Source organism: Leptidea sinapis, chromosome 37, assembly GCF_905404315.1.
Source record: "Leptidea sinapis chromosome 37, ilLepSina1.1, whole genome shotgun sequence".
NCBI classification, from domain to species: Eukaryota; Metazoa; Arthropoda; class Insecta; order Lepidoptera; family Pieridae; genus Leptidea; species Leptidea sinapis.
This window is the reverse complement of record NC_066301.1, coordinates 7,184,707-7,304,799: the sequence shown is the minus strand read 5'-3', so window position 1 is coordinate 7,304,799 and position 120,093 is coordinate 7,184,707. Positions and strand designations below refer to the sequence as shown.

The 120,093-nt window shown below is 37.2% G+C and overlaps 3 protein-coding genes and 2 long non-coding RNA genes across 6 annotated transcripts; 3 read left to right on the top strand and 2 right to left on the bottom strand.

Annotated features, from left to right (window-relative positions):
• Positions 1-307: 307 nt before the first annotated feature.
• Positions 308-32,337, top strand: LOC126975714 (O-acyltransferase like protein-like). The gene is made up of 12 exons (XM_050823714.1): positions 308-314; positions 477-613; positions 14,237-14,346; positions 19,499-19,710; positions 20,157-20,356; positions 21,737-21,903; positions 22,379-22,564; positions 23,308-23,484; positions 25,107-25,257; positions 25,808-25,991; positions 29,913-30,052; positions 32,128-32,337. Exons 1-12 carry the CDS (start codon positions 308-310, stop codon positions 32,281-32,283), a joined length of 1,827 nt encoding a protein of 608 aa, XP_050679671.1. The 3' UTR covers positions 32,284-32,337.
• A 2,313-nt stretch (positions 32,338-34,650) lies between these two features.
• LOC126975787 (small nuclear ribonucleoprotein Sm D3) lies at positions 34,651-37,870 on the bottom strand. Its single transcript, XM_050823827.1, has 2 exons — positions 37,414-37,870; positions 34,651-34,993 (listed from the first exon to the last, which is right to left on the bottom strand). The coding sequence occupies exons 1-2, from the start codon at positions 37,721-37,723 to the stop codon at positions 34,911-34,913; spliced, it is 393 nt and encodes a 130-aa protein (XP_050679784.1). The 5' UTR covers positions 37,724-37,870; the 3' UTR covers positions 34,651-34,910.
• Positions 37,871-39,663: 1,793 nt separating this feature from the next.
• LOC126975800 (uncharacterized) lies at positions 39,664-41,706 on the top strand. Its single transcript, XR_007731798.1, has 3 exons — positions 39,664-40,021; positions 40,210-40,395; positions 41,487-41,706. It is a non-coding gene; the product is annotated as an uncharacterized LOC126975800 (long non-coding RNA).
• Positions 41,707-46,125: 4,419 nt separating this feature from the next.
• LOC126975798 (uncharacterized) lies at positions 46,126-47,651 on the bottom strand. Its single transcript, XR_007731796.1, has 3 exons — positions 47,600-47,651; positions 47,226-47,411; positions 46,126-46,327 (listed from the first exon to the last, which is right to left on the bottom strand). It is a non-coding gene; the product is annotated as an uncharacterized LOC126975798 (long non-coding RNA).
• Positions 47,652-58,703: 11,052 nt separating this feature from the next.
• Positions 58,704-119,418, top strand: LOC126975743 (O-acyltransferase like protein-like). Of its 2 annotated transcripts, none has more exons than XM_050823755.1 (12): positions 58,704-58,856; positions 96,654-96,790; positions 99,972-100,290; positions 101,893-102,004; positions 102,082-102,169; positions 103,131-103,306; positions 104,530-104,715; positions 107,788-107,970; positions 113,988-114,138; positions 115,619-115,796; positions 116,217-116,359; positions 118,173-119,418. In XM_050823755.1, the coding sequence occupies exons 1-12, from the start codon at positions 58,742-58,744 to the stop codon at positions 118,281-118,283; spliced, it is 1,899 nt and encodes a 632-aa protein (XP_050679712.1). In that variant the 5' UTR covers positions 58,704-58,741; the 3' UTR covers positions 118,284-119,418. The 2 variants fall into 2 exon arrangements, with proteins under 2 accessions (XP_050679712.1, XP_050679713.1); XM_050823756.1 differs by having other exon boundaries at positions 58,713-58,856; positions 96,670-96,790.
• Positions 119,419-120,093: the final 675 nt, after the last annotated feature.

The window sequence follows — 120,093 nt, the reverse complement described above, 5'->3', positions numbered from 1 at the left end:
AAGTAAATGTTAAGATTGTCACAGATCCTCGGCATGAGGTAATAGTATTGCTCAATTTTGTACCAGGGACGTGTTAAATTGGCTGTATCCCTGTGCCTTCGTCAGGAATAATAAGGCTGGCTGCTTCCTTATGTAGTGCATAACCGGACAACGACGGTCTAAAATAAGAGTGGAGCGGAATGCCGTGGTATTGCTGCCTCGTTTATCAGATATCGATACTTACGTAATCAAAACCGAGCAGTGCATAGCCGCTACTTCACGCCGGTTTTTTGTGCAAGTATAGTACTACTTTTGCCCAACAAACAAAATGGCAGGTAGTTTCTTCCGTATCAAAACGTTTGGTGCCTTTAGAGACCCATTGGCCTGGGACTTCCCTGCTTATTTTTCACCCCGAGATGCATATTTTGCTCAAACTGACGTTGAGCCATCATGCATTGCTTTTCACACATTTGTCTAATGTATTTCTGTTTGTTCAGATGAGGAGTACTATGAGATGCCGAAGCTATTCGACCTGGACGAGTATAGAGGGTGTATGGCAACACGCGGCGTCTACTGTGTCGGCAGCTTCGAGCTTCTGGCCCCGCGCTCGCACGTGCTCTACCGCCGCATGCAGGTGACTATGTGCTGCATCTGTGATCTGTATTTGTCTGTGATGAGGTGCGGATGCGTGCACTGTTTCGGCAGCTACTGGCCCCGATGAAAATCAAATACCTAACATGTTGATGGCGCAGAACTCCGTGCGTTATATTAAGTTGCTAGAGTTACCCCGACTTTTTTTTTCATGATAATACGAGCAGGATGAGCGATGGTAATTGATACGCTCTGTCAATTATAATGCAGTGCCGCTCAGAATTCTTACAAAACCCAAAAATTCTAAGCGGCACTACAAAGGCGCTCGTCAAATTGAGACATAAGATGTTAAGTCTCATTTGCCCAGTAATTACACTAGCTACGGTGCCCTTCAGACAAAAACACAGTAATGTTTACCCATTACTGCTTCATGGCAGAAAAAGGTGCCGTTGTGGTACCCATAATCGAGCTGGCATTCTGTGCATAGGAGCCTCCTACTGGTAAGTTTCTTTTCTAAATACCATTATAATATTTACCAATCTCTTTAATCTATTATGTGTTAGAATGTAAGAGGGTCAGTGAAAGGAGTGCATTTAGCCCTTCTCTAGTGCGCGCGGGCCGGGGGCTGAGGGGGGAGGAGGTAGGCTAAGTCAACAACCTGTGTTACGACAGCGAGGAGCGCGCGTGACGTAGCACGGTCCGGCGACGACACCTCCGGAAAATGAGGCTCAATAGCGGAAAATTGCAACAGAGCCTTACCGCCTACAGATGTGCTTATGTGTAGAACAGTGACAATGTATTGCAGATTCTATGGCTTCCTTTTAAGTTAATGTATTGATTAAAATACTTGATAGTGCTCCCTTACGGCCGTTTTCAATAAACTATCTATTCTTAGTTTAACTAACTAGAGGTAGACCAGTAAGGACTAGTGGGAACTAACTAGAGTAGATTACCAGTGGGAGGCTCCTTTGCACAGGATGCCGGCTAGTTTATGGATACCACAACGGCGCCTATTTCTGCCATGAGGCAGTAATGTAAGTAAGCATTACTGTGTTTCGGTCTGAAGGGCGCCGCAGCTAGTGAAATTACTGGGCAAATGAGACTTAACATCTTATGTCTCAAGGTGACGAGCGCACTTGTGGTGCCACTCAGAATTTTTGGGGTTTTTCAAGAATTCTGAGCGGCACTGCATTGTAATGGGCAGGGCGTATCAATTACCATCAGCTGAACGTCCTGCTCGTCTCATCCCTTATTTTCATTAAAAAAAATGCAAATCTATCTTTTTACGTTTCAATAAGGTCGACAGATAGCATTATTATATTGGACATAGCTGTGGATAGATGAGATCTTGTCATTAAACGGTGATAGCAATATATCCGTAACTAGATACGTTATTGAAAAAGGCCGTTAGTAGACAGGATTATCTACCAATGCGAAGTCTTTTGCACAGCACCAGCATTCTTATTATATTTTTCCGAACTATTGCAATGGGCCCGGCATAAAATGGAACTTAGGACTTATAATAATAATAATAATAATAAGCCTTTTTATTTCTTGTTAACTAAATTGTTTTTTTTACAGTAAACACCAATTTACATTGTATTTGTAATTTAGTTTTGGTTATTTTTTAGTAATGTGTAAGATTAAATTAAAATATAATATAAACAATTTATGGGTTAATAAGAACCCCTGTATGAGTAAAGGCCTCCTCCAAAGATGCCCATTCTTGTCGGTCTTGTGCTATGGAGCACCAGTCTATGCCAGCTAAACTTTTCAGATCATCTTCGCAGCGGGCTAAGGGTTTTCCCCTTGTCCTCTTGCCTGAAGGACCTTTCCACTTGGTAACTCTTATGGTCCACTTTCTATCAGCCATTCTCGCTACATGTCCAGCCCATTGCCATTTCCGCTTTTGGGCGAACGTCAAAGCGTTTGTAGCTTTGGTGATGCCTCTTATCTTTGTGTGTCGTATTTTATCCATTTTCTTTATGTTTAACATGCTTCGCTCTAAGCCTCTTTGACATGTATTAATTTTATGACATGTGTTCATAACTTTAGCTTTGAGAGTTATTGGTAAGTTACTTTTAAATATATCTTGTAGGCTCCAATATTTATTCCAGGTTTGTTGAATCCTTCTCTCTATTTCTATGGTGTTACTGTCTTTCTCCAAACTTATCCTTTTCCCCAGGTAAATATAATCTTCCACATATTCTAAGGTATTACCATTGATAGTTATAGGTCTTTTTCGTTTATTAGTCATTCATTATCTTAGTCTTCGTTAGATTCATTTCCAGTCCTACCTTCGTACTCGCTTTTTGTAAAGATTCTATCATAGAATGCATCTCGTTGGCTGTCTCGGACAAAAGTATCAGTTCATCGGCGAACCTCAGGTGACTTAAGTAGGCGCCTTTTATATTGAGTCCTGTTTTACTCCAGTCCAACTTGTTCATGATGCTTTCAAGGATGGATATGAAAAAAGTGGCTGAAAGCGGGTCCCCCTGTCTTACCCCTCTTTCTATATGGAAGGCGGGGCCTAAGGTTTCGGGCTTTATTCTTCCTATGTTGTTATTATATATACTTTTAATAACGTTTATGTATATATCTGGCACCTCTTGTTCTTTTAAGCTTTCCCATATGCTTAAGTGTGTAACCGAGTCAAAAGCTTTTTGATAGTCGATGAAAGTTATGTATAGAGGTCTCTGGAACTCTTGATATTCCTCTATAATTAACTCGATGGTGTGAATGTGGTTGATAGTAGAGTACCCTTTTCTGAAGCCAGCTTGCTCTATAGGTTGTTTAGCCTCTATTATCAGACTTAGTCTATTGTTTATAATAGATGAGAAGAGTTTGTATATGTTTGGTAACAAACTAATCAGTCTGTAGTTGCTGATATTTTTTACTTAGGACTTACATACCCCTTACCCCGACAATTAAAATGGTTTTCTTAATTTATCTGCGATACATAATAGATACAATTTCAAGCTACGATAAAAATAATCTTCAAAAGTAATACTTACATTTTTTTTATGAAAAAGGAGGACTAATCACTGCCACCCATATTCTCTTGCAACACCAGAACAATCACAGGAACGTTGCCGGCCTTCCAGGAAGATGTACGCGCTTTTTTGAAGGTACCCATGTTGTATCGTCCCAGAAACACTGCACAAGGAAGCTTATTCCACAGCTTTATACTTTCACTTGCAATATTAGGTATATTTTATTGCAATGACCATGCATATATGATGCAAACAGACACAAAACAGGCCTAGGTCACATGGGTACCGAGGAAAGTGTTAATTACTGGTGGCAATGGGAATCGCAAACATTTTAATAATAATAATGAAGCTTTATCTGTTTCCATGCAAAAATTACAATCATAATTAATCTTACTTTGTTTTTCAAATTTTATTTGTGTATTAATCCTAGAAGTGAGGGTTATCACTTTGAAAACATAACAAATTGTTTAGATTTACAAGAGCGACATCTCAAGTCAATTTCCTAATATGCAAATATTGGGGTTATCAACTGAAGATCCTGTAGATGAAGCCACAACCTGAGAGTTGAACAAAGCATACAAGATTTTATGACGATACGTCACTCAAACGGTTAGCTCAGATGGTTAGAGCTCTGGCATGGAACGCCAGAGGTCGTGGGTTCTTGTCCCGAATCATTCATAAAATTTTGTTTTTCAAATTTTATTTGTGTATTAATCTTACTTCTTAGTTACTATTCCTGGTTTGTATGGACCCCTTTTGGGTGAAAGCCTCCTCCAAAGAATTCCATTTAGTTTTGGTTTTTGCTGTCTCTATCCAACTTTGCCCCGACACCGCTACCGCCACTATTATATCTGTCCACCTACCACAAGGCCTGCCTCTTTTTCTAATGCCTCGAGGTCCGGACCATTTAATTATTCTGGGTGTCCGTCTCTCGTCTGTGTATCTGGCCACGTGCCCCGCCCACTTCCATTTTCTTTCAAGGGAGAAAGTAAGTGCGATTCACTTACTTTCGTAATTTGGAGGCTCCTTTATACAGGAAGCCAGCTTATGGGTTCCACAACGGCGCTTATTTCTGCCGTGAAGCAGTAATGTGTAAACATTTCTGTGCTTCGGTCTGAAGGGCGCCGTAGCTAGTGAAATAACAGGGCAAATGAGACTTAACATCTTATGTTTCAAGGTGACGAGCGCAATCGTAGTGCCGTTCAGAATTTTGGGGTTTTTCAAGAATCCTGAGCGGGTCTGCATTGTAATGGGTAGGGCGTAACAATTACCATCAGATGAACGTCCTGTTCGTCTCGTCTCTTATTTACATAAATTCTAATAAAATCTTCGAATGTGTCTGCGTTTCTCACCCTGTCTTTAATTTTTAAACCTAGACAGCTTCTCCTTTGAGTTATCTGTATTTTGTTTCTCGTTTTTAGATCAAAAGTCCAGATTTGGCAGCCATAGGTGAGGCGTGGTAGAATTTCAGAGTCCATAACTGAACCCAGACAAAACAAAAGCCATGAATAGAACATTTTAATACTTTAAAGCGATTAAGTTAATAGTTAAAAAGTTGCTAGGTACAGTAATGTCTTACCATTATAAATTATAACATGAGTGTCTTACGCTGAAGCTTGAAAATTTTTTGATGTTCTGAAGGAATATAGTTCTGAAGTGCCGATGAATTATGTTATACTTGGTGTATCCGTTGTTACATAGGTCGGTTTAACATGTGGTTTGGAACAACGTGACTTCAAAAAGTCGTGTTCTACAAATATTTTTATTCAATATAGGATATGAAATTACTTATTTAAAGTCAAAACTGCCACCCATTATAAAAGGAGGTCTCGGACTTGATAAGAACGGGCGCAAAAATTACAGCGGTATGTCTTTTTTTTTGACAAAAATTTCTATAGAATCGATCTTATAATTTAAATAGCCGGACAGAATATTATTGATGACTGTGGGCCTAATCTCGTACCAAATCGAGAATAGAATCAAAAGGACCTTATGTCAAAAAGATAAATTTCGTTTTCTCGTAACACAATTTGACGGTACAGTTCCGATTGTGATGAAGTTACCGATTTAGGAAAATTATATGATGCTTATTCTCGTAACAAGATGTACGTCGAATGTTGGGAGATGAGTACTTATTCTGCAAAATATTGGCGTTATTGATATAAAGCATCATTTTATATAGCATAGATAACCCCATGAGAAAGCTCATGGTTGCTCAGAGGGCAATGGAGACGGCTATGCTCGAAGTTTCCCTACGACATCGAATGATGAGATCCATAGGAGAACCAAAATCACTGACATAGCTCAAATCATTGCGAATCTGAAGTGGCAGTGGGCAGGACACATAGTTTGACGGACAGATGGCCGTTGGGGCAGAAAAGTCTTTCAAGCCCTTCAAAGACTTTTCTGACAGACCACGCACCGGAAGACGTAGTGTTGGTAGGCCCCCCACAAGGTGGACCGATGATCTGGTAAGATCGTTGGATGAGGGCAGCGCAGGACTGATCGGTCGTGAAGATCTTTGGGAGAGCCCAGGAAGTATCCCTGGTTTTACTTTTAATTATATTTTAAATTATATAAGCACGCTTTTAACTTATTAATATATTTTGCCAAACTTTAACAGTTTGTTGGCAAGTTAATGCGCTTAAAAAACATTTAATTATATGTACATACTTAACTACTACTTACTTTAATCTAAACTATTAGGACTTACAACTAAACTTTATTAGAATTATTAATATTAGACAAAAGAAAAGATTTACCAAATCTATATACTAAATTAGCATATAGCATTTTTGAATAACATTGAACAACAGTCAGTGAGAGTGCATCTTAAATTTAACTGCATTTTTATTTAGTTTGGAAACACTCCTCAGCCACGCTATCTCGTTGTATATGACTGGCACCACATATTCATTCAATCTTTTGCCGTAGTAATTTTTTTTATTGTTGCAATACTGCAGCGACTAAAAGCAGTCAACTGGTGTGTTAGTGGCCGAGTAGTGTACAGGAAGCATCCAAGCGACGGACAGTATGTTACGGCTCTGTTATGTAACAGTACTATTAGTTCATCGCATTACACGCCTCGATGCGGCGAGCGCGTTACTAATTAACGTCGATACTTGAGCACAGCCTGACATCACTAGTTAGTAAGACAGGCTAGCGAAACTCTCTAAGAAAAAAGCGATTCACTCGATTGTGTGAAATGTGCAGTCATTGATAGATTGACAGTTGTCGGGTATAATCTAAATACATATAAATTTGGGTCTCGAAATCTCGAGCGATTGCCAATTTCGTGGTCATCTGGAGGGCGAAGCCAAATTGGCTTCAAAGAAACTGGGCGTCATTAATAGAGCACGGCAATACTTCAAGCCGACCCACGACCCACAGGTCCGGCCACACATGGAGTATTGCTGTCATCTCTGGTCTGGTGCACCCCAGTATCAGCTCGATCCATTTGACCGCGTGCAACGCAGAGCAGCTCGAATTGTCGGGGACCCAGTGCTCTGTGAACGGCTGGATCGCTTGGCGTTGCGTAGAGACGTCGCTTCATTGTGTGTCTTCTACCGCATTTATCACGGGGAGTGTTCCGAAGAGCTGTTTAACCTGATTCCTGTCGCCGAATTCCACCTACGCACGACAATTTAGGTTATCATCCTCACCATCTGGATGTGTCGCCACACATCCAGATGGTGAGTGATGAGATGGTGAGTCCTCCACAGTGCGGTATTCAAGGAGCTTTCTTCCACGTACTACAAAGCTGTGGAATGAACTTCCTTGTGCGGTGTTTCCGGGACGATACGACATGGGTACCTTCAAAAAAAGCGCGTACACCTTCCTTAAAGGCTGGCAACGCTCCTGTGATTCCTCTGGTGTTGCAAGAGATTGTGGGTGGCGGTGATCACTTAACAATAGGTGACCCTAGTACGCTCGTTTGTCCTCCTATTCCATAAAAAAAAAAACATTTAAAGCCGACTGTCGTGATGCACTCCGCATGTAGGTACATACATCAAATTCGTAATTTACTAGTAGTACTTTTTATTCTATGTCTTATTTATGCGTTAAACATCGGTCAATGGCTCTCTCAATCAGTGGAAGCCAATACCCTCGGCGATAGTGTCGGGGGAATGGAGTACGTTGTTTACCCACGCCATCTGATAGTGGACAAGTTGTACGGAAACTGTTCCGGTCGAGTTTATACATCGTGACGACATTAAAATAAACACGCGGGTGGAAGATTTAGTTTAGATTCCACATTTCTTTTAGTTTACTACCATTGTAAATTTTTTCTTTATTTTATATCACAATATTTTTCGTGACGTCACCAAATGGCCCAACGGAAGACCAGCAAACATAATGAGTTGTTTTTTGCTTGTTTATCAATCTTAAGTTTATTTTATATCTTTTGTATTTGTACATACTACTTATACGTTTCAAAATAAAAAATAAAAAGAAACTAATTTACCGTAATCATAAAAAAATATTCAATTATCCATAATATAATTTCGGAACAAACTGTAAGAAATATAGTAGCTGGGCTCTACTAGCGTAGTTAGTGACACCCACTTCGTGCAGTCTTATGCGACCATGTAAGGGTGATTCAGTTGATAAAGTTTTGTTTCCTAAATATAAAATTAATTGTTTGTTTGAAAATTTATTTAAATATATTTTTACGGTTCAATTTAGATAGCTCTACCCGTGTGTTTATATTTTAGTGTCGCCATTATAGCCATGGCAAGTATACCGCGTTCATTGGCATATTTCAACGCGCTCTTGAACAAGAATGCTCAATGGGACCCATTCAATGATGGGTGGACTTCCCTAGTTTCAGAAATAATAAGGCACGCGGAGAGCATTTAAATTGATTAATTAATTCTTTTTTTTTTGTGGAATAGGAGGACAAACGAGCGTACCTGGTGTTAAGTCATCATAGCCGCCCATATTCTCCTCTGGCCGGGTGTACGCGCTTGTTTTTGAAGGTACCCATGTCGTATCGTCCCGGAAACACCGCACAAGGAAACTTATTCCACAGCTTTGTAGTACGTTGAAGAAAGCTCCTTGTTTTCAAGGAGGTTTTCCTCACTGTGGAGGTTCAATTATTCTTTAATATTCCTAATTTGTTTGTAATTGTTCCTTTTTGTGTTTCGTCTAATTAGTGTAAGTGGCACAGCCGTGCTAATAAGACAATAAATAAAATAAATGGAAAAATAGCGCCACGCTGTATAGTGCCAGCACATACCTACTGCTAGAGTGTAATCTAAAACCAATTGAATGGAAAGCAACTACTATGTCGCAGAATACAAATTACATGTTGCATGTAAGACCTCATTAGCCAGTCGAGTCATTAGAATTATATCTTTGTGCCATTTGGTGTCGAGACATTTGGCCCGTGGGGCCCAGAGGCGAGAAGAATGTACAAAGTACTATTAAACGCGACTCAATAGGGCTACTGGCAACCCAAGCTGATAGTTTTAATTTAATGTTGTAATAGTTAAATATAGTTAGATTTGTTTTGCCTGAATAAGTATAATAGTAGAATAAGAATAATAAAAGAATAGGAAGAAATTAATTACAATCGAACTTTTTGCATAATATGCATTGTCTTACATAATTACTATCTGACCCGGCAAACGTTGTTTTGCCATATAAATTATTTTTATAGTTAAACCGTTTCTTAGACATTGCAACATATCTTTATTTTTCTAAAATAAACGTAGCCTAACATACACCTTATTACATCAGCTACCTGCCAATAAAAGTCCCATCAAAATCGCTCCAGCTATTTTAGAGATTAGCCGGAACAAACAGACAGAGAAAAATTGTAAAAAAAAATATTTTGGTGTATATGTACATATATATTCATATACATGTAGTAAAAAACGGTTATTTCAATATTTCAAACAGACACTCCAATTTTATTTATATGTATACATATACATAATATGCTTACTAGATTGTGATTGTCAATTAATTAATTAATTAATTTATTGAAAAGACCGACAGCATAAATTTTAAAAATCTATAGCAGATTTTGAAGGGAGGTACTTTAAAAATATCATTGTCATAAAATAACTACAAATTCATTAATATTAAATTAAAAATAAAATAATAATATGTGTAAGAAAGTGTATGTTTGAGAGTGCGTGCGTAAGTGCGTGTGTTCGCGCCCGTGTGTGTGTGTATGTGTAGGTGTGTATGTGTAGGTGTGTATGTTTTACAAGTGTGATGAATATAATCATGTAGAACGCAATGTGATCAAAGTATAATGATGACTGGAATGACATTAAAAAGCAATAATATATGACATGAAAAAGAACATAATATAATAATTCAGTTTTAAATATGTAAGTTAAATCTAATATATAAAATTTTTGTGTCATGGTGTTAAACATTGAACTACTCCGAAACGGCTTGACCCATAAATATTAAGGGTGGTCCGAGTTTTTTTTTTGACATTTTTTTTAATTTGTTTGTTTATGAGTCAGCATTAAAAAATACATACAACTTCAAATTTTCACCCATCTACGATCAACAGTTACTTTTGTATCGCGATTTTAGTATCGGCAATACAACGTTTGCTGAGTCAGCTAGTAACAAATAATTAACTAGCGATTTTTCGTCTGATCTCAATGTGTTACGTAAATACTTTTCTATTAAATTTACATTTTTGTTTAATGTTGTTCTCATCAAATTATATTCACCATTCAAGATTCATTAAAATATTCATGCCCCGATAAACCTCATTTGAATTTGATAAAACAGGCGTAAAATGTTACTCAATGAAAGGTTTATACGTGATGTGCGTTCAAATCTACAATCGACAGAACGACAATAATTTCAGAAATGTTTTCTGACGTTCTTTCATCTACTTATTTCTCGCTTCCAAAAGTTATTATTTTGCAAAACTCTCAAAAGTTACAGATTTGAATTTTTTTCAGATTTTTTTTTTTATGAAAATAAGGAACCATACGCCTTGTCCATTATAATGCAGTGCCGCTGAGGATTCCTGAAAAACCCAAAAATTCTGAGCGGCACTACAATTGCGCACGTCACCTTGAGACATAAGATGTTAAGTCTGATTCATAAATAGCTACATCTCCTATACCCTTCCATGTATTTAAATAAGGGATTGCTTGTAACTTATTCTAGTAGGCTTCATAAGATACATAATATTCCTTTAATATTAATAAAATACTATTATTTATATGTGCTACCTATTGATAGGTTTCAAGTCAGTGCCAAGCCCTAAACAAAATAAAACTTAATATTATAAACTTACTGTACAATATGTTATGTTTTTAAAGTGATAACCCTCACTTCTAGGATTAATACACAAATAAAATTTGATAAACAAAACTTTATGAACTATGCGGGATTCGAACCCACGACCTCCGGCGTTCCGTGCCGGTGCTCTAACCAACTGAGCTAACCGTTCGAGTACCGCCTCGTTATAAAATTCTGTTGTTGACAACCCCACAGAATTTTATAACTATTTTATTTGTGTATTAATCCTAGAAGCGAGGGTTATCACTTTAAAAACATAACACATTGTTTAGATTTACAAGAGCGACATCTCAAGTCAATTTCTTAATATGCAAATATTGGGTTTGAGCAGGTTATCAACTGTAAAGTAGATCCTGTAGATGAAGCCACAACCTGAGAGTTGAACAAAGCAAACAGAATTTTATAACGAGACGGTACTCGAACGGTTAGCTCAGTTGGTTAGAGCACCGGCACGGAACGCCGGAGGTCGTGGGTTCGAATCCCGTATCAAATTTTATTTATGTAAGCTTACTGTAATTATTTGGGTTGTCTGGTCTGTCCGCTTGGTTCTAGACGAAGCTACCCTGCTCAAAGATACGCGTGGCGAGTGTAGGTACCTTTATTACATTTGGCTTGGCACCGACTTCAAAGCTATCAATATGTAGCACATACAAATAATAGTATTTTATTAATATTAAAGGTAAAGCTTTGCATAAGAGGTGTATTAAATTAAATAGTAGTATATAGTAGTTTTATTTTTATTTTTTACGTTTCAGTGTCAGTTAATAATAATATAATCAACATGAATAAAAACTCCAAAAAAAGCCGTACACAGAAAACAAATATGTCATCAAGGTAGACAAAAATTTTCATATAAATGTTCATAAAGTGAAAACTAATGGGCCAAACTATTAAATTTTTTATGGGACCAAATGGCATGTATTTCGCATCGAACAAAAGAAGAATTACGTGAATCGAATCATTAATCTCAGAGTAATCGGTGTACATACACAAAAAAAAACCGATCGAATTAATAACCTCCTCAATTTTGAGAAAATAACTGCCTTTTATTGGTAGTTCGCTGTCCTCTTCGAGCTGGAGTCGAGTGTTAGGAACCGCTTCTGATGCTGTTTGTACGATTTCATCACAGTCATTAGTCAGGAATGCAGGTCGCGCGGTAACTGCAAACCAGTACCTACTGCAGTAACTGAGGCGTAAACCACGTGCATACTATAATATTCATAGTTGTGGTTCATTACGTCATAGGTTTATACGTCTATTTATCTATGTATTTATTTTTACTTATTTAGTAGGTTTGTTTACAATTACTTACAATAATACACACAAATATAATTAAATGTAGTGATTACTTACAAATAAGTGATAAATTACACCAGCGGGAGGCTCCTTTTGCACACGATACCGGCTACATTATGGGTACCACAACGGCGCCTATTTCTGCATTGAAGCTGTAATGTGTAAACATTAGTGTGTTTCGGTCTGAAGGGCACCGTAGCTAGTGAAATTACTGGGCAAATGAGACTTAATTAAGCGCAATTGTAGCGCCGCTCAGAAGTTTTAGGTTTTTCAAGAATCCTGAGCGGCATTGCATTGTAATGGGCAGGGCGTATTAATTACCATCAGCTGAACACCCTGCTCGTCTCGCTCTTTATTTTTATAAAAAAACACAGCATGCACGGAAATAATTAATTTTAAGTATTATTTAGAATAAGTTAAGAATTAAACAGTTTTTTTTTATAATATTAATAAATGTGTAGGTTACGTATTTATACACAGTTAGGTACATTAATTTACCAATTATAATATTAGTAAAGATTACCAATGTTGGCAAATATGTAGGTAGCACTGAAAATGTTTAAAACTGGCCAGTTAGAAACATTGAAATGAAAAAGTTAGAAACTTGAGAGCTTAATGCATTATCAATCTGCAAGGAATCGAAAGATGTAAGCGAATTTCGATGAAATCGTATTAATTTTGTTAGAGGCGCAAGGCTCCGACCGTAGGTACTTTTTCTAAATTGTTTCCAATTTACGAATGTATAATCACCTCATTACGATTTAGTTGGTGTATGATTTTTTTTTATTAAAATGAGGGACGAGACGAGTAGGACGTTCAGCTGATGGTAATTGATACGCCCTGCCCATTAAAATGCAGTGCGGCTCGGGATTCTTGAAAAACCCCCAAAAATTCTGAGCGGCACTACAACTGCGCTCGTCACCTTGAGACATAAGATGCTAAGTCTTATTTACCCAGTAATTTCACTAGCTACGGCGCCCTCCAGACCGAAACACAGTAATGCTTACACATTACTGCTTCACGGCAGAAATAGGCGCCGTTGTGGAACCTATAATCTAGCCGGCATCCTGTGCAAAGGAGTCTCCCACTGGTATATGTCAGTTTTAATGCGAAAACTTTTTATGCTGCCTGTAACTTAGAAGGTGTTTTGAAATTTGGAAAAAATTAAACGTACAAGTGTACTTTTCTATTATCTTAATCATTTCCAAAAAATCAACAAAAATGGAGATAATTTAGGGATAGAAAAAGGTTTTTGCTTTTTATATATAAATGTAGGTAACAAAACGAAACATAAAAAAAATATGCTAAGCTTACACTCAGATATGTTTTACGTAAGAAAAGTCTGAGCAAAGTCTTAGGAGATATCTATAGTGTGATAAACCGTGAACTTAACTTTTGTATTGGGCTGTTTTAGCTTGAGCTCAGCACAATTTCAACTGTAAAATGATTATGCAAATGAAATAAAAAATTATGCTAAGCTTATATTCGATTCGATTTTTTGCATTTTCTGAGAAGATTTTTTCGATTGAAAATTAGGGTGCTTTTTCGATATTAATTCAAAATAAGATGAAAAAATAAATATTTTTAATCAAATAAATTACAGCGTATTTGGGACATTAAAAGGTAAGTATTCACCAAATTTCGTTAAAAAAAAAATTTTGTTAAAGATAAAAATAAAAAACCAAAAACTTTTTTTTGAATTTTTCACATAAATTTTGAGGTTATGTAAAAAAAGTGTAATTATTATTAATACACAAAAACAAAAGTTTTAGATCTTTTTATTACCTACAACTTTGCTATTTGACTTTTTTCGATAGGACTTTAAACTCACCCGCATCCCTTTCCCGACCTCAGATCGCCCGTAAATTATTTTTCCTTTCATTTTTATAATATTCCCCTCCTTTTCTAATGGGTATGCAACCCATATTACCAACCCTACTATTTTTTTTTTTTCACTTTTTATTATTTTTAAAGGCTTCTACCCTGGTACACTCAGTTTTGTTTTAAGAAAGTAGTCTGAGCAAAGTCCAAGTAACTAAGTACGCTCTCTAGATCTTAGAATAAATGTCAGCATGGCGTCGTGTTTGTTACAGCGCTGGTCCGCCAACTGGGTGGACAACTACAACCACACACGGCTGCACCGCGGAGTGTGCGTGTCCCGCCGGTGCCCCGTGCGCCCTACACCACACCACCTGGCTTCCTGGTCAGTATAAGCCTTATAGGCTAAACAACTTCGCACGACACGCCACAAGTTAGGATACCATCCCCACCATCTGGATGTGTGGCGGTCCTCCACAGTGCGGTTTTCAAGGAGCTTTCTTCCACGTACTACAAAGCTGTGGAATGAGCTTCCTTGTGCGGTGTTTCCGGGACGATACGACATGGGTAACTTCAAAAAATGCGCGTACACCTTCCTTAAAGGCCGGCAACGCTCTTGTGATTCCTCTGGTGTTGCAAGAGAGTGTGGGTGGCGGTGATCACATAACACCAGGTGACCCGTACGCACGTTAGTCCTACTATTCCATAAAAAAAACACATGACCGGACCTTATTCGGTGGTATGTCGCATTGTCCATCGCACAATATTATTATTAACACCGCCCGGACCGTAGTGAGTACGACTGCGGACCAAATGGTGCGACGCGCCCACCGGACCGTCCGATGGTGCGGTCGTACCAAATCCGACCATATGTTTAGGCTATTACTATTTATACTACCTGCATTTATTTGAGACTATTCTAGACTAAAGCATACATGATCATTGAGTTTATACTTAAAAAATTAAAGTAAAAGGTGAAGTTTTCAGACCTATTTTTTACCGAAACTCAAAATCTGACGTTAGCTGTTGGTCCACTAAACCATTATATCGTATGATACTTCAGCTACCAAGTCTCTTGTAACTCATATGTCTTCTGAACCACAACCAATGGACGACAGTTAAATAAATTTCAATAAGGATAAAAAATAGTTTCATTCTAATTGTATAAAAATACTTTAATGACATTTAAATTTTAAATTAACGTTATTTAACTACATTATGCGGTATAATAATATTTTCATTGGTTCTTATTTTACACCTTCCTTATAACAATATTGTTTTTTCTACAAACGCAAATTAGCACGAGGAATAAAAAAAAATAGGATTTCTGTTTTGTTACGCCAAATTTGTGTGATATATAGTTTCTTGCATGCGTAAATAAACACTAACACATATTGAAATAATTTTTGTCATTGACCCCAAAGAAGGGCTTGAAATGAAATGAAATTTATTTATTGCTTCGAATGCAGTATACATTATAGATCTTAAATTTATTGTAGTCTCTTCTATTCGGCTAATTTAGATTAGCATGCAAAAAGTACTGATTGAAAACTGTGTTAAAATATAGTCGGGACACGTCTTCGGTAAACAGTGCGCCAATAACCAACTTTAGCACGTGATCTTTGTGTCCGCGAACGTACATAGTCGCTTACGGAAAAACGATGAGCTTCGTTGTTGGTAAATATTGCTGTGATCACGATTTTAATGTGAATCGCATGTTTACACCACGGAGTATATATTTCTCTTTCATCATCATTATTTCAGCTGGAAGACGTCCACTGCTGGCCAAAGTCTCCCCCAAGACCGCCATGACGGTCGGTCCTGCGCTTTTTTTTTTTTTTTTTTATGGAATAGGAGGACAAACGAGCGTACGGGTCACCTGGTGTTAAGTGATCACCGCCGCCCACACTCTCCTGCAACACCAGAGGAATCACAAGAGCGTTGCCGGCCTTTAAGGAAGGTGTACGCGCTTTTCTTGAAGGTACCCATGTCGTATCGTCCCGGAAACACCGCACAAGGAAGCTCATTCCACAGCTTCGTGGTACGAGGAAGAAAGCTCCTTGAAAACCGCACTGTGGAGGACCGCCACACATCCAGATGGTGGGGATGACATCGTAACTTGTGGCGTGTCGTGCGAAGGTGAAATTCGGCGGCAGGAATCAGGTTGAACAGCTCTTCGGAACACTCCCCGTGATAAATGCGGTAGAAGACACACAATGAAGCGACGTCTCTACGCAACGCCAAGTGATCCAGCCGTTCACAGAGTACTGGGTCCCCGACAATTCGAGCTGCTCTGCGTTGCACGCGGTCAAATGGATCGAGCTGATACTGGGGTGCGCCAGACCAGAGATGACAGCAATACTCCATGTGAGGCCGGACCTGCGCTTTGTAGAGCGCTAGAATGTGGGCCGGCTTGAAGTATTGCCGTGCTCTATTTATGACGCCCAGTTTCTTTGAAGCCAGTTTGGCTTTGCCCTCCAGATGGCCACGGAATTGGCAATTGCTCGAGATTTCGAGACCCAGTATTCCGATACTAGGCGAGGCTTTAAGGGAAGTGTTCTCGAAGAGCGGTGATACGGCAAATGGGGTTGAGTCTTCTGGGGGTTAAATTAGACAAGGTTCAACTTACCCCATTCCGCGACCTTCTCGAGAGAGGACTCGATAGAAGACACAAGTTTCACCCGGCACTGGTCGACGTTTTCCCGAGAGAGACCTGCATGGCCCGTGTATACGGCATCACCAGTGCTGTCGTCTGCATAGCAATGCATGTTGGCGGTGTCCAACATATCATTGATATGCAGAAGAAACAGCGTGGGAGATAGCACACAGCCTTGGGGCACTCCAGCGTTCACGGGCTTGGGATTCGAGCAATAACCGTCGATAACGACCTGTATGCTGCGCCCAGTGAGGAAGCTGGAGGTCCACTTGCATAAGCTCTCGGGAAGCCCAAATGATGAAAGTTTTGCGAGGAGCGCCTTGTGCCATACACGATTAAAGGCCTTCGCTATATCCAGACCAACTGCCAGGCCTTCCCCCTTGCTTTCAATAGCCGCCGCCCATCTGTGTGTTAGGTATACCAGAAGATCGCCAGTCGACCGACCATGGCGAAAGCCGTACTGCCGGTCGTTGATCAACTGGTGACCCTCAAGGTATACCAAGAGCTAGCGGTTAATTATGCTCTCCATAATTTTGGAGAGTAGGGAGGTAATAGCAATAGGCCTGTAGTTTGCCGGATCCGAACTGTCTCCTTTTTTTGGGATCGGATGGACAAGGGCTGACTTCCATGAATCAGGGACTACGCCTTTTGAATAAGAGTGCCGGAATAAACGCGTTAGCACCGGCGTCAACTCAGGGGCACACGTTCTAAGCACGATTGGAGAAATGCCATCCGGCCCGCTCGACTTCCTGACGTCCAACGAAAACAGAGCTCGCCTAACAGTTTTCTGTCGGAACTGTACTTCAGGCATGGAGCTCTGACACCGCGGGATGGTCGGCGGTGTTTTTCCGTTGTCGTCAAGAGTCGAGTTGGAGGAAAAAAGATTGCACAGGAGATCGGCTTTCTCTTTTGCCGTATGGGCCAGGGTGTCATTCCTCATGTGCAACGGCGGCATGGACGGCTGGTTGAAGTTACCAAGAGCAGCTTTCGACAACGACCAGAACTTGCGTGTTCCGGTCGGGTAACTGGAAAGCTGCTCGCCAATTTTGACGACGTGCTTCGATTTCGCACGGGCGATTTACCGCTTAAAAAATCTGGAGGCACGGTTATATTTCCTCTTCAGAACTTTGCAGTTCGGATCCTTTGAGCCCAGCGCCGCAACCCAAGTTCGATACGCCTGTTTTTTTGCAGTCAGATGCTGCTTTAACTGACGCATCGAACCAGGGCTGTGATCTGCCACCGATCGGTACTACAGAGCTTGGTATAAAAATATCCATGCCCTGCAGTATCACATCGGCTACTGCAACGGCGCAGGCACTACGATCATCCGAAAGGAAACAAACCCTGCCCCAAGGGTAGGATGCAAAAAAGGAACGCATCCTATCCCAATCTGCTGACTTGTAGTGCCAAACGCGGCGGGTCGCTGGTGGTCTGCGACGTTGGCGTCGGATAGGCACTACACTCCTGACCAGGCAATAGTCGGACGTTCCGAGAGGGGCGTCGACAGAGACCTGGTAACCATCGGGATGTGTAGTCAGAAGAAGATCTAATAAGGACGGCATGTGGCTATCCACATCCGGGAGCCGCGTCGGCGACTCAACCAATTGGGACAGACCATACGCCAATGCAAAATTATGCACAGATCGCCCTGCGTAGTCTGTGGTACGTGATCCAAGCCATTCGGCATTGTGCCCGTTGAAATCACCCAAGACTACGATTTCAGCGGAGGGGATCTGAGCAAGCACGTCATCAAATGCCGCTTGAACGCAGCCCATGAGGTGATCCGTTTCTGCGTTACCACTATGGGACCTGTAGACACACGCATAGATGCGGACGCGGTCCTCTAAATCTACGCGGAGCCAGAGAGTAGACAGGCCCCTACCCTCAAAATTGCCGAGACGGCGACAGCAGATATCCTCCCTAACGTACACACATACCCCGGCATGAGGCATGAAATTATGCTCAATTTTGTACCCGGGGTACGTTAAATATGACGTATCGCTAGGTCGAGATATCTGCGTCTCCGTAAGGAAACACAAGGCCGGCTGCGCCGTCTCAAGGTGGTGGTGGACGGCGTTTAAGTTGGAGTGAATTCCCCGGATGTTACAAAAGTCCACATTAAGCGTGGAGCGGGGTGCCGTGGTGTTGCTGCCCTGTTTGTCCTGTGACATACGCGGTACTGTGCCCTCCCCAGAATACGAGGGGCAGCCCGAGCGCGAATGCCCGGGGAGGGATTCTCCGGCTCTACAAGAGCCGGTACCCTCCTGGGGTAATTTATTTTTTAGGACCGCTCTCATATTTTGTTGGGGGGGGGGGGAAAGGACGGGGGGGAATGGCCTCCAGTCCTCGACACTAACCTATGCGAAACATAGCGGCACTAGGCCGCTACTTCACGCCGGTATTCTGTGCGAGTGTGGTAAGTAACCCGGACGAGTCTGGCCCGATTGTGCTGACGTCATAAGACAGCAGCGTGACTCTCCCACTTTCAAAAAGCCCGTAGTCGCCTCTTACGACACCCTTGGACCTGGGACTACCCTATTCTTGTTACGCCCCGAGGCAGCACAGGGCGCTGCCCTCATCCAACCTACTCCGGCGATCTTGACCAGGTTGTCGGTCCATCTTGTGGGGGGCCTATCAACACTGCGTCTTCCGGTACGTGGTAACCATTCGAGGACGTTCCTGCTCCAACGGCCATCTGTCCGTCGAACTATGTGCCCTGCCCACTGCCACTTCAGTTTTGCCTATGTCGGTAACTTTGGTTCTCCTACGGATCTCCTCATTTCTGATTCGATCTCGCAGGGAAACTCCGAGCATATTCCTCCATATTGAGTATTAATTAGTAGTCAGTGTACGTGACATAATTCATAGTGTCATCATCCAGGTTCGAGTCATGCGTGCAGCAGGAGATGCGATCGTCGTACAACCTGAGCGCGCAGCTATCCCGGCTGGAGTACTGCTCACGAGGGGGACCCGCGCCCCCCGCCTCACTGACCGCCTCCCAGGCCGCCTGCGCCGCGCTTCTCATGGTGGTGCTAACGCTCGCCTTCGTCAGCACCACCCTGGACTTGACGCTCTCCGATCACGCTCGCAAGGGTACGTCTCACTGAGTAATATAATGACATTAATAGTACAATTACGTCAGTGCTTTTTTTAAATTATGAGTAGGGGATTAAGATGCAAATCCGAGAATCTATTGTGCCCCCTGCTTGCACTAGCGCGCTTACCCTCGACTTCCTATGTCTAAAAAAAACAATGAGCTGTGGAAAAATTGAGGCCACTGGCTTGAAACCGTGTGCCGGGATTTAAATTGTATTCTCTAGAGTCCCGAGAGGGTCAAGGCAGGGCATGTCCTCTGCTTTGAGTGAGGGTGTATTAAGACATCCCTGACTGATTCTGGCAATGGCCTCGCATTCCAGAAGAATGTGTATGGAGTCTTGAGCGGCTTCGTAGCAGAATCTACACAGCTTTGATTTACTGAGACTCATTCTGGCTAGGTTCCGGTCAGTGCTTACAGCAGTATTTACCTCTGTGTATGACAGAGCGCGGCTGGGCGCTAAGCTGGTCTGTAGTGCGATCATGGCGCGCGCTGACAGCTGGAACTCCGCGGCCGCGCCCTTCCGCTCCGGACCTGCGCACCTTCGACGGCCTGCGCGTGTTCTGCATGATGGCTGTCATCTTGGAGCACGTGTGCTGGCTCGCCTCACTCTCCTACGTCGCTGACGCGCGCTACTCAGAACTGGTAATCTCTATTCTCTCGGATTCTCTAGTACCTACTACGACGGCGATAAGAACGCTATACGGTCTTCTGCCTTTTAGTCGGCATCACACTGCGGCCTTCAAAGGTAGTTTTAGTTATAACGCAACTAAGTGCTGGAACAATATACCGCCACCTTTCAAAGTCTCCTTATCTGTTAATTCTCTTAAATTAAAAATTAAAACATATCTATTAAAGGAATATCGAAGTCAGTATTCCAGCATTAGTTGCGTTCAAAGAGACTAGGAGCTTTTTGTTGTTGTATTATTAATTATAATTACTCTTTACAGGTTTGTTCCTGTTTTAAGTTTAGTTAGTATACTAATAATTTAATTCAGGCGAGGTGTCGCCCTTAAGGTTCATGTGTCACGCAGGAGTCACAGAAGATCAGCGTTGCAACACACTTGTGTTGAAACACATGCTGAGTGGCTCCTTTTTAAAAACCACACGTTTTTATATTTGTATATTTTTAAGTTGCTTCATTTTGTTATTTGTGTGTTGAAAAAAATGTTTTTTCTTTCTTTCTTTTCTTTCTAATATTTCAATATACCAGTTATATCCGAAGGCTCGTGGTCACTCAGATTGCAATGGAAGGTTATGCTTGTAGTTTTCCTGATCGAATCAGAAATACGGAGATCCTTAGGAGAACCAAAATCACCGACATGCCCAGTGAGCAGGGCACTAGCTCGAAGGAGAAATAGCCGTTGGGGCAATAAAGTCCTCGAATGGCAACCACGTATTGGAAGATGCAATGTCGGTACACACCCCACAATATGGACCGATGATCTGGTCAAGATCTCGTATATTTTTTCTTAGAAATCGAATACCTATATCGTAAAAATAATTGATTTTGAATCTTATAATATGTAAGAACGAGCAGCTCTTGGGCGGTTGGTGACGCTAAATACAATTCTGGACGTATTATGTTAAAAAAACAACTATCATTGGCATCATTATACGAGATACTTTACCACGGGCCACAATCGCATTGGAAACTAAGGTTACTATTCCAGAAGACGTCTCAATACGGACGCGGAGATCAAGTCACAGTCTTCATAACTGTGTATAAAGGAGCTAGAGATTAATACAAACCAAGCCTTCGATTACATTCTGCCACGACTGCCTCGAGGTGCAAAGACATATTCAATTCATGAAATCCGTGAGGGATCGTTGTATATGTAAAACTACAGACATAATGTGCAACATAAAAAAAACATAAAAAAAACTAATATTGGCCTACAAATTGCAATGCAGCTACTTTTACTTAACTATGTTGGTTCTTTTGGCTTAATTGTATAAGCATCGAATAATTTAATAAATACAAAAGCCTGCATAAGCTTGTCTAAAGTGTAGATTTTTATGCAGACTCGCCGCGACTACGACGCCATGCTGATGACCAACAGCACACTAGTTGTGCAGATCTTCTTCCTGATGGCATCATTTCTGCTAGCCCACAAAATACTTCAACAGCGGCGGAAAAACTTGCCCCTCATGAAAACATTCTTCGAGACCATCTTGAATCGAATTGTAAGGTAAGAAATAAGAATATTTACATAACTTACAATAACAGCCAATGCAATAGTAAATAGTTAACGGTGGGTGTCAGTAGAGGTCTTAGCCGCATATTTTATCCCTGAAATCGTGTTTATGGATCTTTAAGGAGAGGACGTGGCGAAAGCCTCGCATCCCGACGTTAGAATTGCAGGTGCCCATTCCACATGTGCAGTGGTTTTTACTTTCCATATAGTTAAGCTACTGGCCTATTTCTCCTCGCAAAAATAAAAGGTACGTAAGGACCCCGGCACTTTGGGTTCCGTCTTTTGTGAAAGGGCTCTAGATTTAGTTTAAAGATACTATTGCGCATGTTAGTTTCGCGTACTAGCAGTAATGTGAATGCGACTTCATCTTATTTAGAATCAAATTATTTCAATTCCCAAGTGGTAGGCAAACATAAGTATCAAGTTTGTACTTATTTACAAATATTATGAGTTTTTCCTTCGACTTCAGGATAAGCCCGAGTAATTTCGTAGTGGTGTGGTTCGTGGCAACATGGATGGAGCGGCTCGGTGACGGGCCGCTGTGGAAGCCACTCGTCGGCGAAGAGGCCGCCGTCTGCCGCCGCAAGTGGTGGACGCATCTCATATACATGAACAACGTTATCTACCCCGACGACAAGTGCTTGATACAGACCTGGTGAGTACTGGCATGTACATATCCGGGAGACTTATCCACTTACCTACGGTTTTGTCCGCAAGTTATTCAAACCTTCTTGATACAAGCGGAAATGTTAAATAAAATGCTTTGCTATTTTATTGCAGGAAAAAGCATATTCTTCTCACAGCAAATCGGGTTTTGGCTTGTTGTTATATTCATTGTGTGAAGAGACAAACACTACTCGGATGTGCAAACAAGAATCCGGGTGTAGGTACTCCTATGCAACAATCTAGCTCGTATAAGTGCACTAGCTCCAAATGTTCTTGGACAGTGAAAGGCCCGCTTAACTTATTCCATTCCATTCCTTTTATAACGAAACACGTCCACTGCTGGACAAAGGCCTATCCCAAAGATCACCATGATAAATAGTCGTGCGCTGCTCTCATCCAACCTACTTCGGCGATCTTGACCAAATTGTCGGGCCGTCTTGACAAACTATTTTCAAGCTCAAAATTGCAGAAATCATTTTTGGAGACTATTTTTAGACTAGTCATAAGTGATGGGGTAGACCTACAGACGTTTCGAGACCAAGTCAGAGACGTCTTGGAAAAAGGCTACGTCAAAAGTACCCGAAACCGAAGAGCATGTATGTAGGAAATAATGAAAGTGGACGAAGCGAAACAAGTATTTAAGGATCGTAGCAAGTGGAAAGAAGTGAGACCGCCACTGAGACTACAAGAGGCGTGATTATATGTATGTAATTAGTGATAACATGGCTGCAGGTACCTTGCCGCCGACATGCAGCTGTACGTGGTGGCGCTGCTTGCCACTCTGTTGCTCCGAGGGCGCCGCGCCGCCGTGCCCCTACTGGCAGGCCTTTTCATCTTCGTCACCGGAATCAACTTCACACTCGCCTGTCTCTGGCGTCTCGTGCCTACTTTTGTCCTACACCGACCTGAGTACGTACTTTCTTACTTTTCTCGCACCAGTTTTTTACCAGTGCGAGGCCCTTTTGCACAGGATGCCGGCTAGATTATGAGTACCACAACGATGCCTATTTCTGCCGCGAAGCAGTAATGTGTAAGCATTATAGTGTTTCGGTATGAAGGGCGCCGTAGATTTTGGAGGTGTCCAACATATCATTGATACGACGTATCGCTAGGAGAGCTAAATTGGAGTGAATTCCCCTGACGTTACAAAAGTCTACATTAAGCGTGGAGCGGGGTGCCGTGTTGTTGCTGCCCTGTTTGTCCTTTGACATGCACGGTACTGTACATTTCCAAGAATATGAGAGGCAGCCCGAGCGAGGATGCTCGGGAAAGGATTCTCCGGCTCTGATAGAGCCGGTACCCTCCTGGGGTATCTCTTTTAGAACCGCTTTCATAATCTTGTTGGGGGGAAGGGGGGGAGGAATGGCCTTCGGACCTCGACAATAACCTATACGAAACATAGCGGCACTAGGCCGCTACTTCACGCCGGTATTCTGTGCGAGTGCGGACGAGTATGGCCCGATTGTGCTGATATCATAAGACGGCAGCGTGACTCTCCCACTTCCAAAAAGCCCTTAGTAGCCTCTTACGACGCCCATGGGCCTGGGACTCCCCTTTTCTTTTTACGCCCCGGGGAAAGTACAGGGCATGTGAAATTACTGGGCAAATTTTTGGGTTTTTCAAGAGTCCTAAACGGCACTGCATTGTAATGGGCAGGGCGTATGTATAACCATCAGCTGAACGTCATACTCGCCTCATCCCTTATTTTCATAAAAATACCAGTTTAAGAAAATCTGCTCTTTCTACAGATATTTTTCATACAATAGGAGGATAAACTATCGCTGGTCACACCATCGTTGGTCACTTCTTGAATCTCATAAAGAATGATGAAGAAGCTTTCGGCATATAATCGTATGTACTGATTATGATCAGTCTAATCTACTGAAGTGTTACTTTGAATACTGCTTGTAGATGAATGTCATGACAGATGTGATCGGTAGATATCATGACAAAAAATATTTTCAGAATGTTAGGGCATTAACGAAGGCTCTCCTTCGTAAAGAAAATTAAATAAAACACAAATTGAAGTGATCGAGGCGCTCACCATAAATTCTGGATCCTTGACTATTCAAGTAGCTCGACCTCAGACGCAGTTAAATTATTCAATCTGATGGTGGGCTTACCAGACCAGAGCTGAAAGTAATAATTCAAATGTCGCCACATTTTGACCTGAGCCTCATAGAGCGCTAGTTTGAAGACCGGTTTAAAGTATTTGTACCCACTCTCTATATATTTGTCTTTGCTGCCAAGATGACTGTGGATAAACAATCGCTCGAAACGAGGATTAGTACCTACCCATTCCGATACAAGGCTAGTCGAGAGTTTTACAGTTGTTAACGAGCAAACTTCAAACCCTTAGTTATTTAACCTTGGTTTTTTATGCAACAGCAGAACAAACGAGCGTACGGTCACTTGATGCTAAGTGATCACCGCTGCCCACATTGTCTTGCAACACCAGACGAATCACCGGAGCGTTGCCGGCCTTTTAGAAAAGTTTACGTGCAGGGGTTTAATGTAGTGTGATGCTGCAGGTCGGTACTGGTGGCTTACGGCGGGGAGCCCTCCTTCAATGTGCTATACCAGTCACCGCTGGGGAACGCCTCAGCCTCGCTGGCGGGGCTCCTGCTAGCGCACCTCCATCACGCCCTTGGAGATGCCGGCGTGCGCATCGCCGACCACAAGGTATTTGCGCCAGCACGTACCTTTATTATTGCTACATCTTGTACAAGTTGACGTTCAAGCATCAATCGGTTTGCTTGTAACAAACTTAACGCATAACCATTTTAATTATAGTTCATCACTTTTTCTTTTTACTTTTATTTTATTTACTGCGTAGTAGGTGTGGGGTGAGACTGATTGATAGAATTCCGAATGCGGTAATAAAGTCGCGCTGTGGTCTGAAAGAAGATATCGTGACAAGGATTGAGAAAGGAATGCTTAAATGATTTGGACACGTGGAACGAATGAATGAGGTGTGTGTGGGCAAGTCGGTAGCGGGAGACCTCGTAGGACATTGGTCGACCAAAGAAATAAAGGAAAGGTCCGAAGCACCGGAACCGGCGAGCATGTCTGAAAAGAGTAATGAATGTAGAAGAAGCACGTGAGGTTTGTTAGGATAGAAGCAAGTGGCATTCTGTTGTCTCTGCCTACCCCGATGGGAAACAGGCGTGAGTGTTTGTGTGTATATAAACTATAAAGTAGTTATAGCTTGAGACATGATTGTAACGAGCAGGTTTTCCGCGCGGTGTCGGTGCTGTGTGCACCTGCGGCGCTAGGCTGGGCGGCGCTGTCTCCACGTCTCCTGGGGGGCGGAGTCCCGCACCCGATGGCCGCTGCCGCTCTGGCTGCACTCGAGCGTCCAGTATTCGTGCTGCTTGTCACCGTGGCGTTGCTGGGGGCCATCAACGGCGTCAAGTGTGAGTGTGTGAAATACGTGCACGCGACCTAACCAAATTACCACCACATTCAGACAAATATTAGACTCGACATTATACCTACCTTCTTCTGAAACATTTTTCATTAACAATTCGCCGCCAAACCTCGCCAAACGAGGCGGAGCTGGTTTAGTGCTGGGGTGATTTATTGAGCTGTGTTTGTGACCTTCATACAGCACGAACTTTATTTTCCCCTAGGGAACATAATAATATAATTATTATAATGTTGCCCCACTTATATTACAATCTGGCCTCAACTTAGGATTAATTAACTTTAGATTATACGAATGTGTCCATTAATACTCTTCTTAATGTCTCTATTAAGGATAAGCCACTATATTCATGTCTTTTATAATAATATCACTATTTTTATACTGCTTTACACTAATTCACTAGCACTTAATAGTAATTCATTTTAGTCTTCTTACTATATCAGTGTTGCCAAGGAGCTGGATTGCCTCTACACTCACGTGATGATGAAGTCTATGTTGATGAGCTTCAGCGTATTTTTGTATTACTTAATCAACGAACTTGATTGTCCCGATGGAGATCGCTGTTTCGAATGTACCAAGGTGCGTTCACAGTGTCCCTTAATACTTTATTCTGCAAGCGTTGTATGGCTGCTGCAACAGCTGGATCCCATAAGTCCATACAGGCATAAGGACTTGCTTGAACAATAAAACTTCATTTTGGTACTGACATCTTAAGAGTGTCTTCCTGGAAGCCACACATTATTAAAACGAAGTTCCAGCGGAGCTTTGTGTCATGAGTAATGCTCAGATATTATATTGGCTGTATTCCCTCCGTATACACTCCGAGTTTAACTCCTTAATTTCTGAACAGATATCCTCTTGTCGAATCCTAAAAATCTATTGGTAATATAAGTTTCAAGAATATTTGCACATGATTTTGGTAAAACTTTTCTTGGCTTGTTAATGCTTGCTTGGTCTTCATGCCAAACTTTATCGAAATTCAATCGGGCTAACCGTCGCCGTATTTTGAGGGCACAGTACGCCGAGGACAAAAAAAGGTAGCAAAATTGCAGCATCTCCCTCCACTCTTACCGACCAATTTACTGTCGCTTACGTGAGTCAATAATATTATACAATAAATAATAAAAAGACATACCTAAAAGGCATTTATTTTCTCAAAATTGATTCCTTTAGAACTTTTTTGATGTCATTTCTAATATACTAGATACTACCCCTAAATATATTTTTTCAACATTCAACAAAATATAATAATGTTATAGTTGAACAATGTTATCAAACTTTCAGAACAAGCAGTTCAGTGACATACTTTCTGATTTTATTCCTCCAGGAAACCTTGGAAATTTAAAAGCTTTTTCCAATAAACGCTTTGCCAGCATGTTTCGATAACACTCGTAAGTGCGTGTTTAATTCCTTTCCTTACAGTTCGGATGATACATTCTGGTCTAGCTGCTGATTTTAAAATGAACCGCAGAGTATAAGAACCTTCCTTGTAAGAGAGAAAGAAAGAATCTGTACCTACTATATTCATTGTCAGACTTCAGGTAACCTTTATAACGCCACTTGGCTAACCACCATTTGAGATAGTCTAGGCAGGATTAAAGAATCAGCCTTGCTTGTTTTGGGTAACCCTGAACGGCTAATTCTTCTGTATAATCTGCAAGTGCCTGCCTACTTTATCCGGGGGGTTTAAGGTGTAAAATAAATAACTTATATATAAATAAAATATACTTCTTTTTGCACGTGGAAGAATCTGACAGCAAAGTAGTTTCCTAAAAATGAAAATTTGAAAGTGTTTTCATTGTACAAAGCCTGTGATAAATCCAGAAACACTACAGTAATAGGTACTTGTTATTTGCAGCTTTGTGAATATCTTCTGACAGATGTATCTTGCCGATGGTAACTACAATGTTTAGTTCTTAATCCGATTTGGTGTGATACAATCTTGCGATGTAACTAAAGTAACAACATACTAATGGGAGGCTTCGTAGCACAGGATGTCGACTAGATAGATACAACAACAGCGCCTTTTTCTGCCACCAAGTAGAAGTGAATAATTATTATTTTATTTCGGATTAAAAGGCGCCGTAACTAGTAAAATGACTGGGCTAACGTGACATTAACATTAACATCTCGACTTGTGACGATCGCAATCGCAGTACCGCTCAGATTCTATGACAGGCTTGTTGGCCTATATGAAGAGACTTCTTGGTCTGACCAGACTTGACTGCCATGATGATTTGTGTAAGCTTCTACTACTGTAGATACCACTAATCAACATAAATTTAAACACCTAATTGTTTCAAAAACAATACATCTGGTTCTGGGAATTCACGAAGTATTCTGGCAGTTAGGGTAAGACATTTTTTGATCAAAAATTATTGAAGACTGCAACAGTCTGTTTCATATCATATCATATAAAACAGCACCCCTTGAGCTTCTCTAATGTATTATTTATCCTTGACATTCCTTAGAACTTAGGTTTAAAATTAAAACATTTACCAGATATCCTAATGAAAAAGTTTCTTCATTTTGCAGGTCAACTCCCTTGGACCACAAACTTATTAAAAAAAGAATTCAAATAATACAATGAAGAACGGACATCCACTATATGGATTCCCAATAATCTGAGTCGCCAATCAGGATCAAATAACTTGGTAGTTTTTATCGATATCATGTAGGTTTTTAGATCGTGTCCGTTAACGAAATTATTGAAACAATTTTACATACAAATCAACACTAAATAAGAAAGGGCCATGTTATCCGAAAGCAAGTTACCTTGCGGTACAAAATGTTTCCAGAAACAGCTTTGAAAGATAAGAGTATGATGATCATAAACTAAAATACAGCAGCTAATACGAAATCGTAATATGGCAGAAATGGATTGAAAAATTTGTTTACATCAAGTGACTAGTAAAAACTATTTTATGCTAAATTAAGCTAATACATATTCAAGGCTATTTGTAATCAATTATAAATAATTGATAGATAAATGAGTTGTATTTAATCAATTTGAAAAAAAAAGTATATAGGAAATTCTACAGATTATTCTATTATATTGATTTTAATATTTAAATTAGCTGTTGTTTTTTTGTTATGTGTATACGCGCTTAAATATGGATACCTGTTTTTTTTATTTATTTAATTATTAAAGTATGCACAGTTGGTACCTAAACTTTACATCTCGCCAAACTGATGCAACAGTTTGTTAGCGAGTTTACGCTCTTAGACTATACTATCGTGGATCTATAATAAATTAAACTATACCTAATTTGTAAGTTATCTACACTATTACTTATACACACATAATACATTACTTAGTTATTAATTCATAATATTCCTAAAAAACATAGTAAAATCTTACCTGTATACATATAACAACTAAACTATATGTAGGTACTAGAGATAATAATAATATGGACGAAATCCGTTTAAATCCGTCCGCAATTGTAGTGCCACTCAGAATTTTTGGGTTTATCAAGAATCCTGAGCGGTACTGCATTGTTGGCAGAGCATATCAATTACCATCAGCTGAACGTCCTACTCGTCTCATCCCTTGCTGCCATAAAAAAAGTAATAAGTATATCATCATCATAATCATCAGCCGGAAGACGTCCACTGCTGAACAATGGTCTCCTCCAAAGATTTCCACGACGATCGGTCCTGCGCTGCCCTCAACGTATTCCGGCGATCATGACCAGATAGGCGGTCCATCTTGTGAGGGGCCTACCAACACTGCGTCTTCCGTTACGTGGTCGCCATTCGAGGACTTTACTGTCCCAACGGCCATCTGTCCATCGAACTATGTGCCATGCCCACTGCCACTTCAGTTTCGCAATCATTTGGGCTAGTCGATTACTATAGTTGTAACAATTACATATTCAGTGTAATTTATACAATGTGTGTGGTGCAGCATGGTGGCGCACGTGGCTGTCCCACTTCGGCAGCGTGGCGCCGCGGCTGTCGTTCGGAGCGCTGCTGCTGCATCTGTCGCTCAACAAGGCACTGCTGGCAACACGCTTGCAGCCCATCCAGCTGGATCGCCCGCATGTGGTATTAATATTATATTATTATTACGAGTAGGTTGTGCCCCCTGCTTGCGATAGCGGGTCTACCCTCGACTTCTTATGTCTAAAAACATTGAACTGTGGTGAAATCGAGGCTACACTAGCGAAACGTTTGCCGGGATTTAAATTGTATTCTCTAGACCTATTCCTTTTAAGAAGCATATGATCCTCAGAGGGTCCAGGTAGGGCACGTCCTCTGCTGTGAGTGAGGGTGCTTTAAAACACCTTTGAGTCGGGGCAATGGCCTCGCATTCCAGAAAGAGATGTATGGGGTCTTCCGCGGCTTCGCAGCAGAATCTGCATCTGGCTAGGTGCCCGTTCAGCTTCCAGTGGCCCGAGAGAAACGCCGTGAGGGCTCTCAGTTGTCTCCTGTCCAAGCTTTTGCATGTGGTAGCTCAACTCATTTAACAACTGCAGCTAAAACATTCCATACAACTGCTCCATTATTACATGGCACCTGTGGAACCAGGCGTGCATTGGTTTTCTAGCAAGGCAGGCAATTCTAGATTTCACTAGTCGTAGTTGCGCTTTAAGGCGACACTAAATGCCAGTGACCTTGAGCGATATGAGCTCACGGCTGCCGGCCCGCCATCTATGTAACAAAGCCAATATTTTCAAAATTCTTGCGTGGAAAACAGTTTATATGCTTACAATCCTCGTTATTCAATACTAATCTGAATAAATGAACCTACACAAAAAAGTACAAGCTATAAGAATAACTTTACTAAAAGAAGTACCAAAAAAATGCGTCACGCCATGCCAAAAAAACTTGTTTAACTTCAAAGAAAAGTGATAGTTTAAAAAGGCTCGGCAGTGTTAACGATAACCAACAGCAAGCATTAGCAACCTACAAATAAGACTTAAGGATATGTGTAACAGGATTATATAGTGTTCATAGCTCGAAATGCTATACTTTTACCACAAAACTTGTCTAAAAACATCCTGTTTGCGTGTTTTATGCTTACTCTTCGCCTTAAGCCGCGCGTTGCGAGTTCAAGCACGCAATGCAGGTAGGGGAGCTACCGCGAACCACCTACGATAGACAAGTTTCAGACCAATTTTACCTACACTGATTAAAAACAAGCCAATCCTTAATCCAGGATTAAATAGCGTTCATAGCTCGATATGCTACTTTTTCACAACAAAACTTGTATTAAAACACCTTGTTTGCGTGTTTTTTGCTAACCCTTCGCCTTAACAATACTAGGTTTTGAAGATATTAAAGTTGTATATCGAATCTGAAAACTGCCTACCGTAGGTATTTAGGATCTCGCCTAAGGAAAAAATTTGAGTGGGTGTTCAAAGTTTGATAATAAATTACGGAACCAAATTAAACTAAATCAACTTTAATATTAGTTCTATAATTATGTAGGTTTTTAAAGAGGTAGGCACTGCCCAATTGCCTATACGGTATGCACGCCCCTGTGTGGAACTAACTGTGTTTTATGGTGTTCCTGGGTCGTCACAATTGTAACTTCTGACTTTCTTAGAAGGATAGTCCGTATCAGGTAATCTTTGCGTGGAATTAGGTCAATACAATTTAACATACAAGTTATATCTATTATATAAAATTGTCCTGTGTCCCGGTGTTTGTTACCTAACTTAACTCCTCTGAAACGGCTGATCCGATTTGTATGAAATTTTGTGTGCATATCGGGTAGGCCTGAGAATCGGCCAACATCTATTTCATATCCCTAAATGATAAGGGTGACCACACACCTAAATATATTTTTTTGACAATTTTTTTATATTTATTTTATTATGATTCAGCATTGAAAAATACATACAACTTCAACTTTTGTTTTTTAATCACGATTTTTATATTATTCTGTTCCATCCAAAGTTCAGCAATAGGGTTGCAAGATGGCAATCGAATATAATAATTATTATAGTTCAATAATTTTTATGTAAGAAATATTTGTTAGGTCCGTAGAATTGATTGTCATCTATTTTTAATACCCCAAAAATTTTAATTTCTTTTTGATACTTTCATTGGCAATATAATAATACAGTTTATATATTTGTAATAAATTTGATTTTAATTATTTTATATAATTTTAGTTTTTCCAATGGTTCGGTGTGGGAGTGCTGTCATACTCTGCTGCTATTCCGCTAGCCTTGCTTGTGGAGTTTCCTACACAGAGGCTGTACAAAGAAGTGACCGAGCTCATCAACAAATATAAACAACCAACTCAAGACATCAAGATGGACACATAAACAACTATCAACATAATACTATGTTGATATGATATTGTAATTGTAAATAAAATTATTGGTCTATATGTTCTGATCTGTATGTATAACTACTGACAGAGAACCATCATAAGTTAATGTTTTTACCTTAGATTAAGGATTGGTCTCCGCTGCGTTCCAACTAGATACCACACTACCAAAGAACAATAGCTTTTTTATTACAGCAACTATTAGATGCTTGTGTGTGTTGCATCTTATATACAAGTGTGTTATTTTACATTGAAATTAATAAAATACTTACTAATGATATGTGATCCCAGTGTCTTCCATATTTCTTGTAGTATAATTTATTACAGTTTTACTAAGCGACCTGGCATTTAAGTTTCAATTATTAGCAAAGTTTAACAGAACATGTGGCACATCGAAGTCACACATTGTTCGAGACTGGCTCGAGTACTCTTACTTGGGCATAGTATTAGTTGCCGCACTTTGCGCCAGAGGTATCTAGTTGGAGCGCAGCGGAGACCAATTCTTAATCTAAGGACTTTACAGAGCTAAAAACATTAAGTTCCACTAACGCAAAATAGAATTATATTTCACTGCGAAATATAGACGATTATTATCTAATGATATTGAAAGCTATGTGAAATGCATACCTTGCATAAATATCTTCAAACAAATTTGGTACATAGACTATGTTTATAGAAAAATGTAATATGTCTATGAAATTCATATACAAATTAAAATGCTTGTTTGCACTGGTGTGTGATAATTTTTTAACATGTGTCATTCAGGCTAGCGAAAGAACTCTCTAAGATAAAAGCGATTCCCTTGATTGTATGAAACATGCAGTGATTGACAGCTGACGGCTATAATATTGTAAAAAACAGAGATAGTCGAAATCCACTACATTATAAGCAACTGTTCACGTTCAAACTTAGCCGGATTTTACTTCGTTGCTTATCGCTATACTATAATTACTACACAGACAAATATCCAAGTAGATAAAGCGAATCCCTCCGTCTGTATGAAAACCAAGCATGATATCTACCTACTGTGATATCGTTACAAATGCAGGTGCATTGAGCCTAACGTTTAGCCACTCACATCATTAGTTGATGTTTTCAGAACATCAATAGTCGGTATTGCTTATTACTAAAATCGGCAATGTATTATAAATCATAATAAAAAATAAAAGCGTCACAGGAAGAGCATTGGTCCTCTTTTTGACAAGGGAAGTACATACACTCGTGGCATCTATGTGGATCAATGTCTGTGAATTACTACCATTTCAAACTTATGTCAAATCACTGCATGTTTCCTACTAAACTAAATTTTAATTTTAACTTAGGCAGTCCCAACTCTTATTACATCATTTTTACATTCTCTTTGGTGTGATGGTCACAGTATAACTTAGTTTATTATTTGTACCTATTACAAGCTGTAAAGTTAAACTGTTATAATTGTATAAATAGCATATTATTAGTTTAACTTAGTAGTAACTTTGCAATGGTGTTAAGTATCTCAGTTAACTATATGACAATGATAATGAAACTTGTTAAATTTAAGGGTTTTTACAAAAGTTTCTAAACAACATTCTCAAAATACAACCTTTGTAAATTGCTTCAATGAAATCTGGTGATTAATTCAACAGTAATACAACACTGGAAAAGTACTTTTAAGACAATGTAAGGTACATACAATATTGTTACTACAGCAAAAATTTCTTGTATAAATATTGAATATCTTTTAGTTACTATTACTTAAGTGGCCACACTATGTGTACACAAAAGACTTTAAAAGACTTAAATTGCATAAATTAAATTTGAAAACATAATTTAATAACAATATGGGACTGGAAACCCGCGACCTCTTGCTTTCCATGCACTCTTTCCACTGAGCCAACCGTTCGAGTGATGTATCATTGATAAATCTTGTATGTCTTCTTCAACTTTCAGGTTGTGGCTACAGGATCTATTTTACAGTTGATTGTCTGCTCAACCCCAATATTTGCATATTAGAAACTTGACTTGAGATGTCACTCTTTCAAATCAAAACTTTTGTAATTGTTATAAAGCAAATTGTTCATAAATCTTGTTTTCAAATTTTAATTTATGTTATTAATCCCAGAAGTGAGGGTTATCACTTTAAAAAATAACAAATTGTTGAGACGTAAATGGTTTCGTAAGTTTTATATCTTTACCTTAGATAATTATAAAATATGTACAGATGATTGGTGGAATACTATACTGAATGTGATAGACACACATAGCATCAAATAATTTATATTAGTATTAATGTTTTAGAGGTGCTTGATAATTAGTTTTCAAACTATTCAGGAAATGTATTGAGGGCAACTAATGCAGCATTATGGTGGAATAAATGAAATAATTTTATATATTTTGTCTTATTTATTAAGTTTTCTCACTAATAAGAAATCAATATACAATCACACACTTACCATACCACACAAAATGCCCACATTTTCTATAAATCACATCATTGTCATTCATATCAATATTTTTGAGGCAGATTCAGACAATAGTGTGTTGCAAAACATACAATTGTATAACGGTCCTCCAGTAATTAAAGTGACATTATTCAATATTACAATTAAAATACTTAGGATAATGTTATAGAAAATGTGGATCCTAGCGTCGGGATGGACCAGAGCCGCCCTGCCACCCCCCTCTATGCCCTCCTCCTCTGCCACCTCTTCCTCCCCGACCCGCAACTGAAATAATTTAAATAATTGTAAACATTAATCATAAGATACATAAAATAAAAATAAAAAAATTATTGATGTAGGCATTACTTTGCGGAAATCCATAATTATACAAATGATTCGAGTTTTCAGTCGCGTGCCAGATTTTGGCAAGACAACAAGTCCTGAGGATGCCTCGTGTAAAAGCGAAACACATGTCGAATTGTTTAAACACAAATATTTTCGGAATTAACACTAAAGAAAACTTAAATCATTTGTTATGTACAAATGATTTGAGGATCATAAAATAATCAATGCCAACACTTTCAAATTTCTATTCAAGAGGGATGTGAAATCATTTATTGAAAGCTTTTAAAAAAAAATTAAATAGCTTCACAGAGGTTGCTCCCAATCTGTGGTATTATTAAGAGTCATTTATGTTATACTAGCTGACCCTACAGTTGTTCTGTATATAATAAATAAAATAATGTTTTTATATGAATTTGTATATCAATACATAATACAATAATATATCATAACATCAAAAATTACTTCGTAAACTATGCACCCTGCTGTCGTAATGAAATTGTTTAGCAGGAGAACTGTCAAACCGTGCATCAATAAATTCTCTCATAGAAATTATGTATGGACTATGGACACAACAAAGGAAAACAAATTTGTTGTGTTATTTAAATTAGTAGCATTTTCCTATTTATTCGCCTTTTAAACCTTCTCTGAACTTCCACAAATAATTCAAAACCTAAATTTTCCAAATCGGTCCAGCCGTTCTCGAGTTTTAGCGAGACTAACGAACAGCAATTCATTTTTATATATATAGATAGTAACCTTAACCACATAAAAATTTTTAGGAATTTCCTAATAAATACAGTGAAGCGTCGATTATCCGAACGTCGCTCAACCGAACGACCGCTTATCCGAACAGTAGTAACTCGCGGATCAACGCTCCCCCCCGCCCCGCGAGCGGCTTGCACGCCTCGCGGGCGCCATACTCGCCCCTCAGTTACTTTTGGAAAAAGAAGAGGATGGAGAAGAAAGCCTGATAAGAAAACGTAAAAAGATTGATTTAAAAGACGCGTCCTATATGATTGGAGCAGCATGGGACAGTGTAAAAGAACAGAACCTGAAAAAAGCGTGGAATAAAGTTCTTGGGTATAGGGGAAAATACTCAAAATGGATGTGTAAATGAGAAACAGGAAGATATGTCTGATATGATAGATGTGCTAAAAATCTCGATTGCCACGAATGTGATGAAGAACAGGTTCAAGAATGGATGGATATGGACGATGAATATCCCGGGTACCAAATTATGCAGGATAGCGAAATTTTAGACCTGATGATGACCAATAAGGCTGACGCCACAGCTAGCACCACATCAACTACAAGTTCAGATAATGAAGATGAAAACATAGTTAGTGCTGAAGCGTTTTCTTGCTTAGATATTGTCTTGCCCTGGTTTGAAACACAGGGCGAGAGCAACCAGTATCAAATATCTGTTCTCAAAAAAGTATGTGATCTAGCCGCTCGTAAGCGGGTAGGTTTGCTTCGGCAGACGAAGATTCAAGATTTTTTAAGCGTTAATTGTAATTAGTAAAGACAAGATTTACTACAAGATTGTCTGCACTTTTTTTTTGTTTATTTCCTATTTATCATTAAAGATATAATGTAAAATGTAATATGGTTTTCATTTACAGTATGTATGTAAATATGTATGGCTGAATCAATATACAATAGGTAGTTTGATTATCCGAAAATACCGGTTTTCCGAACACCCACGTCCCCCAATTAGTTTGGATAATTGACACTCTACTGTAAGTAAATATTGACACACTTACACAAATAATCTTGCCTCAAACTAGGCATTGCCTGTACTATGGGTACATAACATATAAACATCCATGACTCAGAAACAAACAATCATAATCATCATATAAATGCACCTACCGGGATTCGAACCCGGGACCTCTAGCTCAGTAGGCAGGGTCACTCACCACTGGGCTGTAGGGGACATCCATTTGTTTTAAACATTTTCTGGGATCTTGTTGTAAAAGCATATACATCGCCCCACAAAACAGTAACTCGACTAAGCCAAGTGATAGGCATAATAAAAATAAGTTTAGAACTTAAAATCAATTAAAACAAATCTCTTCAAAATGTTTTCTTATTATGCATTAATTTAAATACAATGATATGGTATGAATCCACTATTAACACAATCCTTAGAAATATTGTTTTAAGTAGTTTTTCTAATTATATCTTATGTTAACATACACATATTATAGTAAATAATAAGCTAAGCTAATACAAATCATTAAACTAACAATGTTTTTTATCTAGTACCCATAAATATTACGAATTTGTATATTATGTCAATACCTATTTTAATATTAAGGCCTAAAACTTACAAATATGAATTAGGATTTGGAACCTACCTTGAGCCCTTAATATAGCACTTTTACCACGGCCAGCGCTAGGTTTATTGCCTTGTCGTTTAAACATCGGTGCATTTTTCAACATATCAGGCAAAACTAAATAACGAATTTTTGATCCCCTGATGTATACGTTTTCTAGCTGGCCTACTCGGCCGTCTCGGTAAGTAACTGTAACATTGGTCATTTGGCAATTCATATTATCTTCGGCTTCTATTAGCTTCCCGCGGTAGACTTCGCCGGTATTTGTTTCACAAGTCACTACATGCCCTTCTGCTTCATGTAATACTTTAATAGGCACTCCGATCGACATATTTTCAAATATTTGATGACAATAAGTAAATTTTAAAAACTAACAATTTAATATTACTTAGATGTTTTCAGATAACTTTTGCGTAAAATTAGACGCTTGTTTTCCAGATTTGTTCTTCAAAAATCAAAACAACAACGAAACTGAAAACGTCAATATGACAGCTCTCATGTCAATGCTAGATGACAATTTTATTAGAATATCAAACACATTTTTTTTTTCTTTCGGTTCTGTTCGTCCATCTGGACAGGCAAAGGGGTCAAAAGCCCATACAGCCAAGTCTTATTTTTATTTTTCTATTCTTCAGTCTTCACTTTACACAGCTTGTTCAAAGTCAAGCTAAGTCTTTATATCATCTTCATCTTCAAACATAAATAGTACAATTTCACATAAAAGTAGTATTTCGTGTTCTTCATGTTTCATTTTCTTCATATACATATAGGTTCGCATGAAAGGCCGAAGCCAAGTCTTTTATTGATAATATTCTTGTTCCAATGAAGATCAAGCTTAAACCCCGGGCGGGTTTAATAATAATAAACTTTTATGATATAATACTAAAATATAAATCTTATATACGTTATAAGAAATATATTATACATGAATTATAAGTAATAATGATGAATATAAGTTGAATATAATAATTATAAGATAATATGAAACTAATTTAAGGTATAACTACAAATATACTATTTACATTTATACATTAAAATTTACATTATAAACACAAGTCCAATAATAATTTATGGACGAATATGTTTCAGTCTGTGTAAGGGATTGTGTCGAAAGCCAAGCCGTATTTTCAAATTTCGCCTGCCGTTGTAACTATAAATTTGTAAAGCGGCACGAAGCAGTCATAAGTTTTCAATAACTGCTGAAGTGAGCGCGGGATGCCTTCAGCATTCTTATAAATATCCAAGAGGCAGTCTATCAATGTAAATCTTTGAAGATTATATTGGGGACAGTCAAAAAAAATGTGATCAAGAGTTTGGATGGATAAATTACAGAATTGACAAGTTGGAGAATCTAAAACACCGATCCTAAATAAATGAGCACCACTACGAGAATGTCCCAGACGTAACCGACAAATTGTGGTGCAAAATAGTGCATAGAGACAGCAGTATTACTTTTAGATCCATCAGTATAAAGTTGGTTATAATTTTGCCACTCTGACAGCATACTATATACATCTTCCTTATATTTTAATGATTCATTAATAATTATTTTAATAGGTGTATATTTTGAATTATAAGAATTTAAATAACATGGCCAAAGAATACTAGAAAATAGATTATGATCACAAGAAAAATGTAACAAATCAGAGATGCCTTCTACTTGATAGTAGGAATTATTGTCAGTTCGGTTAATATAGTCCTGTATCTTTAATAGGAGTGGATGATTATTAATAGAAGTTAATTTGAGAAAGAATTTTGTTTGTAGATATTTGAATCTAAGAGCTAGTGGGGGAATATTACATTCTACTTGTAATGATATAATAGGAGTAGTTAGGTCTACTAAGCGCCAGTTATGATCCTTAAGCATTTATTTTGTATTTTTTCTAATTTATTCACTATTGTAATTACTCCACCACACCAAAAGAAGGCATACTCAAAATGGCTACGGGCTAATGACTTATATAGTGTTAGCAAGATGCATGGGTCTGCACCCCAATATGTACCAGCTAATGATTTCAGAATATTGCAGGCCTTTAATGCTCGATTTTCTAATATTTCAACATATTTGTGCCATCTAAAATTACTTAAAAACGTAACCCCTAAAAACTTTATTGAATTATCTATTGAAATTTCCTGAGTACCATAATATATTTTTGCATCTTATTCTTATAGAATGCTTTGAAAATATTACTACTTTGCTTTTGTCAATACTGACCTCAAGACTAAGATATTGAAAATAAAGCTCCAATTTTTTGAGTGCTACATTTTTTTTTTATGGAATAGGAGGACAAACGAGCGTACGGGTCACCTGGTGTTAAGTGATCACCGCCGCCCACACTCTCCTGCAACACCAGAGGAATCACAAGAGCGTTGCCGGCCTTTAAGGAAGGTGTACGCGCTTTTCTTGAAGGTACCCATGTCGTATCGTCCCGGAAACACCGCACAAGGAAGCTCATTCCACAGCTTCGTGGTACGAGGAAGAAAGCTCCTTGAAAACCGCACTGTGGAGGACCGCCACACATCCAGATAGTGGGGATGATATCGAATACAAAAATACATTAAGATCTAACACAACATTTGATAAATTAAGTCCTGAACTATACACTACTAGATCATCAGCAAATTGGAGGTTAGAAACTCTATTACCCAAAACAATATTTATTTGATTTATGCAGATTATAAAGAGCAATGGACCCAAAATTCCGCCCTGCGATACGCCTCTATATGAATATCGAGGACCTATTAATTGGTTATTGACTCTAACAAAAAGTTTACGACCATGCAAGAAATTGAATATCCAACTAACTATTTTTTCAGGGACATTTAAGGATAGAAGAATGGATGATAATTGTTCTAAATCAACATTATTAAATGCTCCTACAACATCCAAAAAAACACCAGCCAATATCTTATTGTCAAACTGGGCACTATGGATGTCAAGACATAAATGCCGTATACTCTCACAAGCAGAACGACCACATCGAAATCCAAATTGATTATTAGGTAAGAGGTTGTTACTTTCAATATAAAATATTAATCTCTGTTTTATTAATTGTACAAAAATTTTACCAACACGAGCTTAGTGTGATAGGACAATATGAATCAGCTGAACTAGAATCTTTCCCATGCTTTAAAATTGGAATCAGACTGTTTTCCATTCTTCTGGAATAGTGGAGTTCTTCCATAAGAGATTTAATATTTTTAGAAACTTATTTAAGTTAGAAGAGTTTAGGAGTTTAAACATTTTATAGGAGAGCCAATCCAAACCGCATGCAGAGTCCTTTCTTGATGATAGACCAGCTTTTAATTCTTCAATAGTAAAAGGGGCAATCATAAAAGAGTTGGTGCTATTTAAAGGATGATTATTGTGAATAATTGTCAAATTCGGTACTGTATCTGGAGTATATTTGTGTAAAAAGTTGGATATCCAATTATTGCTAGAGAAACAATTATTATTAGAATATAAGTTCTTAAATTTCCTCATTTTTGTCCAAATCTGTTTCATTGGTGTTAACCTATTTATGGTGGAGCAAAAATCTGTCCAGGATTTACGACGTTCAAGTTTTAATATCCATTTTTCTTTGCTTGAGCTTGCTTAAAATGAATGTAGTTTTGGATATTGCAATTTGATTTGAATAACAGATAAGCCTGTTTGCAATCTTCTACCACTTTAGTACATTGCCCATTCCACCAGGGAAGTTGTCGCTTTCTTTTAGGTAGATTAGTAACATTGTTACAGTGGTAGTTGGTTTTAGGTACTGAATTTTCTACCGCTCTAAGAATTATGGAACAGAAGTTATTGTAAGACTTCTGTAGATTACAATTATTTATATCAAATTGTTTTAACTGTTGGATTGGATAAAATTAAATTAATGATTTCTTGTGTGTTCTCTGTCTTATTGAGTGATGGAAAGTTTGTTGGATGTTTAAATAAATCTGATAATGGTGTTTTACTTTTATTTTTACTATCCAATATCTTTTTTTGTTTTATAGGGCATTGACGTGATACTGCAAGAGGTTACCTTTACAGTGCACACATACTGCTTTGTCAATAGGTATTAGTACATTCTTTATATGAATGATTTTCAGTGCAGATTGAGCAACGCTGAGCATTCTTACAGAATTTAGCCAAGTGGTCAAACCTAAGGCATCGGAAACACTGCTTAACTGGCGGCACATAAGGTCGCACTGGTAGACGCCACATCTTTAAGTGAACGTAATCTGGGAGTGAAGTAGATGACGCAAAGGTAATAATGACTGCCTGTGTAGGTTGTAATATAAAACCACTATCGGATTTGTTTTTTTTTTCATTATACGCCGAACAGAAATATTTTTTTTTGTACTTGACATAGATTTGAAAATTTTTTTGTTGGACATATCAATGGGTATGGAGGAAACCACTCCAGACAATTCAGTGGCACCAGCTGGGATGGACGCCTTAATATTTTGTCCCCTTAAAAATGTCGTGTTGTCTAGGAATGTATTAGCCAAATTGGGTCGTTCAAACACTACTCCTATCTTATATTTGTTGAGTTTCTTAAGATATTTAATGCCTTTAATGAAACGCGATAAGTAGCTACTAAGAGTAAGCATGTCACGACTACCAAGTGGCTGTTCAGTGACACTCTCTATGAAGACTATAAATTCATGACCGGCACCTGCGTCTTCTGGATATCGGCGACAATAGTCGGCCACCCTATATGGCAAATGAAAGTTTTCGTGGTCTTCCAAAACTGTACGCGAATCTGAGTATTCGCTACTTTCAGAGGTGGAATCTAAAATAGACTCACCTTTATCTCGTTCCGGCTTGGTTTTTTTCCGCCTTTTCGACATCTCTTAGCACAAACCTAAATCACTAAATATATAGACTTTTACTTATACTAAACAAATTAAATGATAAACATATACAAATACTTAGATACTTTTCAAAAATATGAGGATGATATACAATATAATAGAAATATTTAATTTTATAGGTAAAAAGACCGCCCTAAGCAACCAAGAGTTCCCGCGCTTTCATATCAAAGACATAGGAAACTATGGATCTGGGATTCTGGTAAAGTTACAAAATAGCGTGAATAGTTTTCGCAACTCAATAAGGCTGCCTTATTTAGTGATGTACTGGATCCAAATGCGCCACACCACATAGTATTTGATAATAATTTCCTAGCTAAGGAGAAAATAACAAAGGTTGAATCTAATTATTCTAAATAGATTAAATTAGTTTACATACTAATAATTTTCAATAGATTCGACAATTATTATTAATAGGTACATTACACCTATTAGATATAAGTTTATTTGTGCAATAACAGCATCAATTCTATTCTCAGTGAGAAGAATACATTTTGATTTCGAAGCAAATAACCTCTGAACGTGTGCCTACAGATTCCATAGTGTTCATACAGTAACGCATTGTTTCATGAACTACATATAATCAGCAGTGCTCGCACAGAATGCCTTCCAAGAAATAGGAGGATATTCTACAAAAACGTAGGAAATAATTAAGTACGATAGGTGAAATTCGGCTGAATAATCTTTTAGCCGCAATTTTCTCAACCCGCACTGTTTTATAGAGCAGGAGGGCAAGCTTTTAAGTAGATAGGTGAGGCCTATTACACAATCATTTTCATTTTTAATGCATATTTTCCATAAACAGTAGTTTAAAATAATAGTCGACACCAATCGATTTTAGAGCGGGTTTTTTTAGCGGTAATTTTTTTACTTTCTGTGATTTCATATCTTATTTTGATTAAAAAAAATAGAATTTGAAAAGATATTAATTCACGTTTCTTAACAAATTACACTTAATTTAATATTCATCAATGCTTTGCAAATGTTGAGCTATAGGAATATATAACTATTAATATTTATGTAAGTATAAATATTTACAGCTTCATACATTCTTTATAATATTACAATATAATGTGTAGTAAATGTAGTATACTGATGCAAAGAAAATACTTAAACTTTTCAACTTAAGATAGTAAAAATTAAAATTATATCATAAAAACACATCAAGGGTATTGAGTGTAGTAGATGGATTAATCCAGACACAATGTAATTTAACAGACTATAAAAGTAAGAATATTGAATTTTACAACTTTATCTGTGTAAAATACGACAAGCCGTCAAAATGCGGTCAGCCGTAAAAATTATCTGTAGCAGTCGATTTAAAAATACTTTTTTGTATTATCTATGATGTTTTAGTAACTATTCTGTGACTAATTAGTAACTTTGAAGTATGTTTTAGTTATTTAAAAATTTCTACATTCATTAGTAATAATCGAAATGTAATCTGTAGGTAAATCTAAAAAAATCATAAAAAATGCATGACAGCCCTACTTTAAACGAAATTTGTTTAAATTACACAGTATCTATTGTTTATGTAATCTAACAAAGTGCTAGCTTGTTTAATAACAAAAGCATTGACGTTCGTTTTTATAAATAAGCCAAAACACTTCAAAAGCAATAAATTTTATTGTAACACGAGCCCGTTGAAATTGGCATAGGTAACGCGCGGCTTAGCTTAGCCACTGACGGGATAAATAAAAAAGTCCTTAAATTTAACACTTCAAATCAGGGTTTTCCATGACAGGATTGTCTAGCACCCGCAAGTAGGGTCCATTCACGATCGACGGGTTCCCTCGATCAAATTTTAGGATAGAGGTCCAGCCCACGACACCGCCACAAACAATGACATTTGAGTGAGCATAACGAAGCCTGCAACGAGAACTAACTAACTACCTTTTTAATATTTTGCTTGAATGTGTACTTATATAATACAATTATATTTATTTTATTTTATTTTTGAAGTATCTAATAGTTTGTATAGTAATTAAGCTCAAAGCCATAATAAACCAGTGCTTTGAAAATGATAAAAAGTGATACGAAAAAGCGCGGGAACTCTTGGTTGCTTAGGGCGGTCTTTTTACCTATAAAATTAAATATTTCTATTATATTGTATATCATCCTCATATTTTTGAAAAGTATCTAAGTATTTGTATATGTTTATCATTTAATTTGTTTAGTATAAGTAAAAGTCTATATATTTAGTGATTTAGGTTTGTGCTAAGAGATGTCGAAAAGGCGGAAAAAAACCAAGCCGGAACGAGATAAAGGTGAGTCTATTTTAGATTCCACCTCTGAAAGTAGCGAATACTCAGATTCGCGTACAGTTTTGGAAGACCACGAAAACTTTCATTTGCCATATAGGGTGGCCGACTATTGTCGCCGATATCCAGAAGACGCAGGTGCCGGTCATGAATTTATAGTCTTCATAGAGAGTGTCACTGAACAGCCACTTGGTAGTCGTGACATGCTTACTCTTAGTAGCTACTTATCGCGTTTCATTAAAGGCATTAAATATCTTAAGAAACTCAACAAATATAAGATAGGAGTAGTGTTTGAACGACCCAATTTGGCTAATACATTCCTAGACAACACGACATTTTTAAGGGAACAAAATATTAAGGCGTCCATCCCAGCTGGTGCCACTGAATTGTCTGGAGTGATTTCCTCCATACCCATTGATATGTCCAACAAAAAAGTTTTCAAATCTATGTCAAGTACAAAAAAAAATATTTCTGTTCGGCGTATAATGAAAAAAAAAACAAATCCGATAGTGGTTTTATATTACAACCTACACAGGCAGTCATTATTACCTTTGCGTCATCTACTTCACTCCCAGATTACGTTCACTTAAAGATGTGGCGTCTACCAGTGCGACCTTATGTGCCGCCAGTTAAGCAGTGTTTCCGATGCCTTAGGTTTGACCACTTGGCTAAATTCTGTAAGAATGCTCAGCGTTGCTCAATCTGCACTGAAAATCATTCATATAAAGAATGTACTAATACCTATTGACAAAGCAGTATGTGTGCACTGTAAAGGTAACCTCTTGCAGTATCACGTCAATGCCCTATAAAACAAAAAAAGATATTGGATAGTAAAAATAAAAGTAAAACACCATTATCACATATCATATAAATAAATCATTTAAACATCCAACAAACTTTCCATCACTCAATAAGACAGAGAACACACAAGACATCATTAATTTAATTTTATCCAATCCAGCAGCAATGAACCTAATCACAGAATCAATAATCAAAGTCATTACACTAAATAAAACACAGAATCAAAGCATTAGCTCACACGCAATTAGTTCAGCTATTAAAGATACCATAGAAATTAAAAATAAAGTGTCACATTCAACTGTCACAAACTTAACATAGTACAGTGGAATGCTCAAAGTCTGTTGAGTAACAGGCTTGAGCTTCACAACCTTCTTTATGAGCAGGACATACACATAGCACTTATATCAGAAACTTGGCTTAAACCAAATAAACAGTTTTCTATCAGAGGTTATACAATACTAAGAAATGATTGTGGTAATGATCACAATGGTGTAGCAATTTTTGTTAGAAATGGCATTTATTTTCAAAAGTTAGAAATATTTTCTGATAACTCCTTGCAAAATGTAGCAATCAAAATTAAATACAAACAAAAAGACATCTCAATTGTTAGCTTTTATAGTCCTGGCAACAGTGTACCTAACTTTGACAAATCTAAATTTAATAGACTGTTGCATAGTATTCCAAAACCACTAATAATTGCTGGTGATTTTAATGCTCACCATACCATTTGGGGTTGTAATAGAACCAATTCTAGAGGTAGAGACATCATGGATGTAATGGGCGATAATGACTTAATGCTCTTAAATAATGATCAACCAACTACAGTGGGTACTCATTCTTGGAGACCAAATGGACTAGATCTAACAATAGTATCATCTTCATTATTCCTGTGCTGTGAATGGCAAGTTCATCAGGACTCTTTGGGCAGCTATCACTTGCCTACAATCACAAAATTTTCCATGGTAGTGTCGGAAACTGAATCTTCTTCAATTCCATCCAACATTCATCCACACAGTAATCTGAAAATAGTAAATTGGGACCAATATGAGAACTTAGTAAATGACTTGTTAAAACAATTTGATATAAATAATTGTAATCTACAGAAGTCTTACAATAACTTCTGTTCCATAATTCTTAGAGCGGTAGAAAATTCAGTACCTAAAACCAACTACCACTGTAACAATGTTACTAATCTACCTAAAAGAAAGCGACAACTTCCCTGGTGGAATGGGCAATGTACTAAAGTGGTAGAAGATTGCAAACAGGCTTATCTGTTATTCAAATCAAATTGCAATATCCAAAACTACATTCATTTTAAGCAAGCTCAAGCAAAGAAAAAATGGATATTAAAACTTGAACGTCGTAAATCCTGGACAGATTTTTGCTCCACCATAAATAGGTTAACACCAATGAAACAGATTTGGACAAAAATGAGGAAATTTCAGAACTTATATTCTAATAATAATTGTTTCTCTAGCAATAATTGGATATCCAACTTTTTACACAAATATACTCCAGATACAGTACCGAATTTGACAATTATTCACAATAATCATCCTTTAAATAGCACCAACTCTTTTATGATTGCCCCTTTTACTATTGAAGAATTAAAAGCTGGTCTATCATCAAGAAAGGACTCTGCATGCGGTTTGGATTGGCTCTCCTATAAAATGTTTAAACTCCTAAACTCTTCTAACTTAAATAAGTTTCTAAAAATATTAAATCTCTTATGGAAGAACTCCACTATTCCAGAAGAATGGAAAACAGACTGTCTGATTCCAATTTTAAAGCATGGGAAAGATTCTAGTTCAGCTGATTCATATTGTCCTATCACACTAAGCTCGTGTGTTGGTAAAATTTTTGTACAATTAATAAAACAGAGATTAATATTTTATATTGAAAGTAACAACCTCTTACCTAATAATCAATTTGGATTTCGATGTGGTCGTTCTGCTTGTGAGAGTATACGGCATTTATGTCTTGACATCCATAGTGCCCAGATTGACAATAAGATATTGGCTGGTGTTTTTTTGGATGTTGTAGGAGCATTTAATAATGTTGATTTAGAACAATTATCATCCATTCTTCTATCCTTAAATGTCCCTGAAAAAATAGTTAGTTGGATATTCAATTTCTTGCATGGTCGTAAACTTTTTGTTAGAGTCAATAACCAATTAATAGGTCCTCGATATTCATATTGAGGCGTATCGCAGGGCGGAATTTTGGGTCCATTGCTCTTTATAATCTACATAAATCAAATAAATATTGTTTTGGGTAATAGAGTTTCTAACCTCCAATTTGCTGATGATCTAGTAGTGTATAGTTCAGGACTTAATTTATCAAATGCTGTGTTAGATCTTAATGTATTTTTGTATTCGATATCATCCCCACCATCTGGATGTGTGGCGGTCCTCCACAGTGCGGTTTTCAAGGAGCTTTCTTCCGCGTACCACGAAGCTGTGGAATGAGCTTCCTTGTGCGGTGTTTCCGGGACGATACGACATGGGTACCTTCAAGAAAAGCGCGTACACCTTCCTTAAAGGCCGGCAACGCTCTTGTGATTCCTCTGGTGTTGCAGGAGAGTGTGGGCGGCGGTGATCACTTATCACCAGGTGACCCGTACGCTCGTTTGTCCTCCTATTCCATAAAAAAAAATGTAGCACTCAAAAAATTGGAGCTTTATTTTCAATATCTTAGTCTTGAGGTCAGTATTGACAAAAGCAAAGTAGTAATATTTTCAAAGCATTCTATAAGAATAAGATGCAAAAATATATTATGGTACTCAGGAAATTTCAATAGATAATTCAATAAAGTTTTTAGGGGTTACGTTTTTAAGTAATTTTAGATGGCACAAATATGTTGAAATATTAGAAAATCGAGCATTAAAGGCCTGCAATATTCTGAAATCATTAGCTGGTACATATTGGGGTGCAGACCCATGCATCTTGCTAACACTATATAAGTCATTAGTCCGTAGCCATTTTGAGTATGCCTTCTTTTGGTGTGGTGGAGTAATTACAATAGTGAATAAATTAGAAAAAATACAAAATAAATGCTTAAGGATCATAACTGGCGCTTTTAGGTCTACTCCTATTATATCATTACAAGTAGAATGTAATATTCCCCCACTAGCTCTTAGATTCAAATATCTACAAACAAAATTCTTTCTCAAATTAACTTCTATTAATAATCATCCACTCCTATTAAAGATACAGGACTATATTAACCGAACTGACAATAATTCCTACTATCAAGTAGAAGGCATCTCTGATTTGTTACATTTTTCTTGTGATCATAATCTATTTTCTAGTATTCTTTGGCCATGTTATTTAAATTCTTATAATTCAAAATATACACCTATTAAAATAATTATTAATGAATCATTAAAATATAAGGAAGATGTATATAGTATGCTGTCAGAGTGGCAAAATTATAACCAACTTTATACTGATGGATCTAAAAGTAATACTGCTGTCTCTATGGCAGTTTATGACATAAAACTGCGGAGTGGGTTTTGTCATAGGTTAAATACCTTGGCTAGTATATACACAGCAGAATGTGCTGCCATATATGCTGCTCTAGAATATATTGGAGAACAGTCATATAATAATTGGATTGTTATAACGAATAGCATAAGTGTTTTAAAAGCTTTACAATATCCTAAATGTAATGTTACAACTAATTTCATCATTTACAATATTAGAGACAAATATCAATGCTTATCCCTAACAAAAGATATTTTGCACCACAATTTGTCGGTTACGTCTGGGACATTCTCGTAGTGGTGCTTATTTATTTAGGATCGGTGTTTTAGATTCTCCAACTTGTCAATTCTGTAATTTATCCATCCAAACTCTTGATCACATTTTCTTTGACTGTCCCCAATATAATCTTCAAAGATTTACATTGATAGACTGCCTCTTGGATATTTATAAGAATGCTGAAGACATCCCGCGCTCACTTCAGCAGTTATTGAAAACTTATGACTGCTTCGTGCCGCTTTACAAATTTATAGTTTCAACGGTAGGCGAAATTTGAAAATACGGCTTGGCTTTCGACACAATCCCTTACACAGACTTAAAACATATTCGTCCATAAATTATTATTGGACTTGTGTTTATAATGTAAATTTTAATGTATAAATGTAAATAGTATATTTGTAGTTATACCTTAAATTAGTTTCATATTATCTTATAATTATTATATTCAACTTATATTCATCATTATTACTTATAATTCATGTATAATATATTTCTTATAACGTATATAAGATTTATATTTTAGTATTATATCATAAAAGTTTATTATTATTAAACCCGCCCGGGGTTTAAGCTTGATCTTCATTGGAACAAGAATATTATCAATAAAAGACTTGGCTTCGGCCTTTCATGCGAACCTATATGTATATGAAGAAAATGAAACATGAAGAACACGAAATACTACTTTTATGTGAAATTGTACTATTTATGTTTGAAGATGAAGATGATATAAAGACTTAGCTTGACTTTGAACAAGCTGTGTATAGTGAAGACTGAAGAATAGAAAAATAAAAATAAGACTTGGCTGTATGGGCTTTTGACCCCTTTGCCTGTACAGATGGACGAACAGAACCAAAAAAAAAGTGAAAAAAAAAATAGTAGGATGAAACGCATTGGAAAAGGAAGAGAATAAAAAAAATGAAAGGAAAAATAAATTACGGGCGATCTAAGGGCGGGAAGTGGAAAAGGGGGGTGTTTAAGGGTAAAAAATGGTTTATATTGGCAACATATTAAGCATATTTACAACTTTTGTTTTAGCACACTTTTCAGATAACATCAAAATTTATGTGAAAAATTCAAATGTAAATTTTTTTTTATATCCCAGATACACTGTAATTTTTTTGATTTAAATATTTATATTTTCATCTTATTTTGACTTAGTATCAAATAAACCCTAACATTCAATCGAAAATTCTCATGACAGAATAAAAAAAATCTATTTCAAAAAAGTAAAAAACAAAATCCAAATAAGTGATTAAAGTTAATATTTAATAATATTAATAATACTGACACTCCTACACAAATTATCTTGCCCCAAACCAGGCATAGCCTGTACTATGGGTGCAATACAACGATATATTTAATACAATATACTTTAACATATATAAATACATTTATACAAACATCCATGACTCGGAAACAAACATTCATAATTATCATATAAATGATTGTACCTACCGGGATTTGAACCCGGGACCTCTAGCTCAGTAGGCAGGGTCTAACTAACCACCGGGCTATAGGGATCGTCATTTAATTATCAAAATTAATAAATAATAATATTTCATTATTTAATCATTTAATTTCGTATAAGCAGTAAAATACAATACAAAATTATTTATTTCGTACTTTACATGTACACATATATACAAATAAATAAATAAACTAAAAGTAATAACTTCACAAGTATTAATTGCGTGTATGTGTAGGTATTTTAAAATTTTCGGTTTCCATAAAGGATAGTTGTATGAAATATTTTGATTGAAACTTTTAAGCCTTGAAGATGGAGTGTTCTTTAAATTAACATAACTGGACAAGTTTATTATAAATCCGGGGGTTCAAAAAGGTTGGAAAGCGACACGCAAATGCAGATTTGACGGTGGTAAGAGGCAATTTTTATACTCGGATTTTAAGCAAAGTATTGTACGTTGTTGAGGTCAGGGTTTTTTTTTGGACATTCATCGCTACTCGTAGCAGGTGAAGCTTTCGAACGCTAAGCACCTGAGCGTCGCTGTACAAATCGTTTGTCGGGCATCTAATCGGTTTCAATTAATCAGATCTATTTATAAAAGTAAAAAAGATAATATAACACTGAATCATTATCGTTTTTACATTTATAAATAGATTTGATTAATTGTAATGCATATTTTTGCTGCTACAAAATTAACAGGTATGAATTCTATATAAAATACCTTTTCATGGGCTAAAACTTTACGTATGTCACTCAGGTAGGTTAATATGATATCTTAAAATCGATATAAACCCTTTTTACCTTTAAACTTTTCCACATCCCGACCTCATATCGCCCGTAATTTACTTTTTCTTTGATTTTTGGTATATTCTCTTCCTTTTCCAATGCGTTTCATCCTACTATTTTTTTTTGTTTCAATAATTATTGACTCTGGTCCATTAGGGTGACCCCAGCTGTCTGATCGTTTCAATAATATTTTATATAGTAATACGATTTACGTGTACCAGAAATTCGCACGCCGTCCAACCATGGCGAGAGCCGCACTGTCGTTGATCAGCTCTCTCTCAAGGTATACCAAGTGCTGGCGGTTATTTATACCTGAATATCTTCTTTACAATTTTTGTGCCTAGCGCCGCAAGCCATGACGTTCCGTACGCTTGTTATTTGCAGATAGCAGCTGCTTTAACTGTTGACACATCGCACGAAGGCTGTGTGCTCTGCCATATATAGTTACTTATACAGAGGTTGGTATGAATATATCCATGCCCTATAATATCACATTGGCGACAGCAATGGGATGGAAACAAACCCTGCCCCAAGAGTAGGTTGTTGCCCATTAATGAAATTGCAGAACTATGGAACTAAACCCTTCCTTTCTTCAGTACAATATACTCCTGTTTCCAGTCTTTACAATATAAACAAAAATAAGCTGCCTAAAAGAAATAAATGATCATCTCGGTGAGAATTAAAATATTTCAAATCAAATCAATTCATATTATTTATTTTGGTCAAAGAAACTTTGGCATAAATGAATTGCAAAAGTTACACATCTTGATAATATTACACTGAAAGGGCCAGACTATAACAAGCACGTAGGCACTAAGTGTCTATATGCGAGAGACCGTGATGGTCCGAGGAAACTTCAATTTGATACGATAAATACTGTATTATTCAGTAATGAGAAATTAGGAAACTGAAATTAAAAGACTAGCCCTTATCAATAGAAACGAGATTTCAAGCCAAAATCGACGTAAGTGTCGAACATTTGACATTGCTCGAATTATTGGGCATCCAGTGCTCCATGAATCCGCATTTATCACGGGGAGTGTTCTGAAGAGGTGTTTGACCTGATTCATGTCACCGAATTCGTCGTTCGCGTGAGACGCCACTTATTTGGATATTATTCCCACTATTTGGATTTACGGCGTTTCGGACTGAAGGAACATTCTTCTATGTACGTGGGTAACATTGAAAATGCTTAGAACTGGCCAGTTAGAAACATTGCTAATGAAAACTGTTTTTGAATTTCAATTTTAGAACTCTTTGGTAACCTAATGTAGTATATTGCATTCATTTGTCATTTGTTTCTGTGAATTGGCGGCAAATCTAAAACTCTTGCTACACGTCTTATAAATGAACCTAACGCGAGAAAATTTTCGGTCAATGATTTATTATTATACTTTCGTTGTGGGCTTACTCAACAACAAAGCTATGATAGGCTGCGATTAGCACTTCTTAATGAAGCCCCATCTCATGCCACTATTTACTTTTGGTTTAACGAGTTTAAGCGTGGACATAGCAATCTCAATGATGATCCGCGTGAGGTACTTTAACAGCGACTACTGAAGATAACATCAGTGATGTGCGACGCATGATAGAGATAGATAAGAGAGTGACCTATCAGCAGATACGGGCAAGCCTAGGCATTGGTATGAGTCACGTTCAAAAAATATTACACGAACATTTAGGCGTCAGGAAGCTTTGTATCCTTTCAAGGATCGGCCAACTAAGGTAAATAAAGGAAGAAGTCAAAGAAAAAAGATGATTGCCTCATTCTTTGGTCGAAAAGGTAATTTCGCGATAGTTGTGCTAGAAGATAAAAGGACAGTTACTGCAGACTGGTATGTCAATCGCTGTTTGCCTGTTGTCTTGGAAAAAATTCGACAGCAGCGCCCTTGAAGCAGGATCCTCCTTCACCACGACAATGCTTCAGCGCAGTCCGCGAAACGGACTGTTTGACTATGGCAGGTGTCGAGATAATGAGTCATCTGCCATACAGTCCTGACCTGGTGCCCTGCGACTTTCATGTATTCCCAAGAACTAAAGATAAAATTCGAGTTATTCGCTTTACGAGCTCCGAAGATGCGGTGAAAGCGAACGAAAATGCCAAAGAAGAGACCTCTAAAGAAGAATGGGCCCACTGCTTTTCTTAGTGGTTCCAGCGAATGCGACGATGTCTAGAGAGGAACGGAGATTACTTCGAAAAAAAAAAAGTATTGGCAACTTTTTACATTAAGCCATTTTTCATTTTTTAAACATTTTCAGTGTTACCTAGGTTACCTAGCTGTGAAATGAGCTGCGCGGTGTATCCAGGATGATACGACATGAGTTCCTTCAAATAAACGTGTTAAAAGGCCTGCAACGCTTCTGTGATTCCTCTGGTGTTGCAATATAATGTGGGCGGCGGTGTTCACTTAACACCAGGTGACCCGTACACTCGTTTGTCCACCTCTTCCATAAAGAAGTACCACCAGACGACCAGACACTCATTGTGTCGGACAGAGAATCGTCACCTTTTTGCTCTTAATAGTGATTTTCATTATTATAACACTAGAAATAAGGGATTGCTTGTTACTAATTCTAGTAGGCTTCATAAGATACATAATAACTTTAAGGGTAAATGTATACACTTCTATAATAAAGTCCCAGCCACATGTCAGGCATTATCTATAAATAAATTTAAATGTTTTATAAAAAAATGGCTCTGTCGTAAATCCTATTACTCCACTGCTGAATATCTAAATGATCGGACAGCCTGCGACTAAATTGTGATTATTTTATAGCGTTAGATAGTTTCTTGCGCCGCTTCTTCTCTCTCAGAGCGCTTTTTGTTTCCGAAGCGGTAGTAGTATCTAGTAGTTATTAGAAATGACATCAAAAAGAATTCTAAAGGAATCAATTTTGAGAAAATAAACGCCTTTTATGCCTTTTCACACGATAATTAGTTTACTACTTACATAGATATTGAAGCTTGTATAGGAAACCAAACAACATACTTTGTCATCACGGTTATAGATAATTGGTTGTTGAAGTTTGAACCCGAGACCTCCATCTGTAATTATTAACCCTTAACCGCAACGTCACCATAGTTGCACAATTACCTACAGTGTAAATAACAACTAATTAAACTCATAGTAAATTATTATAATCTACATCACTTGTATTATGCCCATGAATTCTTGTAAATACATAATCATGTTATTTATTCATTAATTAGGTACGTAGGAATCCTGCTCAAATTTCCTTCGCACTCTGATTACACTAATCTTGGCTCACAATGCCTAATGCCAAATATTCCGTGACACCTGATTTCCATATTTACGGAACGTGCGATGAAACTTTGCCATAGAAATAGAACTTGTGCTGTTTTCAAATCAGGCAGGAAAATAGTCATCGCTGTTAGGGTAGGTAACTGGGACAAAAATATGGAACACAGACACACGCTATCCCACGCGAAGTGCGAAGGGAGGGAGCCTCTAACAGGCAGCGAGCGATTGACGTAAAGCGACCGTGTGACCGTGAAGTGTTCTTTTTTGCAGCCATGTTTATCTAATTTTTGGTGCGCTGTTTTTGTCGGAAAGTTAAAATGAACAATTTAATTACTGGTATAATTTTTCTTACTACAAAACTATTATATTTTTGATAATGTAGTACTTAAGTTTTTTTTCTTAATAATAAGATACAAAACGAACTTTTGGTTGATTTATTAGGCTAAAGAACCACCACTAAAGCGATAAGGGGCGAAGACCTTCAATCTGCTGCGCAACTGAAATATGCAATTTTATATAAGTACAGTATACTTTTACGAGTGATCGAAAAAAAATTGAAATATGAGCAACCCCAGACTATGTGTAAGTCCGTTTTCACCGTGAAGCAAGAAATTACAATTGCTGAACAAGTAAACCTGTTGGGTTCGCTTTACTGTGGTCACAGGTTTAAGTTAACCAGTACATATGCTGAACTACACAATATCAAACATAATTTTGATTAGCAAAATAGGATTTGATTGTGTTTATTTGATTTGAGTCGCCAAGTTTAAATGATAAACTTGGCGACTTGATGGAAACACACGAGCTTGTCAACGAATATATTATTATCTTACGATAAAGTTTCCAGTTAAAGAGCACCTTTTCAACGATTACAATTAATTACAAAATGAATATGGATGATGAAAATTATTACGTAAATGCATTGTTTGCGTTGACTGAGTAAATAACATGATGCAGCATTGCTACCGCATCTACGGGCAGTAGTCTCATGCTATATGTTCTGGGGCGGATTCGACAGATTACGAGTATATCATATTCTATGATTTACGTTTCTTAAAATAATATATAACTATTATTCATTTCGATTACCTCTAATAATAATAGTTGGATTTAATTTGATATTTAAGATATTAATAACTATATTTTTTAAATTGTATAAGGCTAATTTCATATACAAATAGGACTAGCTTATGCGTCAGACGTTGTTCTGTACATAATATTAAATAAAATACTGTTTTTATTATGAATTAGTCAATAATATTTCAAGAATTATTTCGTATCATGTGCTCCCTGTTCTTATAATGAAATTGTTTGACAGCAGAACCGTCAAACCGTGCGTCAATAAATTCTCTCATAGAAAATATGTCCATATAAAACAAATATTGGAATAAAAATAATTATGGTTCCCAAATCGACTATGCTATCTGTGAAGTTGGACTAAACTGCACTCCATGAAGTAATTCTCATTAAAATACGTTCATTAGTTTAAGAGTTCACTGGAAACAAACATCAGGACACTGGTTTTATATAATATAATATTATATTAGGATTGCTAATATGGATAATATTCATGAAATGCAAATGTATCTTACATGCTACATTCCCAAAACAAGTTTGAGTCTAATAACCAAGGGGTAATGACGCTTAACTTTGTGTTCTATATAGTTTTCCTATTAATAATAGACAAAAGGTATATGACCCTATATGTTTGGTGTTAAAATGTTGATTTACTCGAGAATTAAAGTCTTCGTTATATTCTTAATTTTGTAAGTAATAGGTAGATTGTGTGCGTATTTTTACTAAGCTAAATCCATGCTTTTACTTGTCCCACATTTACTGACACATTCGATAGGTTTTAGTTGGGCAACCAAATCCAAAACCCAAACATCACGGTCTTGGGGGTGGTCCATCATCATGGGGGTATAAAGTGTATAACTCTCTAAGATATATAAGTTAAGGTACCACGTATCGATTTAAATTGACGACATGATAACCACCTAACAATTTCTATATCCTTTACGTTAGTTGTAGTAATCTAAGCAGGGGCGTAGCTACCGCCGTATCAATTATACGGGGCCCTCGAGCCACGGGGGCCCCCGACGTGCCTAAGCAAACATTAATAAAAACTTTTGTTGCTTGCCGAAAAAAAAGCAAGGAGAGCGTATATTTCAATTAAATTGTTTGTTAAAAATTTTGGACAAACTGACAAATAATGCGATGAATAAATATTTATTTTTCTTTACCCTTCATAAGTGCTCCTAAGCAAATTTTTATGCGAGGCCCCGCCAAGGCACGCCACGACACTGAGTCTAAAGTTCTTTATGTCAAAGTAATATAGGTTCCGTATTACATAGTAATCATCATAAATGATATGCTACTACATTATCCGAAACACGATGCATCTTATAATTATTATTCCGATCGGTTCAGTAGTTTTCGCAGTATAACCGAAATAATAAAACGGCTCTCCGTTAATAAGTGCAGAAGATTTTACTGTGACATTGCTATTACTATAAGATAATCATATTCATTAACTTACCTCGGATATCTTAGGATATCCGATCGCTTATTGTACTGTACCTAGTCTTGCCATAAATACTGAAACAAAGGAAAAAAGTTTTCAATTGCAAATAACATTTATTACTTTTAAAGTGTGTTAGTTTAATGCATATATATAAAACAATTTAAATTTTAAGAAGCTTATTCGAAGTAGACTCCATTGGCTGCTTGGTCTTTAAACGTTGAGGCCAGTTATCAATAGAAGCACGCACTCTTTCCATGGGAAAATTCTTCACTGCCAATCGTACGGATTGTTTTAGGGACTCCAAATTATCATGCAGTTTAGAGCAAGCCGTACTCTCTAAAACTGACCATAAAACAATATCCAGCGGATTAAGATCGGGACTTGACGACGGCCCGTCTTCACCTCTGATGAAGTCCGAAATGTTCGTTTCAAACCAAGACTTCGTAGACCGAGCTTTATGACCTAGCGCCGAACCTTGCTGGAAGGACCTTTCTTGGTTATTGAACATGGTGTCGTTAAGGGGCTTCACTACCTTCTCAGGAATGGTATCTTATTACACTGGTGCCGATGTGTTGATACCTTTTTCACAAAAGTATGGCTCAGTCACTCCTTCATAGCTAATACCCCACCAAACCATCACTGAAGTCGGATAGTGCCCACGTTGCACTGTGTCGACTAATTGGGAAGCTTCCTTAGAGCTTTGAGCAAAAATACGGTCATTTTGTTTGTTAAAATATTGCTCAATTGTTAAAAGATTATCATCCGTAAAAAACAAAAATTCTGTAAAAGAATATTCAGTCGCGAACAACGAATATATTTTAAAAGATTTTTTCCTGGAATGAAATCCTTATATGGTAAAGGTTACTATATCATTAACGACTTTCTTAATAATACCAGATTAGGAATGGAGCAACCGCCCTCACTAGGCTATTTAAATTATACATGGTAACAATATTTAAAAAAAAACGTAGAAGTCCGCTGAGTTTCAGTGGGCGGTAGTTTTTGACTTTCATTAAGTGATTTAAAATTTTTCATATGACATATTGGGGGCGGGGGGTGCTCTTCTGTTGCCACAGTGATCACTTATTAACATTAGGTTCGTCAACTTAGGAAATATGAACATTGTAATTGGCATCCGTTACTCAGAAAGCTGGCATCAAGATCGCTGGAAGGTTGAAAGATGAACAGTATTAATTTTAATTTAAATCTATGTTAATGTCATAACATGTGATAACATGAAAAAGGTTTAGTTTAAGTGGTTGAATCGGTTCTATTTTTGCAATACAAAACAATAATGTTCATTATGATAGAGTTGGTATTGCGTCGAACATGAAGTGAAGGTCTGTTGTTGTTTTGTGCGCAAAATACGAATAATTGAAACAAAATTATTGTTGTTTTTTTATCGAATTGCAAATAAATGTGGTAGACTTAAACAAGTTATTTATGGACGGGGGGAGTGGTTGCTTTAGCAATTCCCGGCAGTGCCGCGATGTCAGCAGTTATTTGTGCCAACTGCAAGGTGCTTGTGTCTGCGGGATTGCCGGCGTCACCCGCGAGTTCTGACTGCGTTAGCCTGCCTTAAATAGGGCGAGTCGTTCGTCGCGCGCGCATATCCGCGCTGTCGGCGACCAGACATGGCGACACTGTGTGTCCATATTGTGGCGGCGCTTCTGATCGCCGTCACCTCCGCCGCTGTGCTGCACCCCGCTTCCAACCAGGACCCGCCGCAGAACACCGATCAGCTAGACGGTGCGTACCCTCGTTATTGTTTCGTAATAATTGTTGCCAATTAGATACACCAGTGGAAGGCTACTTTGCACAGGATGCCGGCTAGATTATTGGTACTACAACGGCGCCTATTTCTACCGTGAAGTCTTTCCGTGTTTCGGTCTGGAGGGCGCCGTAGCTAGTCAAATTAATGGGCAAATGAGACTTAACGTCTTATGTCTCAAGTTGACGAGCGCAATTGTAGTGCCGCTCAGAATTTTTGGGTTTTTCAAGATTCCCGAGTAGCACTGGATTGTAATGGGCAAGGCGTATCAATTACCATCAGCTGAACGTCCTGCTCTTCTCGTCCTTTATTTTCATAAAAAAATAGATTTACCCCTACAACAAACGATACTTTAAGCACCAACACTGCCCTTTGCCACGCTTGGCGCGAGCATGGCCAGCGAGAGTGATGAAATTACTAAAATTCATATCTAAATCCTCACATCTAAAGTTTTCGGATATGGCCACTTAGACAAAATGGCCGACGAAAACTTAATTTGAATTTCGAATCTCTCTTGGTCGCTTGGAGCGTCGTGCAATCTTTCTAAATAAACTTTATCAAGTTATGGCTCAATTATTTGTTATTTCTTTCGTTGTGATCTGGTTTTCCTGTGAACTTATCGCTTCTGAATATTTTCACGAGGCATGTATTCTATATTGTCGCATAGCGATCAACTCATCTTCAAAGGGCAACAGATTCACGCAAGGTACTATCTATATATATCTAAGTATATATGAGCCCGAAACCTAGAGATATTTAATTATTATTCGTCAAAATCAATGAAAAAATCGCAGAAAATAAGCTATTTTAAAAATTATGAAAGTTTATTCAAAATTTCTGTGCACTGGCTGCTTTAGAAATGAAAATCGAGGAAAGAAAAAGAAAGACCACTAAGTAGAGACAATAATTGTTACAGCTAAAAGTACACACAACCTTTATTTAGCCGGCTAAACTTTTGATTTATAATCTACAACCAACTGAAAGTTGGTTAAGAATATTTCATTTAATCTAATCTTGATTCTATTGGTTTATAGTAATAATGTTCTAACTCAAACTATGTTTAGATTTTGTTTGCTTATTTGTGATTTTCTAGAAACCATAAAGTAACCAGGAACAGACAGAAGCTTATAATGCCTACTACTCGGCTAAGTCGAGTTAGTGCGAGCTTTTGTGGGGTGAAGTATAATTTGCTTTTACAATAAGATCCCAGAATATGTTCAAAATAAATAAGTATTATGAAATTCAAAAGAATTGTTAAGAAACGTTTGTGTGATATAGGTTTCTATTACATAAATGACTTTCTTAAAGATACCACAGTTTGGGAATGGAGCGACCGTCCTCAGGCTATTAAATAAATAGTTTAATTGTACGATATTACATTGTAACCATATTTTTTTAGAAAAAAAAAGTACCCCGCTGAGTTTCTTGCGCAGGTTCTCCTCAGGTCTGAGGCATACTTTTTCGAATGGAGCACCCATTTTTTATTTTTTGAATTTAAATATGTATGTACTTACCTAGCATTACTTAATTTATAACGCCCTTTAGAGCGGTTGATATTAACGTTCAAATAGTTATTTAAAATCCTATTTTGAATAAAAAATTTAATTGAATCAAATATTAGTTCTATTTAATTCAAACACATTTATTCAAACAAAACAAATCTTATAACTATATTTACAATACTATGACTACACAAAATTAAAACTATCATTACGTGGAAGCGTACCAAGAATACTGGGAGCATTTCCGCGTTGGGATCTAGGCTGATCTGTTGACCGAGATAGGTACCAGCTAGCAGGGTTTCCAGAAGCCTTATTGAGGCGCGAAGACAGTATTTTGAACATTCTCCGCATTCTTCTTTTGTATTTTACTTCTATTGTTTTAAATATTGATAGAAGAAACTCATCTTATGTCCATGTATATCCCTACCTTGAGAACTACAGACTTCCTACCTGAACAGATGAATTCGGTAAATTCTTTTTTTAAAGGTTCTACGGGGAAGGTTCTTATGAAGAGAACAATTTTTTTTAATTTATTTATCGTATTACATATTTCTGATAAACAAACTAGGTCAATTTAGCATCTAAAAACCAAAAAATTACAATTGATGCTAATAATTCTTAATAATTCGTCACTACATAAGATATAACTTAAATTAACAACAGTGAAAATGTTTGTACGACTTAAAACGAATAAATATAACTTTTATAAGTTAATAATTGCTGGAATAATAAGCTAAGTTATCTTAGCAGTTTCAAATTAGCTTAACTGCTATAGTTTTTTTAATTGAATGGCCCATGGACTTGCATGCCGTGCCACTAAATAAATTAAAAAAAGAGAACAATTATTGAAAATGTTATCACGGCAAACTTCAAATAATGTGAACTCTAGGATTGGCGAAATAATATCGATTCTTTTTGGGTGTTGTACTGAAGTCAAGAAGTATTAAAATTTTTTTGTTTAATAAATGTGATGAGCACAGGCAAGTGTATTAATATGTATCCAAAAAATGTCGTTTTAAGTTTTTTTATTCCCTTTTTTATTTAAGGACTTAGATATAAAATCTATGAACATATGTCAGCCCCATTATAATCCAAGTACATTAAGAATCAAACAAAAAATAAACAAAATTCTTGACTTAACAAAATAACCAATAATATAAACAGAAAAAAAACTAAAGAATTTATAAAAAGAAAAGCAAGTTATACAGTCTTCAACGTAATAATTTTTTCTACGCCTTTAAAAACCCGGATTATAATCATTGTGTTCAATTGAGTAGTATTATAACATGTACCCTTGAAATTTATTCAATTACGTAAAATACATGTTTTTACATACATCCAAATAAATCTTAGTAAACGGATTAGTAGAGTGTATTAATTAATGTTCTTTGCAAACTTATTTTAATTTTATATTCGTTACCTCACTTATTAATAAGCTGATAATGTGTGTGTCTGCTGATAGTATTTTTTTTTATAAAAGGAGTATAAGTATTTTGGAAGCAGGTATACTTCCCCATTTCAAAGAATTGTTTATTTTATAGAAAGTCATTTACCTATACTAAGTAAGGACCATAGCACGTAAACGTTTTATAGCAATTCTTTCGATTTTAGAAAAACATTTTTTTGGAAGAAGTCGACAACCGAGCCTACCTGGTAAGTGACCACCGCCTCCCACACTCTCATGAAACATCACAGGAATCATATCCTTGACGTTTCATCCTGGAAACACTGTAGTGGACATTGCCTTGAAAAATACACTGCGAGGAATGCCACGCATCCACGGTGGCTTAGTTAGCATCCAAGTTTGTGTCGTGCGAAGGTGGAATTGGGCATAACCCACCTCCTTCCCATTGCCTTAAAGACCTTCCGGTCTTCAAGACCTAGGTCCGACCGAAACAACGGGTGATGTACTGGGTTTGGGGTTCAATAAGTTTTGACTTGACTCTTGACTCTACCTACAAGTTCTCTTTTTATTAATACGTCCCTAGTATGAGTATTTTCCCCCGTTGCTGGGAACTCCTTCTTCTCCCCTCTTCACTTGGTAGAATAGAGATGGGGACAATGCTCATGATAGATTTGTGGGGATTGCATCCACTTTAAGTTGGCAACCCAGGATTGCTTGGAGTGCTAACTGATCACATTAGAGAGAGGGAGATAGATATAGACTTGATAACAACGGACGCGAGTCGCTGATACAGACGCTAACTTTTACCCGCGAGTCTATAGGCATTAACTTGTATTATATAAATTATAACTGATAAGTCTTGTAGTTACACTTACTTCTGTACTTACACTTACTCTACTTAATAATTCACAATAAACATTAATAAACTAAAGATCGAATCGGTGGTTTAATTTACAAGCTCCTCGATACGACAGTTTGATGTAGCGGTACGGTACTGGATCCTCGACAGTTCAAGTAGATCTGCGTTGCACGCGTTCAATCGGGCTGATACTGGGGTCTACTAATAATATATGTCTCTCCGGTCCTGCGCCCGACATTCACTAGAATGTGGGATCAGGTTCGATGTACAAGGACTGACTTAAATTTGTTCGGGAATACACCTTTTGAGTGGGTGTACCGGAAAAAGGTTAACCGCGGAGTCAATTCGGGGGCACACTTTCTGAGCACGATGGGACAGATACGGCCTGCTTCTTAGGCCGGTCCTACATTGGAAGCGGAGTCGGTCTGAACAAATTGAGTTGGAACTAACCTCTATTTAGAGCAATTCACGCACACTAACACAAAGTGTCATCATACAAATCGCGAGTGAAAGACGTAGCTTGTCACGCACACTAAACTAATATTCCTGGCCTGTTTTTATCGTTTCGCTAACAGCAAGAGACTCTAGACGTATTAATTAAGTTTGCATAGATTTGTTACTTAAGGAGAAGAGTTAGCAGAAAACACGCAAACATGGTGTTTTTAGACAAGTTTTGTGGTGAAAGTATAGCATTTCGAGCTATGAACACTATTTTATCCTGTTACACATATCCTTAAGTCTTATTTGTAGGTTGTTATTGCTTGCTGTTGGTTATAGTTAACACTGCCGAGCCTGAACTACCACTTTTCTTTGAAGTTAAACAAGTTTTTTGGCATGGCGTGACGCATTTTTTTGGTACTTCTCTCAGAAAAGTTATTCTTATAGCTTGTACTTTTTTGTTTAGTTTCATTTATTCAGACAAGTAGTAAATAACGAGAATTGTAAGCATATAAACTGTTTTCCACGCAAGAATTATGAAAATATTGGCTTTGTTACATAGATGGCGGGCCGGCAGCCGTGAACTTATATCGCTCAAGGTCGCTGCCGTTTAGTGTCGCCTTAAATAATTTGTAATACGGTAAAGCTGTAAATGTCGATTTAAAAGATTGACAATGAGTTTCTTGCTTCTTCACATTAAAGCATTTTGCCTAAGTGGTGGTTTAAGGTAAAAAGTATAACTTTTGACATTCATGAGTACCATTTTTAAACCTAAATGAGTAAATTGATTTTGATTTATTTGTTTTGATTTACTACGCGCAGACTCATTTTTTAAAACATTAATGATCACGTGTAGGACAGCGGTACCATATTTACAGCATTTAAGTGAATAATATTGAAGTTTTATACATTACTAAACTTTATGTATATTTTTTGTGAGTACTTTTGCAACATAGGAATATAACAGAATTTTCACAATGGGTTCAGTAGATCCAGAGATTCCCTGGGGATTATAGGGATAAGATCACAAACTTATCTTTTTTTAATATTAAAATTCAAATTTAAAATATTGTACGGTCAACAGCATGTCGACTGTACATCACGTTTCGCGTATCAGCGTTTACGTCGCCTCGCGTTATTTCCTAAGTAATATTGTAACCAGTTCGCGACAAGCCGCCGATCGATTCGCGTGCTCATTACCATACCAACATTTTACCATTTTACCATATAGCATAAGTTAAGGTTTCAATATACCATTTGAGCCTAACTTGTGTTTTACTCTGTACGGAACCAAACCACCGTACATTGTGGTCCTTCGGCCTTTTGTTAACCAGTGACAAATTTTTTTTTTTTAACCATTCCAAGGACATTGTGGTCCTTCGGCCTTTTGTTAACCAGTGACCAGAATTTTTTTTAACCATTCCAAGGACATTGTGGTCCTTCGGCCTTTTGTTAACCAGTGACCAGAATTTTTTTTAACCATTCCAAGGACATTGTGGTCCTTCGGCCTTTTGTTAACCAGTGACCAGAATTTTTTTTAACCATTCCAAGGACATTGTGGTCCTTCGGCCTTTTGTTAACCAGTGACCAGAATTTTTTTAACCATTTCGAGGACACAAAAACATTGTGATCCATCGTTCTATTAACCAGTACCATTAGTTAACCATTTTAACCAAAAGTCGTCGCGTGTGTAGTGAACCAAATTAGTGTTGACCAAAGTGCTTGTGTGTGGAGTGTAACCAGTTCACCAGATCGGCGATACTACCAGCGACTACCAACGGGGAGACTGCTGAGGACACACCAGGTCACCACGTACCAGTCTTCAAGTAAGATCTTTCCTTTTTATCACTCACCACTCTTTACCACTCTCTTTTGACCCGTAACCATGGAGGCTCTATTAACCACCCAAAACCAGATTATGTCCGCGATTAACACGCAGTGTGTTAATTTCAAGAAGGACGGGCCAGAACGAAAGACACCCGCCTATATTGAAAAACGTCTCAACGCTTTAGACTCGTACTGGAGTGAATTCCAGACCAACCATACTAGGCTTTGTGCTGAGTTTGAAGACCCTAACCATCGCTACTTCGCGGAAAACCATTACCAGCGGACGAAAGATTTTTACCAGGAAGTTAGGAATATGATTTCTAATTACGTAACCAGCGATCCCAGCAAACCATTACTGAGACCTGCTACACCATTATCGCAGGGCTCAGATAGGCGCGATATTTTCTCTCCCGCTCAGGAGGGTCCCTCTTTTAGCTTCCCTGCACCAAAGCTATCGAACCAGGGCAACTCCAGTAGGGTCGAAGAAATGCTGCGAAAGCAGAAGAGCAACTTCAAGGCGCTATCCCGTACCATAGAGGCTGTCGACCTTGAAAGCTGCTCCGACCGCTGGGAGTTCGAAGATATTTTACGAACTATCCAATCAAGATGGTCGGTCATCGATTCTCTTCACTGGGACATCGACAGCGAAGGGCTGCTCGACAACGAAGAGTATGAGACAGCATTCGCTGAGATGGAGAAGAAATACAACACCATGAAGAAGGCAGTGAACAGACAGATGTGGTCGTCATCTTACAGGGAACGTTCAACCCCACAAATGGACATTCCCACCTTCAGCGGAAACTACCAAGATTGGATATGTTTTAAAGATTTATTCTCCGAAACAATTCACCATAATAAATCTTTACCAAATGCGCAGAAAATGCAATTCTTGAAAAGTAAGCTCCGTGGCGAGGCTGAAAAATTAGTTCACCATTTACGCATCAATTCTGAAAACTACGAAGTATGCTGGGACATATTAAACCAACGTTACCATAATACTAGGTTAATATTTAATTCTCACATACAATTGTTACTAACCATGCCTACGATTCAACATCAATCTGCAGCGGTCATCAAAAAGTTACATGACACCACCAACGAGTGTCTTAACTCTATAAAAGCAATGGGCATCGACATTTCCAACTGGGACCCATTGATCGTCTATATTTTGTGCCAAAAGTTAGATACTGAAACCCATAATGATTACATTGTGTCGCTTAAGAATCCAAAAGAATTGCCTACTTTGTTAGATTTTTTGAAATTTTTAGAAATTAAATTTACTTCGTTAGAAAGCTCTCGTCGTAAACAGGACTTCAACAAATCAAATTCATCCCAGGTACACCAAAACCAATACCAAAAACCATGGGCTGAAAAGCATACCAATAACCATTTACATAATTTTATGAACAGAAATTTTAAACCAAGACCAGCTGTAATAAACCACGTCAATACGAAACCAGTACATATTGCGCCACAACGGAAATGCATACTCTGTAAAACGTGTTGCCATGAATTGTTTAAATGCAAACAATTTCTAGAATCCGCACCGCTGAATCGACTTAAGGTCATTGAATCCAACAAATTATGTAAAAACTGTTTAATTAACCATTATGACAAGGAATGTTCTTCGGAAAAAACTTGCCGTTTTTGTAACCAGCAGCATAATACTCTTCTGCATAATGCTCTTGTCACTTTTGCACCATCTACTTCTAGAAATACCGAGATCGAAAATTCTCCTAGAAGATCCAATATATGCGTTACCAATGCCCCACAAGAAACCATGCCCAAATTATTAGCAACAGCTAAAGTTAATATTATGTCTATGGATGGCTGTCACCATACCATGCGAGCCCTCATAGACCCGTGCGCGGAGTCATCTCTCATTACAGAGAATGCCGCTCAACTTTTAGGCCTACCCAGGATTAAGCGCCACTGTGTGGTGGTCGGAGTAGGCGCAAAAGCCAACAATAGTAAGGGAGTCGCACAGCTTTCAGTGTCATCTCTTCATAATAATTTCACATTTAAAACGGAAGCCTATGTGATGAAGCATGTCGTCGGGAATTTACCACACGAAACATTAGAAAAACCAGCTTGGCCGTATTTACAAAAGTTACCACTCGCAGATCCAGAGTTTTATAAAAGTAGACCAATAGATTTAATTTTAAGCGTTGAAGTTTACGAATTAATTATTTTACCAGGTTTAATTCGTAATGGCACATCACTACCAATCGCGCAAAATACCAAGCTCGGTTGGATTCTTAGTGGTACCATAAAACCAAACCAAACATATTGCAACGTCGTCATGGTCGACTTGCAGGATATACAGCGGTTCTGGGAGATTGAAGATATCTCAGACAACTCTGTAAATATTACGGATGAAGATAACCATTGCCTTCATCATTATCAACAGCATACTACGCGCAAACCAGACGGACGTTATGTTGTACGGTTACCATTAAAACCAGAGATTACCGAAAAATTGGGTGAGTCTAAAACCAAAGCCGTAGCCCAATTTCGGCAATTAGAACGCAGATTTTGTAAAAATAAAATTATCGAACAGAACTACAAACAATTTATCCATGAATATATTAATTTAAACCATATGAAGAAATGTAATAGTAATCCGATACTTCAGTGCTATTTACCTCACCATTGTGTAATCAGAACGGATTCCACGACGACTGCCACGCGAGTTGTTTTTAATGCCTCAGCGAAAACTTCGACTGGACTTTCGTTGAATGACCTTATGTACTCTGGACCAAATTTACAAGAGGATTTGTTTACTCTCATATTAAAGTGGAGGCAGTACCAAATAGCCTTCACAGCCGATATAGAGAAGATGTTCAGATTTATAGATGTCCATGATGATGACCAGCCGCTCCAGAAGATCGTGTGGAGGGACTCTGAAAAGCAACCATTAGAAGAATACCAACTTACCACTGTCACATACGGCACCAAGGCCGCACCATTCCTAGCCATGATGACATTGAAACGTCTGGCTAAGGATGAAGGTCACCGTTACCCAGAAGCAGCAGAAGTTCTGGCTACCAGGCTCTACATGGATGACCTCCTCCATGGACATCATGACCTCCAGTCTGCAAAGAGGCTGATTTCCGACCTCATAAATCTCCTTAAGTTAGGTGGATTCAATCTAAGGAAGTGGTCGTCAAATCAACCAGATGTACTACCAGATAACCAGTTACCATGCGAAGACCAAGCATATGTTTTTAAATACCAGGAATCAACCAAGGCATTAGGACTTAAGTGGCATCCCGACGAAGATTATTTCACTTTTCAATTGAATTCCGAACCAGTCAGTAAACTCACCAAAAGAAGTTTACTCTCGAATATATCGAAGATATTTGATCCGCTTGGATGGCTTTCACCAGTTACCACCAAGTTGAAACTACTCTTCCAGGAAGTATGGCTCTTAAATCTTCTGTGGGACGACGAATTACCAGCTGACATCAACACAAAATGGAAAACCATAGAGGCTGACATCACGAAAATTAGCCATATTACCATACCAAGGTGGTTGCAGTCTTCTAAGAACGACACCATTGAATTACATGGGTTTTGTGATTCATCACAAAATGCCTACGCTTGTGTTGTATACTGCAGAGTCAACAATATTACCAGCAACCAGTCTTCTGTAGTATTAGTAGCTTCGAAGTCTCGTCTCGTACCTGTAAAGAAAAATGTATCGTTACCTAGATTAGAGTTATGTGCAGCGGTTCTACTTACCAAGGTCATGAAGATCACCTGTAAATGCCTATCAGATTACAACATCAAAATCTACGGTTGGTCTGATTCGACAGCTGTGTTAGGCTGGCTCAACGGCGACCCATGTAAATGGAAACCATTCGTCGCGAATAGGGTGAAGCAGGTCATTGACATTATACCATCGAGTAGCTGGCATTATGTGTCAACAAAGGACAACCCAGCTGACTGCGCAAGTAGAGGCATTACCACAGAACAGCTGATTAACCATTCCATGTGGTGGATAGGTCCCCACTGGCTAAGATCGTTTGAAGAGTCCAAATTAACCAATAAATTATATACAACCTGCGAAGAGCTTAAAAAACCATTATTAAATATAAATGTAAACACAATTAAATATCAAAACAAGGTTATAGATAGTATAATTAGCAGATACAGCGATTTTACGCGAGCTTCAAGAGTGCTTGCGTGGGTGTTACGTTTTACACCTAAGTCATTTAATACTAATAAAACAAACTACTTAACTATATTAGAAATAAGAAAAGCTAAAAACTTAATTATAAGGCATATACAACAAGTAGAATTTTTAGAAGATATACAATATATTAAAAACCATAACCAACCTAACCCTAAGAGTAAATTATTAAAATTGAAACCATTTATTGATAACCAGGGGCTCTTGAGGGTTGGGGGGCGATTGACCAACGCCAAAATAGAAGATAGTATGAAACATCCGTGTATTTTACCACATAACCATTTGCTTACTGACATGATTATTGACCACGCGCATAAGATGACCTTTCATGGGGGTCCCCGGTTAACCCTTGCTTGGCTGCGTCAAGAATATTGGATCCTGGGAGGAAACAATGCTGTAAAGAAGAGGCTACGGAGATGTGTGCTATGTAGAAGGCACGACCCCCTGAAACACGACCAGTTGATGGGAGACTTACCACCTGCAAGAATCAACAGGACCCGCCCCTTTTACCATTTGGGGGTTGATTTTACTGGTTTTGTTGACGTCAAGTCTGCGAAGGGTAGATCAGTGAGATGTACCAAAGGATATGTCGCCGTCTTCGTGTGTATGGCGACCAAGGCTGTACATTTGGAGTTGGTCTCTGATCTCACCGCCTCAGCATTTTTGGCAGCCCTCAGAAGACTTGCGGCCAGGAGAGGATCGCCCGGTCACATTTACAGTGACAACGGGACGAACTTTATAAAAGCAAATAGAGTTTTGCAAGAGGAGATTGTTAACTTGAAAACCATATTGAATGACCAGTTTTATGCAGAAATAGCTGAAATGTCGATAGAATGGCACTTCAACGCACCATCTTGGCCAAGCGCAGGCGGTCTCTGGGAGGCTGCAGTGAAGAGCTTGAAATACCACCTGAAGCGAGTAATAGGAGAACAAAAACTCACCTACGAGGAGTTCTCTACTCTTCTAGCTCAGCTAGAAGGATGCCTTAACTCCAGACCTCTGTGCCCGCTGAGTGAAGACGTCGAAGACTTAGATTGTTTGACCCCTTCTCATTTTCTGTCCAGTGGACCAACATTGACCATTGTTGAGTCAGAACACGACTTACGAACCAGATGGCAGTTAGTGCAGAAGATTTACCAAGATGTGTGGAAGAGATGGAGAGCGGAGTACCTCACACAGTTGAACGCTAGGTCCAAGTGGCGACGTTCACAACCAAATTTAAATGTTGGCGGCATTGTAATTATACACGATGCTAACCTGCCACCGGGTAAATGGGCTCTCGGTCGAATCGTGCAGCTACATCCGGGGCAAGATGGGCTAGTTCGAGTAATCTCTGTTAAAACCAAAAATGGCATTATGAAGCGACCAGTAGTCAAACTATCTCTTTTACCTATTAACCACTCCAACGACGAAGACAGTAACCAAATTCATGAAACCACTGACCATAACCAGCCGAAACACCAGTCGAACGACGATTTACCAAAACCAAAGCGACGAGCTAGAAGAGGAATTGTTAATTTATTTACCATGGCACTTATGTTGTTTACCTTTTTATTTTCACCAGCCACGTGTGCATACAACGCTATAAACTTCAACGACAGTCAAAGTTTATATTTAGATAAAATATCAACCATGCGACTAGTTCAGGACGAATGGAAACTAGTTGTATACTACGATTTAAAACCATATTGGCAAGGCAGTAAATTGTTATCCAAATATATTGATCATATGGAATATATTTGCAAGGAATCGTCAGTCAGAAACCATTGTGAATCTATTTTAATACAATTACAGCACAGTTATACAGAGTTATCGCATTACAATAACATTCTGTCGACGCAGCAGTTCCCACGCGGGCACGCGCGGCGCAGGCGCGGCCTTATCAACGCTGTGGGTAATGTTGCACACGCGCTGTTCGGTGTACTCGATGACCAATTCGCTAAGCAGTATATTCAGGACATCGATTTAATTAGGGAAAACCAAAACCATCTTGCTGCTCTATGGAAAAACCAGACTTCCGTAATAGAAGCAGAATATAATGTATTGAAGAGGATGCAAGGCTCAATTGACAAACAATATAAAATATTTACTCATTACCTTAACCAGTTAAAGAACGCTACCAATGATGTCAAGAGTCAATTGAAAGACGTGGAAAACAATAATGAATTTTTATTATGCGCTATGGCAGCTAACAGCTTGGAGTCGAATTTGAAGAATGTGCAGGATGTTCTTTTAGATACTGTTTCGGAGGTGTACTTTGGGAAGTTCAACATACATCTTTTGAAACCCGACCAGCTTCTAGAAGAATTAAATATTATTTCCGGAAGATTGTCCAACGATTTAAGTTTACCAATAGAGAACACGCATACAGAATTAACCAAAATGTACCATTTACTCAAGGTCAGAGCGAAAATGCTAAATGACTATTTTATTTTTGAAATTAGAATACCATTAGTGAGTAGAGACCATTACCAAGTATATAAAATTTATCCTGTACCAAGACGGAACGGCAAAACCATGGTCACCCTAGTTCCAGTTTCGGATTACATTGCGATCAACTTACGAAGAGACTCATTTATGACCATATCACACTTAGAATTAAATAATTGTCTTCATTTAGATACTGAGACACAACTTTGTCCTTTGGAAAAACCAATTTCTCATATGAGTCATGATGACGTCATGTGCTCCAAAGACCAGGAGACGAAGCAGTGCAGAACCAAAACTGCCAAATGTCTAGATTGGTGGTCTCAGCTAAGCGAGGTCAATACATACTTTTTCTTTTGCTGCGACTCGTATCCAGTACGTATCATCTGTGGAGAGCAAATGTTTTCCAATCATCTTAATAATAGCGGCATTATTAGGTTGGGTCCAGATTGTGTTCTGAAAGGACAAGACATTACCATTTATGCTCGGAGGCTTCAGAACAATACATTAACCATACAGACGGATATACCAGCTATAGACATTCACCCCATCAACCACATCTTTAACCAGAATAAGACGTTCGTGTCGCTGATTTCGGAGCCAGCATCAGTGATGGGTGGTTACGATCAGGAGCTAGATGATATAGGCGCAAAAATAAAACAAATGAATTCAGAGAGTGGTCTAAAGGGTGGTATATCTTATCACGACGTTCACCACTACGTCGCGATATACGTGGTGGCGGGTGTGCTGGTGGCCGGGGCCGCCGCGTACGCCGTGCGGCGGTGGTGCCCGCGCCGCAGCCGACGCCAGGACTCCAGCGCGCCGCCCGCGCCGGCAGCCGCTGGCGCAGGGCCAGCCGCGTCGCACCCGCCGCGCCCTGAGCCGCGGGGTCTGACGAACGCAGCGTTTGTGTATAGTGTTAGTGACCAGTGTGTAAGTGTAGTTAACCACGGGCAATCTAGTGCTAGTAAAAATAGTGATAAGTGTAGTGATGAAGTGAAAGACCAATCCACTTCTCCTGTAGTGCATAGGCATAATTTTAGTGATTACTGTGGCTAGAGACATTAAGGTTACCATTAGATAATGCAAATTTGTTTATCACCTTGTCTCACGTCACTCGCTAACCATAACCATTTCTTTTTTGTACCATCTTCACCACCACTCTTTCTTCTCTCGCGGTGGCAGCATGTACGGTCAACAGCATGTCGACTGTACATCACGTTTCGCGTATCAGCGTTTACGTCGCCTCGCGTTATTTCCTAAGTAATATTGTAACCAGTTCGCGACAAGCCGCCGATCGATTCGCGTGCTCATTACCATACCAACATTTTACCATTTTACCATATAGCATAAGTTAAGGTTTCAATATACCATTTGAGCCTAACTTGTGTTTTACTCTGTACGGAACCAAACCACCGTACAAATATATTTTTTTTCTCGCAAAATCACATTACCTTTAAATTGTATTTAGATATATATATAGTAGTAATAGTAACACTTATTAATGTTTATCTTATTCGTATATTATGTTAAATTATGTTAATAAATAATAATATAGATCTTTAGACATGGCTTAAATTGTGTTAAACCAGTGCTTCAAACAGGTAATGAATAGCTGTGCTAAAAATCCCCGGGCCCCCAAAGCACATTGTTGTAATGATGAAAAGGATATACAATAATAAATATATCATAATGAAACATAATATATTTATTATTCAAACAAAACAAATCTTATAACTATATTTACAATACTACGACTACATAAAATTAAAACTATTATTACGTGGAAGCATACGAAGAATACTGGCATCATTACCGCGTTGGATAGCAAGGCTGATCCGTTGACCGAAATAGCTGCCAGCGCTTGGGTTTCCAGTAGCCTTATTGAGGCGCGAAGATAGTATTTTGAACATTCTCCGCGCCTTTGGGCCCCACGGGCGAAGTGTCTCGACACCAAACGGCACAAAGATGTATGACTCACTGAGACCAACATATTTGCGACGCTTGCTGTCTTCGGCAGTCGAAGCAGCAGCCCCAGCACTTAATTAAATGTATGATAAAGTAATAAATGGCGTTAGTGTGGGTGATTGTTATGTGTGTGTGTATGTGTGTAGTGTTTTATGTGTTTTAGATTTTTTTTAATCTTATAACTAGCTGACATCTAATAACGTTGTTCAGTACATAATAAATAAAACAATGTTTTTTTATTTATTTGTCAATATTATTTCAGAACATCAAGTATTACCTCGTAAAATATGCTCCCTGTTATTGTAATGAAATTCTTTCACAGCAGAACTGTCAAACCGTGTGTCAATAAATTCTCTCATTGAAAATATTTCCATGCAAAACAAAATATATCTATGTATACAAAAATGAATTGCTGTTCGTTAGTCTCGCTAAAACTCGAGTACGGCTGGCCCAATTTGGCTAATTTTTGTCTTGAATTATTTGTGGAAGTCCAGAGAAGGTTTAAAAGGTGAATAAATATGAAAATGTTCGAAATTAAATAAGAACAACAATTTTGGTTTCCTCTGATGTGTCCCCGTCGTTCAGAAATCAAATTGAAATAATAGTTTAAAATGAATAACTAAAATAAACATCTAACTTACTTTCTCAGGAGGTAAAAAATAAACTTAATTTTAGCTTAACTATATGGTATATTAACTGCAGTTGTTAACTATCTATCAAATTATTTTTATTTTATTATGATTCAGCATTGAAAAATACATACAACTTCAAATTTTCGCCTATAATTATTTTTGTATCGCGAATTTTATATTATTGTGTTCCATCCACAGAAATAGGGTTGCAAGATAGTTATCGAATATAATAATTATTGTTGTTCGATACATTTTATGTACGATTTAATATATCTGTCTGAGAATCGGTCGTCATCTATTTTTTACCCCAAAAATTTTAATTGTTGATTTTTTTTCTTATTACTTTATATGGCAATACAAGGTTTGCTGGGTCAGCTAGTTGGAAATAAAAATAATTATGGGTCCCAAATCGAAATAAAAATTATCCTATCTTTCAAGTTGGACTAAACTGCTTTCCATGAAGTAATCCCCATTAAAAACTGGAAACAAACATCAGAGATAATATTAAGATATTTAAGCAAGTTTTCAGTTTCATTTTTGTCTATGTGTTTCAGCCATTCAAATAGAAGTTTGTTACTTTTTTGATAGTTAACTGTATGTATATTTAGCACTTTATTTATATTATTAAAAACAAAAAGCTACCTAAATATAATTTATTAATGAAAAATGTATTATATTTTGGGCCGCAGAAAAGTTTAATATAAAGAGTATATAATAGATAATGATAAAAAAAGTCGTTATTTAGAAATTGTCTCCGATTTATTTTAAATTCATCCTTTATTGAGAGGAGTTATAACTACCAGTAAGATACCAGTGGTAGGCTCCATTGCATAGGATGCCGGCTAGATTATGGGTACCACAACTGCGCCTATTTCTGCCGTGAAGCAGTAATGTGTAAACATTATTGTGTTTCGGTCTAAAGGGCGCCGTAGCTAGTGAAATTACTGGGTAAATGAGACCTAACATCATATGTCTCAAGGTGACGAGCGCAACTGTAGTGCTGCTCAAAATTTTTGGGTTTTTCAAGAATCCGGAGCGGCACTACATTGTACTGGGCAGGGCGTATGGTATTTGATCACCTGAACGTCCTGCTCGTCTCGTCCCATTATTTTCATAAAAAAATACTATATGTATGCATACTGTTATGTTTCTCTCAGATTATATCCTAACTTTCCATTCGATTGCAGTCACTTGCCGTTATACATGTATTTATTCCTTACAGACAAATATTTTACATGTATCGCTACGCAATATTGGAAATTTCCATTGGGTACTACCATGTGCGTGCGGGGTGATCGTTCGCTGTTGCTATTCTTTTTTCAAATCCGAAAATAGAATGGTATAATCAACGTACGTGTAATAAATTACGTGTTTTCCCATTCGCTCACTGGTATTCCGCCGTATCAAGTGAAATCAGAGGCGTGCATTACTTTTCTAGCAAGGTAGCCACTGTAGATACAAGTACCTACTTGTAGTACTACCTACTCGTACTACAAGATACGTTTTTGGTATAATATTTAGGTATTGCACATTTATCGCGAAGAGGTTGACGTTGTGATTAACCCCCTTATTCATAATGGTCTGTGTTTTTTCTCATTCTGACTTAGGTCAATAGAAGAAGACAGAGTGCGAATTAGCAATGCTTTAAGTTAGCAGACTATTATGAATAAGGGGGTTACTCTCGACGTGTCAATTTTGTTGTTTTAAGTAAGCTAAAACTTACTGGATGGGTATTCAATAGAAATAATTTGGTTATAGAATAATAGCAGTTGTATGTTCATATATTTATTTAGGTTCTTATTAAGGTAGGCACTGCCTAAATGCCTATATGGAATGCACGCCCCTGAGTGAAATTACTGGTCAAATAAGACTTACCGTCTCATCGAATAGTAGAATTCAAAGTCGAATTATCGTTGTAAAACAACTATAATTCATGGAATATATATATATAATTTATAAATCATAAATTATATAATATTTATATATATAATTTATGGATTTTATGGTTCAGCCCTGTATTGTTTTAAAGGATTGCATTATTTTTTAAGTAAACATGTATTTAACTGTATTTTTCGTGATTGACGTTGACGAGCAATCTTTTGATTTTATGTCAATAAAATATTTTTGAGTTTGACTTTGACTTCGTGTCTCAAGGTGACGAGCGCAATTATTGTAGTGCCGCTCAGAATTTTTGGGTTTTACAAGAATCCTAGCACTGCATTGTAATGGGCAGGTCGTATTAATTACCACCAGCTGAACGTCCTGCTCGTCTCGTCCCTTATTGTCATAAAATATAGTTTTTCTTTTTGTTCGATTAAAAGTTTGTATCAGTTATTTTTCTATCACGTCAATTTCTAAAACCACATATTTTATTCACATACTAATGACGCATTACCCACAAATCTTGGTAATAATCTCTGAGTTACGACAACTTAGAGATCTATTACATTTGTAAATTATTTTATCCAAGAAATGAGGTAAATCAAAAAAGGAGGAGGTTCTCAATTCGTATGTTTTTTTTTAAAAGGCAAAAGGCCTTTATTTTGCTGAAATTGAAAGAGCCTGAGGGTGTTCGCTTTAATCCCAGTCCGTGGTGTCATTAAGAAAATCGTTTATGCTATAATAATATACTAGATACTACTACCGCTTCGGAAACAAATGGAGCTCTGAGAGAGAAGAAACGGCGCAAGAAACTCTCCCAGCATTCTTTTTTTGCGCTCTTTTTAATAAAAATATACAATACTGTACTTTCATTGCTATTGCTATAAAATAATCATAAGCTAGTCCCAGGCTGCCCGATCACTTAGATATTCAGCTGTGGAGTTACGACAGAGCTATTTTGTTATAAAACATTTAAATTTATTTATAGATAATGCCTGAACAGTGGCTGGGACTTTATTATAAAAGTGCTAACCCTTAAAGCTATTATGTATTTATGTTTGTTACCTCAAAACTTTCGACTGCGTGAACCGATTTTGATAATACTGAACCAAAGCCTATATACAGGATGTAAAAAGGCATAAAAGGGGTTTATTATCTTAAAATTGTATCCTTTAGAATTCTTTTTGATGTCATTTCTAATAAACTAGATATTACCACCACTTCGGAAAAAAATGGCGCTCTGAGAGGGAAGAAGTGGCGCATGAAACTATACCAGCATTCTTTTTTTGCGCCCTTTTTAATAAAATTATACAACTAGACAACCTCCGAATCCGGAAAGGTATTGGCATATCAGCAAGAACGTTCTGTTGTGCAGAAAAAAATTTCAAAGCTATGTATTAATTAATAATTTTAAAGCTATATATTAAAAAATGGACTGTATTGCATTTTAATTCAAAAAAATCAAAATAATTCCCACCACCTTATTATTTTATTTTGGTAATTTTGCGTGTCAATATATTGAGTGTCACAACGTTTGCTGGGTTAGCTAGTCTTTATATAAAAAAAAGCCCGCTGAATTACTTGCGCCCGTTCTTCTCAGGTCTGAGGCAGTCATTTTTGGATGGGTGGTAGTTTTTGTCGTTGAATAAGTGATTTTGAGTAAAAATATTTGAATTTGAATATAACTGCTATAATTATGCTTAATTATTAAATTAAGCAAATGAACGACCAAGGCTGTCATGAGCAATCGTATGGAATAGTATTTATGAATTAGCATTAATTAATTTTTGATTATTTTTAACAGAATATTCTGTTACCGCCTGTGATTCATATTTTATATTTGGACCAGTTCTTCGGCTCTCGAAGACACACGCACATTTCATTCCGTATCAAACCTCCACGCACGCCATACTAGTTATTCTTTGTACACATTTTTTTATATGAAAATAAGGGCCGAGACGAGCAGGATATTCAGCCGATGGTAATTGATACGCCCTGCCCATTACAATGCAATGCCGCTCAGAATTATCAAAAAACCCAAAAACTCTGAACGGCAGTACAAGAGTTATGTCTATATTACTAGCTTTTTACCCGTGATTTCGTCCGCGGTGAATAGTTACTTTGGGCAATTTTTTTATCTTTTTGGATACTTTTCAAATAATAGACATACACAATGCTCTTTCGGCTCTTCTATGATACATCGCATATCCCTTGTCATTGTAGATAACCTCTACTAATAACTATTTCCCTTGCTTAAAAAATGCTGGAACAATTTTTTTTAAGTTATTTCTTATCAAGTGCCTAAATACAAAGTTTCATGGTTTTATCTTCGATAATGACGAATTCCCATATAAACTTTTCGCAATTAAAGGAAGCCTATGTTCTTTTCTAAGCTCTAGTCTATTTCTGTATAAAATTTGATCAAAATCGGTCCAGTGGTGTTAGCGTGAAAGCGTAACAAACAAACTTACATTCACATTTATAATGTTAGTAGGGAAGTAGGGATGGTAGGGATTTAAAGTTCATATATTTTATTTATGTTCAAATACTGAAAAGCGGGAGGCTCCTTTGCACAGGATGCCGGCTAGGGCGCCTATTTCTGCCGTGAAGCAGTAATGTGTAAGCATTGGTGTGTGGTTCAGTGCTCAGTCTTATGCCTCAAGGAGACAAGCGCAGTTGTAGTGCCCCTCAGAAATTTTGGGTCTTTCAAGAATCTGAGCGGCACTGAATTGTAATGGGCGAGACGTATCAATTACCATCAGCTGAACCTCTGGCTCGTCTCGTCCCTTATTTTCATAAAAAAAACATACACTTTTATATCTAATCGTTAGTTAATTAATTAATTTGGAGTTAAACAGAATCTGCAATTCTATCTAACTTGTTTAGACCAACAACATTATTTTATTACATAAGCAGTTTATAATTAGTTTCTACAAATGAATAATAAAATTACTTTGTACTACCTCAATTTATATTAATGCTTTTTTTATTTAAATTTTATGTATTTTAAACAGCTTGTTATTTTTAAATGATATCTCTCACTTCCGGGAGAGATATCATAACTTATAGACGATACGGGATTGGACGCGCACGCCTTTCGGGTTACGTCCCCGCGATCTTGCCAGCTAAGCCAAACGTCCGCATGCCGTCCGTAAATCTTGGTATGTTTGTGCAAATCTCCGGTTGTTTTTGTGTATTCTACCTTATTTCAATCTATTGATTAGATATTTTTATTCTAAAACAACATTAATTTACTAAAAATTGTGGAATTAGTAAACTGAAATATTATGAGAATATAACTATTGTTACAACTTAGATACTTATAAATTTTAAATTCATATTTGTAGTGTGTTTCTAATGTTAGAAAACAAACACATTATTTCTCGAGGTTAATATTAAACCAAAACAATGGAATGGTGTGTTAAAGTAAGGTTAAGGTTTGTAACAACGGAGCCTATTGCTGCCGTGAAGCAGTAATGTGTAAGCATTATTGTGTTTCGGTCTGAAGGGCGCCGTGGCTAGTGAAATTACTGGGCAAATGAGATTTGACATCTTATGTCTTAAGTTAAAGAGATGTCAAATACAGCATTTGAGTCACCGCCGTTGAACTTATCCAATATTTGGCGACACCAGTCAATGCGAAGGTGTTTCTGGTCGTCGGTTAAAGTATGGGGAATCTGTCTGATACAAAGTTTCCTGACGTCTAAATGTTTGTGTAATATTTTTTGAACTTGACTCATAAAAATGCCAAGGCTTGCCCGTACCTGCTGATAGGCCACTCTTTTATCTTCCTCTATCATGCGTCCCACAGCACTGATGTTATCTTCAGTAGTCGCTGTTAAAGGACGTCCCTCACGAAGATCATCATTGAGATTGCTACGTCCACGCCTAAGCTCGTTAAACCATTTGTAAATAGTGGCACGAGGTGGGGCTTCATTAAGGAATGCTAATCGCATAGCCTATGATAGCTTTGTTGTTGAGTAAGCCCACAACAAAGTCATAATAAATCATTGACCGAAAATATCCTCGCGTTAGGTTCATTTTCACGTGTAACAAGAGATTTAGATTTGATTAGAATTCACAAAAACATATGACAAATGTATGCAAAATACTACATTAGGTTACCAAAGAGTTCTAAAATCGAAATTCAAAAAAAGTTTTCATCAGCAATGTTTCTAGCTGGCCAGTTCTAAGCATTTTCAGTGTTACCCACGTAGGTAAGAATTTCATATAAAATTATTATAACAAATAATCAAAATCTAACTATTAATCAAAAATTCATTATTTTCGTGTTTTATCCAGTATCTGTCCTATGCCATTGAAAAAAAACTGAATTGAATTTTATCTTTACTCATTACAATAAACATTGGTTTAGTTTTAACTCAAGACAAGTGGCGGAGATTCGAGTCTGTAAAGAATTGTTATGTAGTTGTTCGTATGTTTTTGTCAACACGTCCACTAAGGTTTGAAAAAAAAAATGAATCCACGCTGTTTACGCCTAATAGATAATTAAAAAAACTAAAATTGAAAACCATTATGATTTTAATTCATGAAGCATTTGAATCTCTCACTTTTGAAAATTCTAAAATGATTTAGATAATTTTGTATGGAAGAGGGGAATAAACGAACGTACGGGCCTGATGTTAGGTAACAATCGGCGCCCACGTTCTCCTGTAGGACTAGAGCAGTGGTCGGCAAACTTAATAGCCAAAGAGCCAATTATAAACATTACAAAAATGTAAACAAAATTGGGAGTCAAATCTGCTTGTTTCACTTAACTATTTAACTAAATAAGTAGTACACTAAATAAAACTAAATGTGCTTGCATCTCCTTGGAAAGTATGAGTAAGTTAGGTTTGTATGTTATTGTTTTTAATGTTAGGTAGGCATGATTCCACGTTTTCATCAATAAGACAACTTCTCAGTTAACACTTGATAATGTTCATGTTTGAAAAAGATTGTTTGCATAAGCCGCACTTTGCCTACCACTGGACTAGAGGAATCACAAAAGCGTTTCCGGCATTTTATAAAAGTTAGCCACCTACCTAACAGTAAACTATTACAGTGAAACTTGGTTAAGTGGGACCTGGATAAGTGAGAAACCTCCATAACTGGAACTCATGCTGAGGTCCCAACACTTTGGCACTGAATTACCTCTGTTAGTGGGACGAGGTAAACCTCTATATCTGGGATTTGTTCTTTCGATTTATCATCATAGATAACATTGTTTGTTTACTCATTCTTATTCTACCCACAAATTCCACACGTAATTCCAAGTACGCAAGTACAAATTTTGAGCTTCAATTACCTTCAGTTTTAGTTTCGCTTTACTATCATACAGATGTTTATTTGAAAAATGTCAAAACGAAAGCTAACACGTTATTTTATTTAATGATCGCACCTGTATAACTGAAATAACCTGTATTCTCACCTCTATTAACCCTCTGTAAATGAGACAGATATTTATTTATACCTGTATATCTGAGACACTGGGTAAGTGGAATACCTCTATAAGTGAAACGACATTGCAGGTCCCTTGATGTCTCACTTAACCAGGGTTCACTGTATTAATTTTGGTTACAACCTCAATTTGCTTCTATTTGTAACAAAAGATAATTTTAAAGGATGGGACTTACTATTACAAGCAACCTTGTCGATGGCACATGATTTCTGATTGAAGTTAGAAATATATGACTGCAATGTCGTATCGTTGTGTCGCCCATATAGTTCCTTTGTATATGCTAGTAATAGAGACATATTTCAACTGAATGGGAAAGGCAGAAGTAACCCCATCTGTTCTGGGAGCAAAGCGGGGTGCATAAAACAATACACATTGGCAAAACGAATGAGTGAAGTGTTGACACGACTTTCAACTTTTTTTTTGTTGCTTAAGCCTCTTCTATACAGATGTAATCCAGTGTTCGATCAGGGGTCACCCTGGAGTGAGCTTGGTTTCCATCCTTGGATTGTGTTTCGGCCATACAGATGTCATCCGCGCGCCAACATGCACCATACGGTTGCATACGGCGTTTTCAACGTATCCGCTGCTGTCGTAATATCGACCTATATGTATATTAGTATGCTTTTTGCGCTAATAATTTACGGTAGTAATAATAGTATTGCAAAATGCTTCCTTGTATTAAATGCGTTAACTAGCTTTGACCTAATTTTGAAAATCCTCAGACCTATTTAACTGTTTTTCTGACTTCAAATTATACAGTATTTGCCTACTTTTGTGAATCCCTGCAGTGGTCGAATCAACAAACATTGGGCCAGCCTAGCGAAACTCTCTAAGAAAAAAGCGATAGTATGAAACGTGCAGTCATTGATAGATTGACAGATTACGGCTATAATCATGTAAAAAACGAAATGCACTACGTTTTAAGCAACTGTTCGCTTTCAAACTAAACTAAATATCAATTTTTACTCAGGCAGTTCCGCCTCATAATACGTAGTATTTACATCCTCATTTCATAGGGCAGTCAGAAACTAAGATTTGTTTCATTTTAAAATACAGGCAAATCCTTTTTTAAAGACTCAAATTATTCTTTATGTATTATATTTCTAGCTGACCCGGCGAACATTGTTCCGCCTTAGAGGCAATAAATGAGCATATTTTGGATTTAATTAATTTCAATATTTTAATAGGATAATAAATATAAGGAAATAAAAAAATCAAGTTCGTTAATGATTCTTTATTGGCTGTGTATTTTGGTGTTTGGGTTGCACTCTTCAGTGAAGCACCTTGTGACAGACCACATTTACCGTTTTATAATCATGCGCAAAAGCAAATAACGCAGATGGTCTACCATCCCATGAACTTATAATTAATTGAACATGGGAAATGGAATGTAGATTCAGATCACAAACTTTCAAGGATTGGGCTTAAGATTTGAATGGTCAGGGCGAATGCGAGACGGATCGGAAAGGAAAGATTTCAGGCTAACTCGACATGCAAAATGTTCATGAAGTAGTTGCTGCAGATCTTGAAGAATTGCTATTATCATTGCTGCATTGATCTCTTGACATCGATCAAGTTATTCCTCTATGTTGCCCATGAAGTATAATTGTAAAAATTTATGCTGTGCATCTTCGAGAGGTTGCAATGATCCAATCCGATGGTGAATCTGTACATCTACAATATCAAAAGCACAGTCCGTATTACTGAATTATAAACACTTTTTTTTAGAATTAGATTCCACCAGTTTGACCTTCAAATTATTATATTTATATTATTACTTTCGAATCATTATTTTTTGAAAAGCACCTATTTGTTAACTATTAGAACTAATTCAGATGGTGCAATTTAAATTGATCAACTGCTGAATCACTTGTGGTTTTAACCGTCTGCACAGTCGTTCAACAAAATTAAAGCAACAAAAGTCGGCTCCATTAAAGTTTAAAATCGTTCAATTTTTATTGGTTCAACTAACTTGTTGAATGTCAACTGTCATTCAGTACGTCTCAACTTGTTTTTAGTTGTGCAATTTTTGTTGCTGTAACAATCCGAAAAGTTACGTCATAAACTTTTTATTACATTAACTAATATAAGCTAAGTATTACTTGGTATGTATACCTTTATTTGTCGAAGCCTTTTATATTATATAGGTGGGCAACTCTGAAACTATCAAAAATACAAAGATATTTTCTTATAGATTTATAAAAATGTACTCAGTTCAGGAATCAAACATGGAAGTTTTGAAAAATAAAACGTAAAGTATTTATATATAGATATCGATTATGTATATAAGTCGCTTATGTATAAATATACGCAGTAAACTTTACTATGCAACTTAATATGTATCTAAAATGAATAAAATGCTTTGTATTTTATATCTTTTTATAAGAACAGATATTTTTATGTCTTACAGTTACAAACTTGTCCATACGGAGTACCGCAGGGCTCTGATTTAGGGCCCCTTCTTTTAAATTTTTTATATCGTCATTTCCGTAAAATCATTAAAATAAATTAATTCAATCGAAGACTGTACCAGACTTCAATTAGATCTCGAAAGCATTACTTTATGGTGTAAAAATAATGGTATGGCATTAATTCCGTGAGTGCGCTGAGTTTTTCCTTGTTTTTCGATTTATACCCAAAATTCGGTGAAATGCTATTGTAAGGTATAACACAATCATATTATGTAAGAGATCATAGTATATAATAATAATAGTATGATATATAGTATTTGTTGATATAAAATTATTAGACTTGAAATAGGGCCATTCAAATTGAAAAACGACTTTGAACTGTCGTTTCCTTTGTCTGTTTTTTATTGTTTTTTTAGTTTGTAATGTATTTTTTTATTTATTTATTTAGATTCACTAGTGGTAATTACAATATTACATTTTTAATTATGCTAAGTTACAAAGGTCTTATTGCTAAATGCATTACCTTTTAAGTTGAATACCGCATGCTTAAATATGTGTGAAATAGTTACATAAAAGTATAACTTATAAAACAACTATTCTATTATGTAATGAAATTAGGAAATGAACAAAATCTACCAAACAAGCCAAGATATAGGAACTAAACAAATCAAGAAAACACATTAATTAATTATTTTACTATAATATATTTTTTTACATTCTTGCGAAACCTTGGCAACGAATCTCTGAATAAGTCTAAGCATTTATAATCGTTTATAATTATGCATAATCGCGACACAGATGAATTGATCCCCAGCATAATTCTGCGAGAAGGTTTTTCTAATAAGTTCACGGGTTTCCGTGGGCATATAGGCACTCTAAAATTAAACATGTCACAAGAAAGGAGTTGTCATAGACTCTGTTAATACTTTTGTATAAGAAAAGTAAGTCCCTTCGGTCTTCCAGAGTTTGTATATTAAAATATGTAAGTCTTTCATGTTCGTGTATGTTGCGAGTGATCTGTTGATATATATTTACTTTACTTCGAAAATTATCATATATATGTATATAGTTCAGCAATTATTTTGTCCAAATTAGCATAGTTATATTTTATATGATACACAAGCGATCTCGCACTTCAAGGTCAAGGATTTCTGTCGGCGCAAGTTGTTTTCAATAATTTTTATTTTTATTTTTTGTTGTATGATGTACATGTATACATTACTGAGAAGCTTATTTCATTGCCATTTTTTTAAGTTTTTTTCTAAAAGAACACGTAGATTATCACGACATAATATAAAGATTAAAAATCTTCGGATTTATGTCATGGTATTTGGTTTTATAAATTATCCAACGTATTATTATTCAATAAAATTAAGATTAAATTTCCTATCGTTCAGTATATGAATATATGAATATATGGTCTAGATACTGCACATCTATCCATAAAAGGGTTATTTAAATGTACGGTCACTAACGCGTGCAATCTTCATCATCAATTTCTTTTGTGTAGTTCTGCAGAAATATCTCAAATTATTACTACAAAACATGTAATTTTTAGTTTAGTGATAAGAAAGAACAAATAAAGTTGATTATAAAACCATAAACACTCATAAACAAAACCAATTGTTTGAAAATCCTCGTTTATACCAAAGTATAACTGTTTTTCAACTTTTGTCGAAAGAAAGGTCTGTGTAAAATAAAATAAAACTACAAATTAAATAATTTGCACTTATTATAATAGATTGTTTCACTAGCTTTTAGATAAATTCATTGAAATCGCCGTGACTATAAGCATTCCTTTGTTATACGTAAAATAATACACATAGATACGCACTTGCGCGCGCGTTTAAATCGCCCGTCAAACAAGCGACATTCAATGCTTAGAGAACTCAAAGGGTTTAATTCAGATAAGTGCCACTTTATTACTTTTTCACATAAAAGCATTACAGCATCAATGGCACTTCTATTCATAAGTTAAATCAATCATCTGAGCATTGTTTTGGATGCTAAGTTAACTTTCGTTCCCCATATAGAGTAAGTATGTTACCTCCAGGGGCGAGGGCATCTAAAATGTTAAGATTTTTAATAAGAAATATAAAAGTAATTTGTAACAACAATTTATAAAATTCACTTTACAACTCATTGGTATGGAGCATATTGGAATATACACATGTTAAGAATAGAGCGAATTCAAAAAATATTTATTTGGCATTTAAAGTATTTAAACGGACTTTCTAGAAAAAGTCTGTCTTCCTAATGGACTCGCATTTTTCAAAATGACTTCCTTGGAAGACCGGCGAACTCTACACGATCTTATTTTTGTATTAAAACTTTTAAATAACAAGCATTGACTGCCTCAACTTCTGAATAAAATCAACTTTCGTGTCCCTAGTAGGCATGCCCGTAAGCGGAACAATTTGTTCCGCTAGTTCCGCCAGTTCGAAGATGTATGTTTGGAGCGAACTCTCCTATTCCTAGGCTGTACAATATGGTGAACACGTACACAGATATCATCGATATTAATCTCACGTCTTCTCTCCATATAGTTAGTAAATTATTTGTATGTGAGCTAAGCGAATAAAATGTAATCAAAGTATATCAAAACATTAAAATTAATTCTTAAACATAGTTGTTTTTTTTTTCTCTTAAACTAATATTCAATTTGTGAAAATTATTTTTAAATAACGAGCCCACGTCAAATATATGTAGAAAGGATTGGTAATTTAAACGCACTAAAATATCTGTATTTTACAGTTTCCACTTATAATAATTATTATAATAATTGACTCAATACAATTTGGGCAGCGTTACCCCTTAGAATTCACAATAAGTAATGTCTACTCGAAAAAAAAATTCTAAATTTAAAATGTCTGTATTTGCTATTAAAATATGTACAAAAATTACTTATAATCTACTTATTAAAGCAATATTATTGACGACCGAGATAGCCGAATTGTTAGTGACCCTGACTACTAAGCTAGAGGTCCCGGGTTCGAATCCCGGTAGGTACAATCATTTATATGATGAATATGGATGTTTGTTTCTGAGTCATTGATGTTTATATGTATTTATGTATGTTTAAGTAAGTATATTGTATTAAATATATCATTGTCTTGAACCCATAGTTCAGGCTATGCCTAGTTTGGGGCAAGATAATTTGTGTAAAAGTCAATATTAAATAAAATTAATATTAAAATAAATTAATCAAATATAAAGCTTATTAAATAAGCATTATATATGTAGGTCTCAGAAACTTATTTCCACAACCCTATCTACGTGTTGACGGATAAAACTTTATTATGCTCAAAACTAATACATATGGTTGTGGGGGAAAAATCCAGGAAACTGGGAAAACCTGGCAATAATTTGCTATCAACCTGGCTATTTGCTATCATTGTCTACTCGAACTTAGTTAACCTAATAAAATAACCTTAAACTAAAATTGCCCCAAGTTCGTACAAAGAGTAATGTACTGATAAAACTATATCCGGTTTTAGTCACGAGGCACCGAAAGCCATTATTGGAGTACAGGATTCTCCGGGCGCTCAAAGCATACACTGAGAATTTCGTTTTCGTATTCGCGAATGCGAGACCAAACAGCCGCAACTCGTGATATTATCACTGCGAAATAATCGGGGACTCTGGCGTCTGCAAACATGCCCGATGCACTGCAATATTCGGACAGTCTCATTAGAGTGCGGTATGCTAATGCATACTGAACTCTGATGCTGCTGCGTGCACTTTCAGTGCAGTTGACCCAAAGCGGACACGTGTAGAAGCTTTGACAATATGCTCTAAACAGTGTCAGCATCGCATCAGGACTGCACCGTGCAAAAACGACGTGCGAGCATATTGTAACGAACAGCCAGAGCACTACGCTCGCGTTCTATATCTTCGTTATCACACAAATTCTTAGTTAGAATATGCCTAAGTACCTGAATCGGTCCACTCTATCCATGGATACACCGTCTAAAAAGACCATCGGAATTCTCTCCGGACCTTTCTTAGCCGGAAACACCATCATTTGTGTTTTTTTGTTATTAAATTTGAGGCCATCCTGCCCTGCATATTTTTCACAGATAGCCAGCAGTTGCCTGAGGCCTCTGATTGAGGGATTTAGAAGCACCATATCGTCAGCGTAGCTGAAGTTATTCACGCATGTTCTGCCTATGTGACAGCCAACTCCGGAATTTCTAAGTACCACAATCAAATCATTGACATAAAGGCTAAAGAGGTCTGGAGAGGTTAGCCCTCCTTGACGCATGCCGCACTCTAATCTAAAGTCATTAGAGATGGCGTCGCCCCGTTTTACATAATTTGTTTGGTTTTCGTACCAGTATCTCAACAGATCTACAGCTTTTTGTGGTACATTCGACAAGGTGACTTTTTGCCATAGTAATTGATAGTTTACCAGGTTAAAAGCTCGGGTCAGGTCTGAGAAGCATGCGTATACAGCGGTGTCTCTACGTGTGTAGAAGCTAAGTGTCGATTTGAGAGCAAATATAGCAAAATGCTTTCACATAGTTTGTCGAATCTAGATCAAAACAATTCTATCGCAATTATACATACAGAAAATTTATTAAAATCGGTCCAGCCGTTTAGAAGGAGTTTACTGTCATCACACGTACAGAAGAATCTATACTAATATTATAAAGCTGCAGGGTTTGTTTGTTTGTTTGTTTGAACGCGCTAATCTCTGGTACTACTGGTCCGATTTGAATGATTCTTTCAGTGTTGGGTAGTCCATTTATCGAGGAAGGCTATAGGCTATGTTTTTTTTTTCAAAATTAGGGATCCGTAATAAAATTGTTATTTTGTAACACAAGGTGTAAAATCGAAAACCTATTTTTGCGTGCGCTGCAAAAACTATTGACAATAGAACAAAATGATGTACAGGCTATAATATAGGCAATATTTTATTACTTATAAAACTATCGCGTGAATTATACTTTATATGGCAAAACAACGTTTGCCGGGTCAGCTAGTTATAAATATAAAGACTAGCTGGCTCGACAGACGTTGTTCTGTACATAATAAATAAAATACTGTTTTTTTATGAATTGTCATAACATCAAGAATTATTTCGTAAAATATGTTCCCTGTTGTTATAATGAAATTGTTTCACGGTAGAACTGTCAAACCGTGCGTCAGAAAATTTTCTCATAGAAAATATGTCCATACAAAACAAAAATTTAAAATAAAAATAATGTTGGGTCCCAAATTGAAATAAAAACTATCCTATCTCTCAAGTTTGACTAAACTGCACTCCATGAAGTAATCCCCATTAAAATCCGTTCGTTAGCTTAGAGTTCCGAGAATTTTCATATTTATTAAATATTCCACAAAGTCCACAAATAATTCAAGACCAAAATTAGCCAAATCGTTCCAGCCGTTCTCGAGTTTTAGCGAGACTAACGAACAGCAATTCATTTTTATATATATACATAGATTAAACTTACACATGATAACAAATCCCTATAAAGTTCATCTGACAGTTTGACTCAAGGAACAAGTCTCTAATCTCTAATATAAATAAAAATGAATTGCTGTTCGTTAGTTTCGCTAAAACTCGAATACGGCTGGACCGATTTGGCTAATTTTTTCTTGAATTATTTGTGGAAGTCCAGAGAAGGTTTAAAAGGTGAATAAATAGGAAAATGCTGCTAAATTAAATAAAAACAACAAATTTGTTTTTCCTTTGATGTGTCCATACATAATTTCTATGAGAGAAATTATTGACGCACGGTTTGACAGTTCTGCTGTGAAACAATTTCATTACGACAGCTGGGTGCATATTTTACGAAGTAATTTTTGATGTTATGATATATTATTGACAAATTCATATAAAAACATTATTTTATTTATTATATACAGAACAACGTCTGTCGGGTCAGCTAGTCTCTAACATAAATAATTCATTATTTAGAAATTAAATTTGTAATTAATCCCAGAAGTGAAGGTTATCACTTATACAGAAAACAGTTCATTTTTTAGACTTAAATTAATAGCGATTCTATAAAGGACATACCTGAGACAAACATTCATTTCTATATTCTATATATTACATAAAAAATGAATGTTTGTCTGTATGTCACGTGATGATCTTCAGCAAAGTGTTGTGCATAAAGCCCACGAAGGTTTCTGAGTTGATACGACTAACTATCGACAGATAGCGCCACTATCATTCTCACTAAATAAATTTATTTAGTAAGAATGATATTTTTGTGCAAAGAGTATATATATAATATATAGGGAAATGAGAGCCCTCCCTACGCATTAAGAGCTGTATATTTGAAAATTAGCGCCATCTGGAGATTGGCCCCGAAAATAACTATATATAAGCTCGAAACTACTAAATTCATTTTTAATGTTGTGACGCAATTAAATAACTAACTCTACTTTTTAATGTAGGTATTGCAATTTTTTACCATGTTGAAATTGCGCGTAGAGTTAGTTATTTAAATTTGCCACAACATGAACATAAAGGATAGATTTAGTAGTGTAAATCTGCAAAATGGAACACGAGGACTACATACATGTGCAAACGCTAGAAGTAGCCGCCATTTTATGACCAGTGGGCAGTGACACAAATAAAGAAAAGTTGAAAAGTTTCAAAGTGAGTGACAGCTGACAAACCTTTCATTTTCGGGCCAAATAACAGATGGCACTACAGTCTTCTGAAAACGTCACTTTAAGCCGTCTGTCCCACCCCTGGTGTAGTGTCTTTACTTTAAATTTATTGTAGTAAGTGGCGTAGTAACGGGCGCAGGGTACAGCTAGTTTATAATATTGACAATGCCTAAGGAAGAGCGCTTAAAAAGTATTTCTGCACGTATTGTGTAGATACGCGTAGGTAACGAGTAAGTACCGGGACTCAGATAGGTTGTTACTGTCCTACAACTTCACACCGCCCTTTTTCCTGTATAAATATGAATACTGACACACAAATTGTTTTCGATAAGTCTAAAAACCTTAATAGCGACCTGGCCAATACGGCAAAAGAGAAAGCCGGTCTCCTGTGCACTCTTTTTACCTCCAACTCGACTCTTGACGGCAATGGAAAAACACCGCCGACCATCCCGCGGTGTCAGAGCTCTATGCCTGAAATATAGTTCAGACAGAAAACTGTTAGGCGAGCTCTGATTTCCTTGGACGTCAGGAAGTCGAGCGGGCCGGATGGCATTTCTCCAGTCGTGCTTAGAACGTGTAAACTAAAAGCCTAAACTCTCCAAAATTATGGAGAGCATAATTAACTGCCAGCTCTTGGTATACCTAGAGGGTCACCACTTGATCAACGACCGACAGTACGGCTTTCGCCATAGTCGATCGGCAGGTGATCTTCTGGTATACCTAACACATGGATGGGCGGTGGCTATCGAAAGCAAGGGTGAAGGCCTGGCAGTTAGCTTGGATATAGCGAAGGGATTAGATCGTGTATGGCACAAGGCGCTTCTCTCAAAACTTTCATCATTTGGACTTCCCGAGAGCTTTTGCAAGTGGACCTCCAGCTTCCTCATTGGGCGCAGTATACAGGTCATTGTGGACGCTTATTGCTCGAATCCCAAGCCAGTGAACGCTATAGTGCCCCAAGGCTGTGTGATATCTCCCACACTGTTTCTTCTGCATATCAATGATATGTTGGACACCTCCAACATACATTGCTATGCAGACGACAGCACTGGTGATGCTGAATACACCGGCCATGCAGCTCTCTCTCGGGAAATCGTTTACCTGAAAATTGTGTCTTCTATCGAGTCCTCGCTCGAGAAGGTTGCGGAATGGGATAAATTGTCCAATTTAACCCCCAGAAGACTCAAGTTGCCGCGTTTACCCAAAAAAAAACCCATTTTTCGTATCTCCGCTCTTCGACAACACTTCCCTAAACGCCTCGCTTAGTATCGGAATTCTGGGTCTCGACATCTCGAGCGATCGCCAATTCATCAGCTATCTGGAGAGCAAAGCCAAATAGGCTTCGAAGAAACTGGGCGTCATAAATAGAGTACGGCAATACTTCAAGCCGGCCCACATTCTAGCGATTTACAAAGCGCAGGTTCAGCCACATACCTAGTATTGCTGTCATCTCTGGTCTGGCGCACCCCAGTATCAGCTTGATCCATTTGACCGCGTGCAACGCAGAGCAGATCGAATTGTCGGGGACCCAATGCTCTGTGAACGGCTGGATCACTTGGCGCTGCGTAGTGACATCGCTTCATTGTGTGTCCTCTACCGCATTTATCACGGGGAGTGTTCCGAAGAGCTGTTTCACCTGATTCCTGCCGCCAAATTCCACCTTCGCACGACACGCCGCAAGTTAGGATATCATCCCCACCATCTGCATGTTTGACGGTCCTCCACAGTGCGGTTTTCAAGGAGCTTTCTTCCACTTACTATAAAGCTGTGGAATGAAAGAATTTCCGGGACGATACGACATGGGTACCTCCAAAAAAAGCGCGTACACCTTCCTTAAAGGCCGGCAACGCTCCTGTGATACCTCTGGTGTTGCAAGAGAATGTGGGCGGCGGTAATCACTTAACACCAGGTACGCTCGTTTGTCCTTCTATTCCATAAAAAAAAAACCTTCAAAAATAAACGAGTACGCCTTCTTAACAGGCCCGCGTTTCTCTCGTGATTCCTCTGGTGGTTGGAGGTGGTGACCCATAAGCTCATCTGTCCTCTTCTTCCATAAAAAAGACATTTTTGTAGAACTCCAAACAGAACTTCAAAAAGATATTGATAAGAACCTGGACGTGGGGTTACATAGAAATGATCGAACCTAGCTAAGAATGCTGCATCTTTTACATGGCTTATAGATATATGTTTTTATTCCATAAATGAATGTTGACACTTTATTTAATTGACTTTAAAAAAATATATTAATTAAAGTCTTTAAATAATGATATCTAAAAATAATAATTAAAATTTAAATTGACCTAAGTGTTTAAAATATAGAGTTTATTAATGTTAATTCAATTACTTAACTTGAATTTTGTAATGAAATGAAAAATGAATTGATACTTAATAATAGTTTTGGATGCCAGAAACAGCTTATTACATTTACCTTAAAATTATTCACACTCATTGTTACATGTCCATTTCTAGCCAGATAAAGGATATATTAATTATTTATTTATTCCATGCATTGAAAGCTTTTTTGTAGTACAGTGGTGGACATATAATTAGAAACACTATCTTAAACATTACGTACATGATACTTTGCAGCAACAATTTTTATTTGGAAATGAAAATTAAAACTGTTGTTTTAAATTATTATTTATTAAAAATAAATATGTTCAGTGACTTATCATTTATTAGAAAATCAACAAAAATACGACTTGACAAGTGCCGTTTTAACATAAAACTTATATAATGTCTTTTAAGATATCAACAGTGATGCAGCTAATAAGAAACAACAGAACAATACAGTTAAAATTTATATAATTTATAAGAAGAAGTAATCACTAATATATTTTTTACGTAATACTGTTGAAAGACTAATAAATTTTGTTATAATTAATATTTAATTGCGTAGCCTTTATTGTATTTGTTGCTGACAGTTCTGCAACGACGTGGCATTATTTCAAGCAATGTCAGACATTTTTCGATTGGGATTGATTTCCATGCTTCGACAAATGCTTCGTCGATTTCTTTTTGACTGGAGTTGCGTTTGTTTGAATTTTTCTTTTTAAGGATATACCACTGCCAACGAATGCATTAGAAATTGTTACTGTCCCATGAAACGATTTAAGGCGACACTAAATGCCAGCGACCTTGAACGATATGAGTTCACAGATCACGCCATCTATGTAACAAAGCCAATATTTTCAAAATTCTTGCGTGGAAAACAGTTTATATGCTTACAATCCTCGTTATTCACTATTAATCTGTATAAATGAACCTACACAAAAAAGTAGAAGCTATAAGAATTAATTTTCTGAGAGAAGTACCAAAAAAATGCGTCACGCCATGCCAAAAAACTTGTTTAACTTCAAAGAAAAGTGGTACATTCAATATATCGAACAGGTGCAACTCCGCATCCGGAAAAACATCCCCATACTTTAGGTATTACTTAGCCACCGTGCTTAAGTATGCTCCTTGTGTATTTATAATTAAAAGGATGATTTATTAGACGTAAAACACATCGCTTTCCGTCCGAATTTACCATGTTTATTTTTGTAGTATCTAAGATAACACTTTTTGTCATTCTCGGACCGTCCAATTAACATATTTTTTCCCCAATAAAAACGCTTCTTTCGGTGTTGCTTGCTAACGACGTTTCTGCGGTCATCAGGCGAAAAACCTTCATTTTTAATCTCGCTCTAATGGGTCATGTTTAGCAATATGTACGATTAGCCAGAGAAGATATTTCTCTGGTCGACGTTTTTATCATTTTAAGAACGCTTTCGATAGTTCCGTCTTCTGTAATTGTCAATAGCATTAAGGAAAGCCTTACAGAACATTTCAAATTGCAGCTCCTCTCCTGTAGGTACGTCAACTTTTGATCGAAATGCAAATTATTAATAATTATATTTTGTCTGGTTGAAGCGTCACAACTTTTATTTTTGCATATTTATAACAAAACTGATTGTACATAAAATTCCAATTTTATGTTCATTTGCCGCCAAATCGGTAGAAAAAGCGAAGAAAAAAGTTTTTTTTTTATAATTCCAAAAATGGAACAAACCATGAATGCATGTAAATTAGTAGTCCAAGCGGTCAGTAACATAAAATACAGGCCGGAACGCATTAGCGCGGCGCTGCGCAGCGCTGCACTAATAAATTTAATAACTAAATAAAAATAAATTAATTATTAATTTTACTAGTTTGATTTAATTATTATTTTATTCATATATATTGGATGCATACCCTTTCAAACTAGCTTATTCTGTATATTACAGTCATTGTAAAATACTCGATTGATTGAAAAAATTGGCTGTTGTATTTCTTGTATGTTCTTTTTAAGAGCTCTACTTTTTTCGAACATATTGATAGATTTAGTAATTTAAAAGAACATTTTATAGTGACAAATCAAAGGCGCTTAGTTGAAGGCTTATTGAATAAAGTTTATTTAACTTTGAATTTTTTTTGTCTTTCATTCAAATTCAAATTCAAATATTTTTATTAAAAATAGGATGTGACATCACTAATTGAAAGTCAAAAACTACCACCCATTCCAAAATGAATGCCTCAGACCTGAGAAGAATGGGCGCAACAAACTCAGCGGGCTTTTTTTTTCATCGAATAAATATGTTTACAAAGTAATATTGTACAATTAAACTTATTATTTAATAGCCTGAGGGCGGTCACTCCATTCTCAATCTGTGGTATCATTAAGTCATTTATGTTATAGTAACCTTTACCACACAAACGTTTTTTTAACAATTCTTTTGAATAACGTTATACTTTTGTTTTGAACATTTTCTGGGATATTGTTGTAAAAGCATATACATCGCCCCACAAAAGACTTACTAACTCGACTTAGCCAAGTAGTAGGCATCATAAGTTTATGTCTGTTCCTGGTGTTAGCATTATGGTTATGACAGTTTCTGGAAAATTCACTTATGTGCCTATGAACATACATAACATTATCAAGAATATATTGAGAAGCAACAGTCAAGATGTTAATTTCTTTGAATTTTGCTCTCAATGATTCTTTAGGACCTAGGTTATAAATAGCGCGAATAGCCCTCTTCTGCAGCACAAATATTATATTAATATCGGCAGCGTTGCCCCATAGAAATATACCATAGGACATAATACCATAATGTACCGTCTAGAGACGTGAAGCGACGCGCAGCGCAGCGCCGCTGTAATGCGTTCCGACCTTAAGTTTAAACTCTTTTTGTGATTAAAGTTTAATATAATTTGGTTTTTCACATATTTTTTAGTATTGTAATTGAGTTGCTATATTCTTGCATGACTATTAATTATTGGATTTACATATTTTTCACGAACATTGCACGTTGATTTTATACTTGCAGAATTCATATGAATTGTTTCTAATTAGATATCCACTACTGTATATCCTAATTGTTAAAGTGACTGCCTACAGTAATATTACGTGACAAAACATTTATCGGGCACCGTCCAATCCCACTCGCCGGCAGTAATATTACGTGATAAATATGTATTTTTTTTAATGAAAATAAGGGACGAGACTAGTAGGACGTTCAGCTGATTGTAATTGATACACCCTGCCCATTACAAAGCAGTGCCGCTCAGGATTCTTGAGAAACCCAAAAATTCTGAGCGGCACTACAATTGCGCTCGTCACCTTGAGACATAAGATGTTAAGTCTCATTTGCCCAGTAATTTCAGTAGCTACTGCGACCTTCAGACAGAAACACAGTAATGTTTACACATTCCTACTGCTTCACGGCAGAAATAGGCGCCGTTGTGGTACCCATAATCTAGCCGGCTTCCTGTGCAAAAGAGCCTCCCACTGTATCGGACACCGTCCAATACCGCTCGCCGTCAGTAATATTACTGGGCGCAGTAGTTCTTCACGGCAGAAATAGGCGCCGTTGTGGTACCCATAATCTAGCCGGCTTCCTGTGCAAAAGAGCCTCCCACTGTATCGGACACCGTCCAATACCGCTCGCCGTCAGTAATATTACTGGGCGCAGTAGTTCTTCACGGCAGAAATAGGCGCCGTTGTGGTACCCATAATCTAGCCGGCTTCCTGTGCAAAAGAGCCTCCCACTGTATCGGACACCGTCCAATACCGCTCGCCGTCAGTAATATTACGTGACAGAACATGTACTACATGCAGATGCGGTTTACCACAGCATGCCGCGACTGTTCGAAATGGACGACTACGAGCACTGCCTTGCCACACGCGGTGAGTTCTGCCTGGGCTCCTTCGAGCTGGTCGCGGACAAGAACAACCATCTGATGGACGTCATTCAGGTACCATGAACTATCCTCACTCTAAAACGAACTTACCAGAATAAAACTGACAAGTTCAGACATGTTAAATTTCAGTCAACAAGACTGGAAGCGATAAAATTGAAAGGCTCGATGAATCTATTTTTTTCGGCTTAATTCATCGAAAGACAGTTCAAACCGCATATGCAGTGGAGCACTTGAAGAGCTATCTAGTCCGGCCTATCTAGTTTTGTAACAAGAAAATGCATCTTAATAATATTTATATGTATTTATTAACTGTTAAAATAATTCTTTTCGAAATTTTGGCTTTATTGAAGGCCGTTAATGTGTTTTAAGGACGCACTGTTTCCATGGAAGAATTAGTTCTAAAGATTGCCTAAGTGATTGGATTTCGGCGTGTCGTAGAGCAGTTCATAATATATTCTGAAGCTGACCATAATTTGAAGTCCAGTGGTTTCAAATCTGGGCTAGACGAGGCTGGTCCGTTTTCAGCTCTTATAAAATCGGGAATGTTATATTCCAGCCAAACTTGAATGGTTCATGCTTTGTGACCAGATCTTGCTGCAAAGGTATATTAAACAACATGATCAAGGTGAGTATTTTGATACAATTTGGCGGAATTTTGGCGGCTTTTTCGCAAAAATTTAGTATTGTGACTCCTTGATAAGACACCCCAACCAAACTTGTGAAGATTATTTGTAGCTATGAAATAGAATAGAATAGAAATAGAAACACTTTATTAACAGTAAACACACACACCTTCAATTTACAGTATAAATCTTAAAGTAATAAAAAAATTAAATTAAATGTAACAAAAATTATTAAAATATAAACAAAAACAAAATATTAAATTACTGTGCGGCGCGTGAATCCCTGCTAAAAGGCATAAAAGGCATTTATTTTCTCAAAATTGATTCCTTTAGAATTCTTTTTGATGTCATTTCTTATACTACTAGATACTACTACCGCTTCGGAAACAAATGGCGCTCTGAGAGAGAAGAAGGGGCGCAAGAAACTCTCCCAGCATTCTTTTTTTGCGCTCTTTTCAATAAAAATATACAATATTGTACAGTCATTTCTATCGTTATAAAATAATCACAATCTAGTCCCAGGCTGTCCGATCATTTAGATATTCAGCAGTGGAGTAATAGGATTTACGACAGAGCCATTTTTTTATAAGACATTTAAATTTATTTATAGATAATGCCTGAACAGTGGCTGGGACTTTATTATAAAAGTGTATACATTTACCCTTAAAGCTATTATGTATCTTATGAAGCCTACTAGAATTAGTTACAAGCAATCCCTTATTTCTAGTGTTATAAAAATAGCTATATATAAAGGAGCTGACTCAGTATATTTTTGGTCAGTGCAGAAGACACCAACACAACACTGGTTTTCAGCAGCCCCTCGTGACATTTGGAGTAAACAGCTGTTGTATGAGCATATACTTTGTCATTTTATTGTTGAAGATTTCAATTTCAAGAAAATTTCAATATTTTTTAATTTGAAAGAGATTGTACACTACAATTTTGGATCTATTGGAGTGTACTATTCACTCAATCGATACAGCCAGCATTGTGATCGCGCCACTCTCTTTAAATTTAAGGATTGATTTAGAGCCTGTCCGTATATCGACTATAAGAACCATGATTCAGGTCTTTTTGCGACTCTTCATTTCAAATTCTGGTTCAAACACTATTATTCACAGCCATGCTGCCGCCCGGATATTTTATGGTCTTTAGAGAGGGTGTGTTAGTATATCTATAGATGAAATTGACCGGTGGCGACATACCCACTTTGTGCAAGGTAATCACTGCTATTGTTTTATGTCAATTCATTATGTGATTGAATATTAACAAAAATAAAAATTAGAAGGTGTTAAGTTGTTGTACAATATTTATGGCTAATAGATAGAATGGAATAAGTGACGTAGCTGTATCTGCAGTATCAATTATACGGGACCCCCGGGCCACGGGGCCCCCGACGGATGTGCGTAAGCAAATTAATAAATACTTTTGCTGCTCGCCAAAAAAAAAGGCAAGAAGAGTGTATATTTAAATTGAATCGCTTGTAAAAATTTTGGATAAAGTGACAGATAGATAATTATGATGAATAAATATTTCTTTTAATTTTATGCAAACATTTTTTTCTGTTATGAGAAATATTTACCCTTCATAAGGGTTCCCAAGTAAATTTTTATACGGGGCCAAGGCATGGAACCACTGATTGGAACTGTGTGAACTCGTGTTGATTGACAGTTATAATATATAATAGGCTAGCTATATTAACAAGTCAACCTCCACGTCAACCTAACTTTCCAATATATACAAAATACCAGACTTCAAAGACATTTAAATAGGATTAGAGCATCAACAACTCGGCCGCTAAGCTTTCCCCTTGAACCGCACAGCGGTCAAGTGACCTCTACTAACAAAATGACGTTTGATGCACGTTCAGTCCGCATTCAGACGCAGAACGGAAAGAGACAAAAATATTGAATTGTTCCGTTTCGAGGTGTATACCTTATAGAACAGAAGTTTAAACCAAAGCTCACCCTAACATTGCCTTAGTTTACATAATTAATATTAGAACGTATTTTATTATAATGCCACCAATTTATGAGAGTTGCTGCTCCTGGGCATTTACACAACACGGTTACCATAGAGCTTTTCGTATTATATACAGTTTTATCATACCCCTTTTGGCGGCAAGCGATGTGATTGCTTTATTTTGATTGCGTCATGGATATATACGCCCATATATCTCAAAGTAATAGTTTGTATTTTCCAATAACATTCTACGTCATTGATATTGTCAATCTATTCTCTTTAAATGTCTTTGCAAAACCCCTACGTTAATACTTTTTCGTTTACCATTATCGCACATTTTCTAAATACAAATAGACTTAAATATTAACGGGTCACCTGATGGGAAGAGAACACCATCTCCCACTTTCTCTTGCAACACTATTTACGTGGTAGAAAGTTGCTTGAAAACCGCAGTGTGGAGTGCGCAGCGAATGCTTAAACATCTAGATATGAGGATGATATCCATGTATATGGTGTGTCGTGGAGAAGTTGAAATTGCGCGGTGTAGAAGGTGCAGATAGACTCGAAATTAAAGTAACGCCAGAGAATCACGCTAATCGGAAATGATTTGATTGTCGATGATGGTAAGGTCAGCCCTCGGCATGTTGCAGCGTTACTCGGCGCCGCGGTACCGATTCAACCACTCGCACATCCACCGCGGGTACTGCCTGGGTGGGATTTGTCCGTGGGCAGAACACGGCGAGGCCAGCGCGCGCTTCACCGCCTGTGTGCAAAACCGCACCAGTGAGCAGCATGGGCTGGAGGCGCGCATCCTCCGCCTGGAGTACTGCCGGAGTGCGGACAGCCCCCGTGACTATAGCCCTGCGCCCGACGCTGTCGATATCGCCTTCGCCGTCCTCGCCGCGATGCTGCTTGCTGTTAACCTGCTCGGAACTCTCTACGACTTGCTTAGAGACAAAACCAACAAGCGTGAGTGCCTTGCTCATTACACTATTGCAGCTTTACCTTCTGGACGACACACTGATGACATCGACAATACATTCACCGCTCTGGACTGTTCACGGAGGATGCCAGGCGGAAGCGGATCAGTTGGCTGAAGTTTCTTTCTTACGTTGTTGAAAAATAATATCATATTGAACTATAATGTCATTGCATTTATCCGTCACGATGTCACAGACATAGGAGGTGCGTACACCAGAAGGCCTACCATCAACTTATAATTAGCGATGCGATTCTGACGCAGTTCAGTTTATGTACCTAAACGGAATCGCTAAAATTCGTACCATGAAGTGCCTTTTACTTAATGGCGTTTGCATCGCTTATGAGGAATGAATGAAATAAATTTGTCTGTGGTCCGCTGTGTAAGAAAGAGATAACGTCTACAGTCGCTACATAAGTTCGTCTCTCTTACTCGAACCATATGCGTTGCGTTTCGCAACCTAAATTGACATGATTTGAGCGGTTGTTTTGCGTAGAAAATACTAAAAATACATTTTAAAATTGCACTTTATAGTGTCAAATTTTAACCACTAAGCCCTTTTTTGTACTAATCAAATAAAGGTAATATAAATGTATATAGTTCTTTGAATTACAAATTAAATGTTTGCTTAGGTGTTTTCGTAAAAAAAAACAAGTTATGAACGCACCTCCACCTCTGATGTTTAATTTGACTGGAGCAGAGAGTACATTTTTTTTTATTCGTTCTTGCGAACAGGCTATAACCCGGGCCCTTACTGCCTCGTCTTTAATATTCTCATTTTCGGTATTTATTTTCAGTATTTTGTTTTACATAGAAGTCCAATAAAGTATTCTCATCTCATCTTTTATCAATAATATTTTCCTTTTCTGTATGTTTTCATTATTTTTGAAAGATATTAACAACACGATTCACTTTCCTCTAAGGAAGTAGCAACTTTTTTCGAATCGCTCACTTTGACACATAAGCTATCCAGCTTAGGTTGAAAACCTCATGGTACAAATGAATGAACTAAATCAGTTGCGATTCAATTGACATAATTTTTGACATCATTGCGATTTAATCAGTTGATTTGACGTCAACCTAAATGAGATAGCTCTAATCACGTTGTGGTACGAAATAGCAAAACAGTTCATTTTAGGTTATCAATTGAATCACAATGAGAGTTCATGGTAGGCCCGCTGGTCCGCAACGACACAGTGCCAGGGGTATGCTCAACGACGGTCAACCGCACTGCAGCCTACTGGTCGATGTCGTCAGCATGTTGATGAAGGCAGCATGTAGAAAAAGTTTTACATCGAACCCACTGGGATGTTTACATTCCATGTACGTCAACGTTTCGCGAGCAATGAGAATGTCGCCAATGCTTGTTATAATATTATGCTATTGTTTTATTTTTTATGGAAGATAATAGGTATCTTGTAACACCAGAGTTGCTATGTTTCTGCAAGCGGTGGTATATCACTGATGACATGGTCAGTGTGATCTCTATACATGTGAATCCCCAGTTTTCAGTCTATAATGATCAAACATAGTATACAACATATTTTGTCTTAAATAAATGTAATAGTTGACTCCTGTGTGGATCATTACAGCGCATCCTGTGCTGATCACGTGGTCGGTGTTGGACAACCTGAAGAGGCTGGTGAGAACCAATCCTGTATCCGCCCAAGACGAGCCAGGCCTTGACGCGGTGCACGGCGTCAGGTACGCTACCGTTTCTTGTTCCCAGTAGAAAACATAGCGTGTGGCGTATACAACATTAACAACAAAATATTTGACAGGTGTCTGATTCTGGCGCTGGTGCTGTTGGCACACTCCGTCATCAGCTACTACACCGCGTACGTGTACAATCCAACGTTTTTGGAATTTGTAAGTCTTTCTTCGGTATTTTTGTTACTCCTCAAGATAAAGATCTGGCTATGTAGTCGCTTGGGTGACCTGAATTTCGAGTGGGGAACTCCTGACAGGCTGACTCGAGAAACATTAGCCAAAAGCATCCCTACAATCATCATCAGCCGGAAGACGTCCACTGCTGGATAAAGGCCTCCCCCAAAGATCTCCACGACGACTGGTCCTTCGCTGCCCTCGTCTAACGTATTCCGGCGATCTTGACCAGAAATCTCGGTCCATCTTGTGGGGGAAGACCCCTGGATTTTGGGGTGCCAAATATCAGGTCGAGCTATTGATACCTGTAGTTGGTATCTTTTACAAGACCTGCATGTATAATAATTATTATCTGTGTGAAGCTATCTGGCCGTGTGTATTTTTCTAATATGTGTAAGACTCTTAAAATAATAACTCTTCGTCTTTACTCATAGTTTTAACATATTCGCAATGTCTATTCTTTCTTCTTCTTTAGTCTTCAAGTAGATGGTACAACGTGCTCCCCCCCCCCTCAGAGAAATTTTGTGTACTCTTGAGATTCCATCACAGCACATCATATTATCAGAGGTGTGAAACAACATGAATGATACTCTTGTCTAAATTTGACTGAAATGGACGCTAATGAGATCTTTAGCAGGAAACATAAAAGAAAACTGTCTTTATTAAATATTTAATATTTCTGTTGCTTTAACACATTCCTAAACTTATTGATTATTTAACCGTCCGCCCCTCCCAGGTGAAAGTCCTGGATCCGCCCTAGTGCTGAAGGTTAATAATATAAATATGATGAGCTGGGTTAGAATGATAGAGATGAGGAGCAGACAAACAAATGGATAGTTCTGCTCCTAGCCCACGGAGGTTGTTCGTGAGCAGGTAATCTGCTTTTGGAACAGGAATTGACTCAGGGGATAGCGTCAACTGTCAGTGATGAGTGGTTGTGTTGCAGGCAAATGGAAACCCGATATCAATGCTGCTCATCAACGGGACAGTGGTAGTACAGACTTTCATCCTGTTCTCCAGTTTCTTCGCATGTTACAACTTTTTGGCGGAAGTTGATAAGAACCCTCAAAAGAAGTACGGGCTGCTGAAGTTCTTTCAAAATATAATTCGACGAATATTCAGGTGAGAATAATCTATCCTCATTATCTGGCAGCTTTTACTAAATCCAAATGTATTTTAAGTCTGTAACTACCCTTATTTGAATACGATTTTTTTAAATGTCTGTCTCTATATAATATATAATAATATATTCAAAACAAAATAGTTTTGAATAATTATAGATATTTTATAATATTACTAGCTGACCCAGCAAAATTGTATTGCCGATATTAAAATCGCGATACAAAAGTAACTGTTGATCGTAGATGGGTGAAAATTTGAAGTTGTATGTATTTTTAATGCTGACTCATAATCAAACTAATTTAAAAAAAAAATAAAAAAAAAATTGGCGTAGACCCTTAACATTTAGGGAGATGAAAAATAGATGTTGTCCGATTCTCAGACCTACCCAATATGTACTCAAAATTTCATGAGAATCCGTCAAGCCGTTTCGAAGGAGTTTAACTACAAACACCGCGACATGAGAATTTTATATATTAGACAAGGCCAAAAGGTGGCAGGCACGTTATGTTACAAGGACATTAGCTGATAGATAGGTAACTAATGTGATAAGGATATAAACTTTCAGATATTTCATGTAAAAAGGATATATTTAAATGATTTTTGCTGTGGTAGCCCTGAGGGTTAGTTCAAAATTAAACATTGAAAATTAATTGTTAAACCATTTCAATTTCTGATTAATAAATTATATTAATTAAATTTAAATTATATACTTTACATATACTTATTAAAAAAAATCATTGTATAAAAAACTCAACAGTGCTATAGCGTTTTTTATATCACTATTAATTTATGTGCCTTTTCCGTAAAGTGTAAATAAAAATCCAAATTGTGTTAATAAAGACCCAAGGAAAAAACCTGCCAAACTAAGGCTGACATACATTTATGTCATGTTATAAATAGAATTTCAGAAATAGGGTCAAATTCAAATTAAAGTATTTTTATTCAAAAAAGGGTATGAAATCACTCACTACATGTCAAAACATTCGGAACATTATCAAGAATATATCGAGAGCCAATAGTTAAAATGTTTATTTCTTTAAATTTTGCTCTCAATGATTCTAGACCTAGGTTATAAACAGCGCGAATAGTCCTCTTCTGCAACACAAAAATGGCGTCGGACAACTTGTGTTCGATAGAAAATGGCCGTCCAAACAAGAACTACTTTATTTGACATACAAGATTAATTATCTTAATTAAAGTGTATGTTGATGGACCGTGTCCAGGATATGGCCGGTGTACATGTTCATGGTTGGGTTTTCCGGCACGTGGGTGCGCCGGCTGGGCGATGGACCTCTGTGGAGCCCCGTGATGGAGGCTGAGAGCGACCGCTGTCGCATCAAGTGGTGGGCACACGCGCTCTTCGTGCACAACTTATACAAACCTGAGCTCAAGTGTCTCCTGCAAACCTGGTGCGTATCAATAGTAATAATATTGACACACTTTTACACAAATTATCTTGCCCCAAACTAGGCATAAGGTACAAGACAACGATTTATTTAATACAATATACTTACAGCAAGCGTCGCAAATATATCGGTCTCAGTGAGTCATACATCTTTGTGCCATTTGGTGTCGAGACTAATGTCTTCGCGCCTCAATAAGGTTACTGGAAACCCAAGCGCTGGCAGCTATTTCGGTCAACAGATCAGCCTAGGTATCCAACGCGGAATTGCTGCCAGTATTCTTGGTACGCTTCCACGTAATGATAGTTTTAATTTTATGTAGTCATAGCATTGTAAATATAGTTATAAGACTTGTTTAATGTTAATTCAAATGTCAACAAATCGCTCGGTGGGAACGCGATATACTTGCTTAAACATACATAAATACATATAAACATCTATGACTCGGAAACAAACATCCCTATTCATCATATAAGTAAATATGATTGCATCTACCGGGATTCGAACCCGGGACCTCTAGCTTAGTAGTCAAGGTCATTAACCATTCGTCGGGTCGTCGTATACTTGTCGATACAGTATCATGATATCTTCTGCGGCTTCTATCACAAGCCGTGATTGCGCTGAATTTTTTTTTTTTTTTGTATTGTACAACTAAACTTATTATTTCATAGCCTGAGGGCGGTCGCTCCATTCCCAATCTGTGGTATCATTAAGAAAGTCATTATTTTAACAATTCCTTTAAACAACGTAATACTTTTTATTAACATTTTCTGGGATCTTGTTGTAAAAGCATATACATCGCCCCACAAAAGACTTGCTAACTCGACTTAGGGATAGAAGTAATTATAAGTTCCTGGTGATATCATTATGGTTATGACAGTTTCTAGCAAATTCACATAAGTGCCTATGAACATTCATTACATTATCAAAAATATATTGAGACGCAACAGTCAAGATGTTAATTTCCTTGAATTTTGCGCTCAATGATTGTTTAGCACTTAGGTTATAAATAGCGCGACGATATCTTCGGATATAATCCTCTCTTAAATTTCACTGAGCAGTAGGCAATATTCCTTACAATAGTATCGTAAACTGTATGCTCTGCAGTTCTTCAGAAGCTGATAATATCATTGGGCAGGTGCTACAATTCGAAAAGAAAATCTAGATGTTAGAGTACCGACAACGGCGTATTAAGCAATGCAAAAGTTTTCTGTTTTAACTTTTAACATTCATTTTATTATGATCATTATTGTGTTTGTATGTGTGTATGTTCTCTTTAGACTCCAAAGTCTCCAATGTTCGTAGCTTGCTTTATGACAAGTTCGCTAATTTCGATATTTCGAAATGTTGCGCAACAGAGGAGACGGTATTGAGCTGACCGCTCACTGGTCACCTCTCACCATACATCGACATGGCAAACGTCATTGAGTTAATGTGAAATACGATTCTTTGCTTCTACTTTAGGTACTTGTTATGTTTTATTAATCTATAATATTATTAATTGTGCGCAGCAATCCTCGCGAACCGTCCGCTTCGACCTTCACGACAACTTTCAATAAAATAAGACTTAATGCTTCGTTTTTCTTTAATTCAACGTAAACCACTACCGACTGCGTACTGTCAACAGGAAGACATTCCTAGCAGGCGTTGAGTGTGTGCCATGCACTAACTCGTTCATACAATTATTACAATCATGATGTTTAAAATATAAAATTATTTTCTAGATGGTTCTGCCCGGCGGTAAAAACTAGTAGTAGGCAATGCTTTCCCATCTTACCATACACACAGCATTACCTTATTGCAAGCTAACCCGGGTTCTGCCACATTTTGTGAAGCCTAACAAACCCTTGAACTCTTTCGAACCTTGTCGTACGTGATCCACTTTTCATCACGTTATCAATCCCTTCAAAAAACGATTCGGATTGATTACATTCGCAAATGATTCATGGGATTGGGATGATTCGTTGGGTTTCTTAAATATCGAGCTATTTTGTGCCCTGGCTTTTTTCAAATGGGATGATTACCAATTCTTCAGCTATATCGTAACTAAAGTTATGCCAATCTTGTTCCACTTTATGTAAAATGGCGTCCATTTTATCCGTAGCAGGGCAGCCAGAGCGTTGTGCATGTTTGACATGATAATTTCTGGATTGAAAACGCTTAAACCAACTTTATGCTACTCTTACTGACACTGCATAGGTTTGACACAGACGTCATTTTAAAAAGTTGCATTTTGTTTTAGATTCACATATTTTTACAGAGAGAAAAGCAAGAAATAATAAGTTGAAGACAATATTTCACTAAGTTGTTCATTTTTTGAAATGTAACCTGTAAAATGTATGTAACGAATGTATGTAATGAAGAAAGATATTTGTATCAAATATATTTCTTCTAAAAATCTTTCGCCTTTCGTCGCATATTTAGGGTGCCGTAGCCCAATGGCAAAAGACGAAACACTTATAGATTCGTCATGTCTGTCAGCCATTTTTTTTCAAAACTATAAGAATTATACTGTTGAAACTTGGTAAGTAGATGTATTCTTTGAACCGCAGTAGCATTTTCACACAAAAATAGACACAAAACAATAAATTTTGGGGGTTCCCCATACTAAGAATTGACACTCAAAAATTTTTTTTCATCAAACCCATACGTGTGGGGTATCTATGGATAGGTAAACTGAATAGGTTGCGCGAGAGACACTTCCAAAGTGGTAAAATGTGTCCCCCCCTGTAACCACTAAAATAAGATAACGATAAAACTAAAAAAAATATATGATGAACGTTACCATGCAAACTTCCACCGAAAATTGTTTTGAATGAGATGTATTAAGTAGTTTTTTTTATACGTAGGTATAAATGACAAGAGCTCATTTGCACTGTATGATTTTCAGCAAAGATTTTTTGCCTTTTCCATTTTAATCAAATTAATATAATTTTCCTTTCAATATAGCTTTTATATTATTATTGCTGCTACGAAACCCTTCATAGGCGAGTCCGAATCGCACGTGGCCGCTTTTATTAATTTGTAAAAACGCTTTCCATTAGTAACGACGAGCGTATATATGTATGTGTATGCCAGGTTCATTGCGGTGGACATGCAGCTGTACGTGGTAGCCGTAGTGCTGATGCTGGTACTAGTTCGGTTGCGGCGGCGCACCGCCAATGTCTTCCTCGTCGCGATGCTGCTGCTCTCCATTCTGGCTAACTTCATCATCTGCTATAAATATGACTTCAAGGAAATTCTATTTATTAACACGCCTGAGTGAGTACACCCAAATGACCCATCTATTCCTTTTTTTATTACTTACTAGCCGACCCGGCAAACGTTGATTTGCAATTTAAAGTATTTTTAGTGTTCAAACGATTTTTCTGGGAACTACTTTGAAAATCAAACTATCACGAAAAAGTCTTCATCTTTCGTGTTAATATTGACACTCACAAAAATGTGGCTTTCTATTGATAATAGTCAAAGTCAAATAAACTTTATTCAAAAAGGCTTAAACTAAGTGGTTCAGCGGTCACTATAAGAGACCCCGCAATCTGCAGACTTTTGATCGGCCGATACGCGACGACGGCGGACGATAGGCTACACGATTGCCTTCAAACTGAACCGTCAGCAAACTATCGGCCGACTGTTAAATCAATACAGCGCTCTTCTAGGCGCGCACACCACCGATTGTTTAGTCGGCCAGACTCATCAATAGCCGATTTAAAACTAATAGTGAATCGTCCCTAAAACTGTCGGCCGATAGATGTCTAGTGTGCTCATCACAGACCCAACTGTGTCGGGCCCTATCGGCCGATCGAAAGGCTACAGTTTTCGGGGTCTCTAAATATTTCTTTTAAATTACTGAATTTACCAAATTATGATCGTAAAAAGTTGACCTCGTGAGAAGAACATAAGAAACTTAACGCCCACTCTTTTCAATCAATGGAGTATTTTACAATGGCTGTAATATACATAACAAATTAGTTATGAGTCTAAATTATTATTACTTGTAGTTATTATTTATAATTAAGTAACGCGCACCACTCAATAAATAATATAATAAAATACACAACTGGAGAAATTATATTTATTTGAACCCGAGTTTCTCAATATTACGCGTCCATCGCTTTGACCGCTAACCGGTCGGCCGTACAATTAATAAACTTGGTAATAAGTATGTAACTTTTGTATTTAATCCTAGAAGTGGGATAACCTAACATAAAATAATAACAAATTATTTCCTCAAACTAAGAACAATAAATCCCAAAATAATATCTCATGTCGCGGTGTTTGTAGTTAAACGCCTCCGAAACGGCTTGATCGATTCTTATGTTAAGGGTAGTACGCCCCTATTTTTTTTTAATTTTTTTGATAAAATACTTATTTTCTAATTTTTTATGATACAACACTAAAAAATACATACAACCCAAAATTTTCAACCCTCTACGATCAACACCTATTTTATATCGCGATTTTTATAATATTCTATTTCATCTACAGAGTTCCGCAACAGGGTTGCAAGATGGAAATCGAATACAATATTTGTAGTGCGATAAATTTTATGTATCTACGATATATTTGGTAGGTCTGAGAATTAGTCGTCATCAAATTTTTATACCCCAAAAATTTTAATTTTTGAATATCTTTTTAATTACTTTATATGGCAATACAACGTTTGCTGGGTCAGCAAAAAAAAATATGTGGTTTTTTCCAAAGGATATTAACCATTACGAATTAGATTGGAGAGACGTCAACAACATTAATTTTAACAGCAGCCATGGATTGATCAAATCAGGGAAATTCACAAAACTATACAATGCATTTACTACTATGTAATGCTTTAACTTAAAACATCTCCCAGTATACATTAGTCCAAGCTACGCACTTTTATCAAATTTAAACAAAACGGTCTTATTGTAATTGTTACCTCTATCTAGTATTCCGTTATTACCTTAAATCTGTAGTTACACGTTTTCAATAATATTGCACCAATAAAAACAGCTAGAATTAAGGAACATAGCTACTCCTGGGTCACATATAACATACGTTAGATGACGAAGCGACGTGACGAGCTTTTAAGAAGGCACATTTAAGTAAACATCCTTAGAGTAATTTGCTCAAACACAATAATATCAGAAAAAGAGGCATAATTTATTTTGTATATAAACACTTTTATAAAAACCCCAAAACTATGAGGAAAAAAATGTTTGAGAGTAAATATAATGAAATTCTCTCCCTCAACTTAAGTGAAGCTGGAGGCTATAATCAACTAACTTTTTAAATTTTTCGGGAGGAGAGGGTATATCTCGGGCAAATATAGATTCTTCTAATAGACTAGATTCGGATCTTATTTTTTTACTATTCAACCTGTAACAGATGTTGAAGTTGCTAATACTTTACGAAAATTCTTCAACTATTCAAACGCAATTGGTCCCGATGGAGTCCCACTGAGTATGCTTATCCCTTCCTTATGCTCTAAGTACACTCACCAAATTAATTAATGAATTAATTGCTTCAGTTATATTCTCGCATATTAGGCGTAATACTCTAGTTAGGCCCTAAACTCCAAAAAAACCAATCCGCTCAAAATAAACGAATTACGACCCAATTAGTATTTTGCCTTGTGCTTCTAAAATTTTGGAAAAGATTGTATATAGTCAACTTCTGACCTATTTAAAAAAATAATATTCTACCCAAATTACGGTCAGGTTTTAGGAAACATCACAGCATAACTACAGCCCTAATTAATGTGATAGATGATATACTTTCCGCATCACAAACTCAATAAAGAAAGACCTACGTGTACTCTGTGACACCTTGATTGTTTCCAAATTTAATTATATGTCTATTTATTTATTTATTTAATTAATTAAATTGCGTTACATGCGACTTATTTACTAAACAAAATTGTCGTATTAAATAATTATCACATGCACCTCGTAATAAGGCATAGCAATGAACGACAGAGGGGCAGACATTCAAATATATTTTTCCTTTAGGTATTCATTAATGGAATAGTAACATTTTTCCAAAAGTAACTTTTTCAAAGATGTTATGAATTTTTTAATATTGGTTTCGGCTTTTAAGTGTTGTAATGTCCACGGATTGGAGCGAACTAAACGTCTCATACAACGTGTTCAAAACGACTGTGCACGATTTTGTTTCTCCATGCCTCGGCGAGACCACGTTACTCCTTATTTGAATAGAGAATCATTAATTAAAATGGGAAGTCGTATGAAATTGCACTTTGCTACTTTGCAATTCAACTCATAAAGAACGAAATCCCTATTTAACTATTAAAAAAGCTAAAATGGAGAAGTGATGCTAACATTCCACATAATACTCGATATATCCATCTTCCACATGTCGGCATTTCGTGGTAGCTTTCGTTACGCAGCCACTAAGTGTTGGAATAATCTGCTACCGCCTCTTCGCAGTTTGCACTCAAACGAAGCTTTTAAAAATAAAATAATAAGGGCAAAAACTAAATTAAGTACTTTGATTGTAGTGCGGATGGGTATCTTAATGGATATATTTCATGTATAATATTATATTATATTACTCATGCATTTTATATTTTTTTTATTATATACACGTGTAGCTAATGCAGATGTACGTAAATGCGTGGATCCACATCACCACGTGATATAACTTTTCTTTTAAGATTTATAAATTTATTAAATTTTGAGTTTTGTTTGATATAGGATATGATAAATATTTGAATATTATAATTATATTTTCATACATTACTGCCACGATAGCTTGCACGGAAAAAAAATCTAGGAAGTTCATAATATCAGTGTTAGAAAAGTTAGTCCTAACGTTTGGTGATAATTTCCCTTTTTGCAAATCGAGCTGCTGCCTCAATTGTTATCAATCTAAGTTATTTAAGTAATCCTTCCATATTTCTATAGCATCAATATCTCTTTTTTTTAATTGTGTTGTTATTTTTTCTTTTATTCATATAACGTTAATTTTTCATATCTATTGTATTTGTGAAAAAAATTGGTGGCAGTTTTCGCAAATAAAGGTTATTATTATTATTATAATTTAAGAGGTATTTAGTGAGTATTGCATAATATGTTGATCAGGGATCGGCAACTTTAATGAGCAAAAGGGCTCATTCTGAAATAACTTACAACAAAAGGACGCATGTATGGTTGACGCAAATAAAATGATACACAAGGACAAAGGAAGATATTTATTACATGAAATACAGGTACATAACATTATAGTCTCTTAAAATTATTATTAACTAGCTGACCCAGCAAACGTTGTATTGCCATCATAGTTAACAACTGTAGTTAATCTACCAACTATAGGTAAAATTAAGTTTGTTTTTTACCTCCTGAGAACGTTAGACAGATGAAAAGATTCTAATTAGTTATTAATTTTAAACTATTCATTCAATTTCATTCAAAACAAAATTGTTGTTTTTTTATTCATGCCGAAAGTTTTCATATTTATTCACCTTTTAAACCTTCTCTGGACTTCCACAAATAATTCAAGACCAAAATTAGCCAAATCGGTCCAGCCGTTCTCGAGTTTTAGCGAGACTAACGAACAGCAATTAATTTTTATATATATAGATGTGATCCTTGGCCTTGAATTTCTTCCGACAACTTGATGAAATTATAATCATCATTTTCTCATACATTCATGTGATGGAAAATTTTCTTCTTTGAGAAGTGTGAAGTTAAATTTCTCAGTAAATTGATGTTCCATAGAGCAGTTTGGCTTTTGAATGTATTCACTGAATCAACCACTTTTACAACATAAATATTTTTTGTAGATGAAAATTCTTTTGTGTTATTTGGTTGAGATCTGGTGAAAGGCTTCGTCGTAGACTGCCCATTACAATGCAGTGCTGCTCAGGATTCATGAAAAACCCAAAAAATTCTGAGTAGTACTCGTACCACAATAATATGTTAAATGAAATAAGATGTTAAATCTCATTTGCCTAGTAATTTATAATTAACTAGCAACCCTTCAGACCGAAACACAGTAATGCTTATTGCTTACGCATTACTGCTTCACGGCTGAAATAGGCGCCGTTGTAGTACCCATAATCTAGTCGGCATTCTGTGCAAAGCAGCCTCCCACTGTTAAATAATATATACTTAGACTGGCCATAAATACTGCTACAATTAAAAATTAACAAAATATTACAATTGAATTTGGAATCTGTCATTTTTATATTACAATTGTTCATTGAGTTTTCTTGTTCGCCAATACATTGTACAATATTTTGCGATATTAAATCGGAGTGGGGTGATAGAGCGAACCGAATCAATGTGATTGCATTACACAAAGTAATATTAATATTTGTGTACCGGGCAGTACCGGATTAGCCATAAAGCAAGCGCAGCAATTGCTACGAGCCCCGCATGTCCCACTCACCTCTGTCTGAGCATAATTTTTTGAGAGGAACTACGATGTTGAATTTCTTGATGTGGAAAAAAACGTGAAATGTTACAACTTTTTCAACTGAGACAATCCACATCAGACACTCGGTAATGGACTATTTCCAGTATATAGTACCAAGGGCTCATTGAAAGAATTTGCTACGGGCCCCGCGTAAGCTTAATCCGTTACTGGTACCGGGCTATTAAAAGGTACAATGAGAACTCCTCTCTCTCAAAGCAGTAAGAAGAAAGCAAAATATTTTATCTCGGGAGATGAACTGAATAGAACCTAGAACCATGTCGCGTATTTATAAAGATGACTCAGGATGTGCAGACTATAAGAGACGTGTTGGTCATTTCTTAACTGATAATTTAAAAAAGAATAGGGTGTTAAAATCGAAACAATTACTGAAGCGCTACGCATAGGGAGGTCACAGAAATTTTTTATTTACGGGTGAGATCTTTTTTATAATTGAGCAGCATTTTAACAAACAAAATGACAGTGTGTATGCTCAAAGCTCGAAGGAAGCTTCCCAATTAGTCGACAGAGTGAACGTGGGCACTAACCGACTTCAGTGATGGTTTGGTGGGGTATTACGAGTACGGCTTGCTCTTGCGCCTTGATAATGTGGAGTTAAACAATTCGTACGATTGGCAGTGAAGAATTTTCCCATGGAAAGAGTGCGTGCTTCTATTCATAACTGGCCTCAACGTTCAAAGGACTGTATTGCAGCCAATGGAGACCACTTCGAATAAGCTTTTTTATTCTAAATTGTTTTATATCTTCTTCTTTTTTCAGTATTTATGGCAACACTAGGTACAATATGATCATAAACTATTGTTAGCCATGATTTGGACTACATCTGACGCACTTTTTTGTTTCAGATCGTTACGTATTGAGCACACCGGTGTACCGTCATACATGTGGCTGTACAGTGCGCCATGGGCCAGCCTGCCAGCGTCACTACTGGGGCTGCTACTTGCATTCACGTATCATGATCTGCTACAGAAAGGAGTACGGCTTGCTCAATGCAATGTATGTAAACCCGTTCCGTATTGAACACACCTGTTGCTTGGGACTGTAATAACGTTGCATATAGGTTCGATAGTTTTTGGCTCGTTTAATAAATGAATTTATATAGCCACTTGCAATCAACCAAGAATGATGAGGAAAGAAGTAAAATGCACTCCACTAACCTTTGAACACTCCCACCGTCCCAGACCAGTCAGGTAGCGGCGGCGCAGTTGCTCCAACGGTCCTGATTCTGGTATTCCATGGTGAACGTTTTGGTTTCAACTGGCGTTCGCAAGCTTGCAAAGTTTGTATGAATGATAGCGTTAAGCCGCTTGAACTTCAACACTGGTGGAGAGTCACAAATCTTGTGGTATACAAGATGACCATAGGATATTACCGGGGGTAAACACGGTTTACAGGTGTAGCTACTACGCCCGTATATTGGTCAAAAGCCTCTGTCCGCTTGTCAACCCAAGCGCGGCGTATGTCGTCTGTTAGCGGAGCACGTACAACTACCCTCATGATTCCTAATAAAATCAGCTATTACCGTACACCTGTGTATCGTCGTGCAGCTGGCTGTGCAGTGCGCCATGGAAAAGACTGTCGGCATCGCTATAATTGCTGGAATTCATGTAGCAGCCCCTGTTGTAGACAGAAGTCTATACAAAGTATGCCATCGTACATGTGGTTGTACAGTGCGTCGTGGGCCAGACTGCCGGTGTCGCTGCTAGGACCTGCTGCAATCTGGAGGGAGTCCAGTTTCCTCAATAAAAAGTATATAAACACGTTGCGCGCCAAGTGCCGTCCTTCATTTGACTGTACAATGCCCAATTGGCCAGTATATCGGCGTCTCTACTGGTGTTGCTGCAGACAGAAGTCTAACTCTTACAATAATACACTCAGGCATATGATTTTACATTTGGCTTCACACATAAAATCCCTCCAAAATTGTACGGTTATAATAAATACATATAATAATTACATCGTTATTTTACAAAACGATTAACTACACAATTTGTTAACAGTAGACCGTACAAACATCTTCAGCGAATATTTTAGATTTTTTTATGAAAATAAGGGACGAGACGAGCAGGACGTTCAGCTGGTGGTTGTTGATACGCCTTACACATTACGATGCAGTGCCACTCAGGAATATTGAAAAACCCAAAAATTCGTGATGCTAAGTCTCATTTGCCCAGTAATTTCACTAGCTAGGCGCCCTTCAGACCGAAACACAGTAATGTTTAAACATTACTGCTTCACGTCAGAAATACACGTCATTGTGGTACCCATAATCTAGCCGGCTTCCTGTGCAAAGGAGCCTCCCACTGGTAAATGTTTAAATCATTTTCCTAGAGGACGAGTAGGGTGTATTGTGTAGTATAAACCATTCAGGAAAAATGAAGACTATGATGATATGAGAAGTTTGAGTCCATAAACGAAAAGTAAGAGGTACTAATACATAGTACTAATATTTAAAATATGAGTTTGTTATTGGCAGTGGTTCCGGTGGCTGTACTGGGTGGCACAGCCTGGCATGTTGCTGTGGATATTAGGTGGCCTGGCTGTGATAGACACCAGCTCTCCCTGGCTCACAGCGCTCTATGGAGCGGTGGACCGGCCCATCTTCACGATGATTTTCACCATCGTCCTGCTCGGTTACCTCTTTAAAGTTGACAGTAAGTATTTATTGAAAAAAAAAATAGAATAAAATTGTCGCCTGGCCTTGTATAGATAATACGATGCATTAAAATTAACATTGAACGAAGCTGGTGAAGAAATAATTGTGTTACACGGTGGCTTGTTGAAGTTATACTCCTTTAAGCACGTTATGAAATAATGAGTGAAATTTTAAGATGCGCGCACATCACTGTAACAGTAAAAGAAAAGGGTGAAGTTGGTTCCTAAAATTTTCTGACGTTTGCGACATTCGTTATTGAAGTTATACTTCTTTAGGCGTGTTATTAAAAAATTTTGAGAGAGAAATTTTAAGATGCGCACTCATCACTGTAACACAGAAGTAATAGGTTGGAGTCGGTTCCTATTTTTTTTTTAACCTAGTACCTGTAGATTGTTCAGCATTTTTGATCGCTCTCCAGAGATCGTGGTTGGCGTGATGTCGTGGCCGGTGTGGCAAGTGCTAGCCAAGCTGTCTCTCTCCATCCTCATGGTGCACTACACCTTCAACATGCTGCAGGTGGCGCTCAAGCCCAACGCCGTCGGCGCCTCTATCTTCGATATTGTATGAAGTCATTTGTTTACTCTTACTACTAATCTGACTACTACCCCCTAGGTGGCAAGCAGACATCAAAGAGAATTTAAACACATATTATGTCTATATAAAAAAGTGCTTGAGTGGCAAACAGACATATTATTATGTCTGTCAAAGAGTATTTAAACACTACGTTCAGTCTTTTTTTTTATGAAAATAAGGGACAAGACGAGCAGGACGTTCAGCTGATGGTAATTGATACGCCCTGCCCATTACAATGCAGTGCCGCTCAGGATTCTTAAAACCCCAAAAATTCTGAGCGGCACGACAACTGCGCTAGGCACCTTGAGACAAGATGTTAAGTCACATTTGCCCAGTAATTTCACTAGCTACGGCGCCCTTCAGATCGAAACACAGTAATGCTTACACATTACTGCTTCAAGGCAGAAATAGGCGCCGTTGTGGTACCCATAATCTAGCCGGCATCCTGTACAAAGGAGCCTCCCACTGGTGCAAAGTCACCACAGTCATTACAGTCTGCTCGCGGGAGGCCGACCGATATATTTTTTTCGTTAAAAATACACTGAGTAAGACAAGCTACACTATATACCAAACGAAAGGTAATTATACAGACTATAAAAGTAAAAATATTTTAATATAATATTTTATCTGTGTAAAATACGACAAGCCGGCAAAATGCGGTCAGCCGTAAAAATTGTCTGTAGTAGTCGATTTAAAAATTATTTTTCGTATTATCTCGTGGTGTTTTAGTAACTATTCCATTACCAATTAGTAACTTTTAAATATATTTTAGTCATAAAAAATTACTACATTCAACTTTATTAGCGATATAATTAATGTAATTTGCGATTTATGCGTTTAAGATACGCCTTCCAGTTCCATCTATCTTCCATCTATTAGTGGACCTACCTTGGCTCTGAATTGTGTACCTACATCTTTACAATAGCGCTGGCCCAGTTGCCGGGTCTCCGGGCCGGCGTAAGGCCCGGTTTCCACACAGCGGAGAGGAGAGGAGACGAGAGGAGCCACGAAGCTGTCAGGTTATTTCCACCAGAGCGGAGAGATGTGAGATGTGATTAATGCAACGCTTTCGGGTGTGTGAGGCGCGGGGAGAAGGCAGCGGGGAAAAGGGCGCCCGGTTGCCCGCTTACACGCATCTCCGCTCCGCCGCATCGCGTGATCGCTCGACGCGGCATTATTCTATAGCCAAATGAGAAATCTCCTCTCCTCTCCGCTTTGGTGGATACCAGGCCTAATAAGGGCCGTAGTAAAGTACCTACAGTCTTGCATTATTTATGACAATCAGTTAAAATTTCGAGAACTAGTATTCCGATACTTGTTGTTAGCCTAGCGGTGTTATTCTCGTAATTTCATAATCGTCAACATTAAGTTCCGATCCTATCTACGTTTTGCTATAGCTTCGAATTCTCCTATCATTTATTTCCCTAGAACGTTAAATGAACCATAAATCGAAGCCGCGCATCATCACGATTTGAACGACAAGCTCGACGCATTGCTAATAATAAAGTTATCATAAAAGTGTTATCTATGCTATACAACATGATTTTTTAACTTGTTAACTCAACCAAACGTCAAGATTTTCATTTTCGGTCAACTTCCAACAATTGACGTTCGATCTTGTTACGAGAATACGCATTATACGATTTCCCCAGTAGGTATCGGAACGTAACTTCGTCACAAACGGAACTTGTGAAACCGTCAATTTGTGTTACAAGAATACGAAATTTATCTTTTTTACAGTGCATTTAAATAATATCAAAAATAAGTCTTTCTCTTCATCATTAATTTTTAAACGTTGCAGGGCGGTCACTGGTTCGTAACGATTTTCATGACGCTGGTAACGTCTGTGCCGCTGTGGGTGCTGCTAGAGATGCCCGTGCAGAGGTTCTTGCGGATTCTGCTCCCGGTGTAGAGCCCCGCTTGCGCCACGTTCCGAAAGCCTGTCACATTGAGCATGCTGATCCAGTATCCAGTTCTACTTACCTACATCGTGGACATGATTTTGTTTTTATGATCAATATTATTTGGAATAAACTGAAATTCAAAATATTAAGTACATCGGAAGTCGATTGTAGTGAATAGAAAACAATTAAAAAGTTTGCAGCATTACATACGTAAATTATTGTGAAACTGAAATGTACAGTGACGTCACAGGCGTGCTATTTCACAATTATCACATTCGCTCACATCGATGTCAAGTATGCAACCCATTAATCAGTACTATTTACGGGTCTTTTGGGAAAAAAATCTATTTAGTAACTTATGTCAATTAAAAGGTACTAAAAATTCTACAGAAATCTATTGCTTATTGATGGGTTGATAACGAATGTTCAACTATTTTACCGCGATGAAAACATTTTTGTGTTTGCGTAGTTAAATATGCGAATATGATCGTATATATTAATTATCTATATTAAAAGTATATCAATATAGGTAGGTTCTACTCTATTTCCAAATATGAAAATGAACTCTCAACTCTATGCTACGCGTATTGTTTCTATTACTATTCTTTTCTTTTTATTTTGGTATTTGTGGAAGGGCCCCCACAATTTAGCCAATGTTAGGTTAAGGTAGGAAACCTAGTGAGAGTATTTGTACGGTGATAATATTATTATAGTATTTTCAAGTTTTAACAGTAATATATTTATTGACAATGACGCAATCCACTCATATTTTATTTCGTTTGATTGTACATGCACTATGCACTACGAGGAATCGATTTCCTCGATAAGATAGTTTAGATAAATAAAATATTTGTCTAAACTATCAAAACGTGTGTACCTTTTATTTGTTTTGTAATGCCTGTGCAGCATCGTTTGCAATTGTTGTTGTATACCTGCTTCCATACACCTTCCGTTCCGTAGCGCTAAGTAGGACCCATAACCTGCCCCAAAACCTGTAACTAAGTATTTATATTATGTTTAGAAATAATATCAATACTATTTAGTTCCTAGATCTGTTTATGTTGTTATAATTAAGCTTTTTTACGTTATGTTAAGAAAACTTATTACTGATTTTAAGAATAAAGTTTTAATAATGACATACAATATTTGTGTTAATAATTCTCCCAACTGGCTCAATAAGTCATCGCTTGACTGTGCCGTACCGTGCCTAACATGGGTTACAGGACTCCTGTCAACCGTGTTAGGTGACAAGAGATAATTGGGACGGCTGCTTGACCCAATTCCTGCACTACACCTATGTGACGTTCGTTATTGTTCAACTTAAATTGGCAATCAAACTGTGGAATGAACATCCCAGCACGGTGTTTCCAGGGTATTATGATACCTATGGGTAGGTATACCTTTCAAAAGGAGTGCTAAACAGAAAAGTGGACAAGGTTCAAGTGATTCCTCTGGGGTTGAGTAGCAGGTATCACGTTTTAAGAGCTCTTTGCTTTTCGGAACACTCTTTGATAAATTTGGTAATTAAGAAAGTATAAATGGAAGAATTTTAATTAAGTCAATAGATACAAATACAGTTATTACGTATAATGTGCTACACCAATATTTAAGTCGGGATGCACTTCTAGCCCGAATAACTATCGTCCTATGTCAGTTTTGCCGACCCTAACGAAAATGTTTGAAAAAATAATTTTAAGCCAAATGGTTTCCTTCACTCTCATAATATGCTTCATTTGAAACAATTTGGCTTTACTACTTGACGTTCAACAGCGAATGCAGGTGTTGAGCTAATCAAGAATATTTTTGATGCTTGGGAGG

What these genes read in the sequence shown, in the direction of transcription:
- LOC126975787 (XM_050823827.1), bottom strand. Translation starts at nt 37,723, where the DNA reads ATGTCGATCGGAGTGCCTATTAAAGTATTACATGAAGCAGAAGGGCAT. An exon ending in TGCTATATTAAGGGCTCAAG is followed by an intron (nt 34,994 to 37,413) that starts GTAGGTTCCAAA and finishes AAATTATTTCAG; the next exon opens with TTGCGGGTCGGGGAGGAAGA.
- LOC126975714 (XM_050823714.1), top strand. An exon ending in CCACACCACCTGGCTTCCTG is followed by an intron (nt 14,347 to 19,498) that starts GTCAGTATAAGC and finishes GTCATCATCCAG; the next exon opens with GTTCGAGTCATGCGTGCAGC. An exon ending in AAGTGCTTGATACAGACCTG is followed by an intron (nt 22,565 to 23,307) that starts GTGAGTACTGGC and finishes ACATGGCTGCAG; the next exon opens with GTACCTTGCCGCCGACATGC.
- LOC126975743 (XM_050823755.1), top strand. Translation starts at nt 58,742, where the DNA reads ATGGCGACACTGTGTGTCCATATTGTGGCGGCGCTTCTGATCGCCGTC. An exon ending in ATAATTCGACGAATATTCAG is followed by an intron (nt 103,307 to 104,529) that starts GTGAGAATAATC and finishes GACCGTGTCCAG; the next exon opens with GATATGGCCGGTGTACATGT. An exon ending in AAGTGTCTCCTGCAAACCTG is followed by an intron (nt 104,716 to 107,787) that starts GTGCGTATCAAT and finishes TGTGTATGCCAG; the next exon opens with GTTCATTGCGGTGGACATGC.